Source organism: Gymnodraco acuticeps, unplaced genomic scaffold, assembly GCF_902827175.1.
Source record: "Gymnodraco acuticeps unplaced genomic scaffold, fGymAcu1.1, whole genome shotgun sequence".
Classification (NCBI taxonomy): Eukaryota; Metazoa; Chordata; class Actinopteri; order Perciformes; family Bathydraconidae; genus Gymnodraco; species Gymnodraco acuticeps.
Genome location: NW_022992032.1, coordinates 118,130 through 229,895, shown reverse-complemented (window position 1 = coordinate 229,895; position 111,766 = coordinate 118,130). Strand labels below are relative to the sequence as shown.

The following is a 111,766-nucleotide window of genomic DNA, read 5'->3' as shown; positions in this document are numbered from 1 at the left end:
TTATCTACTGTAAATTGGTCGAACGAATGCCTCCTCATCCGGAAGCTGACCGAGCAGACCCGAGCAGCAGTCGAGAGGAGCCGAGCGCATCCGCGAAGCACACAAAATGGCGACGTCATAGTTCCCATTAGCCGGCAAATCTCTTCGGTCAAAATTATTTCCCTATAGCACAATACCGCTTCAGTTGCGCCACTTATGTGACAGACAAAAAGAGTATGTGACAGACGAGAATAGTCAATTCTAATGTCTAACACTGTGGAGAAAGAGATGTCCTTTGTGGGTTGATTGTGCGTTGATCTGTTGGTAATGCCTCGGGGTTCCGGTGGGCATGTAAACAAATGCATAATGCTGCGCTATACTTTGTGACCTCACCCAGTTGCATAGCGACACTTATTGTGTAGGTGTCTTTTAATAAGCAGGTAGTAATATCATTAGCTAGAACTAGCTGGATCTGATCGATATGGACATAAACGCGAGTGAAGTCTAATCTGACGGGAGAGAGAGATCAGCTGAGCAGGCTGACGAGTGGACACGCAGCTCTGCATGATCACATGCAGCGGTGAGCGGACAAAACACACACTTCAGGTTAGAATATCACACGTAGCTATTTTAATGACCTCTCAAACTACCTAAACTAGTTATAGATATGTTTAGTTTTACTGTCGGGTCACTCATGACTGGATCCGCGAGCTGCATGATACTGGCATAATAGATTGCCCGATTGGGCAACCAGCAGGTGAGGCTTCATTGCCCGAGCTAAATACTAGATGGCCCCGGGCCATCGGGCAGTCGTTAATGTCGAGCCCTGAGTGCATGTTGCATGCCGCTTTCTGCTTGCTACTCTCTGCTTACAGCTGCCGCCGCCAGCTAGCCCCCCTTGGTGGGTGAAAAGAGCAGCCGAGTATGTAAGTCTCCTCCTGCTGGTACACAGCCTCTCCACCACCAAGACTCCTGCAGTGCCTCCCCGTGGCCACACATGGTAACTGGGTCCTTGCGGACCCAGGCTAAACTGGAGGGGATCTCGGAGCAGCAGGGGGCCCCAGAGACGCGGCATATAGGCCCACCGTCGTGTGGATATGCCCTGACGCCCGTCAACCCCTGCCCCAACTATGGGTAAATAGCCCCGCTGCCTTGTGGGTAAGCCTATTTAGGCTAAGGCTAAGGGAGCACACCCTGACAGAAAAGCAATGCGCTGGCGGTGCGCTATAGGCGGGCCTTAAAAAACCAAGGACCCGGCAGCCTCCTGCAGCCAGGATGGGGGACTGGTCATCATGGGTCACCCACGCCACCGGGTTTATCTCATCGTGGTGAAGATAATGCTACTGGGAAGTGCGCCCCCCCTATGGCACTTAAAAACTTCCTTGCGCAGGTATCCACCTCTGACCATGGTGAAGTACCTGGACTCAACATCAGGACCTGTTCATGGCCTTTGTCGATCTCTCCAAAGCCTTTCGACACTGTCCAGAGAGAACTTTTCTGGGAAGTCCTTATCAGGTTTGGCTGCCCCAAAAAGTTTGTCAACATCCTCCGCCAATTTCATGATGGAATGACTGCTCGGGTGACTATAGGAGGACAAGAGTCTTCCCCCTTCCCTGTATATACAGGGGTAAGGCAGGGGTGTGTATTAGCACCAGTACTTTTTAACATCTTCCTGCTATGTGTCACCCAGCTTCTCCACAAGGAGATTGAGGACAGTAGCGGTGTGGCAGTGGACTTTCGTCTAGATGGCAACCTCTTCAACATAAGGAGGCTCCAGGCAACCACCAAACTGCAAAGGGAGAGAGTCATTGAGCTACAGTATGCAGACGACTGTGCTCTTGTATTTCACAGTCCACAAGACCTCCAGTCTGTTCTTACTGCTGCGGTGAGAGCGTACAGCAGGATGGGACTGACCGTCAACACCATCAAGACGGAAGTAGTTTGCCAGTGGAGTGCCAACATCCCATCTACACCACCTACCTTCACTGCTGCTGGTGAACAACTGTCTGTTGTACCATCCTTCAGATACCTGGGGAGCATTCTCTCTGAAGACAACACCATCGACAATGAGGTCCAAAACAGGATAAAGCAGGCATCAGCTGCTTTTGGGAGACTCCGGCATAGGGTCTTTCAAAACAAGAACCTCCATCTCCGCACGAAGGTCTGTGTCTACCAAGCATCTGCATCACTTTTCTTGCCACTGTATTCCAGTTCAATGATCATTCTAGTTAAATGATATTTTACACATGTTGCCAATATAAGTCCCAAGGATAATTCATTTTTATCTTATTACATATACATACAAATAAATCAAATTAAAATCATTTTTTAGTTTAGTAACAACATGTACATCAACAATTTCTCTGGATCCCTAATGTGACCAAGACCGCATGTACTTTACAGATCCTATTGTAAAGATTAGATTATCTCGTAGAGAATGGAACGCTGACATTCAGCCCACTTGTATTGTCCGTTTTTAAACTAGGTCACAAACTAATGGTCCCTGTTTAGAGAAGCCCTCCATCAGTGTGTGGTGGCACTCGTCCACCACCTGAGGGTGCAGCAGAACCAAATATATCAGACAGAGAGTTTCATTTGAGTTGATGAAGAAAATAACATTTAAACCTGGAGATGATATTTGAGCTCCATGAGAGCAGAATAATTCATACTTGATCAATTGTTTAAGTTGAAGGTTTGGCAAAGCTTGGGGGACACTTTTCAAAATAAAACAGGAAACACTGACAGATCGTTACAAAATATCATTCATGGATTTATACTTTTAAGTTTTATTTATTTATTTCAATCACAACAAAAACATCCCTTCCTCCCCCGAATGGAGCAGGCTGGCTATGCAAGAACGATCCATGTCCATGTTTATGGTTTCAGCTTCAGAAGATAATATTTTGTCTTTTTACGTGTGGATGACCTTTTGTGCTTTTGCATACAGCATAGCCTGAAACATTCTCATTAAAACAATTGCGAAAAAAAGAAACCATAAATATATATGTATATAGCCTAATGTATGATCCGCTCTGCAGCATACTGTGTGTAACTAGAGGTATTTTCTGGTACACTTTTCTTAAATAATAAGTTAATAAGGTATCGTTGTCTGGTAGATGATTGTCTTCCCAAACTGTTATTCAAATAATGTGCAATTGTTTATAACACATCTCTCTAGGTGTTTGAAAGGTGTAATAAAACGTTGGAGTTCTACCACAAGGTGGCACTGTAGGCTTGTAAGTTACTAAAGGTGCAGCGATGGCCTTACACATAAACTACGGGAAAACAAACATTTAATGCCATCAAATATTTGCCAAATAAATGTTTTTGCAGCTGTAATACAATGTGACACATACCCTTTCTTGCTGAGCGAGGATCAGTCAAAACAATGCACAGCGAAGAGAGTGGGACTCTGGATCCTGACCAGGGGCCAAAATAAACTGAGTGCAGTCTGAAACCAGACCTGGCACGGCCCTTCTTCTCGGTCCATTAAATGTGCAGCAGCTGCAGAGCATCAACACTTCCTCCTGATGCTCTGAATCAAAGTAATGTCTTGTTTAGCAGAAGTAAATATGACAAACTGTTTCAAAAGCAACTGTAACACTTTTAACAGCGTGTGCAGATAAACATGGATTAGCTGCAGCTCTGCTAACGTGAGAAAACGGGAGTGATGCATTAGACTGATAACCAGCAGAATTGGGTGTTTTTTGACTGGAAAGTATTTGGCATGAGGATGAGGGTTGGGGTGAAGATGGGGGAGAAGGAGATAAAAGGTGTCTTATAGAATCATATATAATTAAGTCCAGAGCTCTGCATCGAGATAAACAGGTGAATTAACGATCAGATCTCCTTATGAAACTCAATCTCTTTCACATGCCGGAGAATCCAACACACACACACACACACACACACACACACACACACACACACACACACACACACACACACACACACACACACACACACACACACACACACACACACACACACACACACACACACCATGTATACATCACTTCAGGGGACATTACATTGACTTACATGCATTTCCTGGAGACTTATCCTAACCTTAACCATAACCAACACATGCCTAACCATAACCCTTACCCTTAACCTTACCCTAACCCTAATCCTAAACCTAACCAAGTCTTCACCCTAAAATGAATGATTCCCCTCATGGGGACCTCCAATTTGTCCCCATAAGGGAAACCAGTCCCCACAACGTGACTATGTAAACAGATGTAGGTCCCCACAAGTATAGTAATGCTAGAACACACACACCCACACACACACACACACACACACACACACACACACACACACACACACACACACACACACACCACTTAACAGATTCCATCTAAAAGTATGCTCTTTGATATATTGTAGATCCTCCTCCCGATGTTTGCTTTTGTTTTATTCCGCCGCTCGGAAAGATGGATAAATCAGAATCTTAAAATCTGTGGATTTACAGTCCTGATTAACATCAAGGGAGAGACATGCTGTACACTAGTATTTCAAGTGGCTTGTAGTATTTGAGGGATCAGAAGATCAACTCTCTGTTTTTACTTTGTTCATTAAATCAGTTACACACGAAGGATTACGGCTCCATAAATTGCTTAAAGTGTCCCGACAACAGATCCTGCCTGAGTTTAAACTTTTGAACTCTGTTTGGTGCAGGAGGCCTGGACACAACCGTACATGCCTGCATACAATGCATAGCAGCACGTGGAACATTACAGCTGCTGCAGGCTGTGTTCAGGGCCTTTATAGGATTTTCATCCTGTAATAAAAAAAGAATAAAAAGAATATAAAGAAACCAGTTTTTTGGGGGAATTTTAGCATCAGAAATATGTGCTGTTAAAGATCCATGTGTGTATCAGTAAAATGTTCTAAAGTCTACTAGGTTTTGACCATTTTGACCCATATCCCGTTTCTGTTAGTGTTTCTTCTTCAGATGCTGACCTCATTACACACCTCTGGTCATGTGATAACAGGTGTGTATGGGAGATGCCAAATGTGGTTGAAAGCTCCAGAAAAACTCAAATAAAACCTTGAATTACAAAATGTATTTACAATATACATTCCCAGGTTCAACAATGACATACAGATTGATATATTAATCGATTACAATGTAAAATGGGTTTCACCTTTTCCTCCACCTGTTTTCAAGCTTCTTGCATTCTACCTCTACAATCCGCCTGTATGCTATCTGCACAACAGCAAACAGCAGATAGACACAGTTAAAGTCGCTTCTGAACTCAGTGGAGCATGCAGCTAAAGAAACATACATTTACCTCAGGAGTTCTTACTGTAGATACAACAAAAAAGGGGGGACCAGTGCACCAGTACAAATGAAAGATAACGTATCTGCTGTGTGAGTAAGCAACTGTTTTCTAACAAGACTACCAAATAAAGTTAAAGGCAATAATCTGTCAAAATGACTTTCTTCAATGTAACGAGTCGCCCTTTTTGGCTAAATCGTTATTTGGATCAAAGCTCACACACATGTCTTTATCTTTTTATTAATGATTTTAATTTTGAGAGTTATAATGCACTTTCACCTTTATAAAGCAACCACGATTCCGTTCTAAAAAGTAAGTTGTTTCAGCCTCACAGCCTTTTAACATGTCTGACCAGTTTCTTGCCTCACAGTGATCTTCAGCTTCAGCTCTGTGTCCTGGCCCTTCTCATTGAGGGCCATGTTGCAGATGGATCGCAGCCAGTGAAGGCGGTGAGGTCATCGGTTTAGGTAGAGCCCCAGATGGTTACAGAAGAAAAACCCTCTTTAGCTCTTTAATCAAACCTTTTTTTCTCCCTATACTAAAGCCATTAAATCCACTAATATTCCTCTCTCCTGATTAGTCCCTCTCCCAGTGGATCCTGTAGGACGTTCGTCCTGCTGCGCTGAGGCTCGCTGCGCTGCGAGGCCCGGTAATAGTGTTGATTACTCCTCACTCATTAGGTTGCTTTCACTGCCGCCGCTAAGCCCTCATCAGGAGGTTTTGGGCTGAGCGGCCGGGCAGGGGCCCTGATCCAATTCACCTTTAAAGTTCAGTGGACCTGTCTGGGTTGCCACGGGTCAGTGACTGGCTCTCCATGCTGTGCACTCCCAGAGAGGCCCTCATTACCTAATTTCCTGTTACTACTACTGTACCCTGTATTGAGTCTCATGGTTTGGTTGTGTAAAGTTTGAAATGTTTGTCACAGATGGTGTTCTAAAACTCTGGAATAAAATCTTTATGTCTTTAATAATGAACAATTAACCCGGGTAATGACTCAATTAGGTGTGAAACATTAGATGGAACATAGATCGAAAGATACTGTAGGTAACACAACAAAAACATCATTTCTTGGAACACGTCATTTTAGAAAACACATTGCCAGCCACTGAAAATGTAACACAACAACAACAACAACAACAACAAAGAAACATACTTTTTGATAATGATGGAGAGCACCAAAGCCAGAGGCAAGGCCATTTGTTTTGATATGGCACATTTCAACACAAGGCAATTCAAAGTGCTTTACAAAAAAAACATTAAAAGAGTTAAGATATATTGCAACAGAAAACTAATTACAAAAAGACATTTAAAGTAAGTTAATACAATTATAATAAAACAAGCTTGAGTAGAATAATACAGGTATAAAATATAAGAATGAAAGTTACAGCGCACTGTAAGATGTTATTCGTTTTGTGATTTAATAGAAGGCAGTAACACATCAGAATGATTCTATAGAGTCTTTCTGACTAAAATCACTTTGAACCCATTTTGTATTAATATAGCACTAACCCAATAGAAGAGTACATTTACCCAGTTAATATATATATATATTTTTTTTAATTAATTTAGAGTTATTTACCCAGTTGAAGGTATGGTTATTTTGACCCAAGTTTGACCTTAAAAGGTGCTGGTTGTACAATGCGTTTAAAACATTCAAAACAAAAAGGAATATCTGATTAACTATCAAAAACAAATAGTGACATGTAAGTAAAAAAATAAAACACTATGGTGAATAAAACAGTTTGCCAAAATAAAATATTTTGTCTCTGGATTTGTAATCCAAAAGTGACCCTGACAAATGGTCAAAGCAATACTAAGTGTTAAGTGTTTTTTAATTATAGGTACAATAAAATGGCCTTATTGTTGTGATGGTTCCCTAATGACCCTTGTTAACTAGGGTCTAAGATAAGTTCAGAAAATGTTTTTTTTTAAAGATTATCCAATGTTGCTCAGTTTTGCACCTCAGGGTACCTCTCCCATTAGACACATTTATGAGTCTGTATAACAAAAACGCATCCTGACTTGAAAGCTGGCCTGGCAGTGCAGCGTTTAGCTCATTAACCCTTTTTTTCTTCTTCTTAGCACCTCGCTGCAGTTAACAGTCTGCGGCCTCTTCCCCACCAAGACACATTCATGTAGCTGCCAATCAGGTCAGCGCTGCAATTAAGCTGCTTTAAACTTGTTCAGTGGTGCCTGGAGGCCGTAAAAATACTTCCGTTTGAGTGTCAATGGGAGCTTGCGGTGGTTAACGCTGCATTCATGGGAGAATACATTGTGTCTAGTTAATGTAAGTAGTCTGGTCAGCGGGTCAAAAGGGCAGCAGCACTGAATGAGGATGTGCAGTTTCAGAAGATTCACGGCGCCACGTTATTTCTTCTTCACCTCCATCATTGACATTTTCTCAAGCAAGTTTGGAATTTATGGACAGGTTTCCGTGTTTGTCTCCGAGCAGATGGACTGGGGTTTATGAGTGTGCGGTGCATGTCGGACTGTGAGTACCAGTCACTCAGGACAGGCGTCATCAATCTTAGTCTCCAGTGAATGGCAGATTGGCTGCCATAAACCGGGCCTGATTGCTGTGTGCTGTTCCATGCGGAAGAGTTTTCAGGCCAAGGGAGGCATGGAAACAAAACCCTGCAGATACACAGTGTGTGTGGCACTCTGAGAACTATGCCACAGTGAAGGATGGTAAACTGTACGTATGTTTGCACCAGTATTGGATGAGAGTGAATGCATTTGGTCAATATTTTTGGCAATCGAATGTCACCCTGTAAACATTTCTGAATTATTATACAACAACAGGTTTCACATGGCTGAAGATAACAAGAGAAAACAGAAATACTAAGTACAGTTGAAGTACACTGAACAAAAATATAAGTGCAACACTTTTGTTTTTGCTCCCATTTTTAAATGAGATGAACTCAAAGATCTAAAACATTTTCTATATACACAAAATAACCATTTCTCTCAAATATTGTTCACAAATCTGAAAAAAATCTGTGATAGTGAGCACTTCTCCTTTGCCGAGATAATCCATCCCACCTCACAGGTGTGGCATATCAAGATGCTGATTAGACAGCATGATTATTGCACAGGTGTGCCTTAGGCTGGCCACAATAAAAGGCCACTCTGAAATGTTCAGTTTTATCACACAGCACAATGCCACAGATGTCGCAAGTTTTGAGGGAGCATGCAATTGGCATGCTGACAGCAGGAATGTCCACCAGAGCTGTTGCCCGTGAATTGAATGTTCATTTCTCTACCATAAGCCGTCTCCAAAGGCGTTTCAAAGAATTTGGCAGTACATCCAACCGGCCTCACAACCGCAGACAACGTGTAACCACACCAGCCCAGGACCTCCACATCCAGCATGTTCACCTCCAAGATCGTCTGAGACCAGCCACTCGGACAGCTGCTGCAACAGTCGATTTGCATAACCAAAGAATTTCTGCACAAACTGTCAGAAACCGTCTCAGAGAAGCTCATCTGCATGCTCGTCATCCTCATCGGGGTCTCGACCTGAATCCGGTTCGTCGTCGTAACCGACTTGAGTGGGCAAATGCTCACATTCGATGGCGTCTGGCACGTTGGAGAGGTGTTCTCTTTACGGATGAATCCCGGTTTTCACTGTTCAGGGCAGATGGCAGACAGCGTGTGTGGCGTCGTGTGGGTGAGCGGTTTTCTGATGTCAATGTTGTGAATCGAGTGGCCCATGGTGGTGGTGGGGTTATGGTATGGGCAGGTGTATATTATGGACGACGAACACAGGTGCATTTTATTGATGGCATTGTGAATGCACAGAGATACCGTGAAGAGATCCTGAGGCCCATTGTTGTGCCATTCATCCACGACCATCACCTCATGTTGCAGCATGATAATGCACGGCCCCATGTTGCAAGGATCTGTACACAATTCCTGGAGGCTGAAAACATCCCAGTTCTTGCATGGCCAGCATACTCACCGGACATGTCACCCATTGAGCATGTTTGGGATGCTCTGGATCGGCGTATACGACAGCGTGTTCCAGTTCCTGCCAATATCCAGCAACTTTGCACAGCCATTGAAGAGGAGTGGACCAACATTCCACAGGCCACAATCATCAACCTGATCAACTCTATGCCAAGGAGATGTGTTGCACTGCGTGAGGCAAATGGTGGTCACACCAGATACTGACTGGTTTTCGGACCCCCCCAATAAAGTAAAACTGCACGTTTCAGAGTGGCCTTTTATTGTGGCCAGCCTAAGGCACACCTGTGCAATAATCATGCTGTCTAATCAGCATCTTGATATGCCACACCTGTGAGGTGGTATGGATTATCTCGTCAAAGGAGAAGTGCTCACTATCACAGATTTTTTCAGATTTGTGAACAATATTTGAGAGAAATGGTTATTTTGTGTATATAGAAAATGTTTTAGATCTTTGAGTTCATCTCATGAAAAATGGCAGCAAAAACAAAAGTGTTTTATTTATATTTTTGTTCAGTGTACTTTCTTAAACAGGGCTGTAGCTAACCTGTTCCAGGGCCCAGGGTAAAGTTTTACTGTGCCCCCCCCCCATGCCCAGAAGGTAATCCATCCTTGGTTTAGGGACACTCAGGATGATTAATCATGAATATTAAAAACATGTACATGCTCCAATTATAACTAAACCTTGCTTAAGGTTGATTCCATTACTTTTTAGAGTATGTATATTTAAATTTTAATATATTCAGTCCAACAAAAACGTAATTACAATACTGTTTGTCGTCGTATGGTGGGGTTGAGCACTTCTTTCAAGTGTTGTATTGACTCAAAAGCAGAATATGGTCAGATAAAATCAAGATGTACGTGGTCTGTGTTAACTAAGAAGGTTTGCAACAGTCTGCCAGAACTAAATGGAAGTTGGAACGCTGTGCAGAAGTGATCTGGGGAGGAGTGTTAACAGGGAGGTGTTTACACAGAGGCTGATTGAGGTGAATGAGGAGCATATGTGCTGGCAGGTGATGATAAGGTGACTGGGGAACGACTGGATCTGGCACTCAGGAACTTATTTTATTTAATGTAGAACAAAACATTTGTTTTCGCAAGTAGTAGTCATACTAGCATCAATGACCTCCGACCAAACAGATATTTATTTAACAGATATTAGATGGATTGGCATCCAATCCCTTTGTGTTATTATTTTGTATCTAGTACACTCTTATTTTTGTTCTTACGCTGTTGTTTCTAACTTATTAACCTTTTTTAATGAACTTTTCTTTCTTACATTGCTTTTATATTTTGCAATGGTTTTAGTAATGCTTCAAATACCTTATTACTCTTCTGTAGTTATTCTTATGTAGAAGAATTCCTTCAGGATTAATAAGGGTCAAAATTGTCTTATTTATATTATAGGAAGTGATGATAAGTATTGAAAGATGCAAAGGGTGACTCATTAAATTACTATATTCTTATTGATATATGTAACTCATTTACCGTTTATTGTCAATCACTGGACACTGTCTCCTGTGATTAAAATAATAATGTATTTACACTTTTGAATGTCAGTTCCTTAAACTATATAATACCAAACCCAAACTGTATGAACACATTACTGTGAGTTACTGTAACAATAACACACACACACACACACACACACACACACACACACACACACACACACACACACACACACACACACACACACACACACACACACTTCATTTGGCACTGAGAGCACGTCAGGCCAGGTGAGAGCTGTGGGCATGAGTCATCCATGTTGTCATGGTTACACAGCATCGTCATTTGTTTGTGCGCCCCAGGTGAGGTCATTAATTACAGTCAGAATCTGGGACAGCCCCAAGAAATCCTGGACTGTAAATGTGAACGGCAGACCTTTGTGCCAACTGTTCGCTGGCAAGACTTGATTCTTTCTTCACACTTGTTAAACTGTAAAACATGACTTTTGGGAGATTTAAAGTTGGTCTTCAAAGTAAAATATTTGAGGTATACATATTAAGTGACAATTTGTTCCAGTGCAAAGTGTTCTGCTGTAGCTGCATGTACTAATTAGGTATTCAATTGCAGATCACATATGATTATGAACATACTCAGTGGATGTATCTATATTTTTATGGTTTTCTTATCAATGTTATTAAAAATATATTTAATAGGGCTGCAACTAATAGTTGTTTCGATCATTAGTTATTGTGCCGACTATTTTCTTAAAGAATATTTAATTTATGACAAAAAAGCAGACAATTGCAGCTTGAATTGATTATAAAAGTCATTTTATTTTGATTAGCAAACCAATGAATGGCTATAAGTGCTTTTACTGTTTATATCATGGCCTTTCTTTGCTTCCTTAGACATGATCCGTTTGTTCTTGATCACATGATCTCCAGGTATAGGACGCGTCTTGTTTGCAGATTGAATGAGGTCACTGCAAGATTGATAGTGTGGCATGGTAGGTGATGGTGAGTGAGCTTGGCCAGCTTAGAGTCCAGGAACTGTGTGTGTGTGTGTGTGTGTGTGTGTGTGTGTGTGTGTGTGTGTGTGTGTGTGTGTGTGTGTGTGTGTCCGGTCAGCCGCTCCATGCCACCAGCTTAACCCCTGGATTCTCCACATTCCAGGCCAAAGTCAGGCACAAGTCTCGCCGCTGGTCCGTTTAAGGTGATTGACGTTATTTGCTACCATTAGGCACTACTATGTAATTGACCTTTGACCCCTCACAAGCGACCTGTTGAAACAGCTTTAAACCAGATCGTCTAATCTCCATGGGAAAAGCCCTCAATCTAGATTTAGGGTTCTAAAAGCAATCAACACCTAAAGGTGAAAGAGGGGAGCCGGGGTCACTGCCACCAGATCGCTCTGATCCAGTCGGGGGGGGGGGGGGTGATGATTTTGTTCTGACGCACCAAGCCGCACACACACTTTATCAGGAAACACACTCTCCATACTGCATGTCTTTTCTGGACCAAAATATTGCAGTTACTACCTTTTGTTGTTATTGAAACATAGTGTAGAAGCGTGAGCCGGGTTAAAGTAGCAAAATACAATCATTTACAATTTTGTTATTAAATGTGTATTAAAAAATGTGTTTTCAGATGTTTGGTGTCAAAAAACAGTCCCTCTATCGTCCCCTAATTCGTTAACAGGTGTTTTGATATGCAGACTTACACCATACAATGACTAAATCCAATATTTTGTAGTGGGATCAGGGTTTTCAAAAGATACAGCATCAGACAATAAATATCTGAAAAAGACACTCTTTTTTTATTATGATTTAAATGATTTTTAATCATAATTTAGATTTTTCTTCTTTTACATTTTATTATTTTATCTTCATTGAGTGAATGGGGGTTAGAATACTTTACATTAAGCACTTCGACATGTTACAAAGTTTCAATAAATAAATGAAAAAGAAAGAAAGACATACCAAAAATGTAAAGAATACTTTATATAATACTAAATGAACAAAAGAAACTGAAAGAAATAGTAGAACTACATTTTTTGTTAAAAGAATATATTTCCTACCAAGGTGCTAACTTAATTTCAGATTGAACTGTGTAAAAACAATTCCTTTATCTATATGTTTTGTAGTTGTGAAATCCTGTAAATCATAAAGGGAATTAATTTGAGGAATAAACCTCAACATCTCACATCATATGGTAAAAAACTAAATCGGCCTTTAGTTTTGTAATCCACCACAAAAGATCATCCGCTCTAACTAGTAAATGGAAGCCTTGTAAATCTGTATGGTGGCACAGTAACAGGAATATTTCCAAACACCTCGACACGTTGCATTTTTGGCTGCAGATCCTCAGCGTGTGACTGCGGGTCGCTCCTAAAATCCACTCTGGTCATGATACAGTCTGACAGTTCAGAGGGATTACCGGAGGTTTGACAACAAGACATCGTTTCGAATGATATTGATCAAAGTTCGCTTTAATCCTGTTAATTAAAGCAAAGAATAACACTGAACAAATCCACAACTTAAAAGAGAGGCTGGATGAAAGACTTAATGAAAGATGTTGATCTTGTAATTCTCGGGTAATGCTTTTTTGTTTCTGATTTGGGCTCAGAAATGCTGCAGCTGCTGCTTCCAGGCTCTGGGTGATTGGCAACCTTATCAAGGCCTGAAGAGTGAAGGACCTTGGGTAAACCTGCCTGCTTAGATGAATGCGTACGTGGTGGGAGGTCTGTCTGACTTGTTGTTAATGCCCATAAACGCTGACCTCTCCCATGCCATGTGCCTCCCAAATCCAGATATGAAAAGTGGCTTACGGATCAAAACATGATTTCATCGCCTGCTCACACTGATAAAGCCTGAGAGGGAGAGAGGGTGGGAAATATCCTCGTCTATCGCTAAAATAACTTAGAATTATGTTGACTACAGTAGCAGATTGCTATTCATCACATTTGGAGGAAGAAATTGGCCAAGTTGTCAATGAAAACAGATACAAATCCAGAATTTGCATATAAAAAAACGAAATCAAAAACACAAATCAGATTAGCACTTGGCTTTCTGCACGCTGCAAGACATCCTGATTTTCTCTTTGATTTAGAACAGTATGTCATTTACAGTTTGAAGGCTATGCAAAGATATGTTCTGATTGTCCTGAAAATGTTGACAGAGCAACACTTCATAGTTATTTTCACACGCATACTAAGGAGATTGGCTGATAGCATGAGTTGACCAGTATCATTAATAGGCTGATATTCATACCAAAATAGCATATGTATATCATCATTTATTTCATGAAACCAAGCAGTTCTATAACTAATCAGTCCTCATCGCCACTGCAAGATTGTTCAGGATCATCCACAATGTGTTCTGTGAAGCAATTGAAATATTCTACGTTTAGAGTAGTCTTTGAACTTATCATGATCTTTTTCTAGTTTGGATATTGGTGATCCAGGTGCCAATCTTCTAAATGAACCAATCGGTAAAATGAGTACTGTAACCTACCTTGATTAATCATTTGATGCAGCCCATTTGTGACGTCATTTCCGACTTCAAACTGAAGCTGTATTCCCTCGTAACTTTTTTACTGATCAAAGATACTCATAGCTAATACAGAATAGATAGTCCCAACAATATTTTGTTAGATTTTCTTATTCTGTTGACATTAGAAAAGTTGGATTTTCAGCCATTTTTGCCTGATTGTTCCATTGTATGTGAGCTATGTTTTGACAGGTGCATCATTTACTATCTACCTGGATAAAGATAGAGATTTTTTAAATCATCAAACAATTAAATAAATCAATATATTTCCTTAGCATACAGGAGTTTTGCATATTTATTCGCAATATTTATTTATAGTTGTACTTTTGGTGATTATTACTGGTGCAGCTTGTCTTTGTCACTTGCGCACATTTTTGTTAAATGCAGGAAAGTTTTAAAGTGAACATCCTCATTTAAACATATCTGTGCTTCTGTTCAGTTCTGCTTGTTTTCCACACTGCCTTCACATTAACTCATTCTTTGTTTCCACTGCTGCATTTTCTCTGTGTGCAGATAAAACCCAGATCCAGCAGTTTATACAAAGTACAATGCTCCTCTATTACATCCATGACATGTCAAATATTTCCTCTTGAAGTAACCACACATTTCCTCAAACTGCTTAAAGCCATAATTGGAAACAGACAGCTTGTGTACCTTTGGGTCACAGTAGCCTGAAATATGTTTAAATCTTTATTATTTTCTTTCAATCAAAGCGACTCATGGTCATTTTTAGTCTCAAATCAAAGTGCTCTGGGAAACTGTGCCGGGGCCGTTTGCTTAATGTTCATTGGATGGCTCTTTCACCTCTCAATCAGACTTCAAGCTTCAGTTTAAAGCAAATGTTTGTGTATGTTTTGCTTAAAGTATGCATGGGAAAGTGCCCCCGCTGCCTCCCAGTGAATGTTCCCTGTGAATAAATGCATGAGTTTATGACTCTGTGTGTGTGTGTGTGTGTGTGTGTGTGTGTGTGTGTGTGTGTGTGTGTGTGGTGTGTGTGTGTGTGTGTGTGTGTGTGTGTGTGTGTGTGTCTGTGTGTGTGTGTGTGTGGCAAAGCAGCGGGGCTTTTCCGTCTTGTCAATGGAAAACATTAATGTCATGCCCCCACAAACCCACCTACCACCCTCTCAGCCCCCTTTCCACCCCCTCCCTGTTTAATTCAGTCCATCAACACTTCCTCCTTCAGCCTGTTAGTGTCACACTGCATTTCCTCTCCGGCCTCAACCAGAGCGGCTCGCCACAATCGGCCCGGTTCAGGTTTCCCTCTAACGGCAGAGGGCTTCAAAGTCAATAACTACTTTTTTGATTTTTATTGACCCAAAGACTCAGCTCCCCCCCTCTCTGTCTACCCAAACGCCGCTCGCCCCCACATGTCTTTAAGGGGAATAAATTACAGTAAGGAGGGCGATTGTGCTGAGGTTTGAAAGTGGTGTTGTCTCGCTGATTTCACCTGCAACTGATTTACAGAGGTGTCCAAAAATGTCCTGCATTCAGCAAATCAGAGCATCCCTGAAGTCTGTAGAAGAGATAGACTAAGGGGAAATCTTCATGTAAAACATACTGGTTTCCAAGATTTATTAAAAAGGTAAAATTGATTAAAAAAGGCTTAAATGGTTTAGTATTTATTTTTCATAAATGCACCTACGGGGCTTGCAACAAAGGACCTCTACTGACATTACTAGAGGTAGGGGGAAATGGTGTAATGTAACCATTAACATACTTATATTAATAGATTCACAGATTTAAAAGAAAAATAAATCTACAGATGGACTGTCCCACCTACATACCAAGTCAAAGCTGTGTCAAGAATGGCTGATTTGTTGAAAAATCTGATAATATACCAGTTTTAAATGTATTTTTTGAATTTGGAAAGTTTATGATATAAAGAAAGGCAGCAAGCCTACTTATAGTTGTATTACAATACAATATTATTGTAAGTAATTGTAATAGTATGAGGACGTTTATCTTGGGTTTATCCTCCTAATAATTGTACAGATTGAAGATTATTATAAAGGAATTCTATATATACATTTTTTTTGCTCGTCCGACTTGTGACTAGCCTGTCTGGGGTGCAGTGAAAAATATCAGGGTGATAGACATGCAGGTTTATCTGTATTATTATAGGTGCTTTTGCTTACTAATTGTTCTTTTTGAACTATCTATGCAGCTGACATATAATCCCTCGTAAAACAAAGAAGATAGCTGGTTCAATTGTGTTACCAATCTGTTTCCCTCAGTTTCCCGTGTTTATGATAAGCTAAACTAACCAGCTGCTGGTTGTAGCTTGATATTTACTGCAAATTCATGAGATGGATTCAATGTTGTTATCCAACTCGAAAGCAAAAAACCATGCTTTCCCACATCTTCATACTGATGGCTCTGTACTGGGGCTCAGTCCCTGCTGTGGCGGACGCAGGTCGTATCTGGCCTGCGACAGCTTACATGTCATCACCTCTATCCCCCACTCTTCAATCTATTCTTCTAAAATAAAGGATAAACTGGCCCAAAAAATCATCTGTCTCTCTGGAAAGTAAGCTTATTCATTGGTCCATTCTCTTTTAATACCACTTGCGGCCACAGAGGCCGCTGTTATGAAGACTAGCTCAAATTGACTCAGAGAAATATCAAATGGTGAGATTTGGTGATGGATCAAATCAAATCATTGTGGAATTCAAAAGTTCACATCTATGGCGTTTAACAACAGAAGGAAGATTTTAAAAGTACGTTTCAATGTCTCCCTGCGGGGCAAAGATGGAGAAAGAACAGACAATCTGTAGGTAATCAACCGGTCCATGACTGCCTGTGATCTTTTGGGGGAAATCGACTCACTAATGGTCCGCCTTGTGTCCTGTGTCATTTCCTTTTGATGTGATTGGCCAGTGATGATCAGTGATCTGGCTGCGTGTAGTAAAGAGCTCTCAGCAGGCACTTTTAATTACCAGGGGGACTGATTTTGGCTGCAGAGCCCACCTCGTCTGGTTTTTATTTCCAACTGCAGACTGACTGTAAAACAACACTACCAGCGCTGTCACCCAAAACCAAAGCTGCCTATGTACAAAAGCAGCCGGGGCCCTGATTATCATTCTGTGTCGGGCATGTGAGCGACAGTTGCTCTGTTTTTACTTACACCCCCCCTCCTCCATTTCTCTCTTTCCTTTAAGAATCTTTCTGCACACATAAAAAACTGATGTCAAGTGCACACGCTACATGCATACTACTATCTCAGACAAATGAGAGCCAGGTGCGTCCATATGAGAGAGTTCATATATGAGAGATATTGCAAACATCTGCATGTTCTGCGTGTCCTCATCATTTTGATCCCTGTGTGACAGTAAAAGGCTGCGGAGAGCAGAAAGAGGGGAACACCCGCGAAAAGAGTAACCCTGCCCGGTTTGTTCTGCTGCCAAAAGACACACACACACACACACACACACACACACACACACACACACACACACACACACACACACACACACACACACACACACACACACACACACACACACACACACACACACACACACACACACAGTACGGTTTGCTACATTCCAATCAGCCTATCTCTTTTGTGCATTAAATAGCAAATGTTAGCATGCTAACAAGCTAATCAAAGCTGGGGCTCATGGTTAACATTATCCTGCTTAAGGGATTGTGTTAGCATTTTCATTGTGAGCATGTTAGCATGCTGATGTGAGGATGAAGTTCAAAGCACTGCTGTGCCAGCCAGCAATTATATTGTTTACAAGTCTGTCTTTCTCCTGCTCTCTGTCATAAAATCTCATTCACTCTGTTTCATTTGGTAAACAACGCTGTCTCTTTACCCTCCAGCACTCACGTTTGGTCAGTAGGCTGTTATTCACTTACTTGTCTATCTGCATACTAGTTCACATTAGCCGCTTTCACACCAAGTACTTTGCCGTACTTAGTGCCCAGCACTTAGTGCCCCCATGGAACTAAAGAGCCGATCGCGTTCACACCGGAATAAATTCCATGAGGGAAGATTACGCAAATGAAGCCGCTGACGTCACTTATTCTTCTGCTTTGGGTTTACTGGCAGGCCGCAAACAACTTCACGGCGTATACTGCCCCCCGAAGTCCCCGGCCGGAAGTCCCCGGAGTTGGGGACTGGTATAAGTGTTGCCATAAGTTATTCTCTCTCCGTTGGTGCGCGGGGCTAATGCTAATGCTAATAATGCTAATGCCAGCAAAATACAATGGCGGCTTCACAAAACTTTTCAGAGTTTTACGGGGCGTGGTTTGCAATTGGCCCAGCCAATCGAAATTGGTACTTTTTTCTCCCCAGGATAGTAGCCTACCACCTCTCCAGCAGGCACAACAAATGGGGGTAAACGTTCTCGGAACTAAGTACTCTTTTTGGTGTGAATGCAAAATGCCAGGCACTAACGGAACTAAATGGGAAAAGTACGGGGAAAAGTACTCCGGTGTGAACGCGCCTAATACTTTACCTCTCCTGTTATCTCTCTATCTTCTTGCCAATTATTTTCTGATGTTCACATTCCTACACACACACACACACACACACACACACACACACACACACACACACACACACACACACACACACACACACACACACACACACACACACACACACACACACACACACACACACACACACACACACACACCTGCTGGTTTTCCTCTGCCGCTCCCGAGTCATGTGCATCAGAGAGGCAGGGTGAGTGGTATCAGGACTTTTCCTATCTCTATAAAACGTTATCATTATGAGGTGTAGGTATAATGTGCATCTTTAAGAGGTCCAAAAAATGTGGATCTGCCCCGGCTGCCCTCTCATGAAACCTTCACCCCGGGCCACATTCTGTACGAGACCAGAGAGATCAAGCATGGGAACAGAATCAGAGGATCCTGTTCAAGGTGAGGAAACATCAAATGTGTATCCGGAGTAAAGGGCATGTGTTCAGATAGAAAAAGAGAGAAAAGAGCACGTGGAAAAAAAGAGACAGAAAAGGATAGGGTTCAATTGAAGAAGACAGAAATGATTGATGATTTTGAAGTGTTTTACTTGAAGAGAAGAAATGTGCAGGTGTATCTGACCAAACACGCTAGCACTAAAGAAGCTGTCCTGAAACACAAAGACATTTTCTACACTTTTATACCTGCTCAAAATGCTCGGGCACAAAAGGAACAAGAATATTGCAATTTGTAGTGTTATAGGACATTTTCATCAGACACTTATGGTGAATCTCTAAAGGAAACATTTATTGAATCTATAGCGAAGCGTGGATTTGCAATCCGCCATTATCTATTTGCATAGTGCAGATAAGTGAACTAGAAAATATTCTACTAACACACATAAAACATGGCTTAACAGCATCAACATTTAACAAAAGTGCAAAATCCAGCTCCATTATGACAAGGTTCACAGTCAGAACATTTGTCGTTTGCTTGTCAAGTTTTCACCCCATGCACAACATGCTAACGTTATTAGCATTAGCCTACAGATGCAGGCTAGCAGACTTATTTTTAATCATGTGTAGATTTTTCCCTCACTGCTGGGTAGTTTTTTGTTTTGGAATTTCTCTACAGAATAGTCGGGTTAACTTTCAGCCTGCATGCACATTTTAACAACCTGAAAAATGTTGTGAAACAGCAGTTTAAAATGCGGCAAAAGGGAGCAACAAGACGGTAATATTAACTGGCTACATGTCAATGTCCCTAGACCAGTGGTTCTCAAAGTGGGGTCCGCGACCGCCCGGGGGTCCGTGGCACTCTGCCAGGGGGTCCGTGAAAAGTTTTCAGATTCATTAATTTAAATTATCATGATATCATTTTTTTTCATTTTTTTTTTTTTTCAACAAATAATCTTTTTTTTTTTTAATCTAAAATATTTCATAGATTACGTTCAAATCTAACAAATAGATACATTTAAAAATCAAGCGCGTTACCGTGGAAACAACAATAACTGTTACGTCAGTCAAAGAGCGCCGCTGCAAGCATCATAGATATATAACACGGCTAGCATACTACGAAGATGGACAGATTTTTAAAAACGACCGGTTACGGCTAAAAAGAGGTAAATGAAAAACAGACAGGTCCACAGAAAACTACCGGTATTCTTAGTCCTAACTACTTTAGTTACTGTACTGCAAAAGCAGACGGCGCTGCGCTCAACACACAGACAGACGTCAAAACCATGGACCAAACAAACACACTACGGGCACATAAGTTACATAAACAATTTCTAGGCCTAAATTGCATAAGCTACAGTTATTGCAACTAAGACAGCTCTCTCTCTCTCTCCTCTCTCCTCTCCCTCGCTCTCTCTCCCTCTCTCGCCTCTTCTCCCGGTCTCTCTCTCTCTCGATGGCATCCTCGGTCTCTCCCTCAGTCGTCTCTCTCTCTCTCTCTCTCATTTCTCTCAATCCTCTCGGTCTGCTCTCGAGCATCCTCGCGTCTCTTAGGGCGAAAGTCGGGGGTCTAGGCCGTATGCTCTCTCCTCGGTGCAAACCTCCTCCTGTCGGGTCTCGGGGTACAGCTCTCTCTCCTCCTCTTCTCTTCTCTCGGCTCTCTCTCTCTCTCTCTCTCTCTCTCTGTGTGTGTGTGTGTGAACAAATTGTAATTTAAAACACATTTCCTACATGTCTACACCACCTTGCCCTCTTTGGATTTAATCAAGAAACATTAACCCTGTATAATGTTAACCAAAACTGTAAAATTATGTTATATTACTAAAAACGTATTATTGGGAATCGCGAGAAGTTTCAGAGCGACAGAGACACAGAGCGTCCCCGTAACCATGGTAACTCACTCTCACTCCTGCCTGGTGCGCATGGCGCGAGAGGAGAGGGAGAGATGCAGAAGTGAGACTGATTACTTTGAGCAACATGCATGGGAATAAGTTACAATATAATACATTTGTGTATATTTCTCACTATTCAGATGGTCATGGTGCTGCTGTTGCGCAATGTGCAGAAGTGTCTTCTTTTCGCACCATGACATTATCAGTTATGAATTTGTTTTTCACTGCTTGAGAAAACGGACTTGTGGCTGAGAGCGTGTGAAAAATGTCAATTGTGTGAGAGTTGGCAGCCCTGTGAACTCGCTTGACATTATTATGTATGAAACTGCCAATCAGATTTATTTACTTATTAATCGAAGGTGCCGGAACGCTGTTCTGGATCGTTCCGGCCCACTTTAACCCCTGTGTGTGTGTGTGTGTGTGTGTGTGTGTGTGTGTGTGTGTGTGTGTGTGTGTGTGTGTGTATGTGTGTGTGTATGTGTGTGTGTGTGTGTGTGTGTGTGTGTGTGTTCTGAAATGCACTTCAAATGATCACTTTTCTCTTGATTTCCATTTGATATTTTATTTAGGTACAGTGTTACTTGCAGCTAATTGATTGATTGTTTTATGGGTATTCTGTGTTGAGATGGTGCAAATATTTTTAATACATATCCAATATCTTTCTAATACATTTCTCTTGTGTTGTTCTTTCACATAACTAAGACTATAGAAGTGTAAAAAATAGGCTACGTCAGATTATTCCAAGGGACATACAAGTCAAATCAAGTACATTTTTATTTATATAGCCCAAAATCACAAATCAGAATGAGGGGGTCCTTGGTGTATTCTCTATCTTGTAAGGGGTCCTTGGCTGAAAAACAATTGAGAACCTCTGCCCTAGACCACTGGTTATCTGGTACGTTGTGAGTAGGGTTGCCAACCGTCCCGTATTAGCCGTGACGCCCCGTATTAGCCGGGACGCCCCGTATTTGAGCCAAAAGGGGCGTGTCCCGTACAGGACTTTGTTGTATGGAACGCCATTTGCGCCATAATTCGCCATAATAAACGCGCGTAGTTTCGCGCAAATTAATGGGGAGGTCCGTTTTATAAACGGGGAGGTCCATTTTATAAACGGGGAGGTCCGTTTAAGTTCAAAGTTTGACATATGACATAATCTTCCTGTGCCAGAATAATGCACTTGAACGCATCAAAGCTTTGTGATTGGCCGGCGTGACCCCATGTGTCGGGGCGTGGCTGGTGGGCAGTGGGCACTATTTTGCTGACGTTGTCCGTGTCAACCGGAGTGACAGTCCGCACACACACAAGACCGCAATTATGGCAGAAGCAAAAGAGCCCAAAATATATAATTTTCACTCCGAGTGGGAGGATGATTATTTTTGTATCTATTCCAATTCAAAGTCCATTTGTCTCATCTGCAATGTGAGCGTGGCTTTATCGAAGAAGAGTAATTTAGGAGCACAAACGCTACGAGACGGAATTCCCTCCTAATTCTGCCCTACGCTCCCAAAAGGGGAGGGGCCTGAAAGGACAGCTAAATGCACAGCAGTCCATTTTCACCAGGCCCAACAACAAGAGCAAGGCTGCTACCATAGCATCTTATCGTGTCAGTCACGTTCTTGCGAAACACATGAAGTCTTTCAAAGACGGCGAAGTTGTGAAAGAAGCATTCCTGGAGGCTGCTGATGCGCTTTTTGGGGACAGTAAAAAATAACAAAAGCATTTCAACAGGTTTTTGATATAATAAAAACTAAAGTTAGATACCGTTATTAATCAGCTGTAAGTTTGAACTTATTCATTATAATTATTGTACAAAATGGTATAAGAATGCAAACTTAAATTGATTATAGTCTATTATCAATTCAGGTTAAGAAACTAGAGTTGCTTGCATCCTATTTTAAAGACATTTCTTTTTATACTCTACTAAAATGCAACAAAAAAAGGGTTTGATTCTATACATTTTTTAGATAATCTTTTTTTATTGCATTTTGGCAGCAGATTCCTGTGTAGCTTCAGATCTGAGTTGTCTTATTAGTAAGCCTAATTTATACTTTTGTAGCAACACTATTTTGATATAATGGCAAAGAAAGGGTTCAGAGTATTTTCTTTTTGTCCTGTGTCATATGTGGCAGCACTGTTCAATATTTCTTGAAAACATTACCCACTGTAGTATGTGACGTGTGAATAAACTCCAACTCTGTATCAACAACACTGTTGTGTAACTTCAGTTGAATACTTGTATGTGTGTAGATGAGAAAGAGGTAAGATAAAGGATCTGCAGGATTTTATGAAGTATTAATTGTACAAAGGTCAGTTTTATACAAGTAGAAGTGTGTATTTATACCTGGTAGTAGGCTGTCAGTAATGGCTACGCCTCTCTATTTGGACTGGTAGATCTCGGCAGACTGGCAACTTTAAAAGTAGCTCTCGGTTCAAAAAAGGTTGGGCACCCCTGGTGTAACATATCAAAATGTTCAGTCTCTGGTCTTGCTAGAAATGCAATGTCACTCACCTTAGAGCACTGTCTTATGAGATACTTAGCTTAGAAATCAGATTTTTGGAAAACTTCAAAACTCTTGTGAAAACACAGATGTACTCATGTCATCCATTTTTTTTGGTGTTTCAGATTTGGTTTACCAACATTTTTGGTTCACAAAAGTAGTGAAATATATTAATTACACTATAGGCCTATATAAATGTGTTGTTCATGTCTAAAATGAAAATGTGTAAATTAGAATTTGGAGTAAGATAGTTCTATCACTCTACTTTCACCACAGAAAAGTTACATCAGGACTGATTCATGACTTCATATTCCATACTGAGGTTCATGTGATGTGTACAAATACAAATTGAGCATTACAACTTTTTTTTTTCAACCAACTATTTATTTATTTAACATAAGAAACTGTAAAATCTCAATATTTACAATACAGGGTTCATACACTTTTTCACCAATGATTTTAAATGACTCTTTCATGTGGCTAGCATGCGCTGCCTCGCCCATATTCGAAATATTGAACATGTTACAACACAGTTTGCATTTAGCACGTCTTGGGTCAATGTCTTTTGATAACCACAATTGGTACTTATTCTTTAGAAGCCATACATTGTTGAAACTGCACTTCCCTGGCATCTTTATATCAAATAGTAGCTCCTGTAGACGAGAGAGCGTGATTGTAAACATCTCTCACCAGCGAAATACTGCCACAGTTGCCATTTTACATTTCATTATACGATACAGTATTTATTATCATTATAGTATTACTATTTCGGCGATTAGATAACATATAAATTATATTTGATGCAACTTTAGTTATATTTCCATGACTTTTCCAAAACTTTGGGAAAAATATTGCATTCCATGACTTTTCCATGTTTTTAATGACTGTACGAACCCTGACAATATCAGAACTTTCTCAACCAACTATTCATTATAAATGTAAAGACAGGGGGAGCAGTGCCATGGTCTTTGTCTGTCTTCCAAGACAGTGGGTCTGGCTGCTGTGTAGGTGGCGGTGATGGTGCATGGGCTGCTGGTGGCTGTGTCGGCGGGAGGGAGGTGTGCTAGGCGAGACTTCTTTGCTGGCTGGGTTGATCGTGATGGCTGTGGTGGAGGCCTTTGTACCGAGGTGTATCTTAATCTTGTGGCAGGCACAGATGGAGATGGAGGTGGAGGCTGCTGTAGTGATGCTGGTCCTCTGGTCCTTGGTGGTGATGGCTCTGGGGAAGGCCCTTGAGCCACGGTCTTGACCTGGGTGCAGGCACAGATGGAGGTTCTTGCTGCTAGGCGCAGGCAGCTGTGAAATCGGAAAGAAATATAGGACAATAATTACTACTAAGTTCATTAAAATATAAAGTTCAAGTGGAATGTTTCTCCCCTCTTTCTCCCTCTCTATTTAACTATGTTACACCCACACAATGAAAGTACACTATTACTGTAATATTTACCTATCTTCAAATGGATCCTTGTTGTTGTTGCTGTATTCTCCAGGTTCTGATGCTCCATCACCACTGCTGCTAGTGTTACAAGTCCGCTGTGCAGAGCTGGTAATCAGATAATAAGCCTGTTGAACAGGAGAAAAGAATGAAGCAGAGGGAAAGTTGCTGCCGTTTGTGTGGTTGTCCTAGCCAGAATTTATTAAACAAATTAATAAATTCACTTACAAATGATATCCGTTTTCTCTATTTATCTAATCATTCTCTGGTTTGACGCCACATGTATCTCTGCGTTGTGTTGTCGAATGAATATGGCTTCCTTCTTGCCAACCGGGTTTATTATCTGTGCAAACAGAATATAATGAAATGGCTTCACCAGCTTTCTACCTCAATACTTCTCCTCAGTGAGGGCTGAAGCTAACTGAGAATGTAAAAATACATTTAGCCAATCAAAATAACTATGTCTGACATATTTCGTTTTCTAATCAAAAATGGACATAAATCCACATGCCATATTATGACTTTCATGAAGGATTAAAGCCTTTTTCATTTACAGTATATAATACAGTGATAACAGATAACACACACAACCCGACTGTACTCACTTTAACATGGCTGTTGTACAGGCACAATATTAGCATTGCATTAGCGCTTTAGCATTTCAATAATATGAACAATTATGACCTCAGACCAGCATTTCACATATTTATACAAACAGAATAAACTTGAAATGTAAGCCAGACTAGTGCACGGGACTCATACACATAGTAACATAGTAGAGCTACATTATTCAGGGAGCAACAGCCTGTGTTAAAGAAGCTAGCGATTAGCCATTAGCCACACGCTAGTAGCGTAGCTCACAGAATGACATTAAACTACACATAAAACAGTTTTAAAGACACTTCTTAGATCGAAATATGACATAATCTGTGTACACACTACTAACCTGTTCAACAGGAGAAATGAATGAAGCAGAGGGAAAGTTGCTGCCATGTTGTTTCTTCTTCTTCTTCTTCTTCTTCTTCTTCTTCTTCTTCTTCTTCTTCTTCTTCTTCTTCTTCTTCTTCTTCTTCTTCTTCTTCTTCTTCTTCTTATCTTCTTGCTTCGTTCTATTATGCTCTTCTAAGTATTCTTCTTGATTCTGCTTCTTCTTATTCTTCTTCTTCTTCTTCTTCTCTTCTCTTCTTTCTTCTTCTTTCAGACCATAGAGACTTCTCAATACTCAAATTGTCCCCTCCTCGGTCTCCGGTAGTTGACCCGGAAATGAATTTCAGCGCGCCATCTTTGAAGGACGTCTCATTTCTCTAAATGCACACCGAGGACCGAGGATCGAGCGTCGAGGAGGCTCTCTGGAGGAGCTATAACGAGGATACATGATGGTTCCTCCACGGCTCCTCGCGGATGCATTCCGGGAACGGTGGAGGCGTGACGCACGCCGGACTTTCTCAGCCAATGACAGCTCTGCATGCATCCTCTGGATATATTTTAGAAAATGCTTCATCGCGTTGCGTATGTTTACAGTGAGAACAGCTGTGAGGTCCGTGCAGAAAGCAGAGCAGTGTACAATATCACTCAGTATAACAGGCCTACATTACTCTCTTTATTTGCTGTAGTACAAAGAGTCGATATTTTTCTAAGACCATTTAGTGCGTCACATAATAAAATACACAACGGCTGTAGCCTGATTATGCTTTAGGAGCTGTAAGTGTGTGTTGTAGGCAGTGTGTATGTGTGTGTGTGGTACAGTATGTAGGTGTGTGTTGTACAGTGCGTAGATGCGGCGGACAGACGGGTCTCAGTTGGTTTGGTGTCCTCTGCTTACTTTTAATTTAATTTAATTTCAAATCTTTATTTATACAGATAAATCCCATTGAGATCATTGATCTCTTTTTCAAGGGAGACCTGCTCAAGTAGTTCCACATGAAACATAAAAACATAAATAGAACAACAAAAGGACATCATACAGCATCATTTACATAATTATCCACATAAACAGGTACCAATAGCTTCCGATTGAGTAGCATCCAACCGAGCTTTAAAAACATTTAGTGGCACCAGATTGTTCAGTTTCCATTTAATTTGCAGACTATTCCAAGACAGAGGAGCTGCGCATCTAAAAGCTGTCTTCCCTAAGACAGTCCTATAGCAGTTGGCACATTTAATAAAACCACAGCATGCGATCTCAGGCAGTAGCCACTTACAATTCTCCGTGAGATCAGGGAGCAGATATAAGATGGAAGTTTCCCTAACATGGCTTTGTATGTTAGGGAAACTTCCATCTTATATCTGCTCCCTGATCTCACGGAAAATTGTAAGTGGCTTATTATTATTACAAGTTAATACTTGTAAATACAACTTTTGGCCCGTAATTTCAATTCCCCATTTCAGCGACCAAAGAGAGGGGGGGGGATATATCCAGTCTCTGATTGTGTTACGTTATTATGAGAGTGCTGAGCTCTCATACTTTAAATTGTATATATTTATATAAATATATTTGTGTGTGTGTGTCCGCATCTGTGCCTGTTATTGTCTCATTATACGGTATACCGCACTCTCAATTAATTCAAAGTAAATATGTGGGGGAACAATGTTCAGCTGATCTAACAGAGATTATAAAATACAGCGCTATGACAAAACACTCGACAGCTGATGCAGCTGTTGCCACGTAATAATGAACGGACGTCGCTTTAATATGACCGCTCAGAGGAGAGGAGTTCTCATTTCTTTAAACGTCTGCTGCTTCCCCTCCTCTCTCCTCGGTTCCCCTCCTCGGTCCTCCGCTCGCATCTCCTCTGGGCGGGTCTAAGTCTCGAGGAGGGGAACCGAGGAAGGGAGTCGAGGAGGGGAAATTTGAGTATTGAGAAGCCTCTCATGCCGTTTCTCTAACGCTAAACCGGAAGTGAGGCTAAGAACGGCGAACTTAAAGATAACAATACCATTAGCACTCCTAGTGGTGACTTTATGAACTGCAAACAAATTATAACATTATAAATGGCCTTTAAGGCAGCACACTGTTTGAAGCGCTGCACATTATATAAACTAACGTTACACACGGCAACGACATTAACTGCAAACAGTCGTGACTTGTGTGAAGTGTAACATTAAACAATATATTAACATATTAAATACAACATTTATGACACCACTCGTTCCACTCAGTAACCCTCTTTGTTCTAAGACATGTGATAGTCTATACACTGTGTGCTGCCTTAAAGGCATTTTATGTTATAATTTGTTTGCAGTTCATAAAGTCACCACTAGGAGTGCTAATGGTATTGTTATCTTTAAGTTCGCCGTTCTTAGCCTCACTTCCGGTTTAGCGTTAGAGGAACGGCATGGTCCGAGAGAAGAAGAAGAAGAAAAAGACGACGACAGACACATGGCAGCAACTTTCCCTCTGCTTCATTCATTTCTCCTGTTCAACAGGTTAGTAGTGTGTACACAGATTATGTCATATTTCAATCTAAGAAGTGTCTTTGAAACTGTTTTATGTGTAGTTAACTTTAATGTCATTCTGTGAGCTACGCCACTAGCGTGTGGCTAATGGCGTCCGCTAGCTTCTTTAACACAGGCTGTTGCTCCCTGAATAATGTAGCGCTCTACTATGTTACTATGTGTAATGAGTCCCGTGCACTAGTCTGGCTTACATTTCAAGTTTATTCTGTTTGTATAAATATGTGAAATGCTGGTCTGAGGTCATAATTGTTCATATTATTGAAATGCTAAAGCGCTAATGCTATGCTAATATTGTGCCTGTACAACAGCCAGGTTAAAGTGAGTACAGTCGGGTTGTGTGTGTTATCTGTTATCACTGTATTATACTGTAAATGAAAAAGGCTTTAATCCTTCATGAAAGTCATAATATGGCATGTGTATTTATGTAAATGTTTGATTAGAAAACGAAATATCTCAGACATAGTTATTTTGATTGGCTAAATGTATTTTACATTCTCAGTTAGCTTCAGGCCTCAGTGAGGAGAAGTATTGAGGTAGAAAGCTGGTGAAGCAATTTCATTATATTCTATTTGCACAGATAATAAACCTGGTTGGCAAGAAGGAAGCCATATTCATTCGACCACACAACACAACGCAGAGATACATGTGGCATCAAACCAGAGAATGATTAGATAAATAGAGAAAACGGATATAATTTGTAAGTGAATTTATTAATGTGTTTAATAAATTCTGGCTAGGACAACCAAACAAACGGCAGCAACTTTCCCTCTGCTTCATTCTTTTCTCCTGTTCAACAGGCTTATTATCTGATTGACCCAAGACGTGCTAAATGCAAACTGTGTTGTAACATGTTCAATATTTCGAATATGGGCGAGGGCAGCGCATGCTAGCCACATGAAAGAGTCATTGAAAATCATTGGGGAAAAAGTGTATGAACCCTGTATTGTAAATATTGAGATGTTACAGTTTCTTGTGTTAACATAAATAGTTGGTTGAAAAAAAAAAGTTGTAATGCTCAATTTGTATTTGTACACATCACATGAACCTCAGTATGGAATATGAAGTAATGAATCAGTCCTGATGTAACTTTTCTGTGGTGAATGTAGAGTGATAGAACTATTTTACTCTAAATTCTAATTTACACATTTTCATTTTAGACATGAACAACACATTTATATAGGCCTATAGTGTAATTAATATATTTCACTACTTTTGTGAACCAAAAACGTTGGTAAACCAAATCTGAAACACCAAAAAAAATGGATGACATGAGTACATCTGTGTTTTCACAAGAGTTTTTAAGTTTTCCAAAAATCTGATTTCTAAGCTAAGTATCTCATAAGACCGTGCTCTAAGGTGAGTGACATTGCATTTCTAGCAAGACCAGAGACTGAACATTTTGATATGTTTACACCATGCCATGTTATAAGAAGTACATTTAAAAGGTGATTTAAGGAGACATAAATACCCTTCACTTCAGTAAGATAAGGTAATGCGATTTTATTTTAAAAGACAATGAAGGCAGGTTATATTGATTGATATATTTATTATATTGAAAGCCAAATTAATACATAGTCCCCTGAATCTGGAATAACGTACAATTTACAGGCTCAATGTCAGGAACTTTTCATCTACAGATTGCTTTGGTCTGGTTTTGCTCTTCACTGATTGGTTACTGAGACTTTGAACTTAAACGGACCTCCCCGTTTATAAAACGGACCTCCCCGTTTATTCGCGCGTAGTTTCGTGCAAATAAATGGACCTCCCCAATCAATCAATCAACAACTTTATTAATCCCGCAAGGGGCAATTGGTTATGAGCAGCAGTTTATGTCATTAACACAGGCAGGAACATACAAGAAGAAAAACACACAGATACACCCGGGAGCACAGATGTGAATAATTCTAATTTACACTATAAATAGTTCAAAGCATCACAATAATAAATAAATAATCAAGTTAAAAGCCTTTTCAAGAATTTAAAAGTTTGAGTGCAGAAGGGATGAATGATTTAGAAAAGCAATTAGTCCTTTGAGCAGGTAGAGCATATCTTCGCCCTGATGGCAACAGACGAAATTCATGTGAAAGTACATGACCTGGAGAGTTCAGAATGCTCTCTGCTTTCCGCAGAATCTGTTGGTTACAGAAGGAATTTAAGTCTCTCTGTTTCACGCCGATTATCTTGGAGCAGGTTTGAACAATGCTGTTCAGGCTGTTCCTGTCTTTCAGTGTAAGGCTATGGAACCAGCAGATAAAAGAAAAACAAATAAGGCTCTCAATGAATGCTTGGTAAAAACGACAAAGAATGAAGGGCCTGACAGAGAAAGAGTTCAGTTTGCGAAGAAGGTGCATTCTCTGTTGACCCCGCTTCACAATACACTCAGTATTCACATCAAATTTGAGGTGGTCATCGAAAATGGTGCCCAAGTATTTGTATGATGTGACAATTTCTACCTTGTCATTGTGTATGATGCACTCCTTAGGAACATTCTTGTGACGTCTAAAATCAATGATCAATTCCTGGGTTTTGGAGACATTTAAATCCAGAAAACTGTCATCACACCAGGAAATAAAATCAGCAAGAGCACCCTCATGGCCTGATTCTGAGCCGCTAAGGAGGGACAAGAGGGCGGTATCGTCAGAGAATTTAACCAGGTAGCTGTTGTCTTGCATGCTCCTGCATTTATCAGTGTACATTATAAAAAGTAGGGGCGAAAGAACGCATCCTTGAGGCGAGCCCGTGGAAGTGATGACAGAGTCAGAGAGGTGTCCATTGACAAACACCTTCTGCTCTCTATTAGTTAGAAAGTTTAAAATCCATAAAACAAGTTGATCGGGCAGTTTAAAATGACATAATAGGCTCTCTACCAGGAGATGCGGCTGCATTGTGTTAAATGCTGAAGAAAAGTCAGCAAACAAAAGCCTGGCATGGGCTTGTGGCTTTTCAAGGTGTTTGTGGAGGGTGTGCAGTATAAAAAGCTTTGCATCCTCTACGCCTCTCCCTGCCTGATACGCAAATTGTAGTGGATCAAGTTCACCACCTATTACTGACATGACAAGGCCTTTAACAATTTTTTCAAACATTTTCATTACCAATGACGTTTAAGCCACCGGTCTGAAGTCGTTTAGGACTTTAGGATGAGGCTTCTTAGGGATGGGAATTACAGTTGAGGATTTCCACATATCAGGAATTTGGCTATTCTGAAGTGACAATTGGAAGATATAACACCACAGAGTTCGCTAGCACAATACTGGAGTGTACGCCCACAAATATGGTCAGGACCTGGGGCCTTCCTAATATTGACTTGTTTTAAGAGATTCCTAACATCATCCTGTTCAATGACTATGTCTGAGATAGGTGAGAGAGACTCTCTAAGGGTTGAGGTGTTCATGGAGAAATCCTTTTTCTCGAATCGAGAATAAAAAATGTTAAAAGCATTGGGGAGGTCCCGTTAATCCGCGCGAAACTACGCGCGAATAAACGCGCGAATTATGGCGCAAATGGCGTTCCATAGGATGGCTGCTTGCCTGTGTGTTTGTGTGCTGTAGCGGAAGGGCGCTAGGACCGCTCAGTTGACAGGGCAGGCACAATGCTCGCACGTGTGTGTGTGTGTGTTTGTGTTTGTGTGAGAGAGTCAGTCAGCTGCAGTGGCGAGCCGTGACTTTTATACCTAGGCCCTCTGACCCCCCCCCCTTCCCTCGAGAACAAAAAGAAGAGTTATTACGTCACAGCGTATTCTTCAGCGGAATATCAAAACAGCGGCCCGGGGTGCAAAATGCATCAATGACAGCGACCCTCTACCACACAAACAACACCATTTATATAAACACCTATCATGACAGGGCACCCACAGTCAAGTAACAATTACAAATGAATTAAGTCGGCACGGCGGCCTGCATTGAAAATGACTTGGGCCTACCTTTGATGATAAATCACTTAAACACAAAGTCCATCCTCCTGTCCTTTTGGATGAAGCACTTGCGGGTCATTCAGCTGATCCTTTGCCACTCCAGTTTATCATTGTAACTCAATCTTGAAAATGACTCTGTTAATAATTTCGCAACGATGTCATCACTATCACTGAAGTGAGCCATCATGAACACATTTATGCTAATTATAAATCTATCGATCTAAAAAAAAATAATAAAAGTAGGGTAGACATGTGGATATTATCCGGCTGAACAAAACGTGCATTTATCTAACAGGTTCGTTTTCCACAGACCTTATTTCAAGCTATTTTCCAAAATCCTCTGGAGAAATCCCGTTGCTTTCTGTCGAGGGAATCCGAGCGCAGCTTACTTCCTGGTTTTAGGACGCGTCACTGCACCACTTGCATAGACCTCACAGCGGGCGGAACTTGTCTTAAAGGGATAGTGGAAATGGAACCTCAAATAGTTTCGTTTTAACTTATATACAAGCATAATTACGTACCAAAACAATCACACCTGATTAAAAAAATATAATAATTGCCTTACGCATGTTAGAAGCACTTTATTGCAGCTTCCCCGAAGTTTTTTAGAAACGAAATGTTCGACTCAGCCAAACCGGAAGTGACGAAAACTTAGGAAGACGATACGATAACAAACCATGGCGTCTATGCAGAATGAACGTGGAAGGGCAAATATACCAGACAAAGAAGAAGGATTGTACGAGGTATCCAGCGAGTCAGAAACATCCTCTCGGCTTTCCTACGAAAATGTCGTTTTAGGAACTGAATCTGAATCCGGTTCAGTAAGCGACGATGGTGACAATATTGAGCCAGACGATGGACCATTACGTCCTTATTTGTTCGAGCCCGAGCCCGAGGTGATGGTTCACGGCATGGGCAATGGCGAGGATGACCAGGCGCCAGATGATGCACCCCTACGCACAAATAATCTTGACTGGTAGGTCCCTAAGCATAGCTCACGCATCTTAAGATCACCTGTAGCCTTTACAAATATTAATCATTGTTAACCAGTTAAGCCCGAAGGTCCCCCCAGTTTTTTTTTCTCTCACATGTCTCAGGGCTTCTTAACATTTATGAAACTATTAATGTTTCATACCCTTTTAAAGGTAAGAAACTCCGCTAACTGACAATAAGAACAATTGTTAGCTAGAAAAACACGAGTAATACCAAGCCTTTGAATTAGCATTGAGCGAAACAATGCTAACTAATGCTAACGCTTTTTTACACACAACACACGGTAGAAATGCCCTTATTACTATCTTAACTGCACAAACAAGATATACGATTTAAAGCTGAGACTCCACAGATTCCACACATGTAATGTCATCACTGTAAGACCTCGAATTCCTGGAGCTATCAGCCAGAAAAGAGAAAGTAAACAACATCCGGTTCCAAAAATATTACAATAATTACGTCTTACCTTTTTTGATTTGTGATCAAAAGTTGTGTTCAACGGAATAAAAACGCATCTCAAGGTTAATCCAATGTCGTTGTGTCACGTAGAATTTTTTACTGATAATCAATCATCATATTTATGGCAATATACTCGGTACCATAATAAAGGTCGGCTATTCACATGCAAATGCTATTGAATGTCCGCCATTGTTTGTGCCCGTCTTCCTATGCTCTCGTCATCACCCGAAGATTCCCGAAGTATTTCGTTTCATTGAGAGGGCGCAGTAAAATTGAAAATAAAATGAAACTAGGCGCATGAAATTAAAAAAAATTGTTTATTATGCTTATTTTTAATAAAAATACATAAGTTAAACCCAAAATTCGCGGATTTCCACTATCCCTTTAAAGTCCGCGAAAATAAAGCCCGCCCATTTAGAGGGAAGATATGATTGGTCAATTGTACTGTCATTTGACATTACTCTCTCGTTGAGTTACTATAGCTGGCCCTCTGTGAATGTAGAGAGGGACCAACAAGCTCTCCCGTCTTCACATAACTCGCAGAGATGGCATTTAACCCTTCACATTCCAACAGAAACTGAACAGGCAGATTCGAAGGATTTATTTCTTCGGAAATATTATTTTAAATACAATTAAATCAAGTTATTTTGGTAAAACTAATGAAAAATGTAACAACAACAAAATATTTTAAAAAAAACTTTTTTTTTTAATGTTTTCAAATATTATTTTTTAGAATATCTTAGGCCCTCACAGAGGGCCTAGAGGGCCCTGACGGCTCGCCACTGGTCAGCTGATTGATGGGGAAATGCTGGGAAAATGGTTGGTTGAAGGATAACATTAAGTCTAATAATGATGTACCGTGCATGTTCACATCAGGAATGCAGACACTCTGGACACCTTCAAAAAACACCTCAAACACCATCTGTTCACTCAGGCCTTTGGCCTCAACTAGTACAGTACTCAGCAACCTGTTCCTGTTTTGTTTTCTTCAGCCTATGTATCTGTATGATTATTATTACTTTTTGTTGTGTTACTTCCCATTGTAAAGCGTCCTTGGGTTTCGTGAAAGGCGCTATATAAATTGAAATTACTATTATTATTATTATCATGTATACTTTGCATTACTTAATACCATTTTTCAAATATTTAATTTTTTAACATTTTGGATAAAATAGCCAATTGTACATCGAGGTGCCCAGATGTCCCTAGTGCCCACCTATCCGATTTGAACATGCTGATGTACAATGTGATGTAGTAGCCTAATGCAGGTGTAAGACCATTGTGTTTGTATTGTGTTATAGGTATGCATAGTTTTCTATGCATTTTGAGGGTTTTGGGGGGTTTGACCCCCAAAAACATTTTCGAACCCTAGGGGCTGGCTCCCCCAAAAAGAATTAAATAACATAACCCTAACCTAACCCTAACCCTAAAACCGAAATAAAGTAACAAAAAAAAGTAACTAAACCCGCCAGAAACCTGAAAATCTTCGCGCGCGCGGGGGACACATGCACGTGTCCCGTTTCTCCATTTCTAGAAGTTGGCAACCCTAGTTGTGAGGATCAATGTTACTACAACTGCGTTTATTTTAAAAATGATAATAATTGATTTTACTCACGTTTTGCAGTGCTCCCGTGATAAAAACGACATCATAGGTAAGAAGCAGCACAGGTGTCAGTGAGTCATTCTGCTGATGGAGGTGGGGGGTGGTAGCTTCTACTGATTGAAATATAAGTCAGAGGTTGAGTCTTAAACTAACTGTGTTTTCAGCTGCTAGTGACTTGATTATATAAACTTACACTATGCAGTATCATGATGACTTTTTTTTAAGCTGGTGTTGATTAGTCCCAAAAATGCTGCAATGCAGACATGGGCGAAGACCCCACAGCTGATACACATTACAGTTAATGAGCTGCCGTGCAATCAGCAATCACAGTTACCATTTTCAAGTTAAATGAAATGAAATGAGAGGGTGAATAGTCTAAACATTTGAACTAATATACACTATATCACCATGAAATTAACCCCAGTTGAATATTTACGTATTTATTTGTATTAAATGTTCTGGTCTGTTATGTTCCAATATGCAAATAAAGTTGTCATATTAAATATGTTCTTATTTGTATACATTTCTGTTATTTGTATCTCTCCGTTACAAGCACCAAACTATGAAGTGGGTGCATAGTTTATTGTGCACTTGCACTACATAGTATTTTATTTTCTGACACATTCATTTTGAACATGTATATCTTTGTTCTCATAGTGTGTTCTGTATAATAAGTAGGCTATAGCACATATAGCTTGAGGGACACAGTGACATAATACTTAAAGCAGGTTGTGTATGTGTGTCACTACCTGTCATGTACTGATATGATATTACCACAACAAAGACAGAAATATAAACCCTAAGAGGGCGTCTGTTGTTCCAAGTGACATAAGAAGACACAGTTAGTCAGCAGTAGTGACCCACAGAGGACTCACCTGTCTCACCTGTCTCACCTCCTCCTCCCACACTTTGCTTTCTCACTCAGCTGTGTAATCCCTCTTCTGATTCTGAGTCAGTCAGCACACAGGTCTCTTCAACATCAATCATGAGTGAAATGTCCAGAAAATCAAAGTACTTGAGTAAAGCATAGCTAAAGTGTCAAAAGTCCCATTTAAAAAAGCTAACGACAAGTCTTTATTGTGTATCAATTGATCATTTCTACAATCTGGTAGATTTCACTAGAAATTTAAAACTAAGTATGATTAAATCTAAACCCCAGGTTATTACATTTATACTGATGTTTCTTTTGTTTTGTCCACTTTTTATTTCAATGAGGCTCAAAATAACACCTGTGTCATCATCACAAACTACAACCTCTATAATACATATACAATTCAATATTGTATTGCAGTACTACTGGTGTATAAGTATTCAAAATGTTTAGCCAGCTTTAACACATAAAGGTAATGCTTGATATCTCTCTTTATCAATCAATAAATCAGAAAATACTATCAAAAGCCATTTAAACAAAAACATGTTCAATATGTTTTTAGGAATAAATGTGTTATAAATCAGGCTATTAATGTAGTTTGTGTATTTATTTGCTACTGAACTCATTTGCTTTGAATATGCAAATAAGGTATTATCTTGTGATAACTTTCGGCAGATTTAGAAGACATTTTGTTAAGATGTAATAATATATTTGCCAAGACAGACATAACACGAAACACAGCAATACAGTACGGAGAGTGCTCACAATGCTAAAAAAAAAACGTACTTACTTAAGTAGGGTGAGGATTACTGTGTAAATGTATTTTATGCATGTGTTTCTATTAAACACAGAGTGTAACCATAGGAACACCTGCAGGCACACATCTTGCATCAGTACAGAGTTCACTCCTAAACATAAATATACTTTTATTGTTTTTATCTATTTAATGTTTCTTCTTTGATTGTCTACACTGAGGCCCAGAGTGAACATGGGGTCCATGCCTTGATGATTTGAGTCCTGGAATGACCTTATTCTATCCCATGAAACGTTATCCCAGCTATCCTAACATGACAGGAGGAGGCACTTTCTCCAGTGATTATATGCTCAGAAAGTCCTCCAGATTTACAAGATGAAACAGCCATCTAATTTTCGCTTTCATGAGAATAATGTGTTTTGTTGAAAGGCATGCTAAAGCTATATGTTTTTGAAGCGATGTCCATGTTGAGAAAGTGTTTCTCCAACTACCTCCCAGAGGGCCTCAACATAACTGACAGAGCCACAGAGTGCACACGGGTATCCACCTCCCCTCAACCATGCCAGCATAGACCTAAAAGTTTGATCAGTCTATTTGATTCTAGGGCTGATGTGCTCTGTGCAGTATTTTCAGTTGTATCACCCCACATTTGGACAGTGATCCTCCAAATGTTGTATTATAATAGTAGGAAAAGTGGGATGAGTGTGATATCCTGGTCTTATTCCCAAATGTTCTGGTTTGATCATTGCTATTGGATGAAAAAAGAGGATAAGCATTTTTGTTTGCAGGTTTTTAGGCTTTTTTCCAGATGTTCAAGGCAACTCATTGTTACATTTTGACAGTATTTTAGTAGTAATCGATTTTTAATGCAAATACGTGAGGAAAGATTATTTATTCTGATCAAATTTTCTGAAAATGGAATTATTCTAATGTCCTTCACAATTTGACGTAAAGTGTTTTAAGCCACTGGTTTAAAGTATGTTGATCAACGGATTACCACCTGCTGCAAATAGTGGATTTGTTCCTAGTGGACACAAAGGGAGACAAATTCCTGTGGTACCAAACCATGTTTTTTAACCACACTGACAGAACATTGTATCACTGGAACATTTAAGAGAAATCTACACAAAAACAAAATTCCAATAGTCTGAAAGAAGACAAGTTCTAGAAGCAAAACAGCTGTTGAAACATTGATTAAAGTAATCAATACCATACAAGTCATTCCTTTCAGCCCAGTTAGAATGTAGATTAATCAAAGCCTGCTGGGTATCACAGGAAAGCATAACTTAAAACATGCAAAAGCCCTGCAGCAAAGGTGACAAATAAAGTCAGCAAAGTTTACTCAACCAACAGAAGGAGTAACAAGTCACTTCCCTCGTATGTCAGTCAGAGCGCCTGCTGCCGCCTGACTCCACAGAGAGGATTTCCACTCTGAGTCTGTGTTTACCAGGGCAAACACCGAGGTCAAGATGACAACACCACTTTTGCTCGCGACTTAAAGCAAACAAAAGAGACACGTGTTGGAATTATATCGGGTAAATACTTCAGGGGAAAGTTTTCTTTCCTTTTGCTCTTGAGATTTTCTTGGACACACATCACATGCTGTAAACTATGTTACTCCAGATTTAAGTCCCTCCTGATCCTTTCTTAGACTTCCTTTCCTCCGGACATGTGTGAAACATCACAGGAAAACTCAGCAAGAAAACAGAAAAACATGAGCTCCAAGTAATCCCCCTCCCCTTTCTGATAACAATTGAATCCTGCACTGGATTTACACCCGGCTTTGTTTCCCCTGCAAATATTTTTTCTCCATCTCACAGCAAATCTTCCACAGTGAGAGGCAGGGCAGAAACGCCTCCGTACACCACTATAGAGACGGTACATTCCAGCCTTTTGTCCTCCGCTGGCTGTTCAGAGCAGCTGCTTTAAAACCGGACGCCCCTTTTTTATATCTCACCTTGTTGTTTGCTGCGGTGACAGCGAGGCCCTCACAGAGCATCACACACATTCCTCTCCCTCCTCCCTCCCCTCTTGATTACCGCCCTTTCTCTAAGGAGACGTGCACGTTGTTTAATGTCCTCAGCCCCCTGAGACAATGCCCCACTTGACCTTTGACCCCGGTAAGGAAAAGGCAGGCTTAATCTGATGTTGAGATCCTCCACTGCCATTGTATGTGGGGCAGGGGACTCAATGTGGCTCTAGACCAGAGGGGGGGGGGGGGGTCGGTCACTACATCTGCACACCAATTTGTTTGTCACACGGCCCACCCAGGGAAGATGGCGGCTTGTCTGCTGACCCTCTCTTCACCCTGCAAACTGTCACTCACCCTGCTCGTCCCTTTAACATCAGAGAGGAACGCTAATGAGTCAGTAAGCTCCTGACCACTTTATTTATATTGATCAATAGCAGGCTTAGGTGTACCTTTAACAACTAGAGGTCAACAACAGCAGTTAACACTTTCAGACACTTTTAGATGTCTGAAGGGAGTTTGACATTTTGGGAAATTTGCTCTGGTGTTGGAGAAGCGACTTTGAAAGTGTCTTTGCAAACCAATGAAATCACACTGTAAAAATACAGCAAAACTACCAAGTTTGGTTAACTAAAGTTACTTAATACGAATTTCAGACTACTTGTTGGATTAAACATTTTGAATGTACATGTGGTACACAGTTATAAGAAGATATTATATCAAGAAAGTCACATAGTAGCAAATCAGTTGAGATTATTTCAATAGCATCACTAAAAAGTGTGTGGGCTGGTCAAAGGGGGTTCCATTACAGTAGAGAAGCAATGTTTATATTGCTTCTCTAAATTATAAATAATTTATTTTCTTTTAATGTTAAAAAAGTTTGTAGTTAAGTAGTTAGTTTACTACACCAACATTTGGAAAATAAGTCATTGTATTACTTGGGTTAATATGAAACAATGTATGTTGTTTAACTACCAGAAAGCTACTGAAATTAAACTTCTAATTCAATTATATGAAGTTCACAACTAACTTAGTTGAGTTAGACAAGAGGATTATTACCCCTTTCATGTCTGAACATTGTAAATGAAGGTTATTGGTAGCTTAGCTTAGTTTAGCTTGGAGACTAAAAACAGGGTGAGACAGCTAGCATGTGTGTAAAAAGGTAGCAGGAAACCAGCAGCTCTAAAATTAAACACTTGACACCTTATGTCTTGTTAATTGAATCCCTACCAAATAAACAAGAAGTGTAAAAGCAACACGTTAAAGATTTGTGAGCCTAAAGGTTCTAAATCAAGCTAACTGGATGCTAGCTGTAGCCTCATATTTATAGATAGTATGAGACTCTCTCTTTTTCAAAATTGTTTTGCAAGTCAAGTGAAAAGCAGGACATTAAAAAACGTAGGCAATTGAGCAATTCGATAATTTATATGTAGGCTCCAGTCCACCAAATATTATGACATTATAATAATTTGGCCTGCAATCAAGTCCATGATGGGTAACATGAGGAGTAGTAACCACATCCATGGTAGGTAAGATAGAGGTAGGAATGTAGAGTAAGATTATGAACAAATCCATGACAATAAGGTATTAATGACCAAAAAAGGTAAAGATATTATTACATTCAACACTTACAAAAGATAAATTATAAACATTTTTAATTTGCCTGTTACTACACATTACAGTTCACACAGTTTCTAAGAATAGATTCATTTGGTTAAAAATATTTTACTGATTATTTTACTTTGTGTAAAAATACGTTATCAATTAATTTTCTGTTGTGATAAAGCTTGATGCATGAGAGTAAAAAGATGACACTTAATTATCCATTCATCTCACAGGCCGTCAGTATCAATCAGTATAATATATTATTTTCATAACAGTAAATAATGTAAAACAAAATATAAGGGGCTAAAATGTGCTACTTACAGTATGTTTCAGACAACATGATAGCCTAATAAAAAGTTTGCCAAACACAGATACTTTTTTTTTGTTTGGTGAATAATTATTTCCTATGTATATATACAGGAGAAACACTGATAATACAACAGTATTTCACGTCATGTCTGTGAGGAGAACATAGCTGTCACATTGCATTAACAAAACATAACCCATACGTGTTTATTTGCACCTGGACATCCAGACGTGTGACTCATGCTGTCTGGAAGTTAGAGCGGAACAAAGCAGACAATAAAAAATGAAATAACTTATTCGTAGAACATAAATTATTATTTCCAAATATTTACACATGGTACCTTTGAACATCAGTGCATCACAGACAAAATGATGTATCTCCTCAAGTAAACTGGTGAGAAACCCTGCCCCGGTTCTGCTGGAAATGTACTGACGGTGGTAAGAGTTGCTTAAAAGGACTTCAAATAACCTCCATGTTCCCTGAGTCGTAGGCCATGTCAAGTGCTGGAAATCAGTCACTCAAGACTTCATTATGGGGGAAATGGTTACACTGAAGTTCATCATTTAGTTCTTTTGGAAAGTGGCCACAAACAAGTAATCAATGTCTTGAATAAAATACTATTCTAGACGTTTCAAAAAAGAAAATAATTATTAGAACCTTTAGAGATTTTAGACATTAATGATTATATCAACAAAGATTTCATGGTTGTTTGTTCCGGCACATTGGACCAGGATTGCCTTTACGGATTTTGCAAAAAAAAAAGAACTAGAGAATTTAATACAACATATATCAAAAATGTATATTCTTGAAAATGATCATAGTACTAGCAGTCCATGACAGTTAAACATAATGCTAGAGTCCCACAAGCCAATTCATGGGTGTTAAAAGGACAAAAAGCAGCATCAATTGTTTTATATTTGCAATGTAAATAATATATTCAAGATAACAATATCATTGATCCTTAAATGGGAAATATTTAATATGTCTCTTTTTTAAAGGCATGGTTTTACATTTAAAAACAAGATGATCAATACCACTCTTAATTCTGTACGGTAAATAAAGAGCTGCATTATAGAGATGGTTAGCTTAGCTTAGCAACTGGACAAAAAATGGGAAGCTAGCCTGGCTCTCTCCAAGGTAACAGGATACGCCAACGCGTAGCTTTAAAGTAAACTAACTAATACATTATATATGTAGTTTAATGCCTGCAAAACCAAGGTGATAAAATGAGGGCTAGTTCTCCGTTTCCAGTCTGTGTGCTCAGCTAAGCTAACGAGTTGCTAGCCGTAGCTTCATATTGACATTTGAGTGGTCTCAACCATCTAAATCCCTGCAAGAAGTTGAATAAGTGTATTTGCCAATAAGTGTATTTGTATTTGGTATCACCGAAGACTCACACAACACATGTATCTTACCATATGTGCATCAATATGCAGTCACTGTGTTTAAGTGGCAAGTACACACAGAAAAAGAGTTTGAGGTATTAGACATGACCTCCTTGGGTGCATGGTTAGGAAATGCATCACTTAGTTTTTCTCATTTCAGGGGTCAGCCTGTCATCACACAGACTGTTATGCTGCCCTGACAGCCTGACCAACATGGAGGTGCAGCCTGGTCTACTACCTGCAGCCACAGGACTCCACCACCATGTCCTCGTACTGTTTGTACACCACGTTGTTTCCTGAGTCGATGTACAGGATGCTGATGGGGCTGAGTTTGGACGGGGCGCAGCAGCTGGGGGGCATGTTGCTGGGGTTCATTGAATTCATTAGAGTCTGGATGATGGCGTGGTTGGTGGGCTCCAGGTGGGAGCGCAGGGGGAAGTCACACAACCCCTCGCAGTGGTATGCTTCATAATCCAGCGGGGCGATGATCCAGTCGTCCCAGCCCAGATCTCTGAAGTTCACGTGCAGCGGTTTCTTGCTGCACCTGGATTTGGACTTCTTGCCGTGCCTCTTCCCGTGGCGGGTTTTGGAGGCGGCCGTCCTCCTTCTCCTGCTGGCCTTGGCACCGCCACCGGGGCCTCTCTCTTTGGCTTTCCTCTCCAGACCCAGCAACGCTCTCCCCCCTCTCCTCTCACTGAAGAGGGTCTGCCTCTTCCTAGACCTGGTGAACACCACCAAGATGGCTTTCTTCTGCTGTGGCCTGCCGTGCCTGTGCAGGCCCAGGAGCTGCAGGTCCAGCTCCCTCTCAGGGTTGTCCAGCGTGGCCCTGAGCTCCAGGCAGAAGTGCTTCCCCTGGCTCAGGTGCTGCTGCTCTTTGAATATTTCCCACACGTCCAACACCTCCCACTTGGGCCTTTGGGAGCCCTGCAGGTCCAGAGTTTTGGAGTTGAGCAGCCGCCGGTCGTGGCAGGAGAGGAGCTGGATGTCCACAGGCTCTGTTTCTGATATCCTGAAATTCCCAGACACTTTGGTGTATATCCTGAGCTCGGCTCCCAGCACCTCCGCCTTTTTGGAGAGTGTTGAGACGTCGAACAGATACTGCTGTCTCCTCAGTGGGGAGAGTGGGAGGTCATCTGTGGAAAGCATTAAGCAGCATGGTCAGACGCATTCTCACGGAGACGATGAGCATACCACAGAGATGTGGAATCTAAAAAAATCCTGTCTGCACTGAATGAATCTGGGATTATAAATATGAGTCCTGGGTAATCAATCAATCCTACCTAAAAACACTCATACAGTTAAACTCCACATACCTTGTCCACTGTCCACAAAACTTGCAATAGTGTTTGCAGCTTTAGAAGACCTGAAGAAACTTGCATTAAGTCCCAGTCTCTCCGCCGTGGAGAAGGTCTGGTAAATAGACATCATGTAGTCATGAGGCTCTATGGACTCTTTAGATGCTGCTTTATTGTTTCTCTCGATGGATGGCGACGCGTGGAACTCCTTAAAGTACTTTGAAGATTCCTGATCATGAAAAATCCTCGTCACCTTGCTGCTTTTCGGAGGGAAAATAGCAAGAGTTTGAAAACAGGGGATTTCCCAGACAAACAGCAGAGCCCCGCAGAGAAGAGCCAGGTGATAGAGATCCATCCTCTGGTGCTGAATCAGAGCTGTGGCCGGGGGGAGCGGGGGACCACGGGGGCTGAACTCTGCATCCACTCTGCAGCAAGTGGCGGCTCCGCACGGAGCTCCGGAGGACAGGCGGTGCGGAGGGGAAAAAAGGGGGTGAGAACACGCCTACATTGTACTGTTATCGCTCGGGCTAAATGGAGGGCGCAAATTAAGGCTGTAAAACTAATTGTTCCTCTGTCGGACGCCCCCCGCCCCCCCTCCCTGGGAGGCAGATGTGCGCTGAAAGGACGCTCGGCAACTTCTGCTGCGTTAACGGACACTCGCTTTTAGTTTCCACACGAAACCAAAATGGCTCGTCATTTGGAGTTTTTTGTCTCCATTTTAGACGTTTTTTTTTTTTACTGTGTTCAAGCAAGACTTTAAAAATACCACTGCAACTTTGCTTCAGTGGATGATGCGTTCAAGGGTTTAACACGGAGTCTCCCGCCCTCTAGCGAGGCGCAAACACATTGGCAGGAAGAGGACACGTTCAGTCTATCAGCTTCATCAGCACCATGGACAGAGTCTGCACTCAGCAGGACATTATGAAGAAAAACACACAAACAATATGAATTTGCTTATCAGTGTAAAATAGACTTTATTAGAAAGAGAATATAGTTTCAGAACAATAATCATCAAAATGAGAACTTCATGTCTTCCTTCATCTGGTTTCAGAGTTATAAGCAACAATTGTCTTAAACATAAACATCTGGATCTTACACCTGGAGTGGCATCATATAAAACAGACATTTACACATAAAACACATGTGACACAGGGGAAAGTGCTTTGCATTTCATTAGAATACATTCATTTAGCCCCATCCCAATCATTTAGTTTAACTCCTACAATTGACCACATAAGTAGAAAACCCAAGGGTGCTTTGCATTTTAATTATACAATTATAACATATATCATTTAAACCCCATCCCAATAAGTTTGTGTAATTTTTTATAAAAATGTAACACAGAAATAGAAAAAAACAGCCATGTGTGTAATATATTTAAGGATCTTTTTTTATTCAGCAGACTACCCGGTGTTAATCTGAATGTGAGGGATCCTCTCTAACATATGGGGATGCCGTCGGAGCAGCAGGCCACCGTGTAGATGACGCTGACCAGGCACAGGCTGTTGGCAGTCACCGTGGTGCTGGAGCCGAACAGGCTGTCGTCGGGGGTGGTCTTTGGGGCGTCGGTGGGGATGATGGTAGTGGACGGGGCCTGGGTGGTGGGGAGGTCTTCAACAGTGATGGCGCGTGATTCAGCGTCCCACTGCTTCAGAGTGAAGACCATGGTCAGGTTCTCACCTGCAGGGAGAGGAAGGGCAAATATTGTGGTCATTATATTATTCTTAAATAAAGCCTAACACTGAAAGACTGGGAGTATTTCTAGAATAGTGTTGAAGCTCTTTTTAATTATTTTGGCATGGAAATGAATAATTAGACACATTGGCTCAGAAGGCACTCCACAGGAGATTGGATAAGCAGACTAAAGGAAGTGTATGATTTAAGAATATCCACAGACTAAAACTATGACAAAAAAATTGGGAAAAAAGGCACCCGCTAGTTCTAAATTAAACTATATTATCGAGATATATTATCAATAGAAAATATGAGAATATAAGTTGTAGATATCTTTAAGTTTGTTTATTTAGTTGTTTTTTTTTCAAATATAAGTTTTAGGAGGTGAAGAGAGAGTCTGTAACCACAACCTATTATATAACATTATTTATGAGGCAATAGATTATTTAAATGATATTATCACATGTGTATTATCAACAAGGTGCCAATATTGGTATATCGCGACACACATGGCACCCTCTAATTAAAAATAACTTCACAGACCAATTAAAAAAACAACAACTCTAAAATCAATTTAGTGTCATAATGCAAGTCTCCTAACATATTATATGATTACAAAAATAAAAAGATATTCAATAACGATGATGTGTAACAGACAAAACTGCTTATTCTGATGTTTGAAAATGTGAAAATCAGAGAATACTTGGCATTTTCTTCTTGAAAAATTACCAAAACTTGTATCTGATTTTTAGAAGATGTTGCCAAATATTTCTCTGTCATCATTTAATTATTTCAGCTGTTTTTGCTGCAAAGCTTCATTTTTCTCAGGGGAGAATACAGTTCCTCTTACTGTCTCTCTACATTCTTATTGTTCTGGATATTATTCAAAGTGTGATGGCTGTCTTGTTATTTGTACTGTATCTATGATTGTTACAGGGCTTTTATGCTTTTTTCTTTAACAGAGATTGTAATGCGTTAGAACAGTTGAACAAAAACAACAATCCCATAGTTTCTAAGTCCATATTTCTAGCTGTTTGCAGGGTGCAGAGAGCGTGTTGCAGGCGTACCGCTGTTCTGGATGGAGAGGTCGGTGAAGTTGGCCCAGCAGGTGCTGAACAGGATGGAGGTGTTTCCCACCAGTCCGTCCACAGCGTTCCCACTGGAGTCCTTCAGGCTGGCGGTCACAGTGAGGCTGGTGACTCCCACAGAGACACAGTTACCCTGAACACAACAGCACAGGTCAGCAGACAGGAAGTGCTTCATCTAAATGTAGAATCTTCTGGTAAGTTATTTTTCTCAGTACCATCCTATTCTGGTGTAAGCTCCTGGTAATGTATATTTCTAAAGTTAGTTTGATCCACAATAAGACATTATTGTGGCTTCGAGGACATTATTTGGCACTTAAAAGTGATACAAAAATGATAAAGAGGACTAACATGTATTTTTATTATTTGGTTGACATTCAATTAATAAATAAATAAGTGTAAAAAGGCCTAGTAGGCATCCATTGAGATGCTTTTGTTTTTACAAAAACAAATAACAATCACACACAGCTTAAAGCAGTGGGACATGCTAAATTCCCAAGCTGAATAAAAATAAATGAAAAAAGTTATAAAAAGTCTGAACTGTACACTGTAGATATACAATCTTGAACATGCCGATAAGAAATGTTACTTTGTATCCGTCTAATAACCTCAAACCCTGTGAATAAGTGGAAAAAACCTGAATGTTTTTTAATAGTTAGTATTGTTAGGCGTTCAACTTATAATGAAGAGGAAATACAAAATGTCTCCTATCTCGATTAACATCAAGATGGCTCATGGTACCTGTCTTCACGCAGTACAACAGAATGATAATAACTTTGCAGTGAGGAGTGATGTTTGCCTCACCAGCTCGTCCACAGCCATGAGACTGGGCTGCTGGTGCAGGGGTCCCACAAACTCCCCGGTGAGGGGCTCCTCCACCAGCAGCAGGTCGCTGACGCTGGACACGTAGCTCACGGGGGCCTCCTCCCTCGTCACCTCCTCTTCGGCCGCCTGACATTTAAAACACAAAACCAGTGAGCTCTCGTGTAAAACTGATTTATTCTGTGTCGTTTTTACTCTGAAGATGTGGATTTATTCTACAAATGTAGTTCTTATTCTGAAGATGTAGTTATTAATTCTACAAATGTATTTCCTCAAATGTAGTTTATATTTGTTTTGTCATTTACCTCCTTCCAAGTGGGGTCAGAGGCTGGTGGGGGGGGTGGGATGACGCCCATGGAGGACACGTTGAAGCCGATGGAGCTACCGAGGTTTCCGGAAACCGCTGCCTGACCCAGATCATCAGCGATGCTCTTCAACAGCGTGAAGTCCTGCTCATCTGAGAAGACAAAAGGAACAGACAGATGTTACAGGAATCCTGATCAACAATCACATATCAGACATGAAAACAAACATCAGAAAAGAGCGCTCCACTAACCGTCGGTGGTGTTGGAGGTTTGCTGTACGGGAGGCTTCTTGATCTCCAGCTCCACCTTCAGGCCGGTGGACCTCTTCCTGCGCCGGGCGCCTCCGTCCTCCCGGATGATGTTGGTGATGCGGATCATGTTTGCGGGAACTTTGAGGAATATAGCGAGGTTCTTAATCAGGTCGTCTCCGAAAAACTCGGCCTCCGTCATGGCGGGCAGATCGAAGGAGATGACGAGGACGGGGGCGGTGCGGATCTCCACCGGCTGGGAGCCCTTCACCACCACCTTCAGCATCTTGTTCTCCCGGTCGAAGTAGTTGTTGCCGTCAGTGCCATTCAGCGAAGGGATGTATTGACCTTGAAGGAAAGAAAATGTGTTAAACTTTAACCAAATATTTCTTTACCACACACATCCAAGACATGGTAAACATTGATTATCATCTTATTGTCCCTTTAAATGTAAAAGATTCTCCATCAAAGGAGGAAATACAAAAATAATTGGATCGTCAGGATTTAATGAAACGCAAAAAATGCTTGGTATCTTTAAAAATGTTTGAAATACGGTTTTTTGTAGATTATATAGTAAATGTTCCTTAAAAGTGTTTCTTTTTAAAATGACAGGAATGTTTTCATAAAAATAAATAATAAGACAAATGTAAGTGCTGGTGCATTCTGGTGCTTTTGGAAAAACAGGGAAAAAAGTTATCATCAAAAACTAGTAGCAGTTTTGTAGTTTATTATCATATCCCTGATATGTATTTATTGCCAGGAGTTAAATATTGAATTTTCTGACTGAGTTTGAGACACAAACAAACGAGCAACTTAATCAAAACGAAAAAGACAGAAACACTATGTTGACACAGCTCCACACTATGCGTTTTGAACATCCTTTATACTGTATAATGTTTGTTTTATTGTCTGTATTGACCTACTGTCAGATTATCTGCGTGTGTGTAAAGTGTGAGTACCTGGTGTGAGGGGCTTCTTCAGGGTGTAGTCAGTGTTATCATCGTTCCACTTAGCGTTAGTTGGAGGAACCAGTTTATTATTGACGTACACATCCAACCGCTGCGGCTTGGAGTAGAAGATTGACACCATAACGCTCTGCAAAAAAGACGTTTTAGTAAAAAAAGAACATGTTACCCTTGCCCATGGAGGAGAATTGTAAGTGAGCAGTGTTAGTCTTCTCCCTGCTGGGCACTGACCTCAGACGGTTTAGCTTGGAGCATCATGAGGCGGAGTTTCTGAGGGCTGACGCTGGTGAAGAAGACGTCGAAGGAGTGTCCGGTGGCGATGATGGTGTGGAAGAGAGAGACCCTCTTCTGGCAGGTGTAGCCCGAACACCACCCGTGATCCTGAGGACCTGCAAAAACACACGGCTGGATTACAAACACACTCTTCCTCTTCTTGTGACTAATTTGAGAGAGATCGTTCAGACTGCTCTGGGTTTAATTCACATCAGATCTATAGAACTCAACCCACCGTTGATCAGATCGATGAATTTGTCCCCGAGCAGAGCGACGGGGGACAGGCGTCTGGTCTCTGAGTCAGCGTCCAGACTCTCGATCACCAGCATCCTGTAGTTCAGCCCGAAACACTTGTAGCTCTGCCAGGAGGTCATGAAGGTGCAGTCCTCCCTGATCACACCTGAGGACACAGAGATTCTTTTGTGATGTACCCAATCTCTGATGTCCGTAGACGTACTTGTTTACAGGACTTTAAAGATGGAGATTTCATTTGTTTCCCTTGTAATTTCTCTGATCTTTAACAATACAACTTTTGACTCTCTGCAAGACCCCAGCATAAAACAATAAAATCATGTTTTTATTTGCATTGTTCACTTAAGGTAGTTGAATAAATCAATCATTTTTAGCACGTCAAGAATGCACACTTTGAAACCGAATGCAGACATGAGCTTGAATGATTGATTTATTTATTTTCCTACAATAACCAGGTCAGTTTTGTTGTTAAATTAGAAATTAGAAAAACGAATAAGATGAAGTCAAAGGTGGCAGAAATAGGTGAAGCGACCACTACTCGGGAAGATTCCAATGTCCCAGACAAATGGGAGAAATGAAATGTGTTTATTGTGGAATGATATCATTAAGGCAGATTCACAGTATGTCTTATTAAAAGGCAATTTTCAATAAAACAATAGACTTGTCAAAAAATATATATATATATATAAATATTAAAATCGCAAGATTTTAACACAAATAATTTACCCGAGCCTAGGCCTACATATTCTCAGATAAAAAAATTAAAAACAATAAAAAAGGAAATAAATATAGGCCTGTCTGGCTCATTACATTGGAGACGGGCACATGGAGATTTGTCTATACAGCCTATTATAAATACATTTGTAAAAGTGCTTAGGGAGAATTATTACACTGGACATCAGTTTGAGTGTTTATCTTTTCCTCTCTTGTTACCTTTGTATGGAGCGATCTTATCCACGGGGATGCGGCTGCCGTTGGGGTGAGTGAGCATCACTTTGGGGATGCGGTAGTCGCCCAGGCCTCTCCTGGTATCGCCCCCCCACTCATACTCAGACTGAGGCACCACGGCCCCCACGGCCCCGAGGAAGGATCCGTCCAAGTCCTGCAGCAGCGTCTTCTTCTTCGCATCGCAGTCCATGTCCACACAGTCAGACGGGTTCGCTTTGCTGAGCACAAAAACATTTTTATCATGCACAAAACAGCCCGAAGATGTCATCTGAGAATGATATGCATCGTCTCAAATGCTTTGTGTAAAGATACAGAGGTTTTTCCTAGTTAAATCCTCACTTTAAGCAGAAACACATATTAAATTATGCTTTGATGAGCTGTCTATTTAATTATGAAAAGTTAAAGGAAACAGAAAATAAACATAAATCTGGGATTGAACCCATAATATTTACATTAAATTACAGTATTTATTTTAGAAGCTATTTTAATTGAAGTCTTAGTTGAACTATTTGGCATTCTTTAAGACTAGAATCAGATATGTATTTCTACGTTTTGTCTTAAACTACATCCCCTGTTATCATTCCTTTTGTATAAATGATGTTCCCACTGTCTGATCAAAGGTAATCACAGATTGTGCCTGGTATCTGTAGATGGGAAAAGGCTTACCTGACGTCAGGCCTGTGGATGAATAGTTTGCCTTCCTCTTGGCTGTCGATCATGGTGATGTCTGACACGTGCACAGGGTGCTGCAGGTCCTCGTTCAGCGGGTTGGTCATGAACGCAACGTTTATTTCTCCGGAGCAGACTGTCCCGAAATTGACGAATGTCGTGTCTAGAGAGGAGGAACGAGAAATAATAAATATGTTTTCCAAATAATCAGCAGATTGTTTTCAATGGAGCTCCCAAAGCTCAGAGCCTGAACTCACCTCTGACTGTCATCAGTCCTTTGATGGAGTTGTACGCCATGTTTATATGATGGGGCTTTTTTGGAGCGGTGTTGTGGCTGGATAGGAAATTGGGCCAACAGATTCCAGATCTTCCACCTGTACAGAGTACAAAATCACAAAATTAGCATTATTATTAGTTCAACCACTCTGCATTTATACGCAAAACCAATTTGAGTCAGAATAAAACAATTAATGTTTTCAAGATCTTGTGTCCATTGGAGTCATTTACACTGGGAATAAATGTTTCCCCGCAATGGGAAAGGATTTCTGATTCTGAAGAAAGGTTAACAAGCAAATGAGAAGGTATTGAGAATATTTGGTTTGCACAGTAAAAAAACATTTAATGCAATGTTAATAGGCCTGTCGCGATAAGAAAGTAATTGACTTATCGTACGATAAATACAGATACACTCGATAACCTTTCTGACCTGAATAAATTGCCGTTTACATGCGTGTTTGTTTACATAAGGATGTGACCAGCATTTTAGCCAGGAGCGCTGTGGCTGCCGGCCAGGCCCTGTGAGGGGCGGGGCTCACACACAGCCAGGTCAGGACACTCCGCGTGCAGCAGTGTAGCAGCCAAATGAATAATATAGAGACAAGCAGGAGACAACGTGTGACTTACTCGAGGGGAATTTGAAGTTAAATGGAAGTGGTTGCAAAACCTAATAACACATCTCCGGTGTGGGAATATTTTGGATTTAAGCCAAATCAGCGAGGCGAACCTACAGACTTGAGTGAGCCGGGCGGTGTGTCGCATTTTTAAAAAAAAGGTAGCAACAAAAGCTAGCAATACGACCAACCTTAAACTGCACCTAAAACACAACCACCCCATCCGTTTTCCCAGCTGGGAGCAAACACGGCAGCTGGAGATGGAGAGCCCCCACCTTCCCGACAGTTTACAATCAAAGATGCATTTCCCCCGACAATGCAAACATGTTGGTGTTCCTTGCTCGAAAACTTTGATTGATACAGATTTGGATATGGCCTGTTGAGGTTTATTTTGCTTGTGAGACAATGTGCGCTCATATTTATTTATTTGTATAGAGTATATATATATAATATATATAAATAAATATAAATATATATTTATTTATATAAATAAATATTTTAAAAAATATATAGAGAGAGAGAGAGAGAGAGAGAGAGAGAGAGAGAGAGAGAGAGAGAGAGAGAGAGAGAGAGAGAGAGAGAGAGAGAGAGAGAGAGAGAGAGAGAAAGAGAGCGAGAGAGCTCTGTTTTCCAGCCTGAGTCTATTTAATTTATTGTTTTGGTTGTGTGTGATTTCATAATTTTTTTATAATTTAATTAATTTGTTTATTTATTATATATAATTTATATATTTGAATATTATTTCACATTTCATTTGCAATGTTGAATGTTCAATAAAAAAGTTCTGTTTTAAAGGAAGTACTTGAATTATTATTATATATTATCATTATGTCCGTGGTCTAAAATGGTCTACAACGGTGCCGACAATATTATCGTTTATCGCAATAATTTCCGGGAACATTTATCGTCCAACTAAATTAATTATCGTGAGAGGCCTAGCAATGTAAATAATGAAAGAAAACACATGTGCATTGTCCCAAAACTTAGCTAAAAAGAAAAACAAATCAGGCCCAGCCTAATGGTTCCAAAATAAGGTTACTAAAAAAAACTTTTTTCTTTCGTTTTCTCTTTGGTCCATGGTATTTCGTATTCTAAGCTATGCCCCATTAAAGGGGCATATTTTCAGGTTCATATTGGTATTTTCTTCCTCTACTGTGACATGTCTCCATGCTTTAATGCTCAAAAAGCTCTTTATTTTTCTCATACTGCCTGTGCTGCAGCACCTGTTTTCACCCTCTGTCTGAAACCAGAGCCCAGTCTGCTCTGAATCTGTCAGACAGAAACTTGGGACAAGTCATTTGACTGAAACCTTAAAAGTGAACTAACTGACTGCTAGGGTTAACTTTGATTTAAACATTTGTACTAAGAGCTTTATTGAGTAGGTGTAACTGTATTAAGGGTTAAACTCATAACTTTATAACTTAGGGTTTAATGTAATTGACTTAAAAGACAATAACACATCAGGAGGAAGCCAGTCTAGATTTCCTTTTGAGGGCCACCAGCTGCAGAGTTAACTAATTAAAGGGACGTTGCCCCACAGCTGTGAGAACTCAGCAATCAGGTGTCCATTTTAGGTAGCACTTTCCTGGAGCATCAGCTTCAGCGTCAGACAGGCTAAGACTGGCAAAGACATTAGAGTCCTGTGGGAGTAAGACTGGCAAATACATTAGAGTCCTGTGGGAGTCACGAGGGTGGCAAAGAGGAGGCAAATCCTACTTTGATTGAGCTAAGTATCGCTGGTGTTTTATTTTATTATTTTATTTGGTTGTTTAGCCCCTCATGCTATAATCATGTGTATTTTCTCCATTCCTGTTCATGTGTCTTCTCGCAATTATCACTGGCCCCGTGTATCTCGTAATCGATATAACCGGCCTGCTCTGTCTATCCCACATGCTCCACTGAGATCCAACATCTAGTTTCAGGTGGCCTGTGGAACTGCCAGTCAGCTGTTCCTAAGGCTGACTTCATCTCTGGCTATGCCTCCCTGCAGTCTCTGGATTTCCTTGCTCTCACTGAGACCTGGATTACTCCATCCAACACATCCACCCCAGCAGCTCTCTCCACTGCATATTCCTTCTCCCATACACCCAGACCAACTGGCAGAGGAGGTGGCACTGGTCTCCTGCTCTCTCCCAAATGGAGCTTTTCCCTCTTCAAACTACCTAACTTCACTCCTTCCACCTTTGAATTCCATGCCGTCACAGTAACCCATCCTATACAGCTAACCATTGTTGTTCTCTACCGTCCACCAGGCGCCTTGGGGGACTTCTTGGAGGAATTAGATAATCTCCTCTCACACAACCCAGAAACTGGCCCTCCCGCTGTACTTCTCGGAGACTTCAACCTCCAGACAGGGAAGATAGACGAACTAACATCTCTGTTAACCGCCTTTGCTTTCTCACTGTCTCCTTCCCCACCAACTCATAAAGCTGGCAATGTCCTTGATCTCATATTCTCAAGGAACTGCGCTACTTCTAACCTCTCTGTAAACCCGCTCCACACATCCGATCACTTCTTCATTTCATTCTCTCTATCCCTTTCCAAACATAACAAACTAATCTCTTCTCATCCTGCACTTGTCCGCCGTAACCTTCGTTCCCTCTCCCCCTCTACCTTTGCCTCGTCGGTGCTCTCAGCCCTCCCTTCCTCTGACTCGTTCCAACTCCTGCCTCCAAACTCTGCTGCAGAAACTCTCCTCTCTACTCTCTCATCCACTCTGGACTCACTCTGTCCTCTCACATCTCGGCAGGCTCGTCAGTCCCCTCCTGCTCCCTGGCTAAATGATGCACTGCGTGCTAATAGAACCGTCCTTAGGGCAGCAGCGCGGAAACGGTGGAAATCCAAACACCGTGACGACCTCCTAACCTATCAGGCTCTCCTCTCCTCTTTCTCTGCTTCGATCTCTCAGGCAAAAAGCACTTTCTTTCAAGATAAGATCCAATCTTCCTATTCCAATCCTAAAAAACTATTTTCCATCTTCTCCACCCTCTTGGACCCTCCAAAAGCCCCTCCCCCCTCCTCACTTCTGTCAAGCGACTTTGTTACCCACTTTGAAAAAAAGGTTGATGATATTCGCTCTTCTTTTTCTGACTCACCTTTACTCACCGCTGGGTCACCAGACCCTCCTTTCACCCACACACTGACCTCCTTTTCCCCTCTCTCTCCAAGTGAGGTTCTTACCCTCATTACCTCTGCCCGCCCTACCACCTGTCCTCTGGACCCTATCCTTTCAAACCTCCTTCAGACTATCGCTCCTGATATTCTACCGTTTCTCACCCATTTCATCAACACTTCTCTAACTTCTGGTCACTTTCCAAACAGTCTCAAGGAGGCAAGAGTAAACCCTCTCCTAAAGAAACCCACTCTCAACCCGTCTGATGTTATAAACTACAGGCCTGTCTCTCTCCTCCCGTTCCTGTCTAAATCACTTGAACGCGCTGTCTTTAAACAACTCTCCTGTTATCTCCATCAGAACAACCTTCTGGATCCGCACCAGTCTGGTTTCAAGGCAGGTCACTCCACAGAAACTGCTCTCATTGCTGTCACGGAGGAACTGCACACTGCCAAAACTGCATCCCTCTCCTCTGTCATCATCCTGTTGGACCTGTCTGCTGCATTCGACACGGTGAATCATCAGATCCTCCTTCGCACTCTCCAAAAACTTGGAGTTTCAGGCTCTGCACTTTCCCTCCTCACCTCATACCTGAAAGACCGTACCTACAGGGTGACTTGGAGAGGGTCTGAGTCCGACCCTTGTCAATTAACTACAGGGGTCCCTCAGGGCTCTGTTCTTGGTCCCCTCCTCTTCTCCCTGTACACAAACTCGCTCGGATCAGTCATTAGCCCGCATGGTTTTTCTTACCACTGCTACGCTGATGACACCCAATTAATTCTGTCCTTTCCCCGCTCAGAGACCCAGGTCGTCGCACGCATCTCTGCTTGTCTAGCTGACATCTCTCAGTGGATGTCTGCTCATCACCTCAAGCTCAACCTTGACAAGACTGAGCTGCTCTTCCTTCCGGGAAAAGATTGTCCCACTCTTGACCTAACAATCAACATCGGCACCTCAGTTGTTTCCCCGACTCAGACTGCAAGGAATCTGGGTGTGACCCTAGATAACAATCTGTCCTTCACTGCAAACATCGCTGCTACAACCCGTTGCTGCAGATACACACTTTACAACATCAGGAAGATACGTCTCCAGCTGACACAGAAAGCGACTCAGGTTCTGGTCCAGGCTCTCGTCATCTCACGCCTAGACTACTGCAACTCCCTCCTGGCTGGTCTACCTGCATGTGCCATCCGACCTCTGCAGCTCATCCAGAATGCAGCGGCTCGTCTGGTCTTCAACCTTCCTACATTTTCCCACACCACTCCGCTCCTCCGCTCCCTTCACTGGCTTCCGGTAACTGCTAGAATCCACTTCAAGACACTGGTACTTGCTTACCATGCTGCGAATGGATCTGGCCCTTCGTACATCCAGGACATGGTTAAACCGTACACCCCAGCGCGTGCACTACGCTCTGCATCAGCCAAACGACTCGCTGCACCCTCGCTGCGAGGGGGACCCAAGTTCCCATCGGCGAAAACACGTGGGTTTGCTGTCCTGGCTCCAGGATGGTGGAATGAGCTCCCCATTGACATCAGGACGGCAGATAGCTTGCACATCTTCCGGCGCAAACTGAAAACTCGTCTCTTTCGACTCTACTTCGAGCGATAGAACTATTAACGAAGCACTTTTATACTAATAAAGGACTGGCTTATCTATAGCCAGTTGAGTAGCACTTGAAATGTTTGGCTCTATGAAACCTGATGTACTTATATGATTCTGTTTTCTTCAAGTTTGTATTTTGTTGGTCGAACGCACTTATTGTAAGTCGCTTTGGATAAAAGCGTCAGCTAAATGCAATGTAATGTAATGCTCTGATTGGTTAGCTGGCCGGCTCTGTTGTGATTGGTCAACCGCTTAGAGATTACATGAAATCACATGTGTGTTTCAAACTGAGCCATTAGGTCCCCACCACTTTTCAACACAAAGTGACATCTTTGGTAACGTCTAGATTTGGATTTTTCATGAACATCCTAAAAGTATCAAGGCCTTTTAAAAGCCTGTTCAAACAGTATTGAGTTTTTCAGCTCAATAATCACGGTATCCCTAAATAAAGCCCCTAGTTTCCTCATCATAAGTTTACACTGTACCTGTGGGGGGTCTCGGGGCCCGGCTGTTGCCACTGTTGACTATATTAAAGTCGGTGCCTGGCACTGTGGAGGAACAGTTGAAGCTCGGGCTGCTGCCAACAATCAAGGCATTCTGGGAAAACACGAGTAAGATGAAACAGTCACTCATTTATAGTAAACCAATTAAATCTTAGGAAATAAAAAACAAAGAAAAGATTAACCATAGTAATCCCTCTCACCTGAACGTGTACAGTCTTATCAGCGTATGCATGGGAGAGAGAGGGGGGGCCGTAGACGAAAGGCATGATGCCCATCCCGTTGTCCACCAGGGTCACGTTGGCAATGACCACACTCATGGGGATCTGTGAGGGGAGGAAGATCAGGATGCACTTTATTTCTAGTACCTTTCATGCACAAAGCAGTGCTTTCCAGAACAAGAAGAAAACATAACAACAATATTAAAATAAAAAGAGAACAAGATAAAACATCAACAGGGATCATAATGAAATTCCCTTGAAGTAAAGCTGACAAGAAATTAAAATAGGTTAAAATAAAACAATTTTAAAAAGAAAATGTAAAATGCTAAATAAAAGCAAAACAAAAAAATACAGTAAAACATGGACAATGATACCAGTGAGAATTGAAAGTTAATCCAAATGAAAAGCCATACTAAAAAGATTTAATTGACTTTTAAACATTTCAAGGGAGTTTGCTGTTCTAAGGACGAGGGTAAATGGACTGTACACTTTTTACTATCCATCCATATTTGTGTTTACTATAAGTGAAGTCCTTCTACACTGCTCCTCTATACCCTCTCTCTATTGTTGTGTATGAGTACAATCCCATTTACTTTACTCCCCCTGATCCATGACATCCCTTCACCTCAGGTCACACACTTTAGCTTCAAGTTAAGCCAGAATTAAAGCACATGAATCAAAATGGTGTCATAAAGAGAAGAGGACTGTAACCTGGAAGTAGATGGCGTAGTCGAAGCTCTTCCAGATGAAGAAGCTCTGGATGAGGCTGCAGCCAGGCAGACCGTCTTTGTTCATGTAGACTCCGAACAGACCGCCGTGAGCCTCGTTGTTCATCCACCTCTCATTGTTGTTCAAATATCCTGTACGGGGAAACATTTAATCTCTGAGGCTGAATCTTTTCCCTGTGTCTGAGCAATTCAGGATTTCATTAAACCTGACATTTCTTGGACTGTAACCAGAGGTGGCAGAAGTACTCAAATCGTGAACTTAAGTAAAAGTAGAAGTACCACAGAATATTCTCAAAACATTCAAAATGTTACTCAAGTAAAAGTACAAAAGTATTAGCATCAAAATATACTTAAAGTACCAGAAGTAGTCGTTGTGCAGATTGGTCCATTTCAGAATAATATATACATATGTTTTATAATGATTGATCATGAAAGTGTTCTCAAAGCTGGTAAAGGTACAGCTAGTTTGAATGACTTTGTATACTGCAGGGTAGCTTGTGGATTTACTCCAGGTGGAGCTAAAGTCTGATTTAAGACTTGATTATATTTCACATCATTCATCCACATCTGTGAAGTAACTAAAGGTATTAAATACATGTAGTGGAGTCAAAGTACACCATTTACCTCTGAACTGTAGAGGAGTAGAAGTACAGAGTAGCATAACATGGAAATACTCAAGTAAAGTACAAGTATCTCAAAATGGTACGTAATAACAGTACATGAGTAAATGTACTTCCCACCTCTGCTGATCACTTTGAGTCAGTTTACCTGGACATGGCTCTCCATCGATGCGATAAGCGACTCTCTCGTATCCGGCCACGATGTTATGCTGCAGGACCACGTTTGTCCCCTCGTTGACCTGAAAATCAGAATCAGGTTTATTGACAAGTACAGGGAATTTGCTTTGGTGTATAAAGATGCATACATAAACACAATAAGAGGAATTAAGTTGTAATGAAGGAGGAAATTTAGATAAAACTATAAAAATGTATCTAAAAACTATTATAAAGTATTTAAAGAAACACGTACAAGAATAAAAAATACACAAAAAAAGTAATGACAATTAATCCTGAGAATAAAATATGTGTCTAATATACTAAGAAGGTCCTGAGGGATCGTTGTGCAGAATTGTGAACAAATAAAAGGGAGTATGCAGGCTCTTAGTGCTTCTCAAAGTGTGGTCCAGTGGTCCGTGAGTATATTGGTACAATTTCACATTTAAATAAATAAATAAATGTAAGTCTTCCGCACTCTCGCGGGAATATCTCCGCAATGGAGCGAGCTTAAGTTTCACTTTCAATTGCGTGATATAGCCCCGTGCAACACCTACGTCACACATGTTGCCACTTGTTTTTACCATTTTCAGGCGATTTGTAATCTGGTCTAGAAAAACAATGTGTTTTTGGATATTTGTGGAGTTAGGTGGTCCGTGAGTGTTTTTTTATTGGTTAAGTGGTCCTTGGTATGAAAAAGTTTGAGAAACACTGGTCTAGAATATGAGTAATGGCTCATACTGTATGATGCATGATGTGTGTGAATGTAACAGTGTCTATGGGTTTTTGTTTTATTCCGAGTGGACTGACCTCAATGGCAGCGTTCCAGGCGTAGTTGAAGGGCTCCTCTCTGTCCTGATAGGACCCGGGCCACATGGTCATCATCACGAGGTTCCTCCTCACCGTGGTCCTGTCGCCCCAGATTCTGATACCTGCAACCCGAGGTGCAGAGGAGGAAATGTCCCTTTGTTAAACTGGGCCTATTTCATTTGGATATTCTGGTCCTATGTGTAAATTGTAAACCAATTGTAAACTACTTTGTCGGTAACGTGTGTACCTTCTCCCACAGTGCGGTGGACGATGTTATCGTCGACGCTCAGTCCAGCTGTCCTGAACACTCCGATGGCCGGAGAGAAGCCATCATGGAACGCACAACCCTGGAGGTACGAGTCCGTATCTGAAACCTTTACACAGGAACAACAGTATTCATTATTAACATTTTAACTAATTGAATAGATATTTTGTACTCAGTACCTAGTGATCATGTAAATGATTGTTAGAGAAATAAACCATAAACCTAATATTGTGTGTGTGTGTGTGTGTGTGTGTGTGTGTGTGTGTGTGTGTGTGTGTGTGTGTGTGTGTGTGTGTGTGTGTGTGTGTGTGTGTGTGTGTGTGTGTGTGTGTGTGTGTGTGTGTGTGTGTGTGTGTGTGTGTGTGTGTGTGTGTGCTTGTGCTTGTGCTTGTGTGTGTGTGTGCGCTTGTGCTTGTGCTTGTGTGTGTGTACCTCTCCCAGGTTGAGGAAGGCCACAGAGTATCGGGGGTCGGAGTAGTCGGTCCAGCCTTCCTGACCCGAGCGGAGGAACTCCACATTTCTGATCTGAGCCTTTCCTTCAGGTAGGGAACAAAAAACAATGATATAACATCTTGAAACTGTCCTGAGAGGCCCAAAGGTCTGACACTCCAGATGAGTCATTTTGCTACAGCTGATTAATCCTATGTGAACTATCCTTTAAGAATAGAAATCACATGTTATACTCTTTCTTACCTCTGTAGTCGATCCCCTCCCAGGAGTAGGAGCCCACCAGCAGTCTTGCCCCGAACGACTCGTCCATCATCTCGGCGTACTCTTCTCCCACGATCTTAATGTTCCTGCTGACCAGTCCCACGTCCGCCGCCAGGGTGTAGGAGAACGAGTCCCCGGAGTGAGTGTCACCTGGGGGGAGAGAGAGTCAGTCAGAATGAGTTAAAGGAGTAATACCACTGTGTTAAAATACTGTGCCAAGTACTGCATTTACAATGTCACTTTAAAGTATCCCCATGAATATCAGTTCAAAATGTAATGTAAATATCACAAATGATTTTATTTTATGTTTGACTTTGATTTTGGGGCCTAAGAGACAGACGTTAAACTGACCAATGTGAGCATGGGTCAAAGGCTGGTTCAGGGTCAGTATGAGGCCGTCTGCGGACACGTCTGTGATCTGGCGTTTCTCCGTCTCCCAGGCGCTGTAGCTGGTGGTGGAGATGACCACCTCGTCTCCAACCTGCACGCACAACAAGGTAAACACACGCTGAACACCAGCTCTCGCAGAGATGTTAGTCTAAATGAATAATACATAAGCACATCAAAAATATCATTTGAGTTCCCCGCTCTCTGACCTGCCAGTCGACAGCCTGCGACAGGGTCAGAGTGTTGGATCCAGCCGCAGCAGTGGAGCCCAGCTTGGTGTGGTAAACACTGGGAGGGAGTCCATACAGGTCCAGGATACCAAACACACCTGTGGAGTATTCAATTATAAAATGATCATGCAAAATATAAGAATAAAACATTGTTTGGTTTTTTAAACGTGAATTCTACATATTATAGGCAAACTTAAATCGGCCTAATGGCAAGAAACAAAAAAAAAGGTATTTTCCTGTTGAAACAATATAAATATATATATATATATATATATATATATATATATATATATATATTTGGAAGGGTCCACATGCACAACGTATGTAGTTATATTTATAATGTCTAAAAAACCCATGTTAAGGACATATTTGAGATATATTATGTATTGCATTAAATGTCACGCTGAGTACTTAAAAATGTGTGGCAATGTTGTTGATCTCTATAGGTTGAAAATATATATTAAATAGATAAAAACAAATATTTTCTTTAACAGTAGCAATTATGTTCTATTATTATATTTTCACCACATCTATATAACTTCAGGTGCAGCTGACTGATGCTGTTTCTCACCCAGCACTTTGGAGCCCTGGTTGGGTCCGTTGGGCAGGGGCCAGTCGGGGGTGCTGTGCTTTCCTCTCAGTTTGATGGTCAGCTGACCTCTGAACGGCTCGTCGTCCCAGCCTGCGATCAGCCTGCCGCCCTGGAACAGGAAACACACACATCACACACATCACACACTGCAGCGGCACCAGCTGTCATTCAAACTGTTTCCAGCGGTGTGAAGACTTTTTACTCAACTTCTTTACTTTAAAACAACTTTGAGGTACCTTCCTTGAGTATTTTCACTTCTCTTTACTACATTTTGGAGGCAAATATTATACATTTGACCTCAGTATGTTCATTTGAAAGTTACTTTGCAAAGTATGAATCAACTTACAGATGATATAATACAGCTAACCACTATTATACAAACAAAATTAACATAGCTCCACCTTTGGAAGATGCAACATTAAAATGATAAATATGTTAGATGATCAATACAAATAAAAGGAAAAACTATGGTGAACAGAACAAAAATGGAAAAGAGAGACAGCACCATTTTAGACAGGTCAACTGAACAATGTTTAATCTCTAAATGAAGCGAGGAACAGTGATGGCAAGATCTGATTTAAGAGGATAAAACAGAAGAATAGAAAAACAAGTAAAAAATGTAAGGATGTTTAAAGGGGCACTATTATGCTTTTTGGGGTTTTCCTGAAAACAAACGTCTGCACTTCTTAGGGGGACGAAGGCAGCAGCAGTGTGCCGCCTGCGACTCCCCCCCATTTTAGTGAGTTATCTGACGTATGAGGAACAAAACATTGTATTAGGTCAGTGCTTCTCAAAGTGTGGTCCGCGGACCACTGGTGGTCCGTGAGTATATTGGTAAAATTTCACATTTGAAATAAATAAATACATTTAAGTTTTCCGCACTCTCGCGGGAATATCTCCGTAATGGAGCGAGCTTAAGTTTCACTTTTGATTGCATGATATAGCCCAGATAAACACCTTAATCACACATGTGGCCACTTGTTTGTACCATTTTCAGGCGATTTGTAAAAAACGATGTTTTTGGATATTTGTGGGGTTAGGTGGTCCGCGAGTGTTTTTTTATTGGTTAAGTGGTCCTTGGTATGAAAAAGTTTGAGAAACACTGTATTAGGTGATAAGAATAGTTACATTCTTAATTTTAAGTAACATTTTAGGTACTAAATGAGGAGACCCTGACCTGGATGGAGATGTAGACGGCGTCCACCACCACCGTGTTGTATACTGGCACCTCCCGGGCCTGTCTGGTGGACGAGCTGTTCAAGTGGTCGGGAATCTCCAGAACTCCAAGCACGGTCAGCTTATTGAGCGCGGGGGTGTCACTGTCCAAAACCACCCACTTTCCTGTGGTTTAACAGGAAGGAAAAGTATTATTCAATTCAATTCAAAACCTTTATTTATCCAGGTAAAATCCCATTGAGATCAATGATCTCTTTTTCAAAGGAGACCTGCAGCAGTAGGTTCCACAAGAAGACATAAACAACAGAACAACAAAAAGACATCATACAGCAAAATGTACAGGGATTACAATTTACATATTTAACCACATGTACAGGTACCAACAGCATCTGATTTTGTAGCATCCAACCGAGCTTTAAAAACATGTAGTGGTACTAGCTTGGTAATTTTCCATTCTTTTTGCAGACTGTTCCATGTTAGTGGAGCTGCACATCTAAAAGCTTTCTTCCCTAAGACAGTCCTAGCACTTGGCACATTTAATAAAACCACAGCATGCGATCTCAGGCAATAAGTACTTTCAATTCGCCGAGAGATCAGGGAGCAGATATAAGATGGTAGTTTATCCAACATGGCTTTATAAATGAAAAAGTACCAGTGACTGAGCCTCCGTACAGTAAGTGATGGCATAACCGCCTTGGTATACAGGGTACAGTGATGCGTAAGTGCTTTACAATTTGTCAAAAATCTCAGTGCACTGTGATACGCAGCATCTAACTTGCTCAGGTAATTGGCAGGTGCATTCATATATAACAAATCACCATAATCCAGCACAGGTAAAAAGGTCACAGTGACTAGCCTTTTCCTGGCCTCAAGCGAGAAACAGGACTTGTTTCTGTAAAAGAAACCTAGCCTAACCCTCAGCTTTTTAAGCAGGTTATTGACATGAAGTTTAAAAGTGAGACAGTCATCAAGCCAGATACCCAAGTATTTGTAACAGGTAACCACTTCAAGTTGTATTTCTTGCGTAGTTACAATATCCAAAGCAGTCTCTGGTGTATTTTTAGCTTTAGCTTTAGAAAAGAGCATTACCTTGGTTTTATCCACATTTAAAAGAAGCTTAAGCTCAGAGAGCTGAGCCTGAATAATGTTAAAAACAGCCTGTAATTTAACAACAGCCTCGTTAATCGAGGGACCTGCACAGTACATAACGGTATCGTCCCTATAAAAATGTAAGGTTGCTCCTTCGACATTTTCACCTAAACTATTAATATAGATAGAGAATAATAGCGGACCTAAAACTGAACCTTGTGGTACACCATTAGTGATGTTTAACCACTCAGAAGACAGCCCATAAAACTGAACACATTGGGACCTTTCAGAGAGGTAGTTTACAAACCACCCCACTGCATGGCTGGACATGCCTATACTGACCAGCCTTTGCTTCAAAATGCAATGATCGACAGTATCAAAAGCTTTGGATAGGTTAACAAATAGAGCTGCACAACTCTGCTTATTATCTAAAATACTCGTAATATCATTCACCACTTTCATTGTGGCAGTGATGGTGCTGTGTTGCTTTCTGAAGCCGGACTGATGTTTAGACAGGATGTCATTGTTACATAAAAACACCTTTACCTGTTCACTCACTAGGCGTTCAAGAACCTTGGCCAGAACTGACAACTTAGAGATGGGTCTATAATTGTTTAATAAGGTGGCCCCCCTCCTTTTAGTAGTGGCAGGACATACGCTGACTTCCATACTTTTGGGATTTTGTTCGTGCTGAGAGAGAGGTTAAAAAGAGTAGTAAGAGGTGGAGCAATAAAATCTGCAGCTATCTTTAAAAAGAAAGGTTCTACGTTGTCCGGACCAGCCGGCTTTTTAGGATCTAGCTTGGTTAAGACTTCACGAACAACATCAACAGTAAAAGGAGTAAAACTGAAGGGGTTTTCCAGACCACATTGTTCTGAGTCACCGACTGTAGTGTTCACAGAAGCAGAATTAGAAACGGAATGAAACAGAGAGCCACAGGACACAAAATGCTCATTAAAACAATTTAGTATGGTGGCCCTATCCGATATAGTGCCAGATACTGTGGTAAGGCACGGAGGTAGCTCATTACGGATATCACCGGTGGATATCGATTTTATGGCTTTCCAGAATTTTCTAGGGTTGCTCAGGTTCTTTGTGGTAACTGACAGATAATACTTAGATTTAGCACTTTTGACATGTGAAGTGAAGCTATTTCTTAGCTGCCTAAAACGCAGCCATTCTACCTCTGAGCCTGAATTCCTAGCCTTTGCCCAGGCCTTGTTTCTCTCATGTAGGAGAATAGATAATTCAGCAGAAAACCAAGGATTGTCTCGTCCCTTCACTCTAAATGTACGCAGGGGTGCATGTCTATCTATAATTTCCATAAAACCAAGATAAAAATAAGACCATGCGGTTTCTACATCAGCACACAGATCGATTTTTCCCCAATCAAACCCAAACAGATCATGCACAAAACCCTGCTCCACAAAATGTTTGATGTCTCTCTTGATGATAATACGAGGTTTAACCTTTTGGACCTTAGTGTCCCTAATTGTGGCTACAACACAGTGGTCACTCAGATCATTCGCAAATACTCCCACAGCTGAGTATTTATAGGGAACATTAGTTAAAATGAGATCAATTAGGGAGGATTTATTTGGGGACTTAATATTAGGGCATATTATAATATGATATCTGGCACAAACTGAATCTTCATTCGTCATTGGCAGAGGTGGGAAGAAGAGGAGTACAAATACTTCGTTACTGTCCTTAAGTACATTTCTCTGGTATCAGTACTTTACTCCACTTCTTATTTTTCTGACGACTTTTTACTTTTACTTCTTACATGTTGAACACAAATATCTGTACTTTCTACTTCTCTCATTTTCCAAACAGGCTGGTTCCTTTAGTCTGAATGTGTGTTTGGTGCGTGATCATTATTCTTTAGAGTCATTGCGTGCCTATTGATTTGAACACGATCCGTGTATCCATCATTTCCTGGTCTTCTCTAAAGAAGAGGGACCAATGGAAACGTTGTCATGTTGCCGTTGTTCAGCATGGAAACATTCATTAGCTAACAATGACATTATTGTTCTATTAATATAAAGGGAGGTCAGGTACTCTTTAAAACAGCTGCTAGTTATGGGCACTTTTTACTGAAGTACATTTCAAAGCCCATACTTCTTTACTTTTACTTGAGTAAAGAAGTTTAGTCAGTACTTCTACTTTTACAAACATGAGTATCTGTACTTCTACTTGAGTAAAGGATGTGTGTACTTTTGCTATCTCTGGTCATTGGTGATTTCACATCAACGCTGTCTACATAATGAGCATTATTCAGTAGTTTTCCTTCCTTTTCAATGTTTTCGTTATCTTCTAGACATTACCTGCTGGGATGACCACATCGCTGCCTGCTGTTGGGGCTTGGTTGTTATTCTCAGCTGAACTTGTCCAGAAAGATTCATCAGACCACCGGCTACAGAAAGACACACAATCAAAAAACACTTTACTACAGGGAATCCAGAGGAAACACAATCATTATTTTCAGTTGAAGGTATTATAATATTTGTGACTTTTCTTCCATGTCACTGCTTGTGTGGTTTGCTGGTCAGTGTGTAGTTTCTTTACATTTTCCTTATGTTGTGTCACTGTAAAAGTACAATTCTACGTGCATCTACAAAATTGTCCCCCAGAGAAAAAGAACATAAAAAAGGGAAAAAAAGGCTTCTAATGAAACACCTTTTCTGTAAAAAAAAAGAAGATTGATAATGTCTTTAAAAATCAAAGTTAAAGTTTTTAGAAAAAATGATTCTACTTTACACTCCGATTCCCTTGAATTTCAGAGAGAATTCTAGTAATAAAAAAACAACGTATCGTTATATATATAGTTCTAGTTCCTACCTTAATTTGGTCTTGTTTTAAGATAACAACACTCATTACACAATATTTAAATTGTAAAAAATAAAAAAACAGGTTACTCAGATTAAACTGAAGATATGATTGTTAGAAATGTGGAGCTTTTCACATGTAAATACAATAGTTATGATACATCTACAATATATATAACATAATACCAGCAAAATGTGTACTTTTGAATACTTTAAGTTGAAATAAATATCTTCCTGCTCTTTAATAACATGTTGCAGTTTAACGTACATGAAGTTGGCAGGCCGGTGGGTGGGGAGGGGGGGACACTGTGACTGGGGGGGGGGGGGGTAGGTGTGATGCAGTTGGGGTAGAAGCATCGGTACACCCTGAACTGCACCGCGGAGTCCAACAAGGAGCGGTCGGCACTCTCCCGACGCCGGCGCTGACTCGTCTTCCCAGAGACTGCAGACACAATGTCAAATCACTAAATCAGTTTGAGTGATCAAGTTACAAACTCTGAATTTCAGTTTTAGGTCATCTCGATGCAAATTATCACATTTTCACAAAATCTAACAGCTCATGTGAAATTAAAATGTGGATTCAGACCAATGACAATAACTATGTTAATGTAAATAATGCTGCAAGTTTAAATTGTAAAACTAATTTCTAAAGGTAGGCCTACTACACAAATCCTTGTATTATATATATTGTGTATAAGCTTGATGTTGTCTTTTTTGAACAGTTAAACAGCTGAATAAGTAAGCAGGATAAACATCTTTTATACCCTAAATATGTAAATACCAAAACATTCTCAGGCACATTTTGAAGGCACAATAACAAAGGCATCATTTGTTTTTAACCTTTAGATTTTCTAGTTTTTAAAATAGTGAAAAATAATGTCCGTTAGAAAATCAAACAGGCAAGGCGACATCTTGTTTTGTCTGACCAGCAAGTATTCAATTAAGACACATACTAGAAAAGCAGGAAGTCCTCATACGTGTAGATCTACACTGAACATTTGGCTACAGATCCATAATAAAGTGTGGCGTACTGATGTAGTAGAGGTCGTTGGAGCTGCTGTTGAAGAACCAGTCTCCGTTCCTGTTGTTGCTGTAGCTGAGCGGCATGGACGAGCCGTTCCTCTCGTCGATGATTCGGAATTTATCCGGACTCTGGGTGAAGTTGTGGTTGATGATCACAAATTCATCAACCTGTGTGAAGCACAAGCAAAAAACTTCAGTATACCGTGAAAAACAGGTGAAGTGTACAGAGTAGAGGTGGGGAAAGTACCCAGATCTTGTATTTAAGTAAAAGTAGAAGTATTGTAGAGTGTAGGAATACTCTGTTACAAGTACAAATCCTGCAAAAAAAATGTTCCTCAAGTAAAAGTAGAAAAGTATTCTCATCAAAATATAGTTAAAGTAGCGACAGTAAAAGTAGTGATTGTGCAGATTGGTCCTTTTCAGAATAATATATATGATATGTTTTATAATGATTGATCATGAAAGTGTTCTCAAAGCTGGTAAAGGAGCAGCTAGTTTGAAGGACTTTGTATACTGCAGGGTAGTTTGTGAGTTTACTCCAGGTGGAACTAAAGTCTGATTTAAAACTTGATTATATTTCATATTATCAATAAACATTCAATGAATATAGAGGAGTACAAGTACACTTTTTTAAACCTTTTTTTATCTCTGAATTGTAGTGGATTAGAAGTAGCATTAAATGGCAATACTCAAGTAATGTACAAGTACCTCAAAATGAAGTACAGTACTTAGTAAATGTACTTAGTCACTTTACACCACAGGTATTTACAGTGTGGTCCTTGTGTTGCATCATGTGAGGGATGTTGCAGGTACCTTGAAGCCGTAGAATGTTCCTTTGTAGGTGATGTTGGTGACGTGGTTCATGTCATCAAAGATCATGTTGTACGTTAGTCCAGAGGGGATCATGGCCATCCAGCCCAGCTTATGAGTCATCCTCTTCTTCAGATAGGGAACGGCGCTGGAGCCTATACAAAAAACAAAATCCTTTCATTTATACAGTGGGAACATCATACTATGACCACGCCAATCACCTCGTCAAATAAAAGCAAAATGATAGTTATTACATTATTTCCTACATGCGTCTAATTGACATTATGTAGACTAATAAGATAAACTAATACAACTATTTACTGACGCTATTCTTGTTTTTATACCTGCCCTATTCGATTTTAGCTTTTTTAAAATTTGTATTTGCATTTTTTGACTGCTTCTGACTTTGGGTTTCTTTAAAGGCACCTCCAAATCAAACTTTTATTAAATGTCCTTCTATAATGTGTTTCTGTTGCTCTATAGTTTCCGCCCCATACTGCATTTCCCACTGACCACCAGTAGAGGTCAGTGAAGATTACAGAGGTGAAAAGTAGTGAGTCTGTGTATTTTATTACCATGTGAGTTGGTTAAGATGACGTCCTTGCCCTCCAGAGATTGCGGCGATGGATTGTTGAACGCGAAACGATGGAAGTTGACGGTGTGGTCGCACACGGCGCCGGGGAAACCCACGCTCCATTCGGCACTCTGGGAACAGTGGGCGGGGTCCAGCAGGGCGCTTAGAGGCACCACTTTATGGTTGATGGTTCCTGGAATCAGGGAAACATGGGGGACAGAGTTGATTTGAATGAAGGAATAGTAAGCACACCTGAGCCCAAACCTGATATTTGCTGTTTTAGGTTGTAATGACATGAAAATGAAAGACGTACTTTTGAACAATTCTCTTCATAAGGAGCCAATACACTTAGGGCTGAGGGTTACAAAGACAAACTTAATAAAACCAGAAATATTTTTAACAGTTTTTCCTCATTTGCTTTAGTTAAATTCACGAATGAGAATTAATTTTTTCACAAGGTGTTCAAATCTCTTTGTTGTTTCTCTTATTGATTAAAAACGAATTGCATGTGTTTTGGCACAAGACTACTACTTGCAGCTTGTGTCTCAGGCATTAAAGGGGCCTTATCAGGCTCATGTTCAGGTTCGTATTTGTATTGTGTTCCTCTCCTGTGACATGTCTCCATGCTTTCATTTTCAAAAAGCTCTTTCTCATACTGCCTGTGCTGCAGCACCTCTTTTCACCCTCTGTCTGAAACCAGAGCCCATCTGCTCTGATTGGTGAGCTGGTTGGCTCTGTTGTGATTGGTTAACAGCTTTTTTGCATTGTTACATGTACTACTGTATATGGCTATACATGACGGATCAAAGGACATTATTTATAGTACAGTATATATATACACTGAACAAAAATATAAACGCAACACTTTTGTTTTTGCTCCCATTTTTCATGAGATGAACTCAAAGATCTAAAACATTTTCTATATACACAAAATAACCATTTATCTCAAATATTGTTCACAAATCTGAAAAGATCTGTGATAGTGAGCACTTCTCCTTTGTCGAGATAATCCATCCCACCTCACAGGTGTGGCATATCAAGATGCTGATTAGACAGCATGCTTATTGCACAGGTGTGCCTTAGGCTGGCCACAATAAAAGGCCACTCTGAAACGTGAATTTTTGCTTTATTGGGGGGGTCTGGGGGGTTCCGAAAACCAGTCAGTATCTGGTGTGAGGGGGAGGATTAGGGTAATGTTGTGAATTGAGTGGCCCATGGTGGTGGTGGGGTTATGGTATGGGCAGGCGTATGTTATGGACGACGAACACAGGCTACTCGATTCACAACATTACCCTAACCCTAACCCTACCCCTCACACCAGATACTGACTGGTTTTCGGACCCCCCCAGTTTTTTTCAGATTTGTGAACAATATTTGAGAGAAATGGTTATTTTGTGTATATAGAAATGTTTTAGATCTTTGAGTTCATCTCATGAAAAATGGGAGCAAAAACAAAAGTGTTGCGTTTATATTTTTGTTCAGTGTATATATATAGTATATATCAGGGATATTTGTGCTTTAGAAATATATTACAATAAGTTATAACAATCCAATTCTTACCTTCGTATCATTAATAAATAACACATTGAATACAAACTGTAATGGCGATCATTTCCTGAAAAACCTTATGGATTAAAGTGGACCTATCATGCAAAATGCACTTTTGTACGTCTTGTATACATGAATATGTGTCCCCGGTGTGTCAGGGAACTCACCAAGTGTCAGAAAACACAACCCTCTCTCTTTTCCTCCATACCCAAATCTCTAAAAACGGAGCTGCAACGGATCTGATACAGACTGATACAGATTTGAAAGTTCTCTGACGTCAGGAACGAGGAGCTCCGCCTATATGGCCAACCCTCCACCTATCAGGGGAATGTGAGGTTGGGCCACGGCCGGCCATTGCCGCTCGAAAGCGCTGGAGACGCTGTAGTACATATGCCAGGCCTGTAATGGCGCGTTTCCACTGCAGCGGGTAGCTCGCTTTAAGCGTGCCGAGCCGTGCAGGGCCCGTTTTTGGTTGCGTTTCCACTTGGCCTAGTTTTGGCCCGGGGCTACTTTTTCACCTTTTTTCTGGCCCGACTAAATCCTGGTGCTAGGGCCAGGAACAACCAGGCTGAGTCGGGCTGAGTATGCTAAACTAGAGAGAGAATCGCTGGCAAGGGGGCTACAACTACAACAAGATGAACATATTTTACCGTGATTTAATTGTAATACACGTTTCAAAATGATGCCGAAGTAACAACATACTGATACCGGTTAGTAAAAACCATGAATTAATGCTTTGACAAGTCTGCAGACAGACGGCAGGCAAAAAACCCTTTTAAAATGCGTGTTTTCTAAATGTAGCTTGGCTAAGCTAACGTTATATATGCTCCGACCGTCCACACTCACAACAACGGCCTATACAGACATAAATAAACCAGCGACTGTATTCGCCATAACACAGGCAGTCTGTGGTTTGTACTTGTTTAACTTTTGTCTAGTTTCTGAACAGATATGAGGAGCTGTGAGCTCTGAGGGCTAACAGCTAACGGCTGTGTTGTTTTTCTGGGGCTCTCATTGAAGATGACGTCACGGCTCCGCCTACACTGCGTTACTATAGTAACTGCCCCAGTTCCTAAACTGTAATGGAAGCGCAGCATTAAAGTGAGCCGGGCCTAATAAGGCCTAACCAAACCGAGCGAGGCCTGCAGTAGAAACGCGCCATAAGGGGCGCTGTAGTCTTCCACAAAAGCAGCGAAGAAGACTTCCCGCGCATGGTTGCCCTTCTGTTTATTCTCCGCTGTGGCTCTTTTTCTCCCTCCCTGAGGCAAGCGTTTGCTCCTGCTGCTGTAATTCAATGCAATCCCTCCCCGTCAAGGCAAGCACTGTCATTCTCTCCGGTTTGCCACCAGCAGGTGACAAACACCCACCTCTCCGTCTCTTCCAAGGGACGAGGGTACCGTGCGGCAGAGTTCCAGCTAGATTTTTTTTCGCCGGTCAACATGTCCGTTAAATTTAAAATCTTCCGGACAAAATTAGAAAAGTGCCGGTCAAAGGTCTTCTTTGTTATTTATTGAGCTTTAAAACAAATGAATAATGACTCTATATAATCATATATAAGAATAAACCACGGAGGACAGAGATCTCTTTTTGTCCCCCTCTTCTGAGAGCCCAGCAGCTGATCTCAAAGACACGCTCCCCTCTCCTGCAGGGGGGCGTGGTCAGCTGAAGCTCATTTGCATTAAAGCTACGTCACAGAATCAGCCCCTGCAAAAACAGGGCTGGAAAGAGCAAATAGAGAGAAATGAGGCATGGCTAAAATGCAGGATCTGTTTGGTATTTGGAAAAAAATTCACAGACATGTTTTATATAGGTATGGCCCTACGATTATATTGTTCAAATATAGCATGATAGGTCCACTTTAAGTTACTGATTAAAGATGTAGTTAGTTAAATTAAAGAAACATGGGCAATAGGTTAAAGACAGAAACAGAAAGAGATTAAAGTACCTGTGAGGGAGCCGTCAATGTCCACCAGCTGCGCCTCATGCTCCCACCTGAAGCCCACCTTGTTGGGTGAATTGAAGTACTGGATCCCAGCAAAATGGGCGGCCCAGCCTCCGCAGCGATCCAGGCACGTGCCGTCGATCCTGGCCACTCCGATGGCAGCGCACGAGCCCCTGTCGAAGTTAATGAACTTGGTGTTGAGGACACTCAGGCCATCGTCCAGCGGCGCGATGACCCCCCGGGTTGTGCAGTAGTCCTGTCCCAGTCCCAGCTCTTCCACGTGACCCACGATGGTGCAGTTAGACATTGTGGCCCCTCCTTCCTCGCCGAACCCGCTCACGGCCCACCGAAGGACGCGCTTCGCTTCGATACCGGCTTTCTCGTTGTTCACCATGATGAACTCGTGGAACTGCACTGAGCCCGCGTTGACCCACTCGGCACCTTTCTCACAGTTCCAGGTGGTGAGGCCTCGGAACACGGCGGGCTCAGGGGTTGAGGAGCGGCAGCCTCCGTCCTTCATGGGGAAGTAGTCGGTGAAGATCCAGATGCCGAACCAGCCCTGGGAGTGCACGGTGTTGTTGTAAAACTCACCCAGAGGAACCTTCTTCTGGCAGATGCTGCTGTCGTAGGACGGGCCGTCGGGGTGGTTGTGCATGCGGTACCAGAACCCGAAGTGGGTGCCCCCCGCTGCGGCGTTGTGGCGGATGATGTTGTTGGGGTTGGTGACCCAGTAGGCGGCGGGGGTGACGTCGTCGTTCAGCAGGCTGGTGCTCTGTTTCACAAACACAGCCAGGTTGTACTGTAGGACGTTCCCCGTCTCTATGCCGTCCTCGATGAAGAAGGCGCCGCCCATGATGTCGTAGATGACGTTGTGCTCCACCAGGAGGTTGTGGGTGTTGTGGATGGTGACGGCCCTGTTGAAGGTCTGATGGATGGAGCAACCCCGCACATAGGACTTGAATTTGATGTCTCCCATCAGATGCCAGTGGATGGGGTAACGCCCCAGCCTGAAGGCCTGTCCTGCATGGTAGATCTGAGGAAGACCAACGTTTCGGTGTGAGGATGAGGAGAACACATGCTGTAGACAAATAAAGAAGTTGAAATCATCTCACCTCAATATATTCCAGTCTGCCGATTGCCAGATTCTGTCCCGGAGTGTCTGCGTGAAACATGATGGCCGCTCCAAACTGATCGCTGCCCGTCTCCTCTCCGAATCGCCCTTGGAAACAGTTTTGGGTGGCGAATTCACCTGTGGCAGGGACAGAAGGATGTTACTACTGCATATCCATATGCTGTATAACCAGAATTATGACACAAGCTCCACATTGATATCAAGTCAGCAGATTTATAATTAAATTAGAAGCTATTATTTTTTTCTGATTTAAAAGGCTCTCCGTACTATTTATCATGAATTCCAACTTTGTTTTGTAGTTTGTCTTAACTTTAAATAATTATGTCGGTTTTACTTGTATGTTTTTTCTTATTGTTTTAAATCATTTATTTGGAGTTACATAATATTAATATAACATGTTGCCCTGACTAGACTGGGCAACATGACTGTTCAGTCTATTAAGGGATCCAAAAACAACAAACTAACAAGCAATACATACATAAATAATAAATAGAATTCGAGCTGAAATTAATATTATTGGATGATGAAAACATAATTTTTTTATCATCAATTTATTTAAACTACCAGAACTTTTCTGATTCGGGCTGTTATTTGAACTTTGCAGTTTGTTTCTGGATTTTAGTTGACAATGATATATTTTATTCTTAACTTGGATGCCGCTTTTAAAATTGAATAAGAAAATCTGAAACCCAGTACCTGTGTTAAAGCCAGCGGGGCAGGGTTTGATATCATCCTTCCATTCTTCATGTTGGGCGCCTCGTATCAAGATGTTCCTGGTGAGGAGCCCCACCTCTGCGCGGCCCTCAAACACCGTGCCGTCGGGTAGCGTGACGGACACCCCCAGGTGAGAGTACTCCAGCGCTTCGGTCAGAGTCAACGTCTTCCCGTCAGCAGACACAGCAGCGATTTTCCTCACCTCGTTCTCTTTCTGGCTGTGCCTGGAAACAAAATGAATGATTTAGAGCTGCAGCTCCAAAACACTGTTTTATCTCTGCCAATGAAGATACAATTAAACAGTGAATATGATTGGATCTTCCCAAAGCTTTCAAAAGGTGATTCAATGTGTAAAGCTATCCACCTGTAACGTTGTCTCTTCTTGTTATAGTATATATTAAAGGGGCCCTATTATGCTCATTTTATTTTCATATTTGTATTGTGTTCCTCTGCTGTGACATCATTCCATGCTTTAATGTTCAAAAAGCTCTTTACTTTTCTCATACTGCCTGTGCTGCAGCACCTCTTTTCACCCTCTGTCTGAAACCAGAGCGCAGTCTGCTCTGATTTGTTAGCTGTTCCGCTCTGTTGTGATTGGTCAATAGCTTAGAGATCTGTTTGAAATGTCCCACTCTTTAGCATATCACGTACAATGTGTTTGAGCGCTAATAAAGCGCATGTGTTACACGTATATAGGTGTTACATAGCGATCACTTGGAGATCATGTTGTCCAGTCTATCTCACCAGCTGTCACTGCAGTTTGGCTCTTACATTCTGTGATTTTGTACCAAAATTACACATTTCTATTGCATAATTGCATAATTTTTTTGAATGGTCAGCTAAGAAGTCAGATTTTTCTTTTAACTCAACGTTGATCACATATGTAGTTACTGTGTTTTGACCTTTTAAAAGAAGTGTCTTTCTTAAAAAAATATTTTCTGCTTTGACACTGGAGTTTGAGACTGTACCTGTCTCCGGTTGAGGCGATGACAATTTCATCTCCAACATTCCATGTGACCCCCTTCATGAGAGTCAGTGAGTCGGAGCTTGCGCTCGCCGTCTGCGCCAAATGGGTCCAAGTGACAGGAACAGGAATACCTGGAGAAACAGGTTGTCAACAAAGACTTGCACCTGAGGGGGGGGGGGTCATCCAATAATAACTTCTTCTCCTCCAGGACACGCGACTCAAATGACTCTGTCAGCTTACTATTACCTGACATGAAGTCATGTAATCAGGAGGTTTTCAAATATTGGAGTGAGGACATTTCAGTTCAAAGTTGCTTAAGTTCGATGACTACGATTCAGTGTATATGCCTTTACAAGTCAAAAATAGTATTTAAATACAAATACTAAAGTTCTACTAGCAACCTATGTAGTAACAAAAGTTAAAAATAAAAAAACTTGGTAAGTCAAACGACCCATTTCCTAGTGTTGTATGAATAATACGTTTATTATATTATCACTGATGCATTAAAGGTGGGGTAGGTAAGTTTGAGAAACCGGCTCGAGATACACTTTTTGTTATATTCCATGGAATGCTCTTAACATCCCGATAGCAATGAATATCTGAAGTGCTTTGACAACAAATACATTAAAAAACGTCATCTGTGGAAGCCGTAATACTGTAAAAAGTACAACCAATCATCTGAGCTGGCCCGGCTAAAATAACTGGATGGCCTACCTGCCTGTCAGCCTTCCATCTGTGCACAAACTTATCTCGTGCCCTCATGTGCGCGTTCGTGTGTGTTGTAGGAGGGGATCTGTAAGGAAGTGGCAGATTCTTTCCGGTTGTGTATTTTCAAATTCTAGCGCACTCGAGCTGGTTTCTCCAAAATGACCTACTCCACCTTTAATGTGTGAATGGGTTGATGTGGAGCTGATTTTTACTACACTAAACGGGTGTTAACGGGTTTAGCAGACAGAAATGATGTTGATCCTCTCATCATTTTGAATGTGTTCCTGTGTGTGTTCATACCATGCAGGTCCAGAACTCCCTCTCTGACACCCAACGTCTTGGTTCCATAGATAGGAAGTTCAGGTGAGCGCAGGTTTCCATGGAGCGTGATGATGGCTTTGTGCTGGAAGGGTGCCCCCTCCTGGCCGATCTGGAGCCGTCCGCCATCTGTGATCAGGATGTTTTCAGCCTGCAGCTCGATGTCTGCTTCATCAAACACCAAAGTCCCTCCTGAGCACAAAGAAACACACACATTACAGTGTTTGTGAAGTGTGAGTGTAAGTTCATATATATTTTGGATTAATAAAAAATGATATTGCCATCAGTTGCCTCCATACAAAACTGAATTCAGAAAAATGCTTGCTTGTGTCTTAGAAAAAATCAACACCTTCCCTAGTGGTCCTACGAACCTTTGCGACAAAAATAAATAAATATATAAATTATATTTCCCTTCCTAAAAAAGTTTCAGAAAAGACATGAAAATAACAAAAAGAGACTGAAAGCCAGAAAGGAAAATACATTTGCCTCAAAAAAATTATATTTATCATTACATATAAATAACGTCCATACATAAACACAGCCAAAACAACTGTGAAAATGCACATTTTTGTACCTTGGATGAGGAGCATTTTCAGCACAGGGGTGCTGGTGTCCAGCAGGATGAACTGGCCTTTAGTGATGACGGCAAACGAGCCCCTCTCGGGGGGAGACAGACCGCCCCACGTGAACCTGGACGACCACACGTCAATGTAGAAGAAATCTGCTGAAGAATCCTGAAGAAAGAGACAAGTACTGGATTAACACAAATATGTACAAAAAAAGATTGACATTATGTAAAACACTGTGCTGGGATTTATCTCAGGGGGTGGTCCCTCACCATCTGGGCGATGCCTCTGTCTGCGATGCTGACTCGGACCTTGGCTTCCTGAGAGCGCTGCTGAGAGTTGGTCACACAGATGATGTGTGTGTTGTTGGTTGACTGAACGTCACACACAGAGCCTGCGATGGTCACGTTCACATCACCCATGTCGGCGCTGTAAGGTGATGATCAATTATTAAAATATAAAGCTTATATTTGACATAGTATTGTGACATACAAATATTATTGACTTTATGTATAGAATTAAATAAATATAGTACAATATATAAGGTACACGTTACAATTACTCTACTTACTTACACATAATAAACCTCTTTATTATAATGTAATAAATCAGATAAATCCTGTACATTTTAATGTAGTATCATTTTTATAAATTATTATAAAATACATTAACATGATATTCAAGAATAATATCAGCTATATATTAAAATACAAATATTATCTTACTTTAACATACCATATCATACTACAAAAAGATAGTATACATTAATATATTATAATATACAATAGTATATCTGATATTATCTTGTTTGAGTTGAGTAAATGATACTATATATTACATTATATTAATTATATAAATAATATAATCTTATATATTGTAATTACATAGAATAGAATACATTTACATTGCTTTCAATACATATCTATAATAAACTGTTAATAAAATCATTTTTATTATATTCATATGATGTTAAGGTATATGAGAGTATTGAGGTATGCTATGTTTAATAATGCTATTTTATTGTATAATTTGTTGTATCTTAATAAAGAAACCTTTAGAAATACATATGAAATCATATTTAAAATATAAACATATAATAATATATATATACTGTTGTCTACTATTTATAATAAGGTGTTTATATATAATTAACTGTACAGTAAATCTTTATTATTGGTATTTTGGATAATGTATTTATGTGAAAATGCTACTAAAAATTAAAATATAATGTGTTACGTGTCAAAAGTCAGACATTCAAGTCAGACGATAAACCGATGAAAGCACAGACTTTGTTCCATGTAGGAAAAAGAGATGTTGTGTAAGTTGAGTGCTTTGTTCTGAACCAGAGGAGCGTATCTGGGTGTGGCCCTCTGTTCACCTGAAGCCGGAGCCGCTGATGGTGAGCCGGGTGCCTCCAGCCGTGCCTCCTCTGCGTGGAGAAACCTCAGAGATCACCGGAGTCATCTGAGATTTATACGTGTAGCCGTTCGCTATGTTGACATCATCCAGCTGGTTGACGACAGCCACCACGCACGCCACCTCCGACTGATTACCTGAGAGCAGACAGCGTGTCAAACACACAGTACAACAACAACAAAAGGACAGCGGGAATCCAGATAAGTGCTCAGAGATAACATATGTCTCATCTACCTTGACAAGTTAATGTGACAATTGACATGTCATGTTCTCCTGCCATGAAAGGCTGAGGGCATTCCTCAGTCTGTCTCCATTAGAGCGTTTAGAGATCACTGCTTTGACAGGTTAAAGACTGCTTTGACATAATGAAACTAACTAAAATGATCATTAGCGTGGACAGATTCTTGGAAAAGCCTTTACTAAAACTGTGGATTAGAATAAGTAGAATATAACAGTTTTTTCCGGATGTGCAAGAATGTAAGATACTGGATATTGTGCTTCCCGTAATAATACCAGTAGTACAATAAATGAATAAATAAATGAGAAAAAACGATGTGTATCTCTGTGTTGTCTTTGAACCTCTGTGGATAATCCTCAACTCACTCTTGATGGATGGGGACATGCAGTAGAGGCGGGACGATGTGGACATGTCTCTGTGGACGTCACACGCCTCCCCGCAGATCGTCACCGTGGAGACATCCGGGTCAAAGCCTGAACCCTGCACCGCCAGCACAGCGCCGCCACCAAAACTGCCTGCATCACAAAGGAGGGAGAAATAAGTTGTTCAGTAAGAAAATATTGATATTGATATGGTGCAGCAAATGAAAGCAAAAAATAATAAAGCTATTAAATACAAGTGCCAATAGAGGAAGTACTGTAAAAGCATCAGCAAGCCTATTGATTGATTAAATACAGTATAGCCTGATTGAGGCAGTACAAGTCAAATGTATGTGTATATGTATATCTGATATAAGGAAGACTTTCTTTTGGTGGTTTATGTATATGTTCGAGAGTGACAATAGTATTTGATATTTCTGTGAATATTAGGAAAGTAAAGCCGTCACTTTCTCCGTTCAGAACGGCTTTAGATGGTCTGATAGCGGCAACAAAAAACATGTTTTATATATTAACTTGTGTATTTCTACCAGTGACGTTTGTTCTTGGTCTTTAACATTTCTTAATTGATGCTCTATTTGATTTTTATATTGTTGTGTATTAACAAGTAGAAGCCTTTTTTCTCCTCAATACCTGTTGAGATCAACAATGTCTTTTACACAGGTGACCTGGCCAAAACAGTAGCCATATAGGACGTATACATTGTTTACTTAATTTACATAAAGTACAACATATTACACATTTTACTGCAAATAGATATTCATTCTAGATCTGCAAGTTTCTTCAGTATTTGATGCATCAGTTGTATTCAAGCTCTCTACTTGATATCAATAAGTGCTGATTCACCTTTACTTCGATATGCTTTTGATACTGTATATTTTGTGTTTGTGACTGTGAATATAAAGTATAATGTAGAAATGAAGACACTGCCTCTGTCTTACCCTCGTTGGGCTGCACGCTGCTCAGGGTCAGCTCATACGTGAACATGACACTAGACTGGGCGAGACCCTTGACCTGGTGGAGCAGCACCACGGGGTACGCCCCTCCCGGGTTGTCTCCTGCCGTGCACTGCACCTGGGAGTCAGAGACGGTGGACACCACACATGGGACGTGGTTCATGGTGACGGAGACGAGCTGAGAGTCGCTGCCAAACCCTGAACCTGTCAGGGTGAGCACCGCACCGCTAGGCCCTGTGGGAAATAACGGAGGAGAGGAGGAGTTACTGACACACATGATGGGATGGAGCAAAATATGAACATAAAACACTGAATCGTATACATGTAGAGGCTTTGGCTTTATTCAGGCAAACAGACAGCTTTTGTTGACCATATCCACTGATGTAAAAACATTATGGATTCCCTTGTAACTAATACAAATGTCTAAGCGTTAAAATGGTGCACTTTTTTAGAATTCATCTATGTACAGTTTATTCTGTTGTTCCTGTAAGAAAATGTGCAACTATTGTCCTAGTGTTATTAATTTGATGTTTTTGGTACATGTTAAACTCCTCCAATCAAAAGGCTTGGCCCTTACATATTTTTCATTTTCATGTTACGTTATATTTTTAAATCAACAAACAAATGCCTTCATCAACAGGTAAAAAACTGCTACCTTGACTCTAGCATATAGAGACCAGCATACTGACCAGTGGTGGGGCTGATGGAGCTGATGACAGGAGTGTGTGCGGTGGAGTAGGTGAAGTTGAGAGGAGGATACTGCACGGAGAAGACCTGAATGTCGGCAGTCACCAGCCCCTCGCTGTGAGGGGGGGTCAGGCAGCGCAGCAGCCCAGCTGTCACCTCCTGGATCTCACAGGGTGCACCCCCCACCGTCACGCTTGTGTTCCCCGGAGCGAAGCCGTTTCCTGTAAACACCAGAGGGGTTCCTCCTGCCAGGCTGCCCTCCACAGGGACCAGGCCGCTCTGGGCGCTGCTGCTCAGGGTGACGGACCCCGATGCGAGGCCTTTGCTTCTCACGATCACTCTGAGGGGGTGGTCTCCTGCAGGCAGGGCGGCCACCATCAGCGTGATGTTGCCTTCGCTCACATCTGTGACTTCCAGCTCTGAGGTGCCGGCAAACACTGCCACGTCCCCCACACTGCTGCCAAACCCTGAGCCGGAGATGGTGACAGTGGTGAGAGCGCTGATGGTGTCGGGTAAAACACCGACAACCGCTGGAGTGACGGAGGAGGAGTAGGTGAAGGAGCAGCTGGAGTGACAGGAGCTCTGGATCCGGCCCAGGTTGAAGACCACATCCCCGGTGTGAGGCTGAGAAGGAGAGGTGTCGCAGGTGATGGAGGTGTCGGTGACTGACAGCAGGGAGCATGGCTCGCTGGCTACGGTAACGTCTCCTCCAGAGAAGCCGGAGCCGTGGATAAGGAGGCGTGTGGAGCCGGTGGGGCTGCCGGTGTCAGGAGAGATGGAGTCGACCACAGGAAGCACCACGAAGCGGCGGTGGAGCTCGCTCTGGATGGCCATGATGGCGCTGCCCAGGTTGTTGACTCTGACTGCGACGGGGTGAGGCACGCCGATGGAGAGGCCGCTCAGGCTGCTGAGCTGACAGCTGATCTCTGAGAAAGAGCTGTTCATGACCTCACAGGGCTGACCCCCCACTGTCACCTGCACACACAAATATTACTTTTATAAAGACTGACAACAACACAAAGACTAAAGATGAAGCATCTGGGAAAGGAAGTTACTATAGTATTTGCTCAAATCTTGTGCTTTATAATTGTTGTGTAATAGAGATTGTGTTTTGTTTTAGTGTTTGTTGATTTGTACCTATGTGTCTACCTGCCCAGAGACTGCAGATGGAAATTAATCAAATTCATTGAGACGTTATCTTCTTTAAAAAATATCATTTTACAACTAAATCATTAGAGTGTTGTTGCACTTGAACAACAGGTCTTCAGCAACAATTCAGTGAAGGTTAAAATACACAATAATCAGCAGATGTATGTATGTATAACAGACATTCTTATTATATCTATTTCATTCCCATTCAAATCATAAAGTAGGAAAACCTGAAGAAAAGCAGCAATAGGAATCTCTGTTACTCAACATTTCAATATATTTAAAATCAGATCCGTCTAGTCATGAGCCATAGAGAAGATGCTAACCTCATTAGCGCAGGCGATGTCGCTGAAGCCTTCGCCCTGAATGCTGATGATCTGGTGGTAGGTGCCCTGGTTGGGGGAGATGGAGTAGACAGCGGGGGTGGAGCAGGCGGACACGGTGTAGGAGAGGCCGATAGAGGTGCCGTTGATCTGGGGGCACTGTGGAGAGGCCACGCACTGCTGAGCTGCTCTGGAGACACGGCGAGAACCTGGAGGAGACATTTAAATCCATTGGTCGGATGGAAGCTTATCTTTGGATCCAACCCTGTTTTATGAGTTGTTGTCGAAAATATCTATTGGTCTTCATGAAACCTTTACGGTATTATTTTGTACCTCCTGTCACGTGTCTGGCCTCAATGCCTCCCACGCTGACGGAGACCGTGCTGCTCTTCTTCGGCCGAGACTCCACCTTCACCACTCCCTGCAGTCTGATGGAGTTAGAGCCATCGATGTAGCCACTGCTGTAGTAATACACACCAGGAGCAGTGAAGCGGTAGCTGAAAGACCCTGAGAGGGGCAACAGAGGGAGGGATGGTCAATAAGGGACATCAAATCATACAGCCTTCCTAGAAGATTAAACATCAGAATCAGAATACTTAATTTATCCTGGGGTGAAAGGGGTTTCGTGACAGTGGCTCCATTTTGAATGAAAAAGATAAAGATGTAAGAAGTTAGAGTACGAATGTGCAATAAAACGATAACATAAAACTTGATAAATATTTGTATAAAAACATAAGAATTTGAAGTAAACGTGAAAATATGTATATTATCATAGGAAGTTAAAGAAAAGTGTGCACATTTAACTACAATATATAAGATGCATATTACAATATTTACAGTAGTGTATTTATATTAATATTTGAAAGGGTCCTTGTGCCAGACATGGTGTGCATTTGTCTATCACGCATATTAAAAGGTGTGACCCACCACATATCACACATTACATTTTTCATGTCACATATCCAGAAACATTGCAGACAGTTAATGGAGAAAACCACCTTGTTGTTGGAAAGATATCTTTTTCTTTAGGTGAGATTATGATTTTAAGTGCAGCTGCCGCAGAACTGATGGGAAATGAACAAGAGCTGAATCATAGACAAGGTTTTCTTATTCCACTGACATAGACCATAATGCAGCCAACGAGGTATGTTGTTTGTCAGTCTTTACTGTACTGTAATGACTTTGCTATGTGTCTCTTAGCTCTTTTTACTGCAGTGTTAGTGTACTGCTTTTTGATTATGCTGCTGTGTTTATTATATCTTTGTAACTCTGGCACAAAACATGTCTTCGGGATAAATAAAGTCCTATCTTATCTTATCTTACATTGTCATATGTTTTTCGCTTATACTGTGTTTTATGTTTTGTTTTTACAGTGGATTTGGAGACAAATAAACCCATTAAGAGAAGTCCACGTGTGTCTGCCTGTGCTTCGAGGGAAATATAAGATCAATGTATTTAATAAAAACATACTGCATGCTAGTGTTAAAGAAGATACATGTGGAAAAGCAAAATAAAGTTTTAAAACATGGAAAGCCTTGAATGTGCAAGGGCCTGTGTAACCTGATCGGACTCAAGTGCTGCAGAAGATTAAGATGTGGGTGAGGAGGTTCGTTTGTATATTTTGACCTGAACATGAACAACCTCGGCCCAGTGACTCAGTACTCTACCTTTGGCAGATTGGGCTCCGCTGTTGAACGGTCCGTCTCCAGGGGTGGTGTCTCCTGGGCGGGGAACACTAAAGACCCGGTACTCCACCTTCTGTAGGGTGGGCGCCTCCCAACGCCACATCACTGAGTCTCCAACATAGGCATCCACTGAGGCAGGGCTCCAGGCATAGCCCTGTCCCGAAGCTGAGACAAACACACAGTTAGACTGACTGATACAATTACAGAAATGTGTTCATTGTCTACAGCTAAAATACCATACAAATCTGATCTAAAAATTGCCAAATATGTCAAAAAAGGAAGTCAAACTGTTTTTTAAACACTTAGAACAGTGTTTGGGTGACGTCACCTTTAATCCACAGGTGACAGTTACCTTCTCGAGGAAGATTACCGGTACAGTAAGTAAATCCTCTTTGTGTTGTAATCAGATTTAATTTGACAGCTTGAAAAAGGATTAAAATGTGGACATACTACGGTCAGATCCCTGGTTGTCCACCATGTGAGTCTTCTCTTCCGACTTCATGACACACTGCAGCTCATTCTCTGAGGCGGCCTCCACCTCACACTCTGCTCCACCTGTCAAATCACCACACAACACGCGTGAGAACAACAAACGGAAGCATTTTAATACTGCTTCCCCATATTGGCACATCTCTGTAGATTACCACTAGACAGCCCTGTCGTTTTCCACAAAACACAATCGTCGGCTATTTGTTGGTAGAGACTATTGCTGCGGTGATAAGTCTTTGTGAAAGAGCTGGGTCTGTTGTTGCTTACCGAAGGAGACTTTGTTGTCAGAGGTGTTGTTGCTGAAACCAGATCCAGAGACAGTGAGCCTGGTGCCCCCCTGCAGGGAGCCGAGCAGGGGGGAGATGCTGTGGACTTCCAGGATGTATTCAATGGTGGCGTTCACACCGTTGCTATCAAACAAAAGAAAAAAAAGAAAAGTCCAAATATATCCCAAAATAAACCATGTTTTCTTTCTTTCTTCTTCTGACATGTTTGACTATGTTTTTTTTTTATTGAAAAGGTGATTAGTAGGACATTACAGCACCATCCTTAAAACAAATATTTATAAAAGAATAAAAAATACTATTCATATAAAAGAGTATAAACAAAAATATATGATGTATTTTTAAATAACATGTCCCATATTTCTTCTAATTTTTCCTTCTCTTTCAGAGCGCATTAGTTGATTTATATATTGATATACTGTATGGCAATTGATGAAGGGTTCTTCAGAAATTGTTTGTTTTAATAACTTACTTTTGTGGATCTACTTTTGAAGTGTATAATTAGATGTAATACAGTATGAAAGAATAAGTAAGATAGGTAGGATTTAACTGCAAAAGTTGAATCATTTTTTTTACGGTACATTTTGTACAGTATTATGTATACAGGTTTAAGGAAATCCTTATCTTTACATTAGTTAAATCTACCCCTTAAACAATGTGTGTTTAACATGCAAGAAAGCGCTCATATCCGGAGATAAGATCAGCTCTCTCTCCGATGTAACAGATGAGCTGCTGTTAATGGTAGCTGTACCTTGTCTTGGAGAAGCCATTATTTCCAACCTGTACCTCCACCTGGTACAGGCCGGGGGGCATCACGGGGAGACGGCAGGTGATCCTGGAGGCCGCCCACTGCACCGTCACACACTCCTTCCTGCCTACCAGCACCGCGCTGTCGTTGTTTTGGCCGCCCAGGTTGGAGCCCTGGATGGTGAGAACTTCACGGCCTACACAAAAGAAATGTAAAAAAACATCGACAATTTTCCACTGAGGAGCCTCTGTCACTCAAGTGTCAGGATGATTGGCAGATGGTAGTTCCCTTTTATTCTCAAGAGGTGCCACTAATTGCCCTGCAGATTAAAAGGTAGTGTAGTTGTGTGGATGCTTCTGTATCATTAACTATAATCACACGGAAGACACGCTAGTCTCTCACAGTCTCCCCCTGTTTAGTTATAGCAATGGGTCAAAACTGAGAAACCTGTAAGTCAACATTACACAAAAACAAGAACAGCACTAATGAGGTAACAGTGATGACAAAAGCTCCCATTGACGGTGGTGACAAGCTATTCCTCTTCCATTTAGATAGATAAGTGGTATGATACTGTATATCATGTTTCTCGACAAGAGGCATTGAGGAACTGAATAAATATCCTATTTCTTTCCATAAACAAAGAACAAGCACACTATGTATGTATCGGTTGCATTCAGCAGACAGATATCATTTCTATTGACCTTTCAGCACAACACAAATCATCCCTTATAAACCTCTCCTTTCACTTCATGATGGTTCTACCTAGAGACATGATCAAATTCATGCACACACTTTATGAATGCCCCCAGGAAAAGACTCTCCACTCACCGATCACAGTGGTGTGTCTGGGGCTCAGGCCTGAGATCTGGGATGTGAGGTTGTCGTCGTAGGTGAAGGAGCTGCTGGCGTCCTGACTCATGTTTCCCACCATCACTGTGACCGTCTGTGCTCCAGCAGTCCCCTGAAATAAGTCACAACAACTTTGAGTTATTAAGAAATAGGAATAATAAAGGCCTTTTTCAGAGCTCAGACACTTTAAAAAGCTGAATATTGGAGACAAACTATCATCACTTATCTATTATCATTTTACAAGTTATTTGTCATAACATTTTTCGTATGAAACAACACAATTTTGCACTTACAAATGAAAAGTTGAATTCATATTAAAGGGGCCCTATTATGTTTTATGGGGTTGTCCCTTTCCTGTAGTGTGTTATAAAGGTTTGTGTGCCTGTACATAGGCTGCAAAGGTTAAAATCCCCCCCCCCCCTCCGCCTGAAGCACCTCCATTGGACTCCTTCTGTAACATAGTGACATCACTACGTAAGACGTGAACCTCTATTGGCTAGCGCTCCAACACATTGTACGTGATAGGCTAAGGGAAGGGACATATTTGACACATCTCAAGCACGCCAGCTAACCAATCAGAGCAGACTGGGCTCTGGTTTCAGACAGAGGGTGAAAAGAGGTGCTGCAGCACAGAGAAAAACAAAGAGCTTTTTGAACATTAAAGCATGGAGACATGTCCCAGTAGAGACACTAAAACTAAATACTAATTGTTACGGCTGCTGCCTTCCTGGTCCTCTTAACTCTGTTGTGTGTGTGTGTGTGTGTGTGTGTGTGTGTGTGTGTGTGTGTATGCAAATGAGCTGTAAGGTTGCCCCGATGTCATTGGCTGCCCCGCCCTCGCATGATCCGAAGAGGTGATTGGATCGACGTCATCCAATCCCTGCCTGCTTCCGGCACATCTTCCGGGGGGAGGAGTACAAAGGCCGGGGACGGAGATCATTCTGGAGGCTCTGTGTTGTGAGACAGACGCCTCTAGCCTCTTGTTGTGCTTACTCATTGTGCTAATACTGTGAATCCTCTGTGCTTAGTTATACTGCTTAGCAGTGTGTTAAGTAGTGTTCTGTGTTTAGTAGTGATGGCGAGATTAAGCCTTCTGAAGCTTTGAAGCTTTCCAGCCAATTGGTTCGCAAAAGGGTTCATCTCATGAGGCTTCATCATGGGCTTCATTTGAACACAACTGTTTGGTCAAAGTGTGTAAAACAGGCAGATTGGACATCTCAACAGTGTGCTCTATCTCATACCGAGTTCCCAATGAGTAAAGCCTTAGAATAACTCTAAACAACGAACATTAAATCATATTTTCATGTTAACAATATTGTTTTTATTCCAGTTGAATGATTGTGATTGAAAAGCCTAAGGAGGCTGGTAAACATTGCAAAGAGGGATTTGTATTCCTTAATAATATTCATAAACTTAACCATGTTGTAGCCTGAGAAAGGCTAAACCATATCAAAGAATACATTTATTAACTACATTATCTCATTTAGCTGTAGCTTTTATAAACAACATAAAATACGTATTGTTCAGTCGTTGAACCAGGGACCCTGCGGTCGTGAGTCAACTGCTTTCCAGCTGAGCCACAGCACACACACTAAAGCTCCCTGAAAACACTGCAACATATGTATTCCTGTATTTATCGATGTTTTTATTCCTACATTTATTTATGCTTGTATCTATTTATACTTATGACATGTTCCGACTTCTTTATAAGTGAGGGTCTGAGCTCTCTTGATTCCATCGTGTCACCGGGCCCGGGTACAGGAGGGGTAATATGGTTCTTATTATACATCCATGGGTATTATGAGCGTTGTGGTTCAACGGTTCAACCGATCTGAATCGCTTCGTGAAGCAGTCACATGGTATCGACAGGCAGCGAGGCTTCGTTTGTCATCGATGACGTCACTGGCCCAAAACGATACAAGTCTTTGTTTCACCCGTTTATAATAAAGCCACTTATAACTTTTACCAAATTCCATTCTGGTTTGTGTTGCTTCCCTTTGGTTCCCCTAGCCCAGTAGGGAACGTAATACATGGGGCTCGTCCGGGATATTAACTTAATTCCTGTGGTTATAAATGGGGTTGTTATAGCTAACAATAGTGTATGCAGATTTAGCTGAGTATGGCACTTTTTTCGACTTGGAGTCGTTTTTGGTCTCTCCTTCTCATGAGCAGTTAGTTCAGTGTCGTAGAGACCACTTATATGAGATAGCGCAACATTTCAGTCTCGCAGTGAAGAAACAATTGTTAAAAAAATAATTGAAGGCTTTAGTAGTGGATGAGTTGGTGAAAAAAGGGTTACTAATACTGGCTGCACCAGCTGAGCTCACTGTGTCTGAGGTCCTAACTGAAGATACGTTAAGTCAGAGGCACGAGGCAGAGTTTACGTTTGACAAAGGAGAAGATGGTGACAGTGAGGGCGGTGGGCAGTTTAAAGCACCGTTCATGCCGCCTCGTTACGATCCATCGCCTCCTGGCAGTCCAGATTCCCGTGAAGGGAGTAGACTCAAGGTCCGTCTCGCATGTCTTCAGCTAGAGGCCAAGGACAGGGAGCAAGACAAGCAGTATCAGTTTCAGTTGGAGGTAAAGAAAATCGAGGCAGATAAGGAAGTCCGGATCCGGATATCTCAGCTGGAGCTATAGACTCCCAACTGCGTGCATCCGGTGTTGTTGGCAATGCTGGAGAAAGCCTTCCACTTCCTTCTCATCCACCTGCTTTCAACGTGGGTAAAAATATCTCATTAGTGCCGGTTTTCCGTGAGACTGAAGTGGATGCGTATTTTGGTGCGTTTGAACGCATTGCAGCGGCACTACGGTGGCCGACTGAGGGCTCTGTTAATCCAGTGTAAACTTCACGGGAGAGCTCAGGAGGCGGTTGCTGCTCTTTCGCTGGAGGACAGTCTGGATTACGATTTAGTGAAGGGGGCCATACTTAGAGTGAATGAGTTAGTCCCTGAAGTTTACCGGCAAAAGTTTAGACACCATAGGAAGGGTCCTAATCAAACTCACGCCGAGTTCGCCAGGGAAAAGGGAATGTTTTTTGCTAAATGGGTTACGTCATGTAAAGCGGAGGATTATTCTGCTCTGAGGGAATTGATCATGGTGGAGGAGTTTAAGAAATGTTTGCCTGAGCACATTGTTGTATACTTAAATGAGCAAAAGGTCAATTCCCTCTCTGCTGCTGCTGTGTTAGCCGATGAATATGTGTTGACGCATAAATATGTGTTTTCCCTTGTCGCTACTGAGAGGTCACGCCGTGTGTCTGCCGCACCATCTACTGAGCCGTTGAATGTGTATAATGTAACCAGAGAGGAAAGAGAGTGCTTTTACTGTCACCAACCTGGACATGTCATCGCCAACTGTGCAGCGCTGAAGCGTAAAGAACAGCGGCAGAATATGTCCCCGCCAAACGGTATTGGCCTGATCACCCATACACGTGCACAGGCGAATAAAAGTGTTTCTAAGGTCCCATTATCTGATCCTGTGATTGTGCCGGTGCCTTCAGATGAAGCTGTGTTTGAGGAGAAGCCAGAAATTGTGGCTCCCCCTCGTGAGGATGTCGTGAGACCAGCGCAACACGCCGGCTCAGACAAGCCTCTCGACTTTTCGACTCTCCCGGTAACCCGAGAGCGTCAGCTCGTTTATCGGATCCTAGTGTTGGTGTTAGCTCTGCAACATTTTAAGGTTTATGTTGGACCCAGCCTTTGGCCAATTGTGGTGTTTACATGTTACGATCCCTTCATATTCTGCTCTAGCGTGTCCAAGCACAGTCAGCGTCTCATGCAATGTGCTCTGATTGTGCGGGACTACAACGTTAGACACCCATGTCATTAAAAGGCTCAGAGAATGTGTTGGCCGATGCTTTGTCCAGGTTGAGTTAGTGTATTAGGCAGCTTCGTTAGTGTGTTTAGTTACGGCTGCTGCCTTCGTGGTCCTCTTAACTCTGTTAACCCCTCAGTTAGCGCCTGTCGGTTAGCAGCAGCTGTGTTTTTGTGCAGCCTTTTTTGTAACTTGTACCACGTTTAACGTGAGGTTTTGTTTCCCTTTTGGGTAATACTTATTACGCTGTATAAGCTGTAAAACTCTCTTTTGGAGTTCTCTTTTTGTTGATTGTTAAACAATCCGTAATTGGCACTTTTGTTTGTTTCAGGCTGCCTGCCTGCCATTTTGTTTCACCCGTTTATAATAAAGCCACTTATAACTTTTACCAAATTCCATTCTGGTTTGTGTTGCTTCCCTTTGGTTCCCCTAGCCCAGTAGGGAACGTAATACTAATATTAACCTGAAAATGACCAATATACATCCTCTTTGAATCCTTACTTTAATTAACCCAAACGTATAATAAATAAGTATTACTTTTTTATATTTTTGCAATATTTTGACTAATAAAAGTGTATACGTTTGTATCTTCTTGGTCGAATGCACTTATTGTAAGTCGCTTTGGATAAAAGCGTCAGCTAAATGCAATGTAATGTAATGTGTGTGTGTTCTGCAGCATTTGAATTGTCATATAATGCAGTGAAATATTTATCCATAATAATGCACTTACAGCTGGTGTTCTGCATTTCAGCTCAGTGTCAGTGGCTTTAACCACGGTACACTCGTCACCGCCGACAGTAACTGTGGTTTCCTTGCTGAAGCCAAAACCGCTCACTGTCAGAAGTGTGCCACCTAAGAAAAAAACAAAGAGCATAATGGTTATTTAGTATTAAATAATAGGGATATAGTGAGATAATTAGTACCATTTGAGTAATGTCTTACCTGATAGACTTCCAGAGAGCGGGGCAAAGGAGGAGATGATGAGCTGGATGGTGAAGTGTAGGACGCCCCCTGGAGAGTGGGAGCTCCCCAGAGAGGGAAAGCTCACGGACACGGAGTACGTCCCGGCACTGGCGCTGCCCAGCCTGCACACCTGAGTGGTAGCTGCAATGGGATTCACAATATCTGGTTCATATCCTTCTAATGGATGATTAACTAATTTTAACAACATGATTCAGTTTAATAAAACCGTATTTACGTACCGCTGATCTGTTCCACCTCACATGGGGTCTCTCCCACAAAGATGGAGGCGTTCTCATTACTGAAGCCAGTTCCAGTGACAGTCAGAAGAGTACCCAGGCCATTAGATCCTGTCAGCCAAATTCAATCTTAGATTAATATACACTCACCACCACTAATATCAATCACCAGATAATAGGAAGCTTGAATAATATATTGTTTTACCACAAAAGCTTTTTTTCCAATTCACAAACACTTGACATGGTTTTTGTTGGTTATTAAGTACTTACAATAAAACCAGTTTTATTTTTAAACTGTTAAAGATTTACGAATACCAATCATTTACCAATTTGTGCAAACTAAATAATAGAACGGTAAAGACAGATTTTATTAACATAAAAGTAAACATACAAGTCACAAAAAATAAAAACAAAATAAATACAAATAATATTTATAGAAGTTATATTAAAAGCCAAAAAAAGGGTTTTGTAATGTGTTCAACATGTTAGTATAAACAGATCTACATATATGCAAACAATGAGAAGAATTTGGAAATAATCCATTTGAATTGTCTCTTTAATTGTTCATCTGATATAAAAGAATCAACCTTGGTTGAATGTATTGCTTCTTAATAATCAACCAATAACCAACAATTCTTCATGCTACATGTTTGGATCATATGTACCTTGAGATGGGCTGATTCCAGTCACTACAGGAGTCTTGTCTTCGGTCCATTCGAACCCACAGTCACCAGAACACTTTGAGGGAATCCCGTTGATGATCACCTCCACCTGCAAACATCATCAAAACATCAAAAGATCGTGAGTTAAGGAAGTTTCACAACATTACAATTTGCCACTGGATGGGAATAACCACTAATATGAAATCACTGCCAGGCATAACAACAGAATAATAGAGGCCTGTCAAGCTCAGTCACTTCAGCACAAAGGAGTTATTTAGTGGCATGTAATCATACTGTTGACAGTTCTGCTGTTCAAGTGGCCGTGTCAGACCTGACCTTTACCTCACCTACCTCTATTAAGCTTACCGTTGATAAAAATATGCTAAATTGGCTGTAAATAGAAAGGATGTATGTTTCCATCATGTCTTTTCAGACATGTGAAACCAGGCATGTGAAACTAGATAGAACATCCTGAACTTTTGACCTTTACACACACACATTCTAGATGGGGCAATACAAGCGTAAAAGTTCCAGCCACAATTCTGAGAAGGCGCTTGTGGTTTTTGACACCTTGAGAGCGGTTACAGCGGGTATGAAGACAATGAGGCACAGGATGCAGGCGGCCTACACACAGATTCAAATCAACTTCCTGGGCCAGCGAATCGTAGAGACAAGCTGTCCTTATTGTCTTATTGTATGAAGTCTCTGTTAATAAATTAGAGTATAAAGTTTGCATATTTGAAATTAAATGTTTAAAGAAAAAACTTGATTCTAATCATGACATTGACAATGTGTTCTGCTTTCATGAACAATGTTCATATTCCCTCTCGTTCAAATGGCATATTATTACTATAAGTCTTTATTTGTTTTATTTTAACTTTACATTTTTAATTGTTCATTAAGTAAAAGTTGAACATATGTGACCCCCTTCTCCCTCAAAGATAGAAAAGGGGAAACCACCTGATGCAGAGAGGGAGGAGGCTACAGACTATAAAAGATTATGTGTGAAGAGAAAGGGGGGCTTTTTAGGCTTTATAGGCTTTTTGAGGCTTTTTGAGGCTTTTTGAGGCTTGGAGGCTTGAGAGCTTGAGAGCTAGGAGGCTTGAGAGCTAGGAGGCTTGAGAGCTTGAGAGCTTGAGAGCTTGAGAGCTTGAGAGCTTGGAGGCTTGGAGGCTTGAGAGCATGGGGGAAGTTTTCTGAAGCCCTGGGCCCTGGGACTGGGCTTGGGCTCTTTTGACGGCTTTTTTAGGACATTTGACTTGTGAACCTGTTGCTTTTGTATTTTGACTTGGTGTCTCTGTTATTTTTTAAGGATTCTTTTAATCCTCAATTTTTGTTAAAACCTTAATAAAACCGGTTTGTACATTTTGACCCAATTCCTGGTCTCTCTCGTGGTTTCTGAAGGTATCTGCTTGGTCTTAGAGTGAGGTAAGAACACCCTTCCCTGGAAAAGGCTGACATTAGTTGATCATTTGGATTTGAAATAGTTTAAGGGGAATAGAAACTCTGCTAAGGTTAAACTATAGTTTTCACATTGGTTACTGTGGTTGATGTGGTTTTGATTGATGTTGAGATATGATAAGCTCTGCTGATGTGGTAATGTCACTACTGTGATATTAATGTTTGACTCTGGCTGTGTTTGATATTAAATTTGCATTGTTTTAATTGGTATAAGAGGATCAAAATTGAGGGTTAGGGATTGTGGGTCCTGAAGCTGCCCTAATTACCAAGGGGTCTCCCAACGACACGGGCTTTCCCCTCCAGGGGAAGTTTTGATACTGCTCTGGGGTTCTACCAGCCCACCAACACCTACTACACTATACACTCGACGACGGGCAGTTTGGTGTTAGAGGCCACGCTGTAAACGCCCCCCTAAACAGATTACGTTGACCTTGCGTGTAGATTCTGGGGGGTTTAGTCCTAAAAAGATTGGACGGCCGTTCACCGGAGCCTTATCAGCACCGGAGTTCGGTATCGGAGACGGCCTAGATATTAACGTGGTTGTATCGAAGTTAGATTCCTTTTCAATACGAATCAAACCCAGCCTGGAGGCATGAAATATACAAAGGCAGCTGAGCTGCACTTTGCAACGCGACACACTAAAATAGGACTTGCTCTCCAGGATTTAAAAGCAGCAGAGGTGAAAGCAAACAGGTAATGCTGAAACCTTAAACCAGATGTGCTGCAGGCTTTCAAATCACGGTCTTACCTGTGGTTTGAATTCCCAGACTCGAAAGTAATCTCCTGTCAGGCTGCGTATCATCAGCCCTCCCTTTGTCCTCTCAGTGACTGAAACAACTACGTTGTTGCCGACAGTCAGGGAGTCATTAATCTGTAAAGAGGGCAAATTAATAAAACAATTAATTTATAATGTCTTTAAATTAATCAACGAAACACAATACATTAGTGATATAGAAAATAAACAATCAGTTGATAATAATAGACAAGATCATAACATTTTAAAATGATATCAAGCTCTTTAAGAAACATTAGCCATATCAGGATCATATTAGGATAATAAAAAGTGTCCAAAAATACAGTATGTGCACAAGTCTGATGAACATTTAGGTCATATTGAGACTGCTGCTGCTTCTGCAAATACAATCTTGGACTACTAATGTAATTGAGTCATTGGTTTTTACATTAATGTCCTCTCTGGTATTTATTTTACTGACATTTTATTGTAATGTTGTAATTTGTAGTCTTGCAAAAGTAATTTTTTGTCTGAGCTAATTTACTGAAAGGACTTTGGGCTGCATGTATGCATGAAAGGAGCTCTAGTAAAGTAGTGGAGATAATACGTTTGTAACTAAGTCTACTTTTTGTGAGCAATACACCAATATTGTAAAATGTAATTGAAACATTGCGTGTTGAATCTCTATCTATCGCCAAATGAGGTAACACGATGATGACTGAGCCTATGGCCCTCGGATGAAATGTTTCCATTTGCAACATTATATTATGGGTTGTCTGAAAGGGCCATCACTAAATATGACACAGAAGAGTGATATCCAAATACTTCTAGATATTAACATAGGTACTTCCAAAGAGAACAAAACTGAGATATTAGATATATAGATAGATAAAAAACTATGATAAAATAGGAAGTAGAGTCTGACCTTCATCAGAGGCTGGTCTCCGGGGTTAGTGAGCCAGTTCACCTTCCACTTAGGATGTCTGCAGGTTCCATAGCTGCTGACGCTGACCTCCCCCATCCCTGGAACCCCCTGCAGAGCGAACTTCAGGTCCTCCGGGCTGATGTCCACTGGCAGACCTGAGAACAAGAAGCGGCTGTGTTTAAACACCTCACTGCAAAGCATCTGTCACAGGTTGTAATGAGTGAATACATGGACACGCAGAGAGTGGTGGGATGCAGTTAAGTATTGTTCTTAAGGAAAATGTTGCAGTAGAAATAATGATGCATTGTGGGCATAAAACTGTAGTTTTATTTAAATAAAGTGTGCGTGTCAAGAGCTTGTATCGTGTATCAATACTGTGGAAAATTACTATTGAAACTGTTTAAAATTGTCAAAAGTTACTAGAAATACTTGAATATTTTTGACAACATTTCTTGTACTTGACTTACTGTAGGTATTTCCATCATAGTGTACTTTGTATATCAGTAATTATTATTATTGTAACTTGGAGGCCTATATTAAAAAAGAATCTACATTAATTTGGCTTAGTGACTTTGTAGATATAGATAATTCAAATAAATTAATAAAACTAATAAATAATGCTCCTTTTAATAAAGGATAAACTACCCAGGAGTGTATGAAGTTTAAAATTGAAAAGTGGAAAATCGTGCAACTTTGCAACAAATGTTTTTTTTGAGGTGAGAAACAGAGTGTTAATTAAAGCTCTCATGGATTTATTTTATAGTCATGATTATTTTAAATTGCAAGAGACATAAGAAATATCTTGACTTTAATCAAATTGACACATTTAATGTTTTCTTAGTGTGAACATAATGCAGGCAACATTTGCTGAGTCATTGCTTCAGCTGTCTGCCTCTGTGCCGTGTCCATTATATTTTCACAGTACAGTAGCTGATAGGAGTGATAACATGACAATCAAACATCTCCTGCATACCATCGACTTTGTGTCAGTGTCAAACAATGTCAAACAAGCGGCTTTCAAGTCAGTGATGCATCATGGGTTACAACCCTTCAAGTGATTCTATCTGTGGTTCCGCTTTCATACAATGTAAATACTAGACATGCTGCTCTGATGTACCTTCAGCTCTGCCTCCATAGATCTCCACATCAAAGGTGCCCGTCAGAGGGGGGGTGGCTCTGTGAGGGCGGGTGAGGCTGATGGAGGCTGCTCCCTCCCTGAACACCGCCATGTCCTCGCTGCTGTTGGACTAGGACATTGGATGAAAGAAATAGAGGATTAAAAAGAGAATCCATAAGATTTAGACAATTCCTAGATACGATTTGCTGCTTTTAACACCATCCTACAGTATGTTTGGAATAAAAACTGATGTCTTCTTTAGGGGAAATCAAATAATTGAAAGATGAAACTGCATTAAAAGAGTGATCAGTCACGTAGTGTTGTATGAAATGATGCTTGACACTGATTTCTATGGTACCAACTTTGTGAAATTGCATGTATTTGTTCTTGTTGAGTTTAGTGTATTTATATAAAGCTATGACATTGAAACTCTAAAGCTATTAATACTGTTGTACAGAATGTCTCACAGTTTAGATTATGATTTTTTATATTTGAAAAAGTTATATAAACTAATTGCAATTATGTATACACACAACGTCAAACCCTTGGACAACATTTTATTTTTGCTAAATATGACAAACACTTTTTACTATGTTTTTACAAGTTATATATATATATATATATTGAAAAAATGCTGCCTGTTACAGAAATACAATTGGTAGGCATAGGCTAGCTTGGCTTATTTTGACAGAAACATGCTGTTTTAGAAATACATACAATAATGTTTAAATGGCTATTTTGGGTGTATTTTTCAACCAATCCTACAAGAATGCTTGGCAGAATGTTCCCTTGGTGTGTATCATGCCTGTGAATAAGTATATCTTCCAGTGAGATAGTTAGACTTTATAAGAATTTTTTTAATCAGATTTCTTCAAACTCATCATATAACACAATCAGCTCTTGCTTTAATACATTATTCTCAAAACATCTGAGCAGTGTAGAATTAGGTACCAATGGATTTCAGTTGGATTAAATTCACACTTCTCCCTGCATTCACACATTTCCGTGCCAGTCTTTATACACCTACAGTGTATCAGACTTGACTTCCTCCGGAACCTGTTAGGCGAATACTGAGTGTGTGCTTGTGGAGGTTGGAGACACACACAGGATCACCGTGGCGCCTCTGTGCTGTAACTTATCGCACAGCCGTGGGCTGCAGAACATTTCCTGTTCCTGTGAGTCACACTGCTGAGGCTGTTCCTTTAAATCCGACACCTCTTTTTTTCTTGTGGAAAGTCCTTTTCTGGCCTTTTGTTTGCTGTTAGTAAATCCTTGTATTGTCTATTTGTAAACAATTTGTGAAAGGTGCTTTGCCCAGAGTTTAGTACAGTTGCATCACAGCTGGATGTTAACATGAAGACATCTTTGATCAAATGAGCTCTATTAAAGTAAACGGGAAAGCCCCCATCTTTTCTCTCTTACGTAACCCAACACTCAAGTTAGATTCTTAACAGCTAAAAACACTTAATTTCATGCCTCCGTATTTGATTGTGAAGAATATTGTTGTATTAGGAAAATATTGGAGCACAAGTGAAAAGGTTTATGTTTGGAGGAGCGTCTTATTTAACTGACAGGAAGTTTACTTTTTTTACTTAATTTATTGGCCAGATTTGGTGTTTTACCAACTATAAATGAACCTAAACTAGACGCACAGCACAGCACAGTATTTTCCTTCCGTCTATACTGTTGCCCAAGGAAGGAATAAGCAGAAGAAAAGTAGGTAATATAATACATTAAAAGAATCCGTTACCTGCAGGAAGCCAACTTCTAGCAGAGGGAAATCAAAGGCACATTCTATTGGTGTGGCTGTGATGTGGTAGCTGATGGGTAGAGCAGTTGATATGACACTGGTGACGGAGATCGCCTCGAATGAACGACCAGAGCTTTCAAAGGGTGGAGGCCTCCTCTTGTTGGGAACAGCTGTAAGAAAACAATCCACATGAATACAATAAAATAATAACTAATATATAAAACGTGGTTTTAGTGAGTCCCACTATTACACATCAATACGAAGAAAGGTATTCACATGATCCAATGTTGAATCGTTACAATAAATGTGCTGGAAAATATTTAAGAATATAGTCTGTTTGCACAACTGTTGGATTTGACATTAAAGAGGCCCTATTATGCTTCAAGGGGTTTTCCCTTTCCTGTAGTGCGTTATACAGGTTTTTGTGCATGTAACTTTTCTCTCCATCACACTCCCCCCTTGCCTGAAACTCCTCCATTGGACTCCTTTGTTTACTTCTGTAACATAGTGACATCACTTTGAAACACTCGAGCTTCTATTGGCTAGCACTCCAACACATTGTACGTGATATGCTAAGGGTGGGACAATATCTGATACTTCTCTAAGCGTTTGACCAATCACAACAGAGCCGACCAGCTAACCAATCAGAGCAGACTGGGCTCTGGTTTCAGACAGAGGGTGATAAGAGGTGCTGCAGCACAGGCAGTATGAGAGAAATAAAGAGCTTTTTGTGCATTAAGGCATGGAGACATGTCCCAGTAGAGACACAAAAATACTAATATGAACCAGAAAATGAGCATATGTCCTCTTTAAAGAAGGGCACCTCAAATCAAAACTAAAATCATGCTTCATACCATTTTCCTCCATGGTGGTAGCGCTCTCTCCGATGTGAATGGCGTCCACGTAGAAATCTGCACCAGAGGCGTCTTTGTAGAGGTAGACCTCCAGTAGAGTGTATTTGCCTCCAATATAATCATTCTGCAGGGAACTCTCCATGTCCATGCATTTGTAACTCCATCTGTTGGGAAATAATCACAATTAAAGACGGAACTCTGCAGGGAAGTTTGCAAGCATGCACAAATGAAATGGATTTTTCACGGACTTGTCGCCTTTGTTGAAGAGAGTGGGGATCTTTGCGGTCTCTGTCTTGGTTTCGCCTTGGCTGTCGCTGTAGGTGAACTTCAATCCAACTTCATCTTTCAACATTCCCTTGTATGCGAAGCAAAGCTGCAAGGAACAAAAGAATGAATGATGAAGAGATCATTTACAGTATAAATGCTAACAATAAATAAAGCAGTCTCGTGTCTCACCGTGGGATGCTTGGCCAATGTCACTGATCCGTAGTTGCCACCGGACTCTTTGGTGTAACTGTTCTTGAAAAGGACCCCGGCGTTTTTCAGGGACCACAGGCCACAGAAAGCGACGTTTTTCACTGGAGTCCCATCTGCAGCAGTATTAAACTGGGGGGGTGCAAGAAATCAGAAAACTGTGAGAATCCTAGGTGCTCTCCAAAGATTAGAGGTCTGTGAAGCGATTCCAAGAACTAAAAGCAGTGTTTGATGAAGTTAGTCAGCAGTGGTGGAAAGTAACATTTACTCACTTGTAAAAGTGTGTTCCTACACTCTGGTACTTCTACTTTTACTTATCTACAAGATCTGAGTTATTCTCCCACTTCTGTTAGTCAGTTAATGAAAGGCAAGGACACAGGAAATGCTTTTATTTGTTAGTATTTTTCAAGGTATGAACTCAACACACGTGCAATGAGTTTTCGGACTCATCATTAACAGTCAGTACCAACTCAGTGCTTGTTTTGCCCCTCACTGACCTGCGAGTTGTCGTTTTCAAAGTCTTTGAAGTACTTCACATCAGTCCCCTCAGTGGTCAGGATCTCTTTAGGACACTCGCCCTTCATCATGTCCTCCAGAGCTGACTGCACCTGTTCACATCACATACTGGATGTTGGAAGTCGTGTCGGGTTTTTTTGTACAGCCCAATAGTGTTGGATTAAAAGCCGTACTCAATTATTTTTTTAATTAATTTTACTTGACTTGAGTGTTTATATTTAATGCTACTTTATACTTCTACTCCACTAATTCTTTGGAAGCCAATATCGTACTTTTTACTCTACTACATTAATCAAACATCTTTAACTAATAGTTACTCAATGAATTGCCTCAACACAATCTTAGCTAAAAAATCAATGATCATTTAGAGAGAAGTTAACATATCCAGTACTAGTAAAGCAATTCAATTTGGCTCAAACTTTACCTTTTGTGTTGAACACATTAATGCATTAATAATCATAATCCAGTCATTTAATATATAACTTTAGTCAAACATTATTGCCAAAATAAAATGTGATATTATAAAGTTGTTATGTTAAAACATGTTTATAAAACTGTAAAGTTTGTGAAAATAAAGGCTTATATAATCCCGATCACACTGAATAATAAGGCTTGTAGATACTATATCTGAGCAAAGAAAGAGACGGAAAGACATTTTTGCACAACAGACCTCAGACCCAGTTGCATTGAAAGTGATGGGCTTTGTTGGGATTCCCCCCCACAGCAGAGTGAAGGTCTCCATGTTGCTCTTCCCCTTGGTGACCTCAGCAACAGTGATGTTGGTGTCGGAGCCTAAGACCTCATAGTGAAGAGGTTTGAAATCCCCTGTAGTCCAAAAGACAGATGATCACTTCATTGGTTGCCCTTTTGCTGGTAAAACAACAAATACAACTGCAAAGTATTCCACTGACAAGCTATGCTTTTCTGTCTCTTCATACCTCTGTCAGAGTTGAATGTGACTGTGAAGGTGTTGTCCTGTTTGGTGACCTGGACTTTGTCGGGCTTGATGGACCAAAGGTGGTTCAAGGAGGCTTGCACCTCAGCAGCTGAGGCGCTGACTGCAATTGGTCCTAACAAATAAAAATAAAAAGTTTATGGATGAACATAATCGCTCACATATACTACTGGTAATCTTAGATGGATTATTGGAGCTAATCGGTTGGTCGTTTGATTCATCGTTCATGCAAAACTGACGGAAAAGGCTTTTTTTAGCCTCAGTTCACATTTAAGACATTTCAAGACATCACCTAAACAATATTTACTATTTCCTGACAATTCACAGACCAAACAAATGATCAATTAATCTAGAAAATAATCTTCAGATTATTTTATTTTATAAATAATCAAATGTTGCAACCCTACAGTTGATAGGTTGGGTCCTTTTATGTATGCAGTGGTGATATTTAAAGTTTATTTTTTTTAAATGAACCAATTGTAAAATACAATACCTGTCTTTGTATCTCCGTAGCCCAGGCTGAAGAAGGTGTTCCCACAAAGGTGGCTGGCACAGCTGCTGCTGACCGTTACCTCCTGGACCTCTTTGACTGTGGCGCTATTGCTGGGCCAGGATTCAAAGGTCAGCTCCTGATAAACAGAGAGTGAGCGGAGGTGAGTTACACAAACAAGAAAGAGTAAGTCATTCCTTTAGAAGGGGAAGACAATTTATAGTTTTTGTTATAGTGATTTCCTACTATATTCTCCAAAATTACTTTTATAAACCCCATGAAAAGAAATTTTGAAGGAAAATGCTAATTATTCAGTTAAGAAAGGATAATTATTTGCTTAAAATACAGTACGGTCTTGTAGTATTTTGGTGTTTAAAAAGAAAAATGCAGCACGACAGCAAGAAAGTAATAGAAATAAGCCGTACCTTATTAGAGTACTGATAGAAACCACAACACGCACATTTTAATTAGCTGCTTTTAACAGAAACGTTTTAAGCTGAATTTTATAAAGCATACAAATTCATTTAATTTTAGTTGTACAGTTGTTTGCCTTTATAGGCCTTTTGAATCACTATTTAAAGTTATAGTTCAACATTTTCGGGAAATTATACCGTTGTCCTTATGTTACATAAAAAAACGTTTGTGCTGCTCTTTTTATTTACTGGGTATTTTCAATAGCTTTCCACCTGTTTCCAGTCTATAAGCTAAGCTAAGCTAAAGTCATATAGCTGTAGCGGCTGTAGACAGGGGGAAACAGAATAACAGAAATGTAAGCACTGCATTACTTGGAGGCAGTGGCCTCCTTGGATGGTGCTGGCTAGCTTTTGTGTTCCCAGTTTTCATGTCTATGCTAAGCTAACAGGTTTGAGCTGTAGTGCACAGATAAGAGAGATGTATCAATCCATTCTTTAAAGGGGAGATGAGCAGATCATCTGGGATGTGGTTTTTTAAGCAAAAACTAAAGATTAGCAACTACATACCTGTTCCTCATTGAACACTTCATATTGAGCCACAATATTCTGAGCTTCATTGACAGCATCATTTGTCTGGTCTGCTGTAAAGGGACTCTCTTCTTTGAACATGGCAATGTTGATAGAAGATGAACCTGTATATTCTTGATGCAGCATTTCCATGTAGTAACTACATACAAAAACAAAAGAAAATAAATACAAGGGAAATCTGCAATTCCACAGCTACAATGTGTGTGACATGAATGCATGATTAGTATTTCTCAAGAAATGAAAAGAGCCACTTAAGTCATATCAGTTACTTACTATTTTCCTTCTTCCAGAGCCATTACTTTAGACTTTTGCGAATCCAATTTTGTATAATCTGAGACATGTCTATCCTGGTATGCGATTTTAACCTGAGGTGGAGGTTGTGGAAAAAACAGGCAGAAAAAATGTAAGCGATTTTAACATCACATTCGATCTATATTTAATTCCCAGATCTTTGATTATTTCAAATTGAACTAAAGCATTTTTCTTTGATTACTCAGATGATTCATGTTGAACTTAACCTCTTGTATACCTTGTGTTCTGGGAGGCTGGAGTTGCTGAGGTAGAGCTCACAAATGTCATCACAGTGGAGGTATATATTGTAGTTGGCGGTGGCTGGAGGGCTGAAGAACCCCCTGGTTCGTGAATTGAAATAATCATTATTATCAAAAGAGTGGGGCATGGAGTCGATCCACTGTTCCCAGTATCCACTTGTGTTTTGGTTGTAATTCCAAATGTCAGTCAGGTATCTCGGTGTTGACCCATTCCAAAGTTCCATCTTCAAGCCTCTGCCACCTGGATTTGGAAGAGGTGCATGTGACAAAATGGCAACAAGTGGTGGTGAACCAAAATTAGAGCACGCTAATAGAAAAGTGGAATGGCAAATGTTTCTGTTTCCAGTCATTTTTATAGCAAAACAGATATAAACACTTTCTACTAAAATGTGAGAATGTGCCGCTTTTCTTTGACATATGATTGTAAATTGAATATTTTTGGATTTGGACTAAGTAAGACATCTGAAGACGTCACTTTGTGATCTCTGAAATTATAGTGGCCATTTGTCACTATATTCTGTATATAAATACCTTTAAGCTGATAAGATGAATGTTAAAGTTTATCTGATTATAAAATTATGCATGGGAAAAATATGTGCCTTTATCCCTGCCAGAGAACAGCTGATGTTTTGACTGTACACATTTCAAAGTCTTTAGTTTTGGTGAACTGTGACAAGTGTTGGCGTGAGATCATCATCTTTAGGACATTTAGTTGACGAGCAGATGCTCTACATTCTTCCATTGTTTAAGATGTCAACTGCTGTTAATGCTTTGTTCAGATAATGAAAGGGCGCAACAATCAAAAGAAGAAGAGGACAGGTTCTCACCTGGCCAGATTGTCATGTTGTTGTTCATCTCGTGTTTGGCCGACCTGCATGTGATTTTGTCATCAGATACACTCTGGATTTCACAAGGCAGGCCTGAAGAAAAATCCAACATCAGTGATTACAATTATTTCACTATAACAGACCCCAATAGAAAACAGCAAACAGCTGAAACGCAACTCTAATCACATTTCGTATGGTTTTTTCAGAACTTCACTCAACTTTCAGCTGACATATAATCTTTGGGAAGAAATTGAAAGGTGAATTACGTCTAAATGGACTGGAAAATAAAGAACAATTATGAAACTTGGTTGAATTTTCACAGTTCCTCAATTTTTAATCCTGATTCATCTTTTTTTGTTGTTTTATTTTACATATTGTGATTACAATTCAAATATTAGTTTTTCTAGTGCATATTTCTGAACATGGTGCACCAGTGGTGTTTGAGGATGATTTGACAAGATAGGAACCGATATTGTTTTGGCCAACATTTTTTATCTTTGCCTAATGTTTAATAAGAGTACATAATGCAAAAAAGTATGGGAACAACTATACAATTAATGTGTGTACTAGTTTTTGCTCATTATTATTTTTGCATCTGGTTAACTCCTTTTGCTGCTGTGACGCTTCAAACTTTATTGGCGTTAAACACAAACAAATGATATTCAGGGAGAAGAAGCTGTGTGATCTTGGAGTAATGAAAAGGAAAAAATTTTCCCGTGACTTTGCCTGCTATGACATTTTCAAGAAATCTCAAACTTGATTGTTGAGAGTTTTGTACGGAAGAGGATAAGCGCCACATGTGTATCAGTTTTTAAGATCTCAACAGAAGGTTTTTTTTTTTCTTTTATAGATTAAAGTCCAAATTGTAATTTTAAAAAACTTCAACTTTGATTTCAGAATAAACATTTAGTTTTTGTAATCTAAAACACTTATTCACATTTGGCGCTAATTTCGTAGATTTGTAACTTTAATGCATGTAAGTAAAGGCACATTGAACTATCTTAGTAGCTTAGTTACTTTGATATATCATTAATATCTGAATACAATTTCTTCATCATCATGTTTCACACAAATGTGGGTGAAAAGTTATGTTCACTTTGATTGTTTATTTGTTCCAACAACAGATCAACTGTAACTCAAGTCGGTATGTTCATGACACAACGTCTTATGAAAGGTCCAGCACCTTTGTCATGCTCTGCTGTGTCTCAAAGCTTCTAACATATTCTTTCCTCTTCAGCTCTATGGTTATCTTTTGTTTGATGCGTCTTAAAGTATGTGCACACTCTGTTTGTGCTGCGAAGGATTATCACCATCGCACGACTTTGAGATGTTTTGTTTTGGTGACACGCAGCTCATTTAAGTTTTGAACACTTTGTACTGTGTGAAAACAAAGTAAGAGAAGTTGTCAGGTGTTGGGTTACCTCCAACGAGAACGCGTGCCGGCGCATCGGTTTGGTCGAAGTTGCGTCCGTGGATGGTCACCAGGGTTCCACCCATGACACTGCCATCGGATGGGGAGACTCCTGTCACCTCTGAACAAAACAATACAATAGTTCACCATAACAAGAATACATATTACAGAGAAAGTGTTTTATTATAAAAAAAATTGGTGTAACATACCTGCATAGGTCTGAAACATGGACAGCTTGTCCAACGCGGAAACCCTGAACAAATTCTTTCCTGCTAAACTCCTAGAGATTTCATTTAAGTACATGTATTAATCCAGAGCTTACAGATCTATCAGAGAGCTTAAAGGTGCATGCATGGAAATCTTAAATGAACTTCAAATTGTAAAAAAATTGCAGAAACGTAGTTACTTAGCATGAGGTCATATATATTTAAACAATGCTTTACCTTCCAAATTCATTGTCGAGAATGTAACTCAAGTTGTGATGCCCTGTTGGGAATGAAACATAATTATTTAAAGATAATTTTAACTGTTTCAAAATGTAGCTTTTTATTAAGAGTGTCTGTAATTATGAACTGCCGCTGTGAATTTCTTACCAACATACGTCCCCGTCATTTTGCAGCTCATCCTTCCATGCCAAGAAGTGTCAGAGTTCAGTTTGATGCCATATCTAAACATATGAAAAACATTTCATACTGTAATTACTTTATCAAATATAACAAAAGACACACTTTTTCCATGAATCATTTATCAGGGAATTAGAATTTCCTCCACACATTACGCAAAACATTTCTCTGCAGCTGCAATTATGGTGAGAAATATCTAAACTTGAATTCATGTGCCGACAATACAAATGTACATTATTGTTTCATTTTTTTACCTTCTGGATACAATCTACACCTAGACAAATTACTTACAGTTCATCTGAGTTGGGTTTAAGAAAATCACATGGCATCCCTCCCATGTAGGCTCTGCAATAAACAAGATTAGATTCAGTGATTAAATACATGATCAATTTAGTTCATACATTTCAATATTTTAATGGATTTTAAAGGAAAAGGGGGGGGGCACATCTAGAGTATGTGTGTGTGTGTGTGTGTGTGTGTGTGTGTGTGTGTGTGTGTGTGTGTGTGTGTGTGTGTGTGTGTGTGTGTGTGTGTGTGTGTGTGTGTGTGTGTGTGTGTGTGTGTGTGTGTGTGTGTGTTTGTGAGTGCCAGGTGTGATTCACATGGGGGGATTTGGCACATAAGGCGGGGGCACATCTAGAGTATGTGTGTGTGTGTTTCCTCTGATCCGGATGGTTACTAATTCCTTTTCTTTATGGCGGTCATTTTTGAGCGGGAACACCATGGATGTTACAAAGTTGACTAAATCATCCAAAATACAATGAAAGTGGTGATCAGCAATTTCATATGTTCAAATGTCTACTGTGAAGGCCTTAAAAAAAAAAAGCCTTAATGCAATCGAATGTAAAACAAAAAAGTTATGATTGATGAAAGTAGTAAATCGGTCAGATTTGACCCGAAGACAACAGGAGGGTTAAGACATTTTGCCAATCAAAACCTTTCTTTTTAGCTTAATGAATTAATGAAAACTTTCATTCCTTAGTAGTTCAATCTGTGCTCTTTTATAAGATTTTTACAGGATATCGTATCAAATCTGTCAGAAATTGCACTGATTTAAATAACAACATGCTTGACAAAAATTGTCCAAGTAAGATGAACATTTTAAAATGATATGCTATTTATTTGATTAATTGTATCTTTGTTTGCTGTTTGAATTGTACTTTTGTAAAGCGACTTTGAGTACTCAGAAAAGCGCGTTATCAATTTAATTTATTATTATTAGTATTTTATGTGTACCTCAAAAACCTGACATTGAGGCCATTGGTGCTCGTAGCGGTGTTGCTTCCATACACATCAGTGAAGGTGCGACCGGTGATTGTCACCACGGAGCCTGCAGTGATTTTGAAGTGAGTTAAATATCAAGTTTCCACTGTGAACTGTGAATTGAATAGATGCTATAGAAGTAAAGAACGGTACCTGGAGGACCACTGACTGGAGTCATATAGCCGATAGTAGGCGTGCGATACCACACAGTCTGAGAATGGTAAAATAAAAAGTTAAAAACACAAACTTGACTGGAGCATCAGATAAATGGGGGTGTCTTGTACGTACATAAAAGCTGCAATGGTATAATGCGCGACTGCACATACTGCTGTCAGGAATGGGAACACCGTCCACACTCACATGGACCACATAGTGACCATTCGGCATTGCTCTGTGATTGGAAAAAATAGTCATTTTAGATAGAAGATGTGACTTATACAAGATGGTGTATTTTCAATGAAGGGTCTGTTGCCCCTACCTGGTGTAACAGGTGATCTGCTTGCCGTGTGTGGAGTCTTTCTCCACGTCACAGGGGACTGACAGGGTGTCCGACACCATGAACACAAGGTTGCCCGTTGAGTATTCACTTGGATTCAGCTTGGGTGTTTCCAGGGCAAAACCTGGTGGTAGTGTGGGGAGGAGGGGGGGTATTATTTGTATTTATTAACAAGCAGACAGGATGAGTCTAACTGAACGAAAACCACTTAAGTCCCACAAGTGTTTAAGAGAATCCAACTTTTGGCACAGTTTAGAAACAAAAAATACACAATATACAGTACATTGTACTTTTCAAAATATATATTTTTTTTTTAACCTACAGTAAAAAAAACAACAAAGAAAGGCATGACATTTAAAACCATGTTTTAAGGTGAAGAAAAAAAGAAAAAAAAAGAACAAAAAAATACAATAAAACAACAAACAGCCCAGATAATTGTTAGACTGATAATGAAAAATGTATACGAATTTAATATACATTGTTATCATAATAAACAAGAGATAAATATAACATAAATATATAATAAAATGTTAATACATGAATAATTAATACACAACTGTAACTTCTTTAACCTAATCTTAAAGCTCTAACAACAGTTGCTATGTCATCTCTTACCTGTGCCTGAAAGCATCACTCGTGTTGCTCCATTATGGCTGCCTCTGTGTGGACTTATGTAGTTAACGCGTTGAGCACCTGAAATACACATACATAATCTCTTATTTAATACACGCCTTTGGGCAGCAAGTACTTGTTTGTAAATTAGCTCACTTTCCACATTTCATAAGGTGAACACATCTAGATTGAAGGTAATCCGAATGAAGAAAATGCAGATTTTATAACTTGTTATTGTCTTGTTAGTTTGTTATTGGTTACTTACTGCAGCAGCAGCACCACACTGCAAGGAGGAGACCTGCCGCCTTCATCCGAGACTCCATCCTGGAGATTTCCCAGAATTCCCTGCTGCTTCACCTGCAGCCTGCTGTGATGGAAGCTTTTGAGAAACTGAAATAAAAGTGCTCAATTAGTGAAATTCATGTGTAAAGTAACTAAGTACATTTCCTCAAGTACTGCACTTAAGTAACATTTTGAAATACTTGTACTTTACTTGAGTATTTCCATGTATTGCTACTCTTTACTTCTACTCTACTACATGTATTTAATACATTTAGTTACTTTACAGATCTGGAAGAATGATGTGAAATATAGTCAAGTGTTAAATCAGACTTTAGTTCCACCTGGAGTAAATTCACAAGCTACCCTGCAGTAAGTCATTCAAACTAGCTGTACCTTTACCAGCTTTGAGAACACTTTAATGATCAATCATTATAAAACATATCAAATATATTATTCTGAAAATTACGAATCTGCACAATGACTACTTTTACATGTACTTTTGGTACTTTGTTTTGATGCCAATACTTTTGTACTTTTACTTGAGTAACATTTTGAATGCAGTACTTTTACTTGTAACAGAATATTCCTACACTCTGGTACTCATGTACTTTTACTCAAGTAATACATCTAATTAAAAAAACTGAAGGAAAAACATAACAAATCAAGATATGAAAGAAATATGATTCAGGAATGTTTGTACCCTGAACAAAAAAACAGTAAAGTTACACACAAATATATAATCTTAATATAATAACAGCCAAATGGCAATTTAATTAACGTTCAAAGTAAATGTTATAACTTGATATTTTTTAAATAAAATGCGATGATTAAATGATTAAAGCTCACCTGTTGAAAAGGAGGTTTACCAGTGTGTTGACTGAGTCAGCTGTTCACATGGACTTAGAGAGACTGCCTGACAGAGGACAGCGCTGGCTCTTTATGAGGCTGCTTGTGTCCTGCCCCTCACCTGAGACTGGGAGGAGACTCATCCACCCCGGTGTCCACATCACCACAACAATGTGGGCGGACTGGCCATCTGTAGAATCTGGAGAACCACAGAACGGCCGGTCGTCAAGGGCCGTTGACGGCCGGCCCTTTAAAAAAAAATAGTTTAACGTCATCATTTAAGTTGCGTTGACGGCCGACAGTTGTGTGGTTCTTATCTGTCAAATAATCACATACAAAGAAGAAAAAAGACCTGCCACACGAAGAGAAGGGATTAAACCAAGCCCCCATGAAGTGCGCCGGACTCAGATGAAAATATTCGTGGTGGCCAAACGGCGGTACTGCACATCCGTTTGGTTGCCAGGCCCGGAAACACTTTTTCCCATTGACTTACATGGGGAAAGAGTGGTCTGTAAATCGTTGGATACATTTTTTTAAACTAAATAAACTACCCAGTATGAACACTTGTATAGCCCTTATTAAAAACATTCGTTCCTCAAGTTGTAAAAATGTGCTAATAACGTTATTCTGAGAGTTATTTCCCTCTGCATTATGAACGCGCATCTAACCCACGGGACCGCGCCGCCCGGCACATTCACGTTACGTGTTCAGCACTACATGCCACATGCGTTTATCTTTACCCATGGATGCACAATAACAACGGACCCATATCGCCTTACTGCCAGCCCATGGAGCTGTAATAATGGATATATTGCACATGTTTGCTGTAATTCATCATTTGTAAAATATTATACTACATGGGCTGTATGATTAAATCTTGTACCGTAAATGTTGTATTAAATAAAGTTAATACCGACGTAGATTAACGTCCCTGTAGCTTATTATTGCACTAAGAAGCTTATTGCACTGTATACAGTCTGTATATATATATATATATATATATATATATATATATATATATATATATATATATATATATATATATATATATATATACAGGGGTGCACATAACTTTTTTGCCCTGGTTCTCAAAGGAGCACTTGGAGATGTTGCTTGGTGCTCATCCTTAAAATGAAATAAACCGTAACTTTTGAGGGGGTCTTGACTTTATTTGTCAGACACACGGCACTGAACACACATGCAGAGGTGAACACAGAACACACATGCAGAGGTGAACACAGAACACACATGCAGAGGTGAACACAAGACAACATTAGCACGACTAGTAATCCTACAAGCTGTCATCACTACCCTCCTGACTGTTCTCCTCACTGTCTTCCTCTCTGTCAGACATGGTAGCTGATGATGTAGGCCTACTACTTTCTCTCTGGTTGAGTCTGCGATTAGCTGCTTGCATCCACAAGTCAACAGCTGGTTTTGGGTCGAAAGTCCAGTTTTAAAGGATATGTTTGGTTACTAACCTATAGTATACATTGGAATGATTTCAAACCTGTTTATCCCAATAATTATAAAGGAGTGCCTTGGAAATATGTGTTTACATAAATTGTGACCAACCCGTTTGAACTTAGACTAAAGTGAACTATCTAAACACTCAGAGTTCTTTACCTGACTGAGCTGTAGTTATCAGTCTCTCGGTCTGACTGGAGAGGACTCTCCCTCCACAATATTGTAGAAACATCTTCTTCTTATATCCGCAGCTAGCACCAGATTCTAATAACAACAGCGCCGGTACCGGTGCACCCTCCCTCTCTCCCTCGCTCACTCGCATTTTGGCTGTGAGCTGCGGGCGCCAGACAAGCCAACATCCCCCATTTTCATCACTTACAGCGCCCATCGTACAGGGCAAATGAAACGTGTAACCGGGGTGAAAAGGGTGTTACATTTACTTAATTATGAATGTTGTTACATCAAGGCCGAAAATTAGGATGAGCACCAACGGTCAAAAATGTTTTTTTCCCTCCCAGAACTGCCAGCGCAGCGCCTCCACAGATCTGGCGCCCTAGGCGAAAATCAACGCCAGTGCGACGGGCCGGCCCTGAGTTAATATGCAACTCGCAAATATCTTTCTCTCTCTCTTCTCTCTTCTCTCTTTTCTCTTCTCCATTCTCTCTCCCTCTCTCTCAATGTTGGTACGCAAATGCGCCTTTTTTCAAATGACCCGGTGCTCTTTTTTTTGGCCGAGGTGCGCATACGCACCTGCGCACCAGTTATGTGCAGCCCTGTATATATATATATATATATATATATATATATATATATATATACCGGCACTTCTGGTTCTGACCCATGGAGTACCGGCACTTCTTGCTCAGTACCGGCATGCTGGCGGTACTCCGGTACTCATGCACCGTGCCAGTACTCAACACTCTCCCGCCGTTCTTATTATACATCCATGATATATATATATAGCCTACAGCCGCCCGGTACTCAGACCCGGCGGCAGACATACGTCTCTGGGCGGGCATTTGATTCACCAGGGCGGGCCCACCCCGAAACGTACATATCCCGGGAAATCTGAATTGTCAACGGGGGAGGGCTGTTAGACGCTTCCCAACTTGGGAAAGCACGCAGGCAAACCTGAGGAGCGCACACAGGGTGGAGAGGTGGAGTGAGGTTGAGTCATGGAGAGAGAGAGCGATATTGAGCGAGGCAGAGAGCGTGTACAGCGGTCTGCTT

General features: G+C 40.8%; 2 protein-coding genes across 2 annotated transcripts; both read right to left on the bottom strand.

The window, feature by feature from the left end:
• Positions 1-40,364: 40,364 nt before the first annotated feature.
• On the bottom strand, positions 40,365-44,008 carry gdf6b (growth differentiation factor 6b). Its single transcript, XM_034201578.1, has 2 exons — positions 43,566-44,008; positions 40,365-43,385 (listed from the first exon to the last, which is right to left on the bottom strand). Exons 1-2 carry the CDS (start codon positions 43,900-43,902, stop codon positions 42,487-42,489), a joined length of 1,236 nt encoding a protein of 411 aa, XP_034057469.1. The 5' UTR covers positions 43,903-44,008; the 3' UTR covers positions 40,365-42,486.
• A 488-nt stretch (positions 44,009-44,496) lies between these two features.
• Positions 44,497-109,332, bottom strand: pkhd1l1.1 (PKHD1 like 1, tandem duplicate 1). Its single transcript, XM_034201615.1, is given in 78 exon segments — positions 44,497-45,227; positions 46,289-46,442; positions 47,111-47,257; positions 47,434-47,585; positions 47,685-48,029; positions 48,641-48,776; positions 48,878-49,035; positions 49,155-49,319; positions 50,105-50,337; positions 50,786-50,951; positions 51,046-51,162; positions 56,878-56,989; positions 57,096-57,218; positions 57,825-57,973; positions 58,610-58,700; positions 59,425-59,546; positions 59,672-59,798; positions 60,122-60,225; positions 60,383-60,550; positions 60,752-60,881; positions 60,997-61,115; positions 61,589-61,718; positions 62,787-62,950; positions 66,202-66,290; positions 66,971-66,993; positions 66,996-67,144; positions 67,734-67,893; positions 68,539-68,690; positions 69,111-69,302; positions 72,603-73,632; positions 73,712-73,848; positions 74,428-74,669; positions 75,414-75,543; positions 76,421-76,630; positions 77,013-77,172; positions 77,277-77,433; positions 78,383-78,557; positions 79,024-79,173; positions 79,977-80,225; positions 80,681-81,653; positions 82,154-82,359; positions 82,484-82,657; positions 83,818-84,000; positions 84,286-84,390; positions 84,592-84,734; positions 85,360-85,552; positions 86,185-86,317; positions 90,752-90,873; positions 90,964-91,125; positions 91,224-91,331; positions 91,886-91,991; positions 94,092-94,214; positions 95,002-95,156; positions 96,119-96,248; positions 97,869-98,038; positions 98,723-98,886; positions 98,971-99,095; positions 99,179-99,328; positions 99,694-99,804; positions 100,383-100,537; positions 100,651-100,782; positions 101,161-101,296; positions 102,138-102,297; positions 102,432-102,523; positions 102,688-102,950; positions 103,537-103,629; positions 104,958-105,068; positions 105,157-105,227; positions 105,391-105,433; positions 105,541-105,614; positions 105,862-105,915; positions 106,807-106,900; positions 106,987-107,044; positions 107,122-107,224; positions 107,312-107,453; positions 107,945-108,022; positions 108,207-108,331; positions 109,070-109,332. Coding segments are annotated over 77 exon segments (12,612 nt in total). The 5' UTR covers positions 108,265-108,331; positions 109,070-109,332; the 3' UTR covers positions 44,497-44,985.
• Between the last annotated feature and the right edge of the window lie 2,434 nt (positions 109,333-111,766).

Bases quoted from the DNA above. Each gene is read 5' to 3' on its own strand.
- gdf6b (XM_034201578.1), bottom strand. From the start codon at position 43,902: ATGGATCTCTATCACCTGGCTCTTCTCTGCGGGGCTCTGCTGTTTGTC. The intron at 43,386-43,565 runs GTATGTGGAGTT...TGCTTTCCACAG, and splicing joins TTTTGTGGACAGTGGACAAG to ATGACCTCCCACTCTCCCCA.